The 143533-nt window shown below is 40.9% G+C and overlaps 16 protein-coding genes across 16 annotated transcripts; 15 read left to right on the top strand and 1 right to left on the bottom strand.

Moving 5' to 3' along the window:
* Window positions 1–21203: 21203 nt before the first annotated feature.
* Window positions 21204–21960, top strand: LOC133231483 (keratin-associated protein 4-9-like). The gene has a single exon (XM_061389875.1). The coding sequence runs from the start codon at window positions 21331–21333 to the stop codon at window positions 21958–21960; it is 630 nt and encodes a 209-aa protein (XP_061245859.1). The 5' UTR covers window positions 21204–21330.
* Window positions 21961–29928: 7968 nt separating this feature from the next.
* LOC133231614 (keratin-associated protein 4-9-like) lies at window positions 29929–31054 on the top strand. The gene has a single exon (XM_061389976.1). It carries the CDS (start codon window positions 30017–30019, stop codon window positions 30647–30649), a length of 633 nt encoding a protein of 210 aa, XP_061245960.1. The 5' UTR covers window positions 29929–30016; the 3' UTR covers window positions 30650–31054.
* A 5862-nt stretch (window positions 31055–36916) lies between these two features.
* On the top strand, window positions 36917–37638 carry LOC133232398 (keratin-associated protein 4-8-like). The gene has a single exon (XM_061391756.1). The coding sequence runs from the start codon at window positions 37018–37020 to the stop codon at window positions 37636–37638; it is 621 nt and encodes a 206-aa protein (XP_061247740.1). The 5' UTR covers window positions 36917–37017.
* An 8180-nt stretch (window positions 37639–45818) lies between these two features.
* LOC133232399 (keratin-associated protein 4-9-like) lies at window positions 45819–46886 on the top strand. Its single transcript, XM_061391757.1, has one exon. It carries the CDS (start codon window positions 45819–45821, stop codon window positions 46416–46418), a length of 600 nt encoding a protein of 199 aa, XP_061247741.1. The 3' UTR covers window positions 46419–46886.
* Window positions 46887–59506: 12620 nt separating this feature from the next.
* Window positions 59507–60548, top strand: LOC133231613 (keratin-associated protein 4-7-like). The gene has a single exon (XM_061389975.1). It carries the CDS (start codon window positions 59524–59526, stop codon window positions 60151–60153), a length of 630 nt encoding a protein of 209 aa, XP_061245959.1. The 5' UTR covers window positions 59507–59523; the 3' UTR covers window positions 60154–60548.
* Window positions 60549–65455: 4907 nt separating this feature from the next.
* On the top strand, window positions 65456–66168 carry LOC133231612 (keratin-associated protein 4-7-like). The gene has a single exon (XM_061389974.1). It carries the CDS (start codon window positions 65524–65526, stop codon window positions 66151–66153), a length of 630 nt encoding a protein of 209 aa, XP_061245958.1. The 5' UTR covers window positions 65456–65523; the 3' UTR covers window positions 66154–66168.
* A 4870-nt stretch (window positions 66169–71038) lies between these two features.
* Window positions 71039–71591, top strand: LOC133231611 (keratin-associated protein 4-7-like). The gene has a single exon (XM_061389973.1). The coding sequence runs from the start codon at window positions 71082–71084 to the stop codon at window positions 71589–71591; it is 510 nt and encodes a 169-aa protein (XP_061245957.1). The 5' UTR covers window positions 71039–71081.
* Window positions 71592–77936: 6345 nt separating this feature from the next.
* On the top strand, window positions 77937–78640 carry LOC133231610 (keratin-associated protein 4-7-like). The gene has a single exon (XM_061389972.1). It carries the CDS (start codon window positions 78005–78007, stop codon window positions 78632–78634), a length of 630 nt encoding a protein of 209 aa, XP_061245956.1. The 5' UTR covers window positions 77937–78004; the 3' UTR covers window positions 78635–78640.
* A 4492-nt stretch (window positions 78641–83132) lies between these two features.
* On the top strand, window positions 83133–83962 carry LOC133231609 (keratin-associated protein 4-9-like). Its single transcript, XM_061389971.1, has one exon. The coding sequence runs from the start codon at window positions 83195–83197 to the stop codon at window positions 83792–83794; it is 600 nt and encodes a 199-aa protein (XP_061245955.1). The 5' UTR covers window positions 83133–83194; the 3' UTR covers window positions 83795–83962.
* Window positions 83963–89004: 5042 nt separating this feature from the next.
* Window positions 89005–89759, top strand: LOC133232397 (keratin-associated protein 4-7-like). The gene has a single exon (XM_061391755.1). It carries the CDS (start codon window positions 89107–89109, stop codon window positions 89719–89721), a length of 615 nt encoding a protein of 204 aa, XP_061247739.1. The 5' UTR covers window positions 89005–89106; the 3' UTR covers window positions 89722–89759.
* A 6218-nt stretch (window positions 89760–95977) lies between these two features.
* On the top strand, window positions 95978–96708 carry LOC133232395 (keratin-associated protein 4-7-like). Its single transcript, XM_061391754.1, has one exon. The coding sequence runs from the start codon at window positions 96042–96044 to the stop codon at window positions 96681–96683; it is 642 nt and encodes a 213-aa protein (XP_061247738.1). The 5' UTR covers window positions 95978–96041; the 3' UTR covers window positions 96684–96708.
* A 13162-nt stretch (window positions 96709–109870) lies between these two features.
* On the top strand, window positions 109871–110482 carry LOC133231608 (keratin, high-sulfur matrix protein, IIIA3). The gene has a single exon (XM_061389969.1). It carries the CDS (start codon window positions 109948–109950, stop codon window positions 110344–110346), a length of 399 nt encoding a protein of 132 aa, XP_061245953.1. The 5' UTR covers window positions 109871–109947; the 3' UTR covers window positions 110347–110482.
* A 5227-nt stretch (window positions 110483–115709) lies between these two features.
* On the bottom strand, window positions 115710–116320 carry LOC133232413 (large ribosomal subunit protein uL22-like). Its single transcript, XM_061391773.1, has one exon. The coding sequence runs from the start codon at window positions 116290–116292 to the stop codon at window positions 115738–115740; it is 555 nt and encodes a 184-aa protein (XP_061247757.1). The 5' UTR covers window positions 116293–116320; the 3' UTR covers window positions 115710–115737.
* Window positions 116321–117616: 1296 nt separating this feature from the next.
* On the top strand, window positions 117617–118351 carry LOC133232414 (keratin, high-sulfur matrix protein, IIIA3-like). Its single transcript, XM_061391774.1, has one exon. It carries the CDS (start codon window positions 117689–117691, stop codon window positions 118085–118087), a length of 399 nt encoding a protein of 132 aa, XP_061247758.1. The 5' UTR covers window positions 117617–117688; the 3' UTR covers window positions 118088–118351.
* A 9870-nt stretch (window positions 118352–128221) lies between these two features.
* LOC133231482 (keratin, high-sulfur matrix protein, IIIA3-like) lies at window positions 128222–128692 on the top strand. The gene has a single exon (XM_061389874.1). The coding sequence runs from the start codon at window positions 128294–128296 to the stop codon at window positions 128690–128692; it is 399 nt and encodes a 132-aa protein (XP_061245858.1). The 5' UTR covers window positions 128222–128293.
* Window positions 128693–141718: 13026 nt separating this feature from the next.
* Window positions 141719–142167, top strand: LOC133231481 (keratin, high-sulfur matrix protein, IIIA3-like). The gene has a single exon (XM_061389873.1). The coding sequence runs from the start codon at window positions 141787–141789 to the stop codon at window positions 142165–142167; it is 381 nt and encodes a 126-aa protein (XP_061245857.1). The 5' UTR covers window positions 141719–141786.
* Window positions 142168–143533: the final 1366 nt, after the last annotated feature.

The following is a 143533-nucleotide window of genomic DNA, read 5'->3' as shown; positions in this document are numbered from 1 at the left end:
CTCTTAATTTTCTTCACCTATTTTGCTCTCCCCAAAACTCCTTTCTTTCTGGCAACCACTGGTTTGTTTTCTGTATCTATGAGTCTGTTTCTATTTTGTTACATTTGTTTGTTTTGTTTTTTAGATCCCACATATATGTGAAAACATATAGTATTTGTCTTTCTCTGTCTGGCTTATTTCACTTAGATAATACTCTTCTGTGTCCATTCACGCTATTGCACGTGTAAGATTTCCTCATTTTGTTATAATTGAGTAATATTCCACTTATACATTCTTTATCCATTTACATATCAATGGACACATGAATTATTTCCCATGTTATGACTACTGGAAATAATGCTGCAATGAACACTGACGTGTATATATCTCTTCGAGTTAGTGTTTTCCTTTTCTTGGGGGCAAATACCAGGAGTGGGTTTCCTAAATTGCATGGTAGTCCTATTTTTAATTTTTTGAGGAAACTCCATACTGTTTTCCTTAATGTAAATGTTACCAATTTTCAACGTACCAACAGTGCACAACAGTTACCTTTTTTGTATATCTTTGCCAAGAATTATTATTTTGTGTGTTTTTAATGATAGCCATTCTGACAGGTATCAGGTGATATCTCAATGTGGTTTTGATTGCATTAATGATATTGAACATCTTTTCATGTGCCCACAGACCATATATATATATATGTTATGTGGAAAAATGTATATTTAGGACCTTTGCCTATTCTAAAATTATATTTTCTTGTTCTATTGATATTGAGCTGTATGAGTTCTTTGGCTTCCCTGGTGGTTCAGACAGTAAAGAATCCGTCTGCAATGTGGGAGACCCGGATTTGATACCTGGGTCAGAAAGATCCCTGGAAAAGGGAATGACGACCACTCCAGCCTGGGAAAAACCATGGACAGAGGAGCCTGGTGGGCTACAATCCATGGGGTTGCAAAGAATTGAACACAACTGAGCGACTAACACTTTGACTTTCATTTGTATGAGTTTTTACATAGTTTGCATATTAATCCTTTATTGGCCATATCATTTGCAAATATTTTATTTCATTCACTAGGTTACCTTCTCATTTTGTTAAGGTTTCCTTCACTATACAAAGACTTTTTAATTTTTTTTTGCTTTTGTTTCCCTTGCTTAAAGAGAAAGATCCAAAAAAAAAAAAAAATTGCTAAGACCGAAGTCAAGGAGAATACTGTCTATATTTCTTCTAAGAGTTTTATACTTTCTGGCCTTAAGTTTAAGTCTTTAATCTATTTTGAGTCTATTTTTGTATATGGTGTGAAAAAAAAAATCTAGTTTTATGTTCTTCCTTGTAGCTGTCCAGTTTTCCCATCACCAATTATTTGAGAGACTGTCTCTCCCCACTTTTCCTCACTGTAAATTTTTGCCCCCTTTGTCATAGTTTAATTGACCATATCAGTTCAGTTCAGTTCAGTCTCTCAGTCCTGTCCGACTCTTTGCGACCCCTTGAATTGCAGCACACGAGGCCTCCCTGTCCATCACCAACTCCCGGAGTTCACTCAGACTCATGTTCATCGAGTCGGTGATGCCATCCAGCCATCTCATCCTCTGGCGTCCCTTTCTCCTCCTGCCCCCAATCCCTCCCAGCATCAGAGTCTTTTCCAGTGAGTCAACTCTTCACATGAGGTGGCCAAAGTACTGGAGTTTCAGCTTTAGCATGATTCCTTCCAAAGAACACCTAGGACTTATCTCCTTCAGAATGGACTGGTTGGATCTCCTTGCAGTCCAAGGGACTCTCAAGAGTCTTCTCCAACACCACAGTTCAAAAGCATCAATTCTTCAGCGCTCAGCTTTCTTCATAGTCCAACTCTCATATCCATACATGACCACTGGGAAAACCATAGCCTTGACTAGATGGACCTTTGTTGGCAAAGTAATGTCTCTGCTTTTCAATATGCTATCTAGGTTGGCCATAACTTTCCTTCCAAGGAGTAAGCATCTTTTAATTTCATGACTGCAATTACCATCTGCAGTGATTTTGGAGCCCAAAAAATAAAGTCTGACACTTTCCACTGTTTCCCCATCTATTTCCCATGAAGTGATGGGACCAGATGCCATGCTCTTCATTTTCTGAATGTTAAGCTTTAAGCCAACTTTTTCACTCTCCTCTTTCACTTTCATCAAGAGGTTTTTTAGTTCCTCTTCACTTTCTGCCATAAGGGTGGTGTCATCTGCATATCTGAGGTTATTGATATTTCTCCCGGCAATCTTGATTCCAGCTTGTGCTTCTTCCAGCCCAGCATTTCTCATGATGTACTCTGTATATAAGTTAAATAAGCAGGATGAGAATATACAGCCTTGAAGTACTTTTTCCCATTTGGAACCAGTCTGTTGTTCCATGTTCAGTTCTAACTGTTGCTGACCTGCATATAGGTTTCTCATCTGTATGGATTTATTTGGGGTCTCTCTATTCTGTTCCATTTATTTATGTATCTGTTTTTGTACCAGTATCATACTGATTTGATTACTATAGCTTTGTAGAATAGTTCAAAGTCATGGAGAGTGATAACTCCAACTTTGTTCTTCTTTCTCAAGATTGCTTTGGATATTCAAAGTTTTTTGTGGTCCTAAACAAATTTCAGGATTATATGAGGGGTTATATCCTGATAAACCAATTGTAACTTGAAATATCATAAGTTAAAATGCATTTAATACACTATACCTACTGAATATGATGGGCCGTGGTAAAGAATCTGCTTGCCAATGCAGGAGACACAAGAGATGTGGGTTTCATCCTTGGGTTGGAAAGATCCCCTGGAGTAGGAAGTGACAGTCCACTCCACTTGCTTGGAAAATTCCATGGATAGAGGAGACTGGCAGGCTACAATCCATGGGATCACAAAGAGTCAGACAGAATTGAGCGACTGAGCACACACTCACACTGAATATCATAGCTTACCCTAGACTACTTTAAACATGCTTGGAACACTTACTCTTGCCTACAGTTGGGCAAAATCATTCGACACAAAACCTATTTTTTTATAAAGTGCTGAATATCTCATGCAATTTATTGAATACTGTACTGAAATGCAAAACAGAATGAGTACGGGTACAACATGCATACAGAGTGGGTTGTAAGTGTATTGGTTGTTTACTCTTGTAATTAGGAGCTATGGCCCATTGCTGCTGCCTGGAGTATCATACAGTATATCACTAACCTAAGAAAAGATCAAAATTCAAATTTTAATTCAAATATCATTTCTACTGAAGGAATATCACTTATGCACCATTGTAGAGTCAAAAAATCTTAAGTTGAACCACTGTAAGACAAGGACCATCTGTAGAGCCATCTACTGATATGAAGACTGAGAGAAAAATAAACCTGGAGGAAGAAATGGACCAAGAGTTTTGTTTCAACCATGTCAAATTGGAGATTAATATTATCCACCCAAATGAAGCTATTAACTAGGGAGTCTTCAGCTCAGTGGAAAAGTCAGGGATTGCGTTAAAAATGTGGTGTTCTTGGTGTTCTATGAAGTTGGGTGAAATCGAACAAGGAAGATGTGTAGGCAAACAGAAGATAAATAAAAGAAGCTAAAATCAGAGCCATGGGGGTATCTCACCATTGCAAGTTTAAGACAAGAGAAACTGCAGCAAGGAAGACTTAAAAGGACAGCTTTTAGAATTTTAGTGTGGGATAATGGGGACACAAAATTGTCTTTATAATTTTTTGTGTGTGGGGGGCTAGGACATTGGCTTTTATTTATTTTTTAAATATAAATTTATTTATTTTAATTGGAGGTTAATTACTTTACAATATTGTATTGGTTTTGCCATACATCAACATGAATCCGCCACGGGTGTACACGTGTTCCCCATCCTGAGCCCCTCTCCCTCCTCCCCCCCCCGTACCATCCCTCTGGGTCATCTCAGTGCACCAGCCCCAAGCATCCAGTATCCTGCATCGAACCTGGACTGGCAATTCATTTCATATATGATATTATACATGTTTCAATGCCATTCTCTCAAATCATCCCACCCTTGCCCTCTCCCACAGAGTCCAAAAGACTGTTCTATACATCTGTGTCTCTTTTGCTGTCTCGCATACAGGGTTATCATTACCATCTTTCTAAATTCCATATATATGCTTAATAATGATTGCCAACTCATCCTCCAAAGAGCATCATCAATTTATACTCTCACCTTACATTCTATAAGCCTTCCAGTTTCTATGCTTTGCCACCAGCCCTGGTTATAATCAATCCAAAATAGAAATTGTTTTTTTAAGTTGTATTTCTTAATGACAAGTTAAATAGCTTTTCTTACGTCTATTAGCTACTTGCCTTTATTATCCTGAGGAGGAGCAGAGTGTGCCACCCCAAAATATACCTCTTTGGCATAAATACTATTTTAGGCTGGTTATTCTCAAGAGACAGTATATATGGGAGACACCGAGTAGAATCATCCTTTTGTAAGAGGTATTTACATTTATAATGGTAGTCTACATTTGTAAGGGTGTCTCCCTCTCTATACTAGGAAGAAAAAGGTGATTCTAAATTTCTAGAAACTCTTATTACTGGACAAGGCAAATAACTTAAATCTGCGTAACAACCTTACCACTGCTTACTGTGTTTTTCCTGGTTAACTCCCATAACCAGCCTCTCCTGTCCCAAAATCTTTTGCATTTAGCTAGAGATGATATTTAAGGTGGTGGCCCATTTTGAGGAGCTCCTTAGTTTTCCTGGATATCTCTCATGTACATATAGAGGTATCAGATCAGATCAGATTAGTCGCTCAGTCGTGTCCAACTCTTTGCGACCCCATGAATCACAGCATGCCAGGCCTCCGTGTCCATCGCCAACTCCTGGAGTTCACTCAGACTCATGTCCATCGAGTCAGTGATGCCATCCAGCCATCTCATCCTCTGTCGTCCCCTTCTCCTTCCGCCCCCAATCCCTCCCAGCATCAGAGTCTTTTCCAATGAGTCAACTCTTCGCATGAGGTGGCCAGAGTACTGGAGTTTCAGCTTTAGCATCATTCCTTCCAAAGAAATCCCAGGGCTGATCTCCTTTAGAATGGACTGGTTGGATCTCCTTGCAGTCCAAGGGACTCTCAAGAGTCTTCTCCAACACCACAGTTCAAAAACATAGAGGTATACATGTAATTAAATTTCTGTTTGGTTTTTGCCTATTAATCTATTTTATTACAGGTGAGTCTCAGCCAAGAACCTAGAAAAGTAGGTTCTCTCTAGAAAGATTTCCCTCTCGAACGGCAGAGGGAACATTATTTTTCTTCTTCTGCAATGCTCTCTTGATCTTATTCACAGCATGCTCCATTCTGATAGTTCCACATGTACCTCTGCTTCATTCTTTAAGTTGCCTAGTTGCTGCAGCTCCAGTTCCAAATCTGGCATTTCATTTTGGGTGTTTGAAGCTCTAGCATTGGAATTACCTCTTTAATGAATAGATAGATGCTCCTCCCAGACCATGAGTCAAACTATATGGAGGTGTACTGAGAATCAAGCCTAGTGCTGTGCCTCCTACACTTCTTCCAGTTCATAACAAGCTGGTGGAGCTTTGGTTTCCTGCCTACTAAGCAGTTTAAAGGTATACTTTTTTGTTGAATGCACTCACATGAAATGTATCATTGTGCACTCTTGGGTTTGTGAATTGGCATTACAGGGCAAGAATGAGATTCAAATTATTTATAAACCAGTAGTTCAAAGTCACTAAATAATCAGAATAGACATAAGGCTTAGCTCTAGAAGAGGAGACCTTCTCATATTCTTGACTTTCTTTCTTACTGGATCACAAGGATGCATCATGGCAGGGGCACTCTGGGAGCTCAGGGCATTGTTTATTTACTAATAGAACATCATAGCAGCCAGTACAGCTGAACTGGTGCTACTCTCTGAGCACCATGCTGGCCTGGAACTCCCCTGATACCCAACCCCAGTGGTTCACAGTGGAGATCTCTAAGTAATGTAATGGCATGACATAGCTTTCTTAAAATTTTTTTCTGTTTACAAAAGAAAAACAAGTCATTGAAGAAAAAGTGAAGAAAAAGTATTAAGAAGAAAATTAAGTTTCCATAAGTCTATCAACCAGTGATAATTACTATGCACATTTCTGGTAATGATATCAATGTTTATCTATATATATATATGTTTTTTTTTTTTCACACTTCAGGTTACACTGTATATTCTAATTTGATATTGTTGTTGTTCAGTTCCTCAGCTCAGTTGTGTCTGACTCTTTGTGACTCCATCGACTGAAGCATGCCAGGCTACCTTGTCCTTCACCATTTCCCAGAGTTTGCTCAAACTCATGTCCATTGAGTCGGTGATGCCATCCATCCATCTCATCTTCTGTCTCCCCATTCTCCTCCTGCCTTCAGTCTTTCCCAGTATCAGGATCTTTTCCAGTGAGTCAGCTCTTCACAACAGGTAGCCAAAGTACTGGAGCTTCGGCTTCAGCATCAGTCCTTCCAATGAATACTCACAGTTGGTGTCCTTTAGGATTGACTAGTTTGATCTCCTTGCAGTCCAAGGGACCCCCAAGAGTCATCCCCAGCACCACAGTTCAAAGGCATCAATTCTTTGGTGCTCAGCCTTTTTTACTGTCTAGCTCTTACAGCCATACACGACTACTGGAAAAGCCATAGCTTTGAATATATAATGGCAAAGTAATATCTTTGCTTTTTAATACACTAGGTTTGTTATTGCTTTTCTTCCAAGGAGCAAGCATCTTTTAATTTCATGGCTGCAGTGACCATCTACAGTTATTTTGAAGTGAACTCACTCAGTCATGTCCGACTCTTTGCGACTCTGTGGACTGTAGCCCGCCAGGCTCCTCTGTCCATGGAATTCTCCAGGCAAGAATACTGGAGTGGGTTGCCATTTCCTTCTCCAGGGGATCTTCCCAGCCCAGGGATCAAACCCAGGTCTCCTGCATGGCAGGCAGATGCTTTATCCTCTGAGCCACCAGGGAATGCAGTGATTTTGGAGGCCCCCAAAACAAAGTCTGTCACTGTTTCCATTCTTTTCCCATCTATTTGCCATGAAATGATGGGACTGGATGCCATAATCTTTGTTTTTTGAATGTTGAGTTTTTTTTTTTTTTTGAATGTTGAGTTTTAAGGCAGTTTTTTCACGCTCCTTTTTCACCTTCATCAAGAGGTTCTTTAATTCCTTTTCAATTTCTGCCATAAGTACGGTGTCATCTGCATATCTGAGGTTATTGATATTTCTCCCCACAATCTTGATTTCATCTTGTGCTTCATTCAGCCCAGCATTTCACATGATGTACTCTGCATATAAGTTAAATAAGCATGGTGACAGTGTACAGCCTTGACATACTCCTTTCTCAATTTGGAACCAGTTTCAATTCTATTTTATATATAAATATAATTTTTAAATTAACACAAGCACTGGTTCCCACTCCAGTGGTGATTCCTGAAGGGCTATGTCCCATTGCAGACACATTGTTCTCTTTTTAAGTTTTTTATTAGAGTATAGTTTATTTACAATGTTATGTTAGTTTCAGATGTGCAGCAAAGTGAATCAGTTATACGTATACATATATCCACTCTTTTTAAGATTCTTTTCCCATATATATCATTACAGAATAATGAGCAGAGTTCCCTATGCTATATAGTACAGGGAACTGTACTGTTATTAGCTATCAATTTTACACATAGTAGTGTGCATATGTCAATCCCAATCTCCTAATCTATCCACCCCTATTCCCTGGTGACCCTAAGTTTATTTTCTACATCTGTGACTCTATGTTTTGAAGTAAGTTCATTTGTACTCTTTTTTAAGATTCCGTATATAAGCAATATCATATGATATTTGAATATGTTGTTCTTTAAAAACAAAAAAAAATCTGCCAACATTTTAAGTCTTGGAAATGAGATGAGAACACAATTTGTGTATCCTGGGTTTCTCCTATCTATACACTAACCAATTTTGCTTAGAACTGACCACACTGATAAAAATTTTACCCTAACTTCTCATCTTACCTACAAGTCGCTCAGTCATGTCTGACTCTTTGTAACCCCATGAACTGTAGTTAGCCAGGCTCCTCTGTCCATGGAATTCTCCAGGCAAGAATACTGGAGTGAGTAACCTTTTCCTTCTCCAGGGGATTTTCCCAACCCACCTAGGGATTGAACCCAGTGATCAAACCGAGGTCTCCCGCATTGCAGGTGGGTTCTTTACCATCTGAGCCACCAGGGAAGCTCATCTTAAGATTCCATCTTCTGAGATTTCCTTTTGAACTGAATGTACAACTAAATCTTTTTTTTTTTTCCCCATAAGGAATGCTACAAAAGTTGTGAGCATGTAAGATCCACAGATGTGGAAGGTGACACCTGGACTACTCCATGTCAAAGTTCATACGACAAAGCTTTGTGGAAGGATCTACAGTATCTGTAAACATAGATGATCCCTGCAAGGAAGGAATGACAGGAGATAACTCAGGAGCAAAAAGCAGATAGGTGAGGGCCAGCATATTCAGCTTAGAATGTTTAATCAGTATCTGTAGCAAAGGAAGACAACCAAATATGATGCAGGAAGAGTCACTGAGGTAAATGCTAATCCATCAAAAATAGGAAATTGTTTCCCATCCAGTTTGGAAAATATAATTGCCTGATTTAATAATTCCTCACTTATTAGGATAAACAGTAACAAAAAAAAAGAGCTCCTTCAGCAGAGTATAAAACAGGACCTGGAGCAAGAAGGCATTCAGATTCAAGAAATATACTCTTCTGAAAATTGTCCCAGAACCTCTACCCTCTGACACCATGGTCAACTTTTGTTGGGGTTCCATCTGCTCTGACCAGAGCTGTGGCCAAGGTCTCTGCCAGTAAATCTGCTGACACCCCAGCTGCTGCCAGACCACCTGCTTCACAACCACCTGTTGCCATCCCAGCTGCAGTGTGTCCAGCTGCTGCCGCCTGTCTGCTGCCAGACCACCTGCCGCCCCCGTTGTGGTGTGTCCAGCTGTTGCCACCCAGTCTGCTGCCACCCCACCTGCTGCAGGACCACCTGCTGATGCCCCACCTGCTGCCACCCCAGCTGCTGTATCTCCAGCTGCTGCAGGCCCACATGCTATATCTCTAGCTGCTACCGCCCCAGATGCTGCAAGACCACCTGCTGCTACCTAGTCTACTTTAGGGTTTCTTGCTGCTGAATGCCCTGTCCTGCACCATCAACCAACCTGATCAATAGAGTCCAAGTGTTAGCTGAACCATGAGAGGCCAACTGTCAAACCTCAGTTCTAACAGATTCTTATACTAAATTTGGCCTCCAAATATATTGCCCCCTCTCCATCATGATACTATCTCTACTAAACAAGCACAAAGTACCAATTTTCTCTGAAATCTGTCAACCAATATATTCCAATTATATATTTGTTTCCCACCAAATTTTCTTATATGGAGCTTTTCCCAAATCTTAAAGTTAAATCAATGTTAACTGTCCATGCCAGCAAATAAAGAGAATTGTGTCTCAGTTTTCATTCTTGAATTGTCATCCTTACCTGTCAATCATTCCATGGTTCTTCTCTGCAGAAAGAATAGACTATAGCAGGTGATTTATGGATTTCCACCTCCAGTCCCTCAGCACTCCTTATTCTAATATGGGAAGATGATTGCTTATGGGAAGCACTTGGATCTCTCTGCCTGAGGACTTTCTCTGGATGAAGGAGCAAGATCTGAGAGGGTCAGAGATAGGAAAGTTAAAGTTTCAGAGCAAGTAGTGCTTGATTAGTGGACAGAAGTAGGTGGATAAATGACTTAGCTTCTCTTCCCTTGAATGAGGGTATATCATACTAGTTCCTAGAATTCTTTACTGGGATTGAACCCCAGATACCTTCAGGAGTAATTTGCTCTTTAAAGCTTTCTATATTGGCTTCTGTCCTTTCCCTGAATCACTTTCCAAATTCCCTAAAATGCTTCTTAGGGTCATCTCCCAAATAAATTAGTTGCTCTCAAATTCCTGGCTTTGGATCTACTTCTGAGGGCACCCTATCTAAGACACCAGTGTTCCAAATCTAAGTTTCAGTATACTTCAAAAATTTTAATACCATATGGATGGTTGCTATGTTGTTAGACAACTTTTGAATTTGCTGTCAATTGAACCTCTAAATGGTTTGAACATTTTACTGTTACTTCTAACAACTTTTGCCTGATTATTTTTAGCCTCAGTTCAGTTCAGTTGCTCAGTCGTGTCTGACTCTTTGTGACCCCATGAATCACAGCACACCAGGCCACCCTGTCCATCATCAACTCCCAGAGTTTACCCAAACTCATGTCCATCGAGTCGGTGATGCCATCCAACCATCTCATCCTCTGTCATCCCCTTCTCCTCCTGCCCCCAATCCCTCCCAGCATCAGGGGTTTTTCCAATGAGTCAACTCTTCATATAAGGTGGCCAAAGTATTCTTTAAAATGGGTTTTTCATATCATTATATCTGAGGGATAAAATATACCCACCAAAAGTAACTTGGCTCACCATATTAGTAGCTCCCATTGTAAAGGAGACTGTATTTAAAGGGGTACCAACCATTTGTGGATCACAGCCTTGTTCTGGCAAAGGTGCTAGCATAATTCAAGGAAGCTATGAATCATGCTATGCAGGGCCACCCACAATGGATAGGTCATAGCGGGGAGTTCTGACAAAATATGGTCCACTGGAGGAGGAAATGGCAAACCATTTCAGTATTCTTGCCACAAGAACTCCATGATGTGTATGAAAAGGGAAACAGATATGACACTGGAAGATGAGCCCCTCGTGTCAGATGGTGTATAATAGGCTACTGGGGAAGAATGGAGGGCAATTACTAATAGCTCCAGAAAGAAGGAAGTGGCTGGGCCAAAGTGGAAACAATACTCAGTTGTGGACGTGTCTGGTGGTGAAAGTAAAGTCCGATGCTGTAAAGAACAATATTGCATAGAAACTTGGAATGTTAGGTCCATGAATCAAGTTAGATTGGACTTGATTAAGCAGGAGATGGCAAGAGTGAACATCAACATCAGTGAACTAAAATGGATAGAATTGGACAAACTTACTTGAGATGACCTTTATATCTACTACTGTGGGCAAAGAATCCCTTAGAAGGAATGGGGTAGCCCTCATAGTCACCAAAAGTCTGAAATGCAAAAAACGACAACATGATCTCCATTCATTTCCAAGGCAAACTATTCAATATGACAGTGATCCAAGTCTATGCCCCAACTACTAATGCCAAAGTATCTGAAGGTGGAAAGCTACAAGACCTCCTAGAACTGATACCAAAACAAGGAGTCCTTTTCATCATAGGGTTTTGGAATACAAGGGTAGGAAGACAAGAGATATCTGGAGTAACAGACAAATTTGGCCTTGGAGTACAAAATGAAGCAGGGCAAAGGTTAACAGAGTTTTATCAAGAGCACATACTGGTCATAGCAACCCCCCTCTTCCAATAACACAAGAGAGGATTCTACATATGGACATCACCAGATGATCAATATTGAAATTAGATTGATTACATTCCTTGCAGCCAAAGATGGAGAAGTTCTACACAGTCAGCAAAAACAAGACTTGGGGCTGACTATGACTCAGATCATCAGCTCCTTATTGCAAAATTCAGGCTCAAATTGAAGAAAGTAGGGGAAATTAGGCCATTCAGTTATGACCTAAATCAAATCTGTTATGATTATACAGTGGAGGTGATGAATAGATTCAAGGGGTTAGATCTAATAGAGTGAAGCACTACGGACAGAAGTTTGTAACATTGTATAGGAGGCAGTGACCAAAACCACCCCAAAGAAAAAGAAACGCAACAAGGCAAATTGGTTGTCTGAGAAGGCTTTACAAATAGCTGAGGAAAGAAGAGAAGTGAGAGGCAAGGGAGAAAGGAAAAGATACACCCAACTGAATGCAGAGTTCCAGAGACTAGCAAGGAGAGACAAGAAGATCCTCTTAAGTGAACAATGCAAAGAAATAGGGAAAATAACAGAATGGGAAAAACCAGAGAAATTCAAAGAAACTCAAGAAAGTTGGAGATATTAAGGGAACACTTCATGCAAGGAGGCGCACAATAAAGGACAGAAATTGTAACGACCTAACAGAAGCAGAAGAGATTCAGGAGGAGGTGGCAAGAATACACAGAAAAACTATACAAAAAAAGTCTTAATGATTCAAATAACCATGATGTTGTGATCACTCACCTAGAGCCAGACATACTGGAGTGTGAAGTCAAGTGGGCCTTAGGGAGCATTACTATGAACAAAGCTAGTGGAGGTGATAGAATTCCAGCTGAGCTATTTCGAATCCTAAAAGATGATTCTGTGAAAGTGCTGCACTCAATACGTCAGCAAATTTGGAAAACTCTGCAGTGGCCACAGGACTGGAAAAGTTCAGTTTCCATGGCAACCCCAAATAAGGGTGATGCCAAAGAATGTTCAAACTACTGCTCAAATTCAAGGCTTCAGGAGTATGTGAACCAAGAACTTCCAGATGTACAGGCTGGGTTTCGAAGAGGCAGAGGAACGAGAGACCAAATTGCCAAGATTTGCTGGATCATGGAGGAAGTAAGGGAATACCATAAAAACATCTACTTGTGTTTCATTGACTATGCTAAAGCCCTTGATTGTGTGGATCACAACAAACTGGAAAATTGTTAGAGAAATTGGAATACCTGTCTTCTGAGAAACCTGTATGCCAGTCACAAAGCAACAATTAGAACCAGACATGGAACAAGGGACTGGTTCAAAATTGGGAAAAGAGTAAAACAAGGCTGTATATTGCCATCCTGCTTATTTAACTTCTATTCAAAATACATGATGTGAAATGCCAGGCTGGATGAATCACAAGATAGAATCAAGACTGCCAGAAGAAATATCAACAGATTCAGATGTACAGATGATACCACTCTAATGGCAGAAAGTAAAGAGGAACTAAAGAGCCTCTTGATGAGGGTGAAAGAAGAAAGTGAAAAAGCTGGCTTAAAACTCAACACTCAAAAAACTAAGATCGTGGCATCTGGTCCCATTACTTCATGGCAAATAGAAGGGGAAAAATTGAAAACAGTGACACATTATATTTTCTCGGTCTCTAAAATCACTGCAGACAGTGACTGCAGCCATGAAATTAAAAGACGCTTGCTTCTTGGAAGGAAAGCTATGACAAATCTAGACAGCATATTAAAAAGCAGAGATATCACTTTACCAACAAAGATCTGTATAGTCAAAGCTATGGTTTTTCTAATAGTCAGGTATGGATATGAAATTTGGACCATAAAGAAGACTGAGTGCTGAAGAAATGATGCTTTTGAAACGTGATACTGGAGAAGACTTAAGAGTCCCTTGGACTGCAAAGACATCAAACAAGTCAATCCTAAAGGAAATCAACCCTGAATATTCATTGGCAGGACTGATGCTGAAGCTGATGCTCCAATACTCTGGCCACCTGATGCAAAGAGCTGATTCACTGGAAAAGGCCCTGATGCTGGGAAGGATTGAGGGCAGGAGGAGAAGGGGGTGACAGAGGATGATGGTTAGATAACATCACTGACTCAATGGACTTGAATCTGAGCAAACTCTTGGGGATGGTGAAAGACAATAGAGCCTGGTATGCTACAGTCCATGGTGTCACAAAGAGTCAGACATGACGTAGAGTGACTGAACAACAACAACAATCCCAATTTGTGTATCTTATATTGGGTACGCGAAAAGCAGAGCCTAAAACAGGGATTCTTGCACAACAGATTTATAAGGAAGTACTCTCAGGAGAAATCATTAAGAAACTGATGGGTACATGATAAGGTAGTAGAAAAAGATAAGCCAAAATGATGTTTCATTTGAATGCTATCCTCATCTGACCCCATGGATGAGGCATGTGAATGATCACAAATCTATCCTTCCAGAGGCAAGGTGGTTGGATATCAGTTATCACCAGTTTTGGACTGACTCTGAGGGCAGAAACCTCCAGGTGTGGTGGCTTTTTAAGGCTGAGAACAAATACTTGGAGAACAGTGTGTGAGAACTGTGTGAACCACTAGCAGTCATGTTCATCGCAGCACTGCTTATAATAGCCAGGACATGGAAGCAACCTAGATGTCCATCAGCAGATGAATGGATAAGAAAGCTGTGGTACATATACACAATGGAGTATTACTCAGCAATTAAAAAGAATACATTTGAATCAGTTCTAATAAGGTGGATGAAACTGGAGCCTATTATACAGAGTGAAGTAAGCCAGAAAGAAAAACACCAATATAGTATACTAATGCATATATATGGAATTTAGAAAGATGGTAACAACAACCCTGTATGCAAGACAGCAAAAGAGACACATATGTATAGAACAATCTTTTGGATCCCGTGGGAGAGGGAGAGGGGATGATTTGGAATAATGGCATTAAAACATGTATAATATCTTATAAGAAACAAATCGCCAGTCCAGGTTCGATGCAGGATACAGGATGCTTGGGGCTGGTGCACTGGGATGAACTGGAGGGATGGTATGGGGAGGGAAGTGGGAGGGGGTTCAGGATAGGGAACACGTGTACACCCGTGGCAGAAGCATGTTGATGTATGGCAAAACCAATACAATATTGTAAAATAAAAAAATTAATTAATTAATTAAAAAAAAAACAAAGATCCTGGAGGGAACTTTCTTCTCTTAGAGCTGGGACTTCTAGATGCACAGAGCCCACAGACATGGTGAAGGAGGCATAAATTCCGGACCACATGGATGACTGGGAGTGAAGATGAGTGGGGTGGCCCTCTTCAAACTCTGTGCTGTATTAATGTATTCTAATGGGAGGCCTTGGGTACAGATGATAGGTAAAAATTTTAAGAAGGAGAACACAAATGATGTCTCTCCTCAGTGATGTTTTGATTTTCATTGAAAAAAATTCAATGTGCTATCTGTAGTAATTTCCCATTATGGTTCTTAACCGATGTTCTGTTTTTCATCCAAGTATAGCTTTTGGTTTTGATATTAGAGTCATCAGAAAGAGTAAAAAGAATTATCCATTTTTCCATTTAAAATTGCTCAAAGTTCAATGTTTCAAATTCAGGATCATTTTTCTCTACTATATGTAGGGTACCAATTATTTTTTAATATTTTAGCTGCTTCTCCTTCCAATGTAAAATAGCTTAAGGAGGTGGGTCTCAAACTTGTCTGCACAATAAGATTCCCTGAGAAGCTTTAAAAAATTCTGACACACACCATACACCAGACCAGTTAAATCAGAATTTTTCTGGACAGAAGCCAGGCAGCAATGGTTTTTTAAATCACTCTTCAATTGATTCCATTATGCAGCCTGCTTTGTGAACCACTGGTCTTTGGCTGTGATTCTCTTCACACTTCTTTATAATGATGACATACCCTGCTTTTGCAGCTGTTTCAAAAACAGGTTTCTTGATCTCCCGGAAATATATAGGAAACACTCCCCTAGTAATCAAAAACTCTCTAATGTTTCATTTCCCCCTAACATCTCACATATAACAAATCAAGTGAAAATCTCTGTCCCCCATACACCATGTTACCTGACAATATAATTATTCAAATGTCTCATATACTTTAGTTTTGCAAACACAAGTTTATAAAATAAAAACATAAGAATCAAGTGTTTACTAAGAAAATTTATTGTGATAAAAATATTCCAAGGGACCTCCCTACACCAATAGTGGGAATGTAATTTGGTACAACCACTATGCAGAACAGTATCGAAGTTCCTTTAAAAAGTAAAAATAGAGCTACCATGTGATCCAGCTATTCCACTTCTGGCAATATATCCAGTTCAGTTCAGTTCAGTTCAGTCACTCAGTCGTGTCCGACTCTTTGCAACCCCATGAATCGCAGCACGCCAGTCCTCCCTGTCCATCACCAACTCCTGGAGTTTACCCAGACTCACGTCCATTGAGTCAGTGATGCCATCCAGCCATCTCATCCTCTGTCGTCCCCTTCTCCTCCTGCCCCCAATCCCTCCCAGCATCAGAGTCTTTTCCAATGAGTCAACTCTTTGCATGAGGTGGCCAAAGTACTGGAGTTTCAGCTTTAGCATCATTCCCTCCAAAGAAATCCCAGGGTTGAGCTCCTTCAGAATGGACTGGTTGGATCTCCTTGCAGTCCCTTGGACTCTCAAGAGTCTTCTCCAACACCACAGTTCAAAAGCATCAATTCTTTGGCGCTCAGTCTTCTTCATAGTCCAACTCTCACATCCATACATGACCACAGGAAAAACCATAGCCTTGACTAGACGAACCTTTGTTGGCAAAGTAATGTCTCTGCTTTTGAATATGCTATCTAGAGAAAATCATAATTCAAAAAGATGCATGTGCCCCACTGTTCATTGCAGCACTATTTACAGTAGTCCGTACATGGAAGCAACCTAACTGTCCATTGATGGAAGAATGGATAAAGATAATGTGGCATATAATATTTAATATTATATATATTACCACAAAGAGTCTGTCTGCAATGCAGGAAACACCAGTTTGATTCCTGGGTCAGGAAGAACTCCTGGAGAATGGATAGGCTACCCACTCCAATATTCTGGCCTGGAGAATTTCATGGACTATATAGTCCATGGGTCACGAAGAGTCAGACATGGCTGAGCAACTTTCGCCAAAAGGTATATATAGATATATATAGATACATGTCGGAGAAGGCAATGGCATCCCACTCCAGTACTCTTGCCTGGAAAATCCCATGGACAGAGGAGCCTGGAAGGCTGCAGTCCATGGGGTCGCTGAAGGTCGGACACGACTGAGTGACTTCACTTTCACTTTTCACTTTCATGCACTGGAGAAGGAAATGGCAACCCACTCCAGTGTTCTTGCCTGGAGAATCCCAGGGACGGGGGAGCCTGGTGGGCTGCCGTCTATGGGGTCACACAGAGTCGGACACGACTGAAGCGACTTAGCAGCAGCATAGATACATGTATGTGTATGTATATATATATACACACACACACATATATATGGATATAGATAATGGAATATTACTTAGCCACATAAAAGAATACCATAATGCCATTTGCATTGACATGGGTGGACCTGGAGATTGTCAACTGAGTGAAGTAAATCAGAGGAAGGCAAATATCACATGAAATTGCTTTTATGTGGAATCTGGGGGGAAAAGGTACAAATGAGCCTGTTTACAAAACAGAAATAGAGTCACAGATGTAGGAAGCAAACTTATGGTTACCAAGGGGGAAGTGGGGAAGGATAAATTGAGAAATTGGGATTGACATACACACACTGTATTGACCTAGCCTGTTGCTCAGTCATGTCTGACTTTTTGGAACCCCATGAACTGTAGCCCGCCAGGCTCCTCTGTCCATGGGGATTCTCCAGGTTATAATACTGGAGTGGGTTGCCATGCCCTCCTTCAGGGGATCTTCCCAACCCAGGGATCGAACCTAGGTCTCCCACTTGACAGGCAGATTCTTTGCCATCTGAACCACCAGGGAAACCCAAGAATACTGGCTTCCCCTATCACTTCTCTGAGGGAAATTCCTGACTCATGAATTGAACTGGGATCTCCTGCATTTCAGGCAGATTCTTTACCAGCTGAGCTACCAGGGAAGCCCATACACACACTACTACATATAAAATAGATAACTAATAAGACCCTATTGTATAGCACAGAGAACTGTACTCAGTACTCTATAATGACATACATGGGAACAGAATCTAAAAAAAGAGTGGGTATGAGTATGGATAACTGATTCACTTTATTGTACAGCAGAAACTAAAACAACATTGTAAATCAACTATGCTCCAATAAAAGTTAATGAAAAAACATGGCAAGGTATTTCAGTTCAGTTCAGTCATTCAGTTGTGTCTGACTCTTTGTAACCCCATGAACTCACCAGGCTTCCCTGTCCATCACCAACTCCCAGAGCTTGCCCAAATTCATGTACATCGAGTCAGTGATGCCATCCAACCATCTCATCCTCTGTCGTCTCCTTCTCCGCCTGCCTTCAATCTTGCCTAGCATCAGGGTCTTTTCCAATGAGTCAGTTCTTCACATCTGGCCACAAGGTGGCCAAATTATTGGAGTTTCAACTTCAGCATCAGTCCTTCCAATGAATATTCAGGACTGATTTCCTTTAGGATGGACCGGTTTGATTTCCTTGCAGTCCAAGTTACTCTCAAGAGTCTTCTCCAACACCACAGTTCAAAGTCATCAATTCTCCCATGCTCAGCTTTCTTTATAGTCCAACTCTCTCATCCATACATGACTACTGGAAAAACCATAGCTTTGATTAGACAGACCTTTGTTGGCAAAGTAATGTCTCTTTAGTGACAAACAAGGTCAAACAACCAACAGGGAGGGTCAAACAACCAACAGGGAGGGAACACAGTCCTACAGATCAGACAAACAGATTAAATTTTTAATGAGCATGGCCCTGTCCACCAGAGGGATAAGACCTGGCTCTACCCACCACCATCCTCTCTTGCACAAGCCTCTTAGACAGCCTCATCCACCAAAGGGCAGACAGCAGAAACAAAAGCTACAACCCTGCAGCCTGCATAATGAAAACCATAGTCACAGAAAGTTAGACAAAATGAAATGGCAGAGGATTATGTCCCAGATGAAGTAACAAGATAAAACCCCAGAAAAACAACTAAGTGAAGTGGAGACAGGCAATCTTCCTGAAAAGAATTCAGGATTATAATAGTGAAGATTATCCAGAATATCAGAAAAAGAATGGAGGCAAAAATTGAGAAAATGAAAGAAATGTTTAATAAGATCTAGTACTCTTGCTTGGAAAATCCCATGGGCAGAGGAGCCTGGTAGGCTGCAGTCCATGGGGTCTCAAAGCGCCGGACATGACTGAATGACTTCACTTTCACTTTTCACTTTCATGCATTGGAGAAGGAAATGGCAACACACTCCAGCGTTCTTGCCTGGAGAATCCCAGGGACGGAGGAGCCTGGTGGGCTGCCATCTATGGGGTCACACAGAGTCAGACATGACTGAAGCGACTTAGCAGCAGCAGCAGAAGAACTAAAGGACAAACAAACAGAGATGAGCAATATAACAACAAATGAAAAATCAATAGCAGAATAACAGAGGCAGAAGAATGGATAAGTGACCTGAAAGACAGAATGGTATAAATCACTGCCACAGAACAGAATGAAGACAGTTAAGAATGTCATCAGAAGATGACCAACTTGTCTGTGTTTGTCTGAGACTTTCCTGGTTTAAGCATTGTAAGTCCTAAGGCTTGGAAGCCCCTAAGCCCTGGGCAAATAGGAACGATTGGTCATCCCGCCATGAAATTAACTGGTAATAGCTAAAATGCAACATTGGTACTTCATCAGTACAGCTCTTAATGCATCAATGTTAACAATTCTCACAGATTATATGCCAAGCTAAAGATGCTAGACAGAAAAGAGACTACAGTATATATCTTTTGCTTGAGTTTCTAGATCAAAACTAATCTGTGGTGAAAAATATTAAAAACAATGATTGTCTCTATAGATGTGGGAAGTTTAATGAAGTGACTTGTGGGAACTTTCTGATGTAATAGAAATGTGCTCTATCTTGGTAGGTGTGGAGGTTACATGGATGTATCCATTTATCAAAACTCATCAAATAACACGTTAAGATTTGTGCATTTTGATGTTTTACCTAAAATGTAATAAATTGTAAAATAAAGTTAAAAATATTGACTAGATATATGTATTCATGAATAAACTTCTGTCATTACCAAACTGTCATGTTGGCTAATTTGCCTTCAGCACAATTTTTTTAGTTAAATTACACTACTATGAACTCCTTTGTTGTTGCTTTACTACACTAAATTATTACAATTGTGTGTGTGTGTGTGTGTGTGTGTGTGTGTATGGTCTTCCAAGTAAACCATAAATTTCCTGGGAGGTGATTCTGAAGTACATTTGCAACATCATTACATTTGTAATGTCATTACATTTGTAATAACGACGGGCAACATGTGTCTCTTAGATAATCCACTCAACAAGTCTGCTTGGTACATAAGGCAGGAACTTGATATAGGCAATTCCTCAAAGCTTAAATGAACAGAACACATCAGTAGATCCCAGAGTGTGATCCTTGAATCCCACATCAAAATCATCTGGGTGGCTGTTGGAAATGCAGAACCTCAAATTTAACCCTGCAATTAGAAATTCTGGGAGTAGTCTCATGCATACTTAATCACTCAGTCATGTCCTACCCTTTGCAACTCCATGGACTGTAGCCTGCCAGGCTCCTCTATCCATCAGGATTCCTCAGGCAAAAATACTGGAATGGGTTGCCATACCCTTCTCCAAGGGATCTTCCCAACCCAGGGATTGAATCCAGGTCTCCCACATTGCAGGAGGATTTTTTTTTTTTTTTTAACCATCTGAGCCACCAAGGAAGCCCTGGTAGTCTCAACCATCTTTAATAAGATATCCAGAGGATTCCAATTCATTCTCAAGTTGGGCTATCACCAATGGAGGATATGTAGAAATAAAGTTGAATTTACTAAAGTTTACTCACATTTCAAATTTATACAAAAAAACTTATTCTATAGATTTCCCAGCTTTGGAAGTAAGTTCTGAAGACAGCCACACTCTGATTAGTCAACATTTTTTTTTTTTTTGCTCCACTGAAGAAATATTCTTAATTAGGAGTGAGGTAAAAAATAAAAATGAGGCTATGTCTTACAGAATCTAAGAGACAAGCTGGAGAGATATGACACAAACATTTAAGATAGCAAAGTAACCACTTAATCAACAATGTGACCTAGTAGTAGCAGGAACCATAAATTATCTGCCAGGGTTTTAGAATATCAAACATGATCCAAAGTTTGAAACATCCAAGGAAATCCATTCCAGTGGCGTAGAGGTCATCAGTGTCATACACATAGAACTGTCCTGTCATCACTGCTCAAAAATGACCCACAGAACAGGGCCTTTTTCTCATGTCCCATGCAAGGTGCCATGCTGTGCAGATGGGATTTCTGCATTGGTCATGGGAAGAAATATACAACAAGAAATATGATTTCCCAAATCCCATCCTGGTGAAAACATAGGAGGGGAGAGGAGAGAAGAAATGTAATTCCAGATGCCAAATATCACATGATAGCCCTCTGTGGAGGACAATGACACGAGTGTGGGCTAGAAGATGCCAGTGGGTGTGAATCAGAGGAAAAGCAGATTGGATAGAATTTATTGTATCTAGAAAAGAAATTTTGTTTCGAGTAAGATTAAGTCATGAAATAGACAGCCATAATTGTAAATTCTGATAATTACTTAAATGTATGTAAACAAAAAAAAAAAAAAAAAGGAAAACATTTTGACAATTAACTGGAGTAATTCACTCTCCTGGAAACCCATCTAGAATCTCCACCCTCTGACACCATGGTCAGCTCCTGCTGTGGCTCCGTCTGCTCTGACCAGAGCTGTGGCCGAAGTCTCTGCCAGGAGACCTGCTGCCCGCCCAGCTGCTGCCAGACCATCTGCTGCAGGACCACCTGCTACCGTCCCAGCTGCACTGTGTCCAGCTGCTGCCGCCCTGTCTGCTGCCAGACAAACTGCCGCCTCAGCTGTGGTGTGTCCAGCTGCTGCAGGCCCCAGTGCTGCCAGCCTGTGTGCTGCCAGCCCACCTGCCCTCGCCCCACCTGCTGCATCTCTAGCTGCTGCCGCCCCTCCTGCTGTGGGTCCAGCTGTGGGTCCAGCTGCTGCAGGCCTACCTGCTGCATCTCCAGCTGCTGCAGGCCCCGGTGCTGCCAGTCTGTGTGCTGCCAGCCCACCTGCTCCCGCATCTCCAGCTGCTGCCGCCCCTCTTGCTGTGGCTCCAGCTGCTGCCTGCGCCCAGTGTGTGGCCAGGTCTCCTGCCACACCACTTGCTATCGCCCCACCTGTGTCATCTCCACCTGCCCCCGCCCCGTGTGCTGTGCTTCTTCCTGTTGCCGAATCTCTGCCCATGATTTTTGTCATACGAAGTATGTCCTCAGAAATCATATAAAATGTGTTGGAGCCAGCCAGTAACTGGGGAATGGGCACAGTGGCCAACTCCTTCTGATTTGGCCTTCAGAGTTGGTGTTCAGTTGTAGGAAGTGACAGATGAAAACATATTTGTCATATGATTTTAACTCAGGCTCAAATACATCTATTCTTAGACCAGTAATGTCTTCATCTGAAGTATACAGATTGTGATGATCTCATATGACATTGTTTTTATATGTTCTTAATAAACACCCATTTCCCTAATACTGAAATCTCTTGATTTGATAAAGATAAAACGTGTGTGTGCATGTGTGTATGTGTACATATCTTTCTCACTTTACATTAAGGATCATCTTGCTTCAAATGAAGGAGAGTATGTTCAGGAACAGTTACTTACATTAGGAGTCCTCCTCAACCTACCTCAAGTCCTTTTTTCTCCCTCTTCTTTCCTTTCCTTTCTTCCTTTCCTCCCTCTGTCCTTTGCTCCTTCCTTCCTTCTTTCTCTCCTGTCTTCCTCTCGAAACACAAGACTTTTTCAGAATACTAAGTATACCTTCTAAATCCAGATTTCTGGAAATTAATAAAGATCATGGCAATTTTTCCATAAAAATTCAAAACTTTCTAGTAAATAGATGCTCAAAACTTAAGTACTTCCAGACTAAAACCCCTTCATAATTTTAGTTTCTCATACTTCTGAGATTTCTCCACCTTCTTGTTGGTTTTATTCTTCCATTTTAGGCTTCATCACCTTCCTTGGTCTTACTTAAGAGAGCATGGGCCCTTAAGACTGCATGAGTCTTTGAGACTTAACTTTCTCACCACCAAAACTCAAGTAAACACGATCCTTCTTAGCTGTGAAAATGTGTCAGAATATATGCAATAGTACTATTTCTACACAACTCTAAGAGTCTATAAGTTTTGTTTCATAATCAGGAGTATATTAAAAACATTTTAAACTCAAAATTTGTTTATATTATCTGTGCTATATTTCTAAATAGTGAACATAACAAAGAGTTTATTATTAGTTCTAGAAAACATTTAGATGTTAACAGACAAAATGGATAGAAGCTGACAGACATCATGTGGGTTTCACCCCAGTGTAGACTGGGAGCTATGTTCTTAGTTTACCATAGAAATGTCTTATACACATTTTCAGATTCACCTTTTTCAACTTACACTGAAATGTTTTGCAGACAGCCCTCTCATTTCATACACTGCTGCTGCTTTAGTCGTGTCCGACTCCGTGTGTCCCCATAGACGGCAGCCCACCAGGTTCCCCCGTCCCTGGGATTCTCCAGGCAAGAACACTGGAGTGAGTTGCCATTTACTTCTCCAATGCATGAAAGTGAAAAGTGAAAGTGAAGTTGCTCAGTCGTGTCCGACTCTAGTGACCCCATGGTCTGCAGCCTACCAGGCTCCTCCGTCCATGGGATTTTCTAGGCAAAAGTACTGGAGTGGGGTGCCGTTGCCTTCTCTGCATTTCATACGCTAGAACTGACAAATGTTTTATCATCCTATGTGTTTTTCTTTGATAACTGCTAATTAAAGGATGTAGACTATAGCTTTAACATTATGCTTTATTAGTTAGTGCTAAATCAAAGAATGGAGGTGTACACTGTCTTTTTCAGTATTAAAATATCTAAGGCTTATAATTTCCTGTTTTTACAACAAGAACTGGGTCACAATGGGAATGAGATGGCCCCTGTATCTGGATAATAAAAGGACTATTTAAAAAGGCACAGATAGAGTTTAGGGAAAGCAGCACAGAATAGCTCAGCACCCAGGACTCATAATAGCAAGGAACAGCTACCCCTCATCCTATGCAATGACTTGGATGAAGTAGCCCAAGAGTGTGAGACTTCTTAGGGTTGCTCTATACAGGCACTTAATGTACAACAATTGCCACCAGGGAGAGTTATAGTGTTTTAAAAGATCCAAAAGTGACACAGAAGATATTGTAAAAGTAAAAACCATGAGATAAAATTATGAATCAGAAAGTGTGGCTGGAGTGATTATTCTGTGGTCCAGTCAACTTTATCTTAGGATGGATTTCAAGTGAATGGAGCATCCACTAAATGTACCCTTCACTCAGTCTCATTTGGCCATGCTAATCCTCTGTTTGGCACTGTTCAAGCCCTTCTAGATGGAAAATAGTAAGCAATAAATCATTTCAGGAAAGTAACACAACTCCTGCAACAAGCTCTGCTTCAGGAATAGCTAAAGCAAAATCATAATTCCCACAAGCTCCTTTAATAGTCCTGTCTGGTTAGTATGTGGGAAGACAGTTCTCAGAAATTAACAGTAGACTTTCAAGGATAAAACAAGATGGTTCCTCTGAACTGTTCAGATGTAATTTATATACAAGAATTTACAGGAAGCACAAGTCTAACAAGACTAATATGTCATCACAGTCTTGGATAGTGTCTTCTTTAAAATGCCAGCCTGAGAGTCCACTCAGGTTCAATTTATTTTCTCATGGCAGGGAACCCAGTGTACATTTACTGTTTTGCCACATACAGATATTTGAGTTAACTAGCATATTACCCAGAGAAGGCAATGGCACCCCACTCCAGTACTCTTGCCTGGAAAATCCCATGGACGGAGGAGCCTGGTGGGCTGCAGTCCATGGGGTCCCTAAGAGTCGGACACGACTGAGCAACTTCACTTTCACTTTTCACTTTCATGCATTGGAGAAGGAAATGGCAACCCACTCCAGTGTTCTTGCCTGGAGAATCCCAGGGACAGAGGGGCCTGGTGGGCTGCCGTCTATGGGGTCGCAGAGTCGGACACAACTGAAGCAACTTAGCAGCAGCAGCAGCAGCATATTACCACAATTTTAGACTTGAACTTGTAGCCATTAAGACCAAATTAATATTATATATATTTATATTCTAGTGCATGAAAAATCATTAATGAATTTTTAAAAACAAGTCTAAAACTAGACACAAATACACAAGAGAATTTAATATATAAAACCAATACAATATTGTAAAGTAATTAACCTCCAATTAAAATAAATAAATTTATATTAAAAAAAATCATTACCAACCCCCCCCCCAAAAATGATATTAATATTTTCAATACATGGGGGAAAATATATTACTTAATGGTGTTGGGCAGTGTTCATATCAGATTCAAAAATGCTTAAACTGCATATTCTATATCTGTATAAATACCTAATAGACCAGTTGAGGTATTTCAAATTCTAAAAGATGATGCTGTGAAAGTACTATACTCAATATGTCAGCAAATTTGGAAAACTCAGCAGTGGCCACAGGACTGGAAAAGGTCAGTTTTCATTCCAATCCCAAAGAAAGGCAATGCCAAAGAATGCTCAAACTACCGCACAATTGCACTCATCTCACACGCTAGTAAAGTAATGCTCAAAATTCTCCAAGCCAGACTTCAACAGAACGTGAATCTTAAGCAATCTTAAGCATCATAAAAGCACAAGCTAGAATCAAGATTTCTCGGAGAAATATCAATAACCTCAGATATGCAGATGAAACCATCCTTATGGCAGAAAGCAAAGAGGAACTAAACAGCCTCTTGATGAAAGTGAAAGAGGAGAGTGTAAAAGCTGGTTTAAGATTCAACATTCAAAGAACAAATATCATGGAATCTGGTCCCATCACTTCATGACAAATAGACTGGGAAACAATGGAAACCATGAAAGACTTCATTTTCTTGGGCTCCAAAATTACTGCAGATGGTGATTGCAGCCATGAAATTAAAAGACACTTGCTCCTTGGATGAAAAGCTATGACCAACTCAGATAGCATATTAAAAAGCAGAGACATTACTTTGCCAACAAAGGTCCATATAGTTAAAGCTATGGTTTTTCCAGTAGTCATGTATGGATGTGAGAATTGGAGATGTATGGCAAAACCAATACAATATTGTAAAGTAAAAAAAAAAAGTAAATAAAAGAAAAGAAAGCTGAGCACCGAAGAATTGATGTTTTTTGAATTGTGGTGCTGGATAAGACTCTTGAGAGTACCTTGGACTGCAAGGAGATCAAATCAGTCAATCCTAAAGGAAATCAGTCCTGAATATTCATTGGAAAGACTGATGCTGAAGCTGAAACTCCAATAATTTGGCCACCTGATGTGAAGAAGACCCTGATGCTGGGAAAGATTGAAGGCAAGGGGAAAAGGGGACGACAGAGGATTAGATGGTTGGATGGCATCACTGACTCAATGAACATAAGTTTGGGTAAACTCCGGGAGTTGGTGATGGACAGGGAGGCCTGGCGTGCTGCAGTCCATGGTGTCACAAAGATTCGGACATGACTGAGCAACTGAACTGAATTGAGAACAATATTTGAAAATATAAAACATGAAACTTTGAACTTCACAGAAGAAACTATGGGACAGTGTTTATGCAAATTTACAACTGGATAGATTTTTCAAAGTGTGACGCTTGCCCCAGGAGCCATAAAAGAAAAGATGAATAAATTGAGTATAAATTCAATGCATGAAGCAGGGCACCCAGAGCTGGTGCTCTGGGACAACCCAGAGGGATAGAGTTGGGAGGGAGGTGGAAGGCGGTTTCAGGATGGCGAGACATATGTACACCCATGGGTGATTCACATCGATGTATGGCAAAAACCAACACAATATTGTAAAGTAATTAGCCTCCAATTAAAATAAATAAATTAATTTAAAATGTAAACATCTATGTGGTAAAAACACAGAAGCAAAGTTAAAGAAGAAAGACAAACTAGGAAAAATGTTTGAAATTCACATTATATAAAAAGGCTAATTTTGATAATATACAAAGAGCTCCTGCAAAAATCACTGTATGAAGGCTAAACACAGTGAAAAAACAAAAGCATAATTATAGATATTATGGAATTTTTTCCTACAATTTTCCTTGTAGAAAAGGAAAAATACAAATAGCTCTTTAACATATGAAGAATTGTCTAATCTCCTTTACTATACGGTAGGCTGCTGTCTATGGGGTCGCACAGAGTCAGACACAACTGACGTGATTTAGCAGCAGCAGCAGCCTTTACTATAAGAGAAATGCACATTAAAATCGCACGGAGGAAGCTTTTCACCTACCATCATGTTGACCAAAATACGTACATAAATAGATGCCTATATATAGAAATATATGTCTATATGTGTATCTATAGATCTGCCTGCATGCCAGAGACCTGGGTTTGATTCCTGGCCCAGTGAGATCCCCTGGAGAAGGAAATGGGAACCCACTCCAGTGTTCTTGCCTGGAGAATCCTTATGGACAGAGGAGCCTGGCAGCCTACAGTCCATGAGGTCACAAGGAGTGGACATAACTGAAGTAACTTCGCATGCAGCATGTAGGCATATTAAGTGCATAACTTTGCTAAATATTCCATTTTAATTTTTTTTTCTAATTTTATTTTATTTTTAAACTTTACATAATTTGGCAAAACCATTTTAATTTTTTGATGCATACATCTTTTCCATATCTCCAAGTGATTTCAGTTCCTCTTCTTCTTTGTTTTTTAACATAACTTACCATTTCTGTTAGTCTATCCTTTAAATGTTTAGACTAATATCCCCTAGGAGGTAGGATGGAGAAGGAAATGGCAACCCACTCCAGTATTCTTGCCTGGAGGATCCCGTGGACAGGGGAGCCTGGTGGGCTGCCGTCTATGGGGTCGCAAAGAGTTGGGCACGACTGAATCGACTTAGAAGCAGCAGCAGCAGGAGGTAGGAAGCTTACATATACACTACTGCTAAGTCACTTCAGTCATGTCCGACTCTGTGCGACCCCATAGATGGCAGCCCACCAGGCTCCCCCGTCCCTGGGATTCTCCAGGCAAGAACACTGGAGTGGGTTGCCATTTCCTTCTCCAACGCGTGAAAGTGAAAGTGAAGTCGTTCAGTCGTGTCCGACCCTTAGCAACACCATGGACTGCAGCCTACCAGGTTCCTCCGTCCGTGGGATTCTCCAGGCAAGAGTACTGGAGTGGGGTGCCATTGCCTTCTCCAACATATACACATACACACATATATATATACACACACATGTGTGTGAGTGTGTGTGTGTGTTCAGTGTCTGACTCTTTGCATCCCCATGGACTGTAGCCCACCAGGTTCCTCTGTCCATGGAATTTCCCAGGCAAGAATACTGGAGTGGGTTGCCATTTCCTCCTCTAGGAGATCTTCCCAACCCAGGGATCGAACCCACATCTCTTATGTCTGCTGCACTGGCAGGTAAATTCTTTACTGCTAGTGCCATCTGGGACATTTATGTGAATGTATATACATATAAAGTGTATAAATGGCTAAACTGAGGTATCTTTTATAACTCTTATGAAGATCCCTCCTTATAGTTCTATTTTCAGTTTGGTCAAAGTATCTGCTGATACTTTCTTTGCAATAACTCTATGATGTTTATTGCCATCACCTGATTCTGAGAGCTCACCTCTCACCCTGACCCAGTTCAACCTTTTAAGCAATGTCTCCCTCATTTTAGCATTTCTAAACGCAGATCAAAAATTAAAATAGTTCATATATAGTGTATATATTTTATTACCTCCCCACCTAAAGACTTAATAGATCTACTCCTTTTTTTTTTCTAGAATTCAAGGCTACACAAGACCTCTCCCACATTCTAGGAACCTCAACTTCTTTCTCATTACTTCTTAAAATAGACTTTCCAGACATACCCCTTTCAGCATCACAAACCAGGGTTATGCCCAATCTCAAATATAGCTCCTTCTTTTAAATCCCCCTTCTGTCCATCTATATGAATAACACATGTTTTCAAGGTCAGTGTGTCTTCTTTGATGGTCTAGACAAAATCTTCACTCATTGCACAGACATCTCCTTTATCAAAAACTCATCTCATTTCAGTCCCTGAAGATATGAAGATGAGTAAATCGGAGTCTTTGTACAAATGGAGTTTATATTCTAGAGTGAGCCAGATACATAAGTGCATCTCTGGTAGAGAATTATATGATAGAGCCCATGAATACACAAAGCACAGCAGAAGTGCATCAGAGGAAGGACTTGACTTTTCATGGCATCAAGGAAGATTTTGGAGGAAGATGGCAGTTGAACTCACTGGTAAAAATCACTAGGAGAATGCTGAACTCACAGGATTTTGCAGGAAGAGGGAATATCAAGAAGATTACCTTCTCTTTCCTAGAATGTTGTTTTTCTCTAAATGCCTGTGGCACTAAAGAGACCTCTAATTTAGCAGCCTAATTATATCTGGTTTTGGTTATAAAGCTTTTTATGGATGCAATTTCTATATAAGTACAGGTAAGATAATGAATGTTATTTATATTCCTCTTAATGCATCTAAGAATATCTTAAGCATAAGTAATACTACAAAAACTGCTAGGCATTTTAGCTCAGAATATTTGAAAAAGATTTTAATAAAATGTCCACAAAGCGTAACTATGACATATTTTGATTCAAAACTATTGTGTCAATTACTGTACCCTAGCCTAGAAGACACATCTGAAGATCAAAGACATTTCTGATTAATCTCAGATGACTGTTTGCTACTTAAAAACACTGAGTCACAGCTAACTGTTTCAAAGTCCATCAGGGTGATGAGAAATAACACAGTTTGGAATGTCATTAGTTCAGTGACCACCCAGTATACACACAATGAATCATAAGTTTTCTCACACTCAAAAAGTAGAGCTTACTTCCATTTTCTCGACAAACACGCCATCTGATTGAAACATGAAATTTCCACTAGAGATCCTAATCTCATCAGAAACTCTCCAAAAATCATATCAAGGTGAGAAATAAACAAGGAACAGAGGCCCACCGATGTCACATGATACCCAGGGACTGAAGTCTTGTAAGCTTACAAACTAAAGAAACAGAAGAGGTGATTCATGTGAGAACACTGGGGAACTTGAGAAAAGGGAAATGATTATTTTCTATATATTAACAGATTTTTCTAGAAAAACACATATGACTTACTAATTGCATTTTAGTCATATAAACCAAAAGAAGGAACTAGTCTCTTCATAATCACAGAAGTCCCTCAGCTGGGTATAAAAGAGGACACGGGAAGAGAAACTTCCAAATTTGAGAAACTCACTCTCCTAGAAACTCACCCAGAACCTTCACCCTCTGACACCATGGTCAGCTCCTGTTGTGGCTCCATCTGCTCTGACCAGAGCTGTGGCCGAAGTCTCTGCCAGGGGACCTGCTGCCGGCCCAGCTGCTGCCAGACCACCTGCTGCAGGACCACCTGCTGCCGCCCCAGCTGTGGTGTGTCCAGCTGCTGCCGCCCGGTCTGCTGCCAGCCCACCTGCCCTCGCCCCACCTGCTGCATCTCTAGCTGCTACCGCCCCTCCTGCTCTGGTTCCAGCTGTGGTTCCAGCTGCTGCTGCAGGCCTACCTGCTGCATCTCCAGCTGCTGCAGGCCCCAGTGCTGCCAGCCTGTGTGCTGCCAGCCCACCTGCTCTCGCCCCGCCTGCTGCATCTCTAGCTGCTACTGCCCCTCCTGCTGTGGGTCCAGCTATGGTTCCAGCTGCTGCAGGCCTACCTGCTGCATCTCCAGCTGCTGCAGGCCCCGGTGCTGCCAGTCTGTGTGCTGCCAGCCCACCTGCTCCCGCATCTCCAGCTGCTGCCGCCCCTCTTGCTGTGGTTCAAGCTGCTGCCTGCGCCCAGTGTGTGGCCGGGTCTCCTGCCACACCACTTGTTATCGCCCCACCTGTGTCATCTCCACCTGCCCCCGCCCCGTGTGCTGTCCCTCCTCTTGCTGCTGAGCCACCTCTCTGAACCCACCTTCTCCTCTTTATCCATCTTATCACAGAAGCAGACTCCATGCATCACACAGACACCAGAGGAGAGGCCATTCCCATAGTCTGTGTGTCCACATCCTGACCTCAGGCCAGACTCTCTCCTTTGTTGGCCTTTTCCTTACTAGCAAATGAAACTAGGTGGTATTTATAGAAAGAAATTAGCAGAGTTGCCCCAGTTCTATACTTGACCTTTTGATTTGGGGCTACTGGGTCTTCCAGTCCAAACATGAAAATTCCTACAGGGCCTATAGGGGCCCTGGTGTCACAGCCTCAGATTTGAAAGTCTGGGGGCTACATCCTATAATGCTTTTACAGTGATATTTTTGTATTTTGTTTCTGCTTCTGAATAAAGCTCCACTTTCCTGGCCCATACAATGTTCTTGTGTTTGCTGCTTTATAATGATTGTCCTCGTTTCCTGGGAAATGGTATTCAACATATTAATACAACTCTATCAGGCTTACCAATTTCTGCTTTCACCTTTAGGACAAACCCAATATGCAGTGATATAGAAGAAAACAAACAAACCCAGAAATAACACAATATGTAACGCAATGTCTCCAAGAGAATTGAAAAATAATAATTTCCTTAAAAAATTTAAGGTTATGGAGGAGAAGGATTATACCCCACAGCAAACCTTTCTTAAATATTTTTAAAGCATGTGCTGTATGCTCAGTCATGTCCGACTCTTTTCAACCCCGTGGATTGTAGCCCACCAGGCTACTTTGTCCATGGGATTCTCCAGGCAAGAATACTGGAGTGGGTTTCCATTTCCTTCTCCATTATAAAGCATATATTTCCCTAAAATCCCCCTCCTCTCTTAGTTGCCTCATCCCTCCATTTTCCTTGCTTCCTTCCTTCTTTTTCCTTCCCTCTCTCCAAATACACTGCTCTGCCCTTGCTCTTCTCCTTGGAAAACCAGAGTCCTCCCTTGGGTTTATCTATCCCACATGTGGCCCAATTTATTACACTCTTAGACCTCTTATTTCCTCTCCATCCACTGACAACAAATTAATTGTTTTGGGAAAATCAACCTTCCTGAGAAGTTGGGGGCTAACAGAATACTGAAAATATTCAAATTTTAGTATTTTCTTATCTTAACGACTTTTCTAGGATGTGTATTTGACAGATGGGTCTGAGGTATCTTGTCAACATATCCTATAAGAAATACGAAACTAGTAGGGAACCCAATTAAAGGACCAAATTTGATCTTAGGTTAACTCAGAGCCCTCCCAAATTCCTATGAAGTCTATCCTAGGAAAAAAGGATAAAAACAAATTCCTGATGAATTTGTGCTAAAAAGTAGGAGAAACATATAGAAAGCTTTGTATATGCATATTCTAAGAGTTATAGGGTAAATAAGTAATTCAATGGTAATGAATCATGAATGTGTTTGACTTCCATAAATTCTACACATAAATAATAATGAGATAATAATTTAAGTTGTATGGGGCATTATTGCTCACTCTTACTCAAAGCACAGAATTCTGAATGGATCTGAGATGGTAGATGAGAATTGGTTACACTTTCTCTTGGTCTCAGCATAAGAAAATTTTTTTGTTTTATTTTTCTCTGGAGTGAGGGGCTCTTTCAGTACTTTTATTTACAATAAAGAAAGATTTACTTATTTAATTATTTCTGTTAATTTATTTTTTTTTTTTTTACTCTTCCAATTTTATTTTATTTTTAAACTTTACATAATTGTATTAGTTTTGCCAAATATCAAAATGAATCCGCCACAGGTATACATGTGTTCCCCATCCCGAACCCTCCTCCCTCCTCCCTCCCCATACCATCCCTCTGGGCCGTCCCAGTGGACCAGCCCCAAGCATCCAGCATCATGCATCGAACCTGGACTGGCAACTCGTTTCCTACATGATATTTTACATGTTTCATTGCCATTCTCCCACATCTTCCCACCCTCTCCCTCTCCCACAGAGTCCATAACACTGTTCTATACATCAGTGTCTCTTTTGCTGTCTCGTACACCGGGTTATTGTTACCATCTTTCTAAATTCCATATATATGCGTTAGTATACTGTATTTATGTTTTTCCTTCTGGCTTACTTCACTCTGTATAATAGGCTCCAGTTTCATCCACCTCATTAGAACTGATTCAAATGTATTCTTTTTAATGGCAGAGTAATACTCCATTGTGTATATGTACCACAGCTTTCTTATCCATTCATCTGCTGATGGACATCTAGGTTGCTTCCACGTCTTGGCTATTATAAACAGTGCTGCGATGAACATTGGGGTACACGTGTCTCTTTCCCTTCTGGTTTCCTCAGTGTGTATGCCCAGCAGTGGGGTTGCTGGATCATAAGGCAGTTCTATTTCCAGTTTTTTAAGGAATCTCCACACTGTTCTCCATAGTGGCTGTACTAGTTTGCATTCCCACCAACAGTGTAAGAGGGTTCCCTTTTCTCCACACCCTCTCCAGCATTTATTATTTGTAGACTTTTGGATCGCAGCCATTCTGACTGGTGTGAAATGGTACCTCATAGTGGTTTTGATTTGCATTTCTCTGATAATGAGTGATGTTAATTTATTTTTAATTAGAGGATAATTGCTTTATAATATTGTGTTGGTTTCTGCCATACATCAACATGAATCAGCCATAGGTATACATATGTCTCATCCCTCTTGAATTTTCCCCCCAGAAACAGAATATGTGAAGAATTGGAAAGGAAATAAACCAATATATCTATCATTATTTGAAAATAATATGATTATCTTCATGGAAAATGCAGTAGACTTTCACAGACCAGGAGTTGGTATGTGTATTAGTTACCTAATGTTGGTTAACAAGTTGTCCCCCCCCAAAACATTTATTATCTCATTAACTTTCTGAGGGTTAGAAATCTGGAAGTGGCATGTCAGGATCTCTCATGAGGTTGCAGGCAAGTGGTTGGCCAGGACTGCACTCTTATGAAGACAGGAAAATCCACTTCCAAGCTCACTCACATGGCTGTTGGCAGGAGGACTCAGTTCTTCACCACATGGACTGATCACTCAAGGTAGCTGGCTTCCTTCAGAATGAGCAACCTGAGAAGGACCAAGAAACAGAAAGAAAACCCAAATCTTACAATAACCTAGTCTGGAAAGCCCTATGTCCTCATTACTGCTGTATTCCATTCATTTGAAGTGAATGGAATGTCCAGCTTACACTTAATGGGAAGGCATTTCAAAGGACATGAGTCAGAGGAGGTGGGATCCTTGAGAGTCATCTTAGTGTCCTCCTACCACAGTCTGCAAGTGAGGCACTTACAAATCGAAAATGATTTCTAATGCCATGGGCCAGTAGGTATTTTCTTGGGTTATAGGAAGTTAGATGTCTAAAGAGAGGATACATATGGCCTAAGCTAATGGAAAACTCCAACATTTGTAAGTTGAAAGAGGAGCAACAGCAACCACAAGAGAATGGAAAGGGATAAACAGAGAGGTAAAAAGACAGCTAGTAGACTGCAGGGTCCAAAAGAGAGGCTTCTTGAAAAATTAAAGGACAGAATGTAACTTCCAGCCATGACAAAGCAGATATAAGACCAAACCTCTTGATAAGAATGGCTGTGAGAAACAGATAAAGTTAAGAAAATAGTCATGTACAGTTGTGAGAGCTGGATCATAAAGAAGGCTGAGGGCTGAAGAATTGATACTTTTGAATTGTGGTGCTGGAGAAGACTCTTGAAAGTCCCTTGGGCTGCAAGGAGATCAAACCAGTCAATCCTAAAGGAAATCAGTCCTGAATATTCATTGGAAGGACTGGCCACCTGAAGCAAAGGGCTGGTTCACTGGAAGAGAGCCTGGTGTTGGGAAAGATTGAAGGCAAAAGGAGAAGGGGACTTAGATAGCATCACCGAGTCAATGGACATGAATTTGAGCAAGTTCCAGGCGATGGTGGGGAATAGAGGAGCCTGGCATGCTGAAGTCCATGGGGTCACAAAGAGAAGGGTGGGGCATGATTTAGTGACTGAACAACAGTCTTTGGGAGTTGACTTATGCAGGTAGTATTGAGAACCCACAGTCCAAGAAGAAAATTAAATCTGTTCCAGGTAGAAGATAAAAAATCACCTCAAGCCTCTACAGTTTTTTACATATGTTTGGCATTCAATAAAAATAATTACCAGGTATATAAGAATCAAAGGACCATATTATTAAAAACAAGGAAAAGTCAACAGAAATAGACTCGAGGATTTTTTGTGGGGAATATTTTGTAACATTTTCCCTTTTGGGTAACTCATGAAGTCTATGTGTAGTCTTAGAAGCTTATTTCTCTTCACAATTAACGTTATTTGTTTTTTAAGGGATTATTTCTCTGTGCTATAATTTCTGCTTTTGTCTCTGATGTTTCCAAGGATATTCACTGTTTTGTTAGTTTCTCAACTTGAGATTCCTCCCCTATTCATTTAGTGTGAATTGGAAAGCTTAGTGATACTGCTGTGGTTTAGATGTCCACAGGCACTTTGATCACCACTTACAATTCCTAGTGGGGAGATAAGGTTTTCTTGTCCCCATCTTACTAGGTTCCACTTCAAGAATGCAGACTATGGATAGAACACTCCCTTCCTAGACCTTGTCTTGTGAAAGGTTTAAAGTCATTTCTTGCACCTACCTGGGTTTCAACTACCAGCCTCCCATTTTGAAAGCTTATAACTAGATACCAAACCTTCACAATCTTGGATATCAGCTATCATATGCAGTTGGCATTCTCTTTTTCTTTCTGGAAAATGAGAATTTTTCTTTCCCTTTAAGTTTGGCTATGTAATGGAAATATTTTAAAAATATTTCTCAAGCATTTCTATTTGCTTGATCTAGAAGGTGGGTCTGTTAGCATCAACTTCATCTGCCATGTTGTTAAAAGTTCTATATTTTGAGGGACCCAAGAAGATGAAAAAGGTTATGGCATTAGTTAGAAACACAAGAAAGGCTTCTTATAGTAAAAGCTCCTATTAAGATTTATCATATACTTTAATATTTCCCCCCAAAGACACAAACTGCTTCCTCTTAATATACTAACACTGCAGGAAAAGATTTTTAATCTTAATTCGTTTAAATATTTTTTTACTTTTTATTTTTTTTCACATACCTCTATTTATTTGTTATCATTTAAATAGGCACTTGCTTATTTACTAGGGATGCTGGATTATTTTGTGGTATTTTCTTTTTCTTTTAATTAATTAATTTATTTTAGTTGGAGGCTAATTACTTTACAATATTGTGGTGATTTTTGCCATACATTGACATGAATCAGCCATGTGTGTATATGTGTCCCCCATCCCAAACCCCTTAACACCTCCCTCCCCAAAATACAAATTGACACCACAATGAGGTACCATTTCATGCCAGCTGGAATGGCTGCTATCAAAAAATCTACTTTTTATTTTAAAAAATATTTCAAATTTACAGAATAGTTCAAAGAGTAATACGAACTTCTTTATACCATATAGTTTTTACCTATATTCAAAATCATGCCATATTTTTTTTCTCTCATAGATGGATATAGGTAGGTAAATAGATGATAGGTAGAAATAGATAGGTAGATTATGATATGATTTAGATAAAAATAAACTTAGAGTTAGGATTAGGGCTACATGAATCAAATTTTACTATGAGGATGGTAGACAGTGATTTTTAACTCCCTTTTTATTTCTGTATTAATTAGCTGACATTCTACTGTCATGGATAACTTTCTCTTATTTTTTTACACAATGGGCCTCAGTATCAACTCATGGATTTTTATTTAATGGGTTAAAATTCTTTACTGCCATTTATTCATTGTGTTGTTCAAGTTGCTCCTTATTGGGTCAGTGAGAGTCCCTTCAAGGTGGCTCCAAATACTTTTTAATACTTAAAAAAAAAATGAGTCATTGGTAACAGGTTCAAATTGGATATAGGAAGTAGTACCTGACACATCCTTTGAAGCACCAGAGACAGTCCAGTACCTAGTCAGCATTCGTGACTCACGGATTGGATCTGTCTTCCTCATGGCGTACAGATAACTCACAAGGACGACCATTTTTCTCTCTATTTGCCTACAATAATTCTGCTTCTATTTTGACATCAAAAGAGATCTTGGCATCATGACAACAATCCATCCAAACAACATCATGGAGTCATACACAGACCACAGGTAAATTCCAGTGATGGAGTCCATGACAAACAGGAAAAGAGTAAAAGCAATTCTGTAAGAAAGGCTGGACTGGAAAATTTTAACACACTGGGAAAAGGAAATCTTATTTTCCTTCATTTTAAAATAGTTAACCAGAAAAACATGATGATCTAACATAATGACTAATGTTTCTTTAGGTAACTGAACTAGGAAGCAGTCTAGGACATGAACACAGCAGTCTCAGTAGGGTATAAAAGAGGACAAGCAGCAGAGATACTTCAAATCACTAAGTTCACTCTCCTATTAACATCAGAACCTCCACCCTCGGACACCATGGTCAGCTCCTGTTGTGGTTCCGTCTGCTCTGACCAGAGCTGTGGCCGAAGTCTCTGCCAGGAGACCTGCTGCCGGCCCACCTGCTGCAGGACCACCTGCTGCAGGACCACCTGCTGCCGCCCCAGCTGTGGTGTGTCCAGCTGCTGCCGCCCAGTCTGCTGCCAGCCCACCTGCCCTCGCCCCACCTGCTGCATCTCTAGCTGCTACCGCCCCTCCTGCTGTGGGTCCAGCTGTGGTTCCAGCTGCTGCAGGCCTACCTGCTGCATCTCCAGCTGCTGCAGGCCCCAGTGCTGTCAGCCTGTGTGCTGCCAGCCCACCTGCTCCCTCATCTCCAGCTGCTGCCGCCCCTCATGCTGTGGCTCCAGCTCCTGTGGCTCCAGCTGCTGCCGCCCGAGCTGCTGCCTGCGCCCAGTGTGTGGCCGGGTCTCCTGCCACACCACTTGCTATCGCCCCACCTGTGTCATCTCCACCTGCCCCCGCCCTGTGTGCTGTCCCTCTTCTTGCTGCTGAGCCCGCTGCCCTGTGACCACTGTCTCCATTTACCTCTGTCCCCATAGATGCAGACCCTCCTTTGGGGTTGATGCTGCTCAGCTAAACTGGGCTTCATAATTCCCGTGAGGAACCAGACCAAGCTATTGAAGGTGATGGATATGGCATGGAGCACTTCTCCAGTAACAGATTTTCCCCTTTCACCTGAAAATTGGTAAACTCATTCTTCTAACTTTTCCTAAAACTTTTCTGTAACCTGATCTGTTTCTGTACCAAAATAAAGTGATACTTTCCTGTATTAAAAATTCATTGTGGTTTTTTTCTCCTTTAAGATTTTGTCTTTGGTTGCTAGACAAATTACACCTGCAGGACACACAGCAGGGCCTTGCCACTTCTCGGTGACAGTCATTCACCATCTAATTCTTTCCTAGGTGCCTGCTAATTTCATGAGCAAATCAGCTAACACTATAAATCCTAGCCCTAGGAAAAGAACAAAAAAGTGAAAAGTAGTTTGGAGAACTTCTCGTATATAAAAGCAAAAAGAACACAGTATATGGTTCAGGCATCACATCAGCTTTGATAGCTACACAATGTGCTATGTAACACAGTCTGCAAGTTTATATTCAGACTTGCACTCAATGCTATAGGTGTCATCCATGCAGCAAACCAAGTGTGCACTGATTCTCCCCTATTTACAATAGGACCTCAGTGGTGATTCTTTTTTTTTTTTTTTGAAGGAAGTTTCAAATCCACATGCACTCAAAGAACAGATAGGTGACCTAGACAAGTGAAGCAAGTCTTTGATAAGACAACATGTTTGGTGCAAACTGGCAAATTGCAGTCTGCATGACCACATCTGAGAGTAGCATTGAGCTCCTGTCAACTGTTTCTGTCGGAAAATGGGAGCCAATATTTTCACTGAAAAGTTTGTCTGCTTTCAGTGGTTCCTTTCAGATGTCATTCTCTTCTTTCATTCATTCTTGAATATTTATTAAATGTGAGACACTGTTAAAGGCACTGAAGTATCTGGGGAAAACAACAGAGAACAAACTCTCTGCACTAATGGAGTGACATTGAAGTGGACTTTCTCAGCAAAAATCACTGATGTGTTTACTTGTAAATATCTTTTCTATACATTTATCCACTCAAGTTTATGCATAGTTTTTTTTCTCTATGCTTTTACTTATACAAATAAGATGAACTTTTGAGCCATTCTTTAGATGCAGGTATTAGTGCTACAAATGTGGAAAGAGTCCCCTTTTAAAAGATTTTAAAAGTTTTTCTGAAAGTAGAGCATCAGCTGACAGTAGCCTATAAATTGGGCTCATAGAATATTATATAAAGATATTTATATAAAGGCAATTGTCAGTGCAAAATATATACTTTCCTAAATATTAAAAGACATACTAAGAGAGAAAGAAAATAAAGCAAATAATGAAAGATTATATATAAAGGTACAGAGATACATGTATTAATATATACATTAAATATATATATATAATTCACCATACACTACACATCACCATTCATTATATATTTTGTTGTTGTTCAGTTGCTACACTGCATTTGACTCTTTGTGTCCCCATGGACTCAGCACTCCAGGCTCCCCTGTCCTTCACTACCTCCGGGGCTTTGGTCAAATTCATGCCCATTGGCTCAGTGATGTTATCTAAACATCTCATCCTCTGCCACCCTCTTCTCCTTTTCCCTTCAATATTTCCCAGCATCAGATGACTCTTTTCCAATGAGTCATCCCTTCTCAACCAGTGGCCAAAGTATGGGAACTTCAATTTCAGCATAAGTCCTTCCAATGAATGTTCAGGATTGATTATCTTTAGGATTGACTGGTTGAATCTCCTTGCAGTTCAAGGGACTCTCAAGAGTCTTCTCCAGCACCACAATTCAAAAGCATTAATTTTTCGATGCTCAGCCCTCTTTATGGTCCAACTTTCACATATTGGAAAAATCATAGTTTTCACTATGTCAGTTGTCACCTCTGTCAGCAAAGTTATGGCTCTACTATTTATTAATAATACACTCTCTGGGTTTGTCATAATTTTCCTTCCAAGGAGCAAGCGTCTTTTAATTTCATGGCTTTAGTCACCATCCACAGTGATACTGGAGCCCAGGAAAATAAAAGTGTCACTGTTTCACTTTCCCCTCTTCTATTAGACATGAAGTTATGGGACCAAATGCCATGATCTTGGTTTTTATAATGTTGAGTTTTAAGTCAGCTTTTTCACTCTCCTCTTTCACCCTCATCAAGAGGCTATTTAGTTGCTTTCATCTTCTGTCATTAGAGTGGTATCATCTATATATCTGAGGTTGTTGTTATTTCTCCCTGCAATCTTGATTCCAGCCTGTGATTCATCCAGCCCGGCAATTTGCATGATGTACTCTGCATATAAGTTATATAAGCAGAGTGCCAATATACAGCCTTGACATACTCTTTTCCTGATTTTTAACTAGTCTGTTGTCCCATGCCCAGTTCTAATTGTTGCTTCCTGACCCTCATACAGGTTTCTCCAGAGATAGGTAATGTGGTGTTTTTCTCATCTCTTTAAAAATTTTCAACAGTTTATTGTGATCCACACAAAGGCTTTAGTATAGTCAATGTAGCAATAAGTAGATGCGTTTCTCTAATTCCCTTGCTTTTTCTGTGATCCACAAATGTTGGCAATTTGATCTCTGGTTCCTCTGCCTTTTCTAAATCCAGCTTGTACATCTGGAAGTTCTGAGTTCACTAACTGCTGAAGCCTAGCTTGCAGGATTTTGAGCATAATCTTGCTAGCGTGTGAAACGAACGCAACTGTACAGTAGTTGGAACATTCTTTGGCATTGCCTTTCTTTAGGGTTGGAATGAAAATGGAACTTTTCCAGTCCTGAGGTCACTGCTTTTTCCAAATTTGCTGGCATATTAAATGCAGCACTTTAAACAGCATCATCTTTTAGGATTTGAAATAGCTCAGCTGAAATTCCATCACCTCCACTAGTTTTATTCATAGTAAATATGCCTAAGGCCCACTTGACTTCATACTCCAGGAGGTCTGACTCGAAGTGAGTGACCACACCATCATGGTTATCTGTGTCATTAAGACTTTTTACATACAATTCTTCTGTGTTTTCTTGCCACCTCTTACTGAATCTCTTCTGCTTCTATTAGGTCCTTACTGTTTCTGTCTATATCATGTCCACCCTTGCATGAAATGTTTCCTTGATATCTCCAGTTTTCTTGAAGAGATCTCTAGTCTTTCCCCTTCTATTGTTTTTGTGTGTTTTCTGCAATGTTCACTTAAGAAGACCTTCTAATCTCTCCTTGCTATTCTCTGAAACTCTGCACTCAGTTGGGTATATCTTTCCCTCTCTCCCTTGCCTTTCACTTCTCTTCTTTCCTCAGCTATTTGCAAAGCCTCCTCAGACAACCACTTTGCCTTCTTGCATTTCTTTTTCTTTGGGATGGTTTTGGTCATTGCATCCTCTACAATGTTACAAACCTCAGTTCACAGTTCTTCAGGCACTCTGTCTGCTGGATCTAATCTCTTGAATCTATTCATCACCTCCACTGTATAACCATAATGGATTTGATTTAGGTCATTCCTGAATGGCCTAGAGGTTTTCCCTACTTTCTTCCATTTAAGCTTTAATTTTGCAATAAGGAGCTGATGATCTGAGCCACAGTCAGGCTCCAGGTCTTGTTTTTGCTGACTGTATAGAACTTGCTGCAAAGAATATAATCAATCTGATTTTGGAATGGACCATTTGATGACATCCATGTGTAGAGTCATCTCTTGGGTTGTTGGAAAAGGATGTTTGCTGTGACCAGTGTGTTATGTGTTCTCTTGACAAAACTCTGTTAGCCTTTGCCCTTCTTCATTTTGTACTCCAAGGTCAAACTTACTCCAGGTATCTCTTGACTTTCTACTTTTGCATTCCAATCCCCTGCAATGAAAAGGACATCTTTTATTTATTTTTTTTCTTTTTGGTGTCAGTTCTAGAAGGTCTTATAGGTCTTCATAGAAAGAGTCAACTTCAGCTTCTTTGGCATCAGTGGTTGGGGCAAAGCCTTGGATTATTGTTGAATGGTTTGCTTGGAAATGAACCAAGATCACTCTGTCATTTTTGAGATTGCACCCAAGTACTGCATTTCAGACACTTTTGTTGACTATGACGGCTACTCCATTTCTTCAAAGGGATTCTTGCCCACAGGAGTACATATGATGGTCATCTGAATTAAATTCTCCCATTTCCGTCCATTTTATTTCACTCACTGATTCCTAGGATGTGGATGTTCACCCTTGCCATCTGCTTGGTCACATTCAGTTTATCCTGATTCATGGACCTAACATTCCAGGTTCCTATGCAACATTGTTCTTTACAGCATCAGACTTTACTTTCACCACTAGTCACATCCACAACTGAGTGTCATTTCCACTTTGGTCCAGCTGCTTCATCTTTCTGGAGCTATTAGTGATTGCCCTCTGCTCTTCCCCAGTAGCATATTGGATACCTTCCCACCTGGGGTTTTATCTTCCAGTGTCATATCTTTTTGCCTTTTCATACTATTTGTGGGGTTCTTCTCATAACAAGAATGATGGAGTGGTTTGCCATTTCCTCCTCTGGCAGGCCATATTTTGTCAGAACTCTTCACTATGGCCTGTCTATCTTGGGTGGCCCTGCATGACATGGCTCATAGCTTCATTGAGTTATGCAAGCCCCTTCACCATGACAAGGCTGTGACCCATGAAGATATCAGTATATTTTATATATATTTACATTATATGTCACTATATATATTACATATATAGTAAAAACTACTTGATTAAAGCCAACAAATTGATCAATTGATGATACCAATACATGGAACAGGCTAAATAAGCCACATTATGTCCAGAGAATGGGCTACTTTGTGGCTGAGAATGGAATGAAGAATATCTGAACATACTACTATAAAGTAATCTCTGGGATAAATTGTTAAATGAGAAAAAGCAACTTGGAGTCAAGTGTGTATATTATATAACCATTTATCCAAGAAACAAAGGAGCTACAGATATGCAAAAATGTTTTTGAAATAGCAATAAGAAGGAAAACTTTAAATTATAAAAATGACTATCTATGGGGAGCAAGGGAATGCATGGAGGGATTAGGAATAACTTCTTTGGATAAGCCTGGCTTTGTGGAATTTACTTTGGAGCCACACATACTTTGTGTAATTACACAAACAAATTTAGAAAGTGATTCCTAGAAATGCAAAGAAAACACTGGTGATGTGCTCCATTCCATGCATGTTGATGATGATATATGGTCCAAGTGTTCACCTCAGGTATTTACCGTCCAGCTGGAGACAGACATTTAGGTATAGTCCGATGTGCAAAATTCTAGTGTTGCAAATGTAATCAAGTAGAATGGAGGAGCAGATGATTTTTCTTTAAATATGTCAAGGAAAACCATAAGAAGAGACTTCTAAGCTGGAACTCAAATGAAAAATAAAAAAATACTGAGTTGTTATAGGAAAAGGAACATTCTAAGGAGCTATAACAGCATAATCAAAGGTGTGGAATTAGTGTTATTTATACTTCATAGACTGGCTTCCACAGTGGCTCAACAGGTAAAGAAACTGCCTGCCAATGCAGGAGACACAAGAGATGTAGTTCAGTCCCTGATCAGGAAGATCCCCTGGAGAAGGAAATGGCAACCCAGTCCAGTATTCTTGCCTGAAGGATCCCAGGAACACAGGAGCCTGGTGGGCTACAGTCCATGGGGTCACAAAGAGTTGGACAAGACTGAGTGCTCATGCACACATACACATACTTTATAGACTATTTAGATTATAGGCTTTGCAACCTTAATTCATTCTTATGTGGACTCTTAGAGAATAGCAAGTACCTCATGGGGTCTTTGATAAGAAAAACCAAGGTAATAAATACAAAGCATTCAGCAGAATATTGGGCACATGGCAAGCACTTACAAATAGTAGCCATCTATATTATCTCATTTTTTTGGAAAGTATGTAATGCTTGTATTTATTTTTGGCATTATTCTGGCCTTTTAATAGATGATATATTATTGGAAAGAAAGAAATAACAAATATAAAACATATAATTTTAAGGCAAAAATAACATTTTAAGATTTAAGAGTACTCAGAGAACTGTTTAAGCTAAGGCAAAAGATCTATGACTATTGTGAAAAAGAAACATTAGTTCCAATATATTGGCTGGAAGGTTTTCCCAGGATATTTTTTATTATAATATTTTATTGGAGTATGGTTGATTTACGTTATGTTAGTTTCTATTGTACAGCAAAGTAAGCCAGTTACACATACACTTATGAAAGTGAAAGTAAAATTCACTCAGTTGTGTCCAACTCTTTGCAACCCCTTGGACTATACAGTCCATGGAATTCCCCAGGCCAGAATACAGGAGTGGGTAGCCATTCCCTTCACCAGGGGATCTTCCCAACCCAGGGATTGAACCCATGTCTCCTGCATTGCAGGTGGTTTCTTTACCAGCTGAGCCAGTAGGGAAGACCAAGAATACTGGAGTGGGTAGCCTGTCTCTTCTCCAGCGAATCTTCCTGACCCAGGTATCGAACCAGGGTCTCCTGCATTGCAGATGGATTCTTTACCAACTGAGCTATCAGGGAAGCCCACACATACACGCATATCCACTCTTTTTTAGATGCTGTTTCCTTACAGGTACTACAGAGTATTGAGTAAAGTTTCCTGTCCTATTCAGTTCAGTTCAGTTCAGTTCAGGTGCTGAGTCGTGCTCGACTCTTTGCAACCCCATGAATCGCAGCACACCAGGCCTCCCTGTCCATCACCAACTCCCAGAGTTCACTCAGACTCACGTCCATCGAGTCAGTGATGCCATCCAGCCATCTCATCCTCTGTTGTCCCCTTCTCCTCCTGCCCCCAATCCCTCCCAGCATCAGAGTCTTTTCCAAAGAGTCAACTCTTCGAATGAGGTGGCTAAAGTACTGGAGTTTCAGCTTTAGCATCATTCCTTCCATTCAGTAGGTTCTCTTTATGTTAGTTATCTATATACAGTAGTGTATATACAACAATCCCAATTTCCCAATTAATCCTTGTTTTAAACACATAATGCTTGTTTTGGAAACTCATGCTTTGGTGTTTTGAGTACTTGTCAAAATCTTGCCTTTTAACATATTTGACTGTCTGTAGGATAATGACCATGGAGAAGAAAATGGCAACCTACTCCAGTATTCTTTCCTGAAAAATCCTATGGACAGAGGAGCCTGGAGGGCTACAGTCTGAAGGGTCACAAAGAGTTGAACATGACTGAGCGACTAAGCTTGAGCAGGAGGATAAAAAGCAAGGCTTGCCTATTTATAGCCTCTTTAAGCAGAATGACTTGAATTCAAATTTTTGAAAGAGTACAAGAAAAAGATGCTTTAAATGAAACCTTCTATATAATGCAGAATTCATTGCATATGTTAGTTTATGAAGATAGGTCAAACCCACTCATTTTTAGCACACTATAGGGAAAAGTTCTTAGCACTGAAAAGGAAAAATTAAAAGCTAACTCTTGGGGTAGTCATTACAATGAGACTGGAAGTCTTTTGTAACCCCCTGACTCTCTAATCAGCCAGGAAACACATCCTAGTCTTCTCTCCTTGTACAAAAGTGTGTCAGTAAGCCTACCTCCCCACCACAGTCTCCCCACACTGTACACAAAACCCCAACAAGAGTCTTTCCTCTTATTTCCTTATCAGCACTCTGCCTGTCAGTAGCATGCGTTATTTCCACTTTGACATGAAAAGAGACAGGGCCATTCTCAAAGTAGTATCATGGAGTTATACACAAAGAAGGAAAAAGTGACACATAAAATTTCAGTAATAGAATATCACATGATATTTCCAACTTAGAAGACACATTAGAGGAAGAAAAACAAAGTGGTTACACATGGCTTAACAAGATTCAGTGAATCATAACAATAGAAAAAAGGAAATGATGCCTTAGATATTGATGCTTTCACATAATTAACCTCATAAACACAATTATGAACTTAGTAGTAATGTTAATTGATTATCCAGAAGGAAAAATAACAAGGAAAAAGCATTGCTCATGGTAAGACCAGTTAAACTCAGAGTATAAAAAGAGACAGGAGTAAGGAAACAGTCAAAAACAAGAAGCCACCCTCTTGCAAGCCCACTCGTGGAACTCCACTCCTTCCATTGACACCATGGTCAGCTCCTGTTGTGGCTCCGTCTGCTCTGACCAGAGCTGTGGCCGAAGTCCCTGCCTGGAGACCTGCTGCCGGCCCAGCTGCTGCCAGACCACCTGCTGCAGGACCACCTGCTGCCGCCCCAGCTGTGGTGTGTCCAGCTGCTGCCGCCCGGTCTGCTGCCAGCCCACCTGCCCTCGCCCCACCTGCTGCATCTCTAGCTGCTACCGCCCCTCCTGCTGTGTTTCCAGCTGTGGTTCCAGCTGCTGCAGGCCCCAGTGCTGCCAGCCTGTGTGCTGCCAGCCCACCTGCTCTCGCCCCGCCTGCTGCATCTCTAGCTGCTGCCGCCCCTCCTGCTGTGGGTCCAGCTGCGGTTCCAGCTGCTGCAGGCCTACCTGCTGCATCTCCAGCTGCTGCAGGCCCCGGTGCTGCCAGTCTGTGTGCTGCCAGCCCACCTGCTCCCGCATCTCCAGCTGCTGCCGCCCCTCTTGCTGTGGCTCCAGCTGCTGCCTGCGCCCAGTGTGTGGCCGGGTCTCCTGCCACACCACTTGCTATCGCCCCACCTGTGTCATCTCCACCTGTCCCCGCCCCGTGTGCTGTCCTTCTTCTTGCTGCTAAGCCCGCCACCCTGTGACCACTGTCTCTGTTTACCTCTGTCCCCACTAATGCAGACCCTTCTTCTGTGCTGATCATTAGGACAGGGGCTGGGGCTGATGTTGCTGAACTGATTTGGGTCTCATGATTTTAATGAGCCCACCACAGGTCCACTATCTCTGTGAGCACATTCTGGCGTCAGTCCAAATTCTACTTGTTTGGACCTCTCCCCTTCATCCAAGTGTGAATTTGTTTGTATTAGTAACATACCAACTCTTGTGTTGATCAATTCGCTTCAAATTCTCCTTCTTAACTTTTGGCCTTCAAGTCATCAAGCAGCTAAAATTCAATTTCAATATTTCTGCATTATGAATTTTTATAGTTGCTCTCTTAATGGCTCCAGTGAAAATTTTCCTTTATCATTTTTATTCCCCAAATTTTCCTAAGTTGTAACTCTATGCCGAAAATAAACTATCACTTTCCTATATGAAACTTGTAGTGTGATGATACATTTCTTTGAGATTTTTTGTGCATTCTGGACAACTGTATTTTACCTACACTTGTAGAATAGATAACATGGCTTTGTTAATTTCACAATAGAGGTTAAGCTTCCTAGTCACAGCTCAGGTCTCATTGTAAGTCTCCTTAGTTCTTAGACAAAATAGATATTCTCAGGAATTCATGAATAAAAATCAAAGAAATGATACCTTCTGCAAAATCTGGAAATAATTAATGCTCTATGGGACCTCTTTTTCATACTGTCTACCTGTGAAATCAGTTAATAATTGTAAGAATAATGGAACTGAATGTTTGTAGCTGGGAGAAAACACAATGAAAGATTAAAGGTGATATGTTAGAAATTAAAAGAAAGGACAGATGTAAAAGCCAGAAGTTTCAGTAAAGTCGAAGTCAAAGTGTTAGTCGCTAAGCCGTGTCTGTCTCTGTGCAACCCCATGGACTGTAGCCTGCCTGCCTTCTATTAGTCCATGGAATTCTCCAGGCAAGAATACTGGAGTGGGTTGCCATTCCCTTCTCCAGGGGATCTTCTTACCCAGTGACTGAAACCTGGTCTCCCGCTTTGCTGGCAGACTTTTTACCACCTGAGCCACAGTTCAGTTCAGTTCAGTTCAGTCACTCAGTCATGTCCGACTCTTTGCGACCCCGTGAACTGCAGCACGCCAGGCCTCCCTGTCCATCACTAACTCCCGGAGTTCACTCAAACTCATGTCCATCGAGTCGGTGATGCCATCCAGCCATCTCATCCTCTGTCGTCCCCTTCTCCTCCTGCCCCCAATCCCTCCCAGCATCAGGGTCTTTTCCAATGAGTCAGCTCTTCATACTGGAGTTTCAGCTTTAGCATCATTCCTTCCAAAGAAATCCCAGGGCTGATCTACTTCAGAGTGGACTGGTTGGACCTCCTTGCAGTCCAAGGGACTCTCAAGAGTCTTCTCCAACACCACAGTTCAAAAGCATCAATTCTTCGGTGCTCAGCCTTCTTCACAGTCCAACTCTCACATCCATACATGACCACTGGAAAAATCATAGCCTTGACTAGATGGACCTTTGTTGGCAAAGTAATGTCTCTGCTTTTCAATATGCTATCTAGGTTGGTCATAACTTTCCTTCCAAGGAGTAAGCGTCTTTTAATTTCATGGCTGCAATCACCATCTGCAGTGATTTTGGAGCCCCCAAAAATAAAGTCTGACACTGTTTCCACTGTTTCCCCATCTATTTCCCATGAAGCGATGCGACCAGATGCCATGATCTTCGTTTTCTGAATGTTGAGCTTTAAGCCAACTTTTTCACTCTCCACTTTCACTTTCATCAACATGCTTTTTAGTTCCTCTTCACTTTCTGCCATAAGGGTGGTGTCATCTGCATATCTGAGGTTATTGATATTTCTCCCGGCAATCTTGATTCCAGCTTGTGTTTCTTCCAGTCCAGCGTTCCTCATGATGTACTCTGCATATAAGTTAAATAAACAGGGTGACAATATACAGCCTTGATGAACTCCTTTTCCTATTTGGAACCAGTCTGTTGTTCCATGTCCAGTTCTAACTGTTGCTTCCTGACCTGCACACAAATTTCTCAAGAGGCAGATCAGGTGGTCTAGTATTCCCATCTCTTTCAGAATTTTCCACAGCTTATTGTGATCCACACAGTCAAAGGCTTTGGCATAGTCAATAAAGCAGAAATAGATGTTGTTCTGGAACTCTCTTGCTTTTTCCATGATCCAGCGGATGTTGGCAATTTGATCTCTTGTTCCTCTGCGTTTTCTAAAACCAGCTTGAACATCAGGAAGTTCACGGTTCACGTATTGCTGAAGCCTGGCTTGGAGAATTTTGAGCATTACTTTACTAGCGTGTGAGATGAGTGCGGTAGTTTGTGCGGTAGTTTAAGCATTCTTTGGCATTGATTTTCAAGCCCAAAGGAAACTTTCATTGGCAGCATAGAAATCGACTCTCATCTCCTGCAGCTAGAGGGTAGATCAAGCTAAGGATCAAGCCTAGTTCAGTTCAGTTCAGTCTCTCAGGCATGCCCAACTCTTTGCGACCCCATGGACTGCAGCATGCCAGTCTTCCCTTTCCATCACCAACTCCGTAGCTTACTCAAACTCATGTCCATCGAGTTGGTGATGCCATCCAACCATCTCATCCTCTGTCATCCCCTTCTCTCCCCAGCACCAGGGTCTTTTCAGATGAGTCAGTTCTTCACATCAGGTGGCCAAATATAGAAGTTTCAACTTCAGCATCAGTCCTTCCAATGAAAATTCAGGACTGATTTCCTTTAGGATGGACTGGTTGCATCTCCTGTAGTACTGGAAAAACCATAGCCTTGACTAGATGGACTTTAGTTGGCAAAGTAATGTCTCTGCTTTTTAATATGCTGTCTAGTTTGGTCATAACTTTTCTTCCAAGAAGCAAGCGTCATTTAATTTCCTGGCTGCAGTCACCATCTGTAGTGATTTTGGAGCCCCAAAACTAAAGTCTGTCACTGTTTCCATTGTTTCCCTATCTATTTACCATAAAGTGATGGGACTGGATGCCATGATCTTCGTTTTCTGAATGCTGAGCTTTAAGCCAACTTTTTCACTCTCCTCTTTCACTTTCATCAAGAGGCTCTTTAGTTCTTCTTCACTTTCTGCCATAAAGGTGGTGTCATCTGCACATCTGAGGTTATTGATATTTCTCCTGGGGATCTTGATTCCAGCTTGTGCTTCTTCCAGCCCAGCATTTCTCATGATGTACTCTGCATATAAGTTAAATAAGCAGACAGAGGGCAGACAAACTGAAATCACAATTACAGAAAACTGGTGAATCTGACCACATGGACCACAGCCTTGTCTAACTCAATGAAACTAAGCCATGTTGTGTGGGGCCACCCAAGATGGATGGGTCATGGAGGAGAGGTCTGACAGAATGTGGTCCACTGGAGAAGGAAATGGCAAGCCACTTCAGTATTCTTGCCTTGAGAACCCCATGAACAGTATGACTAGAGTTGCTACAACATAATTTGTCCAGAAAATGGCTGAACTTGCTAATGAGAGACTATATTCCCAAAAGATACGCAGGACTCTGACTGCTTCATAGTTAGTGGTGTTCTTTTTCCATCAGGAAGCACATATTGTCTGGTTGTCTTTCTTTTTGTGATATTAGCTGCTGTGGGTGATTATTGCCTAGAACCCCTTCTTCATTAGCCACAACAAAAACATCATTTTGCAGTTCTATTATTCCTCTGCCATGTATTACCTAGAATAATTCCATAAAGAGAAAATTCCCCTCATCAGTGTTTGGTTATCTTGAGGAATAGTATCTGCAGAAAAGGCAAAATAAATGCTTGAGTCTTTCTCTTTATTTAGCAGGGTACCTCCTTCAAAAGAAACCAAAGAGTTTTTTAAAATTCCCACCAATATGGACTTATGGATTTCAATACACTTGACGGTGTATCAATCCATTCCAGCTCACATGGATGTTCAAATAAGCAACTTCCAACTGGCCTTGGGTTTTTGTGAATGAATCTGGTAGTCCTCAAGGACTTCCTTGCTTTTTAATATAACAAGATATTCCAAATTCATTTGTATATTTCTTTCCCTAGACTTTTAATCACTCCTTTCTCCAAGGAGTCCTATTGCTTTCAGAGGGAAACACTGTTTGAGACCATAAATTGAAATATGAGAATGCTCATTACCCCTAAAGCATTTTCTATCAGCCTTTTCAGTGTTTACAACTAGAAGACATAAATATAAAGGCAGATCATGTTATGAGTTTCTACTGAGAACTACGGGGTTTTTACTTAACTTCAGATACCTTTACCTACAAATCTCATTTCTACCAGTGCCCCAAATACCTCAGTGACACCAGTGTAATAACTCACTTTGTTTATTCCTCAATGTTTGCATACCAGTTCAGAATAATATCACCAACATTAAAACCAATGTTTTTAATTGTTACTGAAAATAAACTTAAGATTGCTTTTTAGCCTTTAAAACAATCTTGGAACTGTTCCTGTCCCTGAAGTTATACCTCAATATATAGTTACGTTCCTTTGTTGCTGTTGTTATTTTAACAATTCTGAGAAATTTTTGAAAATTTGTTTTTTATAATTTTGCAAAATATTTGCATAGGTTCAAAGTCAAAGCTACAGAACAGGATGTATTCAATGAGATTTAGCTTTTATCCTTTGTCTTCTCTACCCTATTCCCTCCACCCTTTATGGTCAAGATTTTTTTTTTAACATAAGTATTTTTATTTTTATTTTTTTTTACTTTACAATATTGTATTGGTTTTGCCATACATCAGCATGAATCCGCCATGGGTGTACACATGTTCCCCATCCTGAACCCCCTTCTCACCTCCCTCCCCATACCATCCCTCTGGGTCAAGATTTTTTTAAATTATGAGTAATACTGCCATTACTTTTTTTTCAGCCTTGTTAACATACAATTGACATACAAAACCTACATATACTTAAAATGTACAATTTGCTGTTTTATATGTGCATACTCATGAAATCAACACTACCATCAAGATAAAGCACACCCATACTCTCTTTTGTGGGTGTGCTTCTCTCCCATCGCCTGCACATGGGCAACTGCCATTCTGGTCACTATAAATTTATTTGCATTTTCTGGAATTTCATGTAAATGAAATTCTTCACTCTGTACTCTATCTTGCCTGGCTGTTCACTCAGCCCAATTAGACTGAGATTCATGTGGTTGTCTGTATTACTAGTTCATTTCTTTTTATTGCTGAGAAATGTGGACTTGTAACATTTTTTTATCCACTCACTTGTTGATGGACACTTGGGTTGTTTCTGGATTATTTTTTCTATCACAAATAAAGTCACCATGAATGTTTGTGAACAAGTCTTTGTACAGATCTATACTTTAAATTTCTCTTGGGTAAATACTTTGAAGTGGAAGGGTTAGGTCATATGGTAGGTGTATCTTTAACTCTTTAAGAAAGTGTCAAACTGTTTCACAAAGTGATTGTGCCATTTGATGTCCCTTCGTTGTACAACAGCTTCAATAACTTCACATTAACATCAATGTTTGCTAAGATCAGTCTTGTTAATTTTAACCATTGTAGGTGTGTGTGGGCTTCCCAGATAGCACTAGTGGTGAAGAGCCCACCTGCCAGTGCAGGAGACAGAAAAGAAGAGGGTTCAATGCCTGGGTCGTGAAGATCTCCTGGAGGAGGGCATGGCAACCCACTCCAGTATTCTTGCCCGGAAAATTCCATGGACAGAGAAACCTGGTGGGCTACAGTCCATAGGGTTATAAAGAGTTGAACATGACTGAAGAGACTTTGTATGCAGAGTGTGTATAGTGTTATTGTGATTTTAACTTGTATTTTCCTAATGGTTAATGTTGTTGTACATCTTTTCCTGGGTTTCCTTGCCTTCTGTGTATTTTCATTGGTGAATTTCAAATCTTTTGTTCATTTGGAGGTAGAGGGTTATTCATTTTCTTATTATTGAATGGTAAGAGTTCGAGTTCTTTATATGTTCTATAAACAGATTATTTGTTAGATTATGTTCTGTATTTTCTCCAAGTATTCGGCTTACCCTTTTATTGCCCAAACAGTATCCTTTGAAGAGAAAAAAAAAATTTCATTTTGATGCTGCTGCTGCTGCTAAGTCGCTTCAGTCGTGTCCAACTCTGTGCAACCCCATAGACGGCAGCCCACCAGGCTCCTCTGTCCCTGGGATTCTCCAGGCAAGAACACTGGAGTGGGTTGCCATTTCCTTCTCCACTGCATGAAAGTGAAAGTGAAGTTGCTCAGTCGCGACCAACTCGTAGCAACCCCATGGAATGCAGCCCACCAGGCTCCTCCATCCATGGGATTTTCCAGGCAAGAGTACTGGAGTGGCTTGCCATTGCCTTCTCCGTTCATTTTGATAGAGTCCAATTAATTGATTGTTCTGGGATGAAATTAAGTTACTTAATAGTTTGATCCTCTCAAGACTTACTTGTAAGCTGTGTGAAATAGTACCAGAACAGCTTTACTCCAGAAAAATTTGCCCCACTCTTGAGTCAATACCTTTCAGAGAATTCTAACCCTGATTTATGAGACTCTTCACTCTGAACCATTGGAAACATGGGACTATTTCTGGCCCAGTGTCAGCTCTAAGGATTGCTCCCTCTGCCTTTTACTGGGATGACTAGGGGTGGGGTTCTCTGCCCTTGACTAGTTTCTTCGCATGCATGCACTGATGGGTAATTAGCTCAACACTCTAGGTGGACTTACTGCGGATCTCTGGGGTTCTCTATGCAGCTCTCTCCTCTCTAGTATCCTGCCCTGCAAATTCAAGCTGTCTTTCCTCCTTCATCCCGGCTCCATCTCAAGTCAGCATAATTACCAGGCTCTATCTGATTCTCCCTCTTGGAGCGGCATCCCAGAAACTCTCTTCAAGAGATAAACTGGGGCAGTCCTAGGATCATCTTTGTTGTTTCCCCTCTCTAAGGCACCAGTGTTCTCTCTTGATTGCCAAGCCAATCCCCATCACTCCCTCTTAGCTGGAAGTGTAAGTCCCTCTTTCTTGTTTTCTCTTTCTTTATTCTTCCATTATTTTATAAAATGATGTAAGCAAATATTTTCTATATTTATTTTCTTGCTTTTTAGAGATATTGTAGAACACTACAGATATTTTATCCATTGGCTTGACCATATCTTAGCAATATATCCTTGACATTACTTCATAGTAGCATGAACAGATTCTCATCACTTTTTACCGCTGAATATCAGGTTGGTTCAAAAGTAATTACAGTTTCTGTGAATTTTAAATCATTATAACTACGCTCAAATACATCTTTATCAGGAACCATTACAATCAACTCACTTTTGCTAATGAGAAATGTTTGTTTATTCCCGTAGCATAAAAATCCATGCTTCAGGGTTCATTGAATTCTTGGAAAGCATTTTCTGCCTCCTGAAAGTTGTGGAAGCGTTTTCCCTGCAAAAACTTGTTGAGATGCTTGAAGTGGTAGTTGGTTGGCTAGACGTCAGATGAATATGGCAGATGAGGCAAAACTTCGTAGCCCAATTTGTCCATTTTTCGAGTGTTGGTTGTGTGACTTGCAGTCAATAATTGTCTTGGAGAATTGGGCCCTTTCTGTTAACCAATACCAGCTGCAAGCATTGTAGTTTTCAGTGTATCTTATTGATTTGCTGAGTATACTTCTCAGATGTAATGGTTTTGCCAGGATTTAGAAAAATGTAGTGGATCAGTTGGGCAGCAGACCACCAAACAGTGACCATGACCTTTTTTTGGTTGCAAATTTTGCTTTGGGAAGTGCATTGGAACTTCTCAGTCCAACCGCTGAGCTGGTCATCAGTGGTTGTCATATAAAGTCCGTTTTTCATCACACGTCACAATCTGATTGAAAATGGTTCATTGTTGTTGTATACAGTAAGAGAAGACAAAATGATTTTTTTGATTTTCAGTCAGCTCATGAGGTACCCACTCAAGGAGCTTTTTCATCTTTACAATTTGTTTCAAATGCCAAATGACTGTAGAATGGTTAATGTTGAGTTCTTTGGCAATTTTTTGTGTAGTTGTAAGGGGATCAGCTTCAGTGATTGCTCTCAGTTGGTCGTTGTCAACTTCTGATGGCCGGCAACCATGTTCCTCATCTTCAAGGCTCTCATCTCCTTTGCAGAACTTCTTGAATCACCACTGCACTGTATGTTTGTTAGCAGTTCCTGAGCCAAATGCATTGTTGATGTTGTGAGGTGTCTCTGCTGCTTTACACCCCATTTAAATTCCAATAAAAATATCGCTTAAATTTATTTTTTGTCTAACATCATTTCTATAGTCTAAAATAAATATAAAACAACAGCAAGTAATGTCATTAGCAAAAATCTAAGTGATAAATGTGCATTAAAATGATGCATAACATAACCACATGTATTTAAGAATGTATTCCAATATCAAACAGAAAATTTCAACAATGCAAAACTGCAATTACTTTTGTACCAACCTTAATATTATTCCATAATGGGAACACACTATATGCCGGGAGCCGGCATATTGCATACTGAGTGCATATTGCATATTGAGTGCAGCACTTTCCACAGCATCATCTTTCAGGATCTGGAATAGCTCAACTGGAATTCTATCACTGCCGGGAGCCAGCGTGAGGAGCTCCACCCATGACAAAGGTCATGAGGAAGGAGGCTCGGCATACGCAAAGGCGGGATCGAGCCTCAGGAGTCCCCCTGGAAATTCTCGAGCATTTACACCCAAAACCAGAGTCTGCCTACTTTCTGCTTTGTGCTTTCACCTACACCTCTGACTTAACAGGGGGCTGTCCCCCACTACCTCTCTGAAAAAGAGTTAGCTTACAGCTCCAGTTAATAATTCCTGGGTGTGACAGTGTTTCAACCTACAAACTCCTTTGGAAATCCTCTAGCCTGCCTGAATAGGTTTTTCTGGCCACATGTGATTGCTCAGAGCCTCCCAACTGTGAGAGGCGTGAGATGTTCTAAACTGTCTAAATACAGATTCCTTAGAGCAGTTAAAAGATTGATTAGAAATTGTATTGGTGAAGGATTTTCACTTTTTGGGCCAATGTTTGCTGCTAAGTTTCCATATCCCTTACCTGCTGTGTCCCTGGCAGTGTATTGATTAATATAATTGGTGTAAATAGTAGCTTTAATGTTTGTAACCTGGGACCCTTGAGTTAATTCTTTTTCTTGTTATAGCCCACCACACCTTTGCTCTGTAGGAATGCAACTTTATCTAATGCTTTTGGAGGGTGGCGCTTGACTTATCACCTTTAGAGAAAAATAAGTTTTCTGAAGAAAGGATCTTAAATTGTTAACAGGCCTCCGGGCCAGAAGATGATGCAGATCACCTAAGCTTTTGCGTATGATAAGTTTGCAGGAAGAAAGCCTGGCTTACTGCATGACTCTACCCCTTCCCCCATTATCCTCTATGCATAACTTTAGGTATAAAAACTACTTTGGAAAATAAAGTGCGGGCCTTGTTCACCGAAACTTGGTCTCACCATGTCGTTCTTTCTCTTACCTTCTGGCTGAATTATTCAGCCTCTTTTCTCCACTGAATTTCCTCACTGAGCTATCCTTATTTCAGCCTCTTTTCTCCACTGAATTTCCTCACTGAGCTATCCTTATTTCAGCCTCTTTTCTCCACTGAATTTCCTTACTGAGCTATCCTTATTCCATTACTCTTTATATCCTTAATTAACGTTTAATTAAGCAATTGTTTCCTGATCCTCGCCGACGCCGTCCCGCTTCGAATTCCCTGGATCCACCGGGGCTGGACCCCGGCAACTATAGTTTATTCACCAGTACCACATTGAAGGACATCAGATTTATTGTTGCTTTGTTTTTACAAATAGCACTGTTATGAATAATCTTGCATGTTTTCATATTTTTTCCTGAGTATTTTTTGGATAATTTATAGACTTGGAATAGCTGAATCAAAGAATAATGCTGCTAATTATTATCAAATCATCACAAGAAAATGATAAACAAACTTATTTCCATAGTCCTATGATCAGAGAATGTTGTCAGATCTTGAATTTTTGACAGTCTCAAGGTGAGAAGTGGTATCCTGTATAATTTCATTCCTATTATTATGAGTGAGTTTGGGCATCTTTATATGTTGAAAAAACAGTTGCATTTTATTTTCCATCAGATTTTAGGCCTTTTATCCAACTGAATCTAATTTTATAAGCACTTTATATATTAAAGCCATTAACTCTTTGTCTTTGCCATACATAGCAAGTAATTTTATTTTCAATTCATCAGTTCATTATTCATCTTTTTTTTTTTTACTTTGTTTATGGGGGATTCCTTTGTATTTCTTTTTCATTACAATTAATTGTCTTTTCACTATTAGAACGTAATTGCCAAATGTATGTGTATACAATTGAAAACTATTAAACAGAGTCCTCTTTAATGATGAGATCTTCTAGTGCTTCCATTCTCATCTTGTAAGTGACTAGTTGACTCTCTTAGAAACATCTATTGCATAAATATCTTCCTTACCACACTCATTGTAACCAACCCAGAAAGGCATTCACCTCCCACCCCTAGACTGCAACCACCACCTGTCTTCCCACTTCCTGTCTCTCCACCCACCTCTAGCTAAGTAATATTTACAAAGCTGAGATATTGGTTCACAACTTTCTCCCAACTGTATGATGATATCCACTTTCCTTTGTATAAATTCAAGATTATCTTTAAATTCTCTCACTCTATCAGTGAACATTATTTTTTTTTCTATTCTTCTACACTTACCAGCCAGACAAGTCATTTACTTCATCATAAGTCAACCTACGCCCTCATTCAATAATGTCCCCATTGTCTGCTCTTCTCTTCTCCATCCATCTAGATCATCTGTAGCATGTTAAAGGATAAGTAAATGCCCTGTGTTTTCAATAAATCCCATGGTCATTCAACTAACATTCACTCAGGGCAATTGCTGGGTATCATACCTATAAAACTGAATAAGACAGTGCCTGACCTCATAGGGGCAAACAGAAGGACTGGAAATAGACATACAAACTAGCTACAATCAAGTGTGATACTCTAGATCAGAGGCATATCTTAAAACAAAAGGAGGGAAGGACTCATTTTGAATGTGGTAGAAACCAAGAAAGACATTAGAGATGATTTTGTGTCTTGGCTGGACATTTAAGTACAAGCAAGAGTTTGCTGTGTTGACAAGGGAGAAAGCATATTTACACAAAAGAGACAGAAAGAAAATGACTTAGGAGTATAATATTCTTAACTTCTTTGAATGTTCTATGGGAGAACTACCTTCCCTGCTTACTGTGTGACTTCAATCTATCTGAGCCATATTACTTCATGTCAGAAGAATTAAGAAAATTGTGTTTACCTCACAAAGTCCTTGTGAAGTGTAAACAAGATAACAATTATAGAAGACTCAGAAAATTCCTAACATGTAGTAGGCACTCAAAAATAGTAACTATTAGTGTTATATTTCATAAAAGTATATGAATTTAAATATATAATTGGTATTTTGTTTAGTAATCACACTCTAAATAGCTGCAAACCTCATGTGTGTGTCTTATTTGTCTTATTCGAGTGTATGTGGGAAAGAAATTAAGCCTTAATCCCTTAATCTTTCATTTATATCAAGGAAAAATCTCAAATATATCTTGCTAAGAGACAATACCTCATAGTACAAAAAAATATACTTCAATAATACTCAGTTATACATAGCCCATTGCGTATGTTGACATACTAAAATATAGATTAAAAAAACTTATAATATGTAATCTTTGAGGAACATGTCAATAATAATTTAATAATGTTAAAAAGGACCCATCATGCCAAGGTGTTTTTACTATTTAGAAGTAGTGAATCACTGCACTACAACTCTTTCAAGTTGAATAGATCCAATAAAGAAAACACTTTATAGATAGAACTAATAAAGAAAGTGGCGCCAGTGGTAAAGAACCTGCCTGCCAGTGCAGGAGACGTAAGAGACATGGATTCATTCCTGGACCAGGAAGATCCCCTGTAGGAGGGCAGGGCAACCCACTCCAGTACAACACAATAAAGAAAACAGGCACTTCCTTTGGGATCTTTTAAAAAACTGAGACATTACTTTGCCAACAAAGGTCTGTCTAGTCAAGGCTATGGTTTTTCCAGTAGTCGTATATGGATGTGAGAGTTGGACTATAAAGAAAGCTGAGCGCCGAATTGATGCTTTTGAACTGTGGTGTTGGAGAAGACTCTTGAGAGTCCCTTGAACTGCAAGGAGATCCAACCAGTCCATCCTAAAGGAGATCAGGCCTGGGTGTTCATTGGAAGGACTGATGCTAAAGCTGAAACTCCCATACTTTGGCCACCTCATGTGAAGAGTTGACTCATTGAGAAGAACCCTGATGCTGGGAGGGATTGGGGGCAGGAGAAGGGGATGACAGAGGATGAGATGGTTGCTTGGCATCACCGACTTGATGAACATGAGTTTGGGTAAATTCCGGGAGCTGGTGATGGACAGGGAGGCCTGGCGTGCTGCAATTTGTGTGGTCGCAAAGAGTTGGACTGACTGAGCGACTGAACTGAACTGAACACCTTAATGAACATCCAGTAGTCCAAAGGAATCAGAGTATTCTTCATTGTACATGAGTGGTTCTCTCTCCTAATCTAAGATGGGTCTTTAATCCTATTTTCCCACCAGCATTTCATATGATTGCTCTTAACCTCTTTGACAGCAGAGGAGATTTAGTCCTCACTCTCAGCATATTATCCTGGAGTTAAATACATAAATAAAAACTTGTGAAATCCAGTAAAACAATGTCTTATAATGAGTCTACTTGAAGGACACATCAGACAAGGGAAGAAATATGGGTGCTGATTCACTTGGCTTTAACCAAATTAGATAGCTCAGAATACAAGAGGAAAAGGAAATGTGCCATTTTTAACTGTAGGAATATTTACCAGATAAACACAATTATATAATTTGCTAAAAATGAACTGATTTTCTAGTGAGATAAAAACAACAACAATAATCCTGCACATGCTCAAAGTAGTTCTCAGCAGGGTATAAAAGTGACAGATGGCAAGGAAAGATCAGACTCAAGAACCTCACTCTCCTATTAACAACAGAACCTCCACCCTCTGACACCATGGTCAGCTCCTGTTGTGGCTCCGTCTGCTCTGACCAGAGCTGTGGCCGAAGTCTCTGCCAGGAGACCTGCTGCCAGCCCAGCTGCTGCCAGACCACCTGCTGCAGGACCACCTGCTGCCGCCCCAGCTGTGGTGTGTCCAGCTGCTGCCGCCCGGTCTGCTGCCAGCCCACCTGCCCTCGCCCCACCTGCTGCATCTCTAGCTGCTACCGCCCCTCCTGCTGTGTTTCCAGCTGTGGTTCCAGCTGCTGCAGGCCTACCTGCTGTATCTCCAGCTGCTGCAGGCCCCAGTGCTGCCAGCCTGTGTGCTGCCAGCCCACCTGCCCTCGCCCCACCTGCTGCATCTCTAGCTGCTGCCGCCCCTCCTGCTGTGGGTCCAGCTGTGGTTCCAGCTGCTGCAGGCCTACCTGCTGCATCTCCAGCTGCTGCAGGCCCCGGTGCTGCCAGTCTGTGTGCTGCCAGCCCACCTGCTCCCGCATCTCCAGCTGCTGCCGCCCCTCTTGCTGTGGCTCCAGCTGCTGCCTGCGCCCAGTGTGTGGCCGGGTCTCCTGCCACACCACTTGCTATCGGCCCACCTGTGTCATCTCCACCTGCCCCCGCCCCGTGTGCTGTCCCTCCTCTTGCTGCTGAATCTCTGCTTTGAACATACAGCTTCCTCATTTCCTCCCTCCCCACAGTTGCAGAGCTTCTTTTTAAAATATGGAGGGTTCAAGAGAACTGGTCTCTTGAATTTCATAAGCAAACATCAGGCATACTGAGCCCACGTTCTAACTTCTCTCCAAACTCCCCCACTTCTAAATGTAATCACTCAGAATCTCCCAGGAAATTATATTCTCCAAACACTCCTCCCTTTTTCTTCAGCACATCTATTTTTCATGCTTAAGGAACTTGTCAAATCACTTGTGAGGCCACTGAATTTATCTCTCTGATATGGAAATCCAGTGAAGATTTTTTGGTGATTTTCTTATGTCTTTTTATTTCCATGAACCTAAATAAATGTCCTCCTACTGGCACTGAAAATTGAATCTGATTGTTACTTTCTTTCTTTGTTTTAAGTATTTACATTTTGATCCAAAGTAATTGTATTTTGCCTTCACCTGCCAAAGAGCACAAATTAATCAACCTTCAGTTCAATTCAGTTCAGTTAAGTCTCTCAGTCGTGTCTACATCTTTGTGACACCATGGACTGCAGCACGCCAGGCCTTCCTGTCCATCACCAACTCCCGGAGTTTACCCAAACTCATGTTCATTGAGTCGGTGATGCCATCCAGCCATCTCATCCTCTGTCGTCCCCTTCTCCTCCCACCCTCAGTCTTTCCCAGCATCAGAGTCTTTTCAAATGAGTCAGTCAGTTCTTCGCATCAGATGGCCAAAGGATTGGAGTTTCAACTTCAACATCAGTCCTTCCTATGAATATTCAGGACTGATTTTCTTTAGGATGGACTGCATGGATCTCCTTGCAGTCCAAGGGACTCTTGAGACTCTTCTCCAACACCACAGTTCAAAAGCATCAATTCTTTAGCACTCAGCTTTCTTTATAGTCCAACTCTCACATCCATACATGACTACTGGTAAAACCATAGCTTTGACTAGATGGAACTTTGTTGAGAAAGTAATTTTCTGCTTCTTAATATGCTGTCTAGGTTGGTCATAACTTTCCTTCCAAGGAGTAAGTGTCTTAATTTCATGGCTGCAGTCACCATCTGCAGTGATTTTGGAACCCAAACAAATAAAGTCTGACACTGTTTCCACTGCTTCCCCATCTATTTGCCATGAAGTGATGGGACCAGATGCCATGATCTTAGTTTTCTGAATGTTGAGTTATTGTTTGTTTTAATTTTATTTTATTTTTAAACTTTACATAATTGTATTAGTTTTGCCAAATATCAAAATGAATCCACCACAGGTATACATGTGTTCCCCATGCTGAACCCTCCTCCCTCCTCCCTCCCCATACCATCCCTCTGGGTCGTCCCAGTGGACTAGCCCCAAGCATCCAGTATCGTGCACTGAACCTGGACTGGCATCTGAGTTTTAAGCCAACTTTTTCATTCTCCACTTTCACTTTCATCAAGAGGTTCTTTAGTTCTTTCTTCACTTTCTGATGGTGTCATCTGCATATCTGAGGTTATTGATATTCTCCCGGCAATCTTGATTCCAGCTTGTGCTTCATCCAGCCCAGCGTTTCTCACGATGTACTCTGCACATAAGTTAAATAAGCAAGGTGATGATATACAACCTTGACATACTCCTTTTCCTACTTGGAACCAGTCTGTTGTAATACTGGAGTGGATTGCCATTCCATTCTCCAGGGGGTCTTTCTGCCCCAGGGATCAAACCCAGGTCTTCTGCACTGCGGGCAGATTCTTTATGTTCTGAGCCACCATGGAAGTACCTACATATACAGTGGAGTTCTACTTTATTCAAGGAGCCAGAGTTTCAGTACATTTGGTTTATTATTATTATTCAGAATATTCAGTGTATTCTGCCTTCTAGAGGGGCTACCTTCAGTGCCAGGGAGGTGACATAAATGAATGAAACAGCCTGGTGACAGTTCCTAGGTATTCCTGGAGACTGTGATTTTATGTTCAAGACAAAAAGGGGACCTTTCCAGTGCCACTTCTGCTCACTTCCTGTCCCTTCCCTTCTAGAAGTGCTAATCCCCAAAAAACTTCTAAATAAACATCCTGTTTGCTAATTTTTATCTTTGGGTCTGCTTTTTAGGGAACTCAAACAGTCTCGAAAAGCAATTTGTAACTCACAACAGTTAATCTGAGAACTGGAAAGACTGACTGAAATTTATTTTTCATCTTTAGTGTATAATAAGTAGGAGCTTAAACATAAACATAGAAAACTTATGGAAATGAATATGTAGAGAGAACCGTGAATTTTATCTAAAGTACATTTATTCTTTGCTAAGGATTTTATGTCACTTATACATCAATATCTGCTTTATTTAAAAATTTAAATAACACAAAAGAATGTGTTCAGAAGTGAGTTTCCTATTATTAGTCTTTGCCGATCCCATTGAAAACCTGTTTATACAAAGAGAGATATATTCTTATTGAATACATTTGTATCACATTTATGTCTTTATTCACAAACCCAGCTTTAGCGGCACATTTTTTTGTTCTGATGTTTATTCAAATATTATTTTTTGGCCTTCAGGCAATGTTAATACATCCCTCCAATACCAGGTAAGTATATTATTTGACAGATTTGCTTACATATTTTTTATATTTATTGTTGAGAACTGTAAATACATGCTTCCTATCAGTTTTTATGAAGAAATCTTGCTAAGTGCATAAGAAATCTATCACTTTTCTAGGTCAGCCAACTTCACTGTTAACAATAATATTCAGGTGATTCTTGGGATTTTCTAGACATATCATCATGGCTGAGAATAGTCCCCAGGCTCAGGTATGCCCCAGATTCATTCCCCAGTTACCCAGGTGGTAACCCCATTATTAAGTCAGACTTATGGGTTTTCTTTCGTTCCTGCCTTGCTCTCCCACTTCCTCATGTGTACTTCCCAGAATTCCCCCCCACCCCCAAGTGAACTACCTGCACTCACATCTTTGTCTCAGTATCTGCTTTGGGTGCAATTCAAACAACAACAATAGATGTTCAGCTAATATTTTTAGCTGATTGGTATTAAACCAGTGATGGTAGTTACTTCTCACAAAAGAGGGCTAAATTGGGATGTCTGGAAGAGAAGAGAAACAGTGTCAACATATGTGCTCACCTCCTTTCTATCGTATCTGTTTCTGTGTTAATACAGCATATGTATTCGTGGTGTCCTATAGGTAAGTTCCTCTCAAAGGATCAAATTTGAACTTCCACAAATGTGTTTTATCAGGTGACACGTTGCTTGCCACTTAAACAAATGTGGTTTTCCTCAAGTGTAACCATGATCCCTTTGTTTGGAATGTTTCTCCCACTTTTCTCAACCAGGCAAGCAGACATATTTTTAAAGGACCATTACATACCCATAAGTCATCCAAGAGCCTTCATTCACTCGACAAACATTTGTCACTACTGTGCTCTGTCTCAGTAACAAAATTAAATTTTATTAGTTCATGCCTTCAGGGTGTCTGCATCACAGAAGTGAAATGACAGAAAGTAACTGTAGTACAGCAGAGAGTGCAAAATTCAGAGCACAATGCAGGGACAAATTGTATTTGAACAGGGTAGTTAATCATTGAGAGGAAGCATTCAGGGGAAACCTGGGGTATTGATAGAGGAATAGTAGTTTGCAAAGATAATGACAAAAATGAAACATTCCAGGAAGATGAAACAGCTTCAGCAAAGGCATGCGAGCTTTATTTCCACCTCTTCCTCAGCTGTCCTAAAACAGCTTAACTTCTGTTTAATCTTATATAAGTTTTCTTTTTTTTTTTCCCTCAACAGTTCTATGCTTCTTTGGCTTATTGCTTAAAGAAGTATTAAGAATATGCACTGTGTTATATGCTGTATTAAGATTCAAAACAAATATAAGATATTCAGCACAATGCTTAGTGAACTCAGCATAATGCCTAGTGAATTTAGCATAATGCATAGTAAATACAAATGATAAATATCATTATTCCTCAGATTTTATTGAAGATGTATGGAACATATCCCATACTACATATGCTGATTTTAGTTCTTTAGTCAAAATAACACAGGAAGCTCAGTCTGGTGCTCTATGACAACCTAATAGACATCATTCTATTGGTGGGATGTGATTGGGGTGGAGGGCAGATCAGAGGGAGGGGACATATATATACTTATGGCTGAATCATATTGTTGTACTGCAGAAAGCTACACAACCTTGTAAGAGAATTATCCTCCAATTTAAAAAAGAGACTTAAAATAATAACTGTCATTCTTTTGAAAATGAAAGTCGCTCAGTCGTGTCCAGCTCTTTGTAACCCCATTGACAATACAGTCCATGGAATTCTCTACATCACAATACTGCAATGGGTAGCTGTTCCCTTCTTCAGGGGATCTTCCCAAGCCAGGGATCGAACCCAGGTCTCTGACATTGTAGGCAGATTCTTTCCCAGCTGAGCTATCGGGGAAGCCCTTCTTTTAGCAATTGCCAAACTGTTTCTTATGCATGTGACTCATTCAAGTATCTATAGGAAAAAGATGAGGCGTTACCTGTCAAGTTCTCTTACTACCCAATAGAATGTCCTGGATCCATATTTTTGAAGACTTAATAATTCCAAGCATGTTTATATATAATGAATGCTTTTGTAATGAAATATCCTGTGTACAAGTCTAACAAATTAAAGATAAATCAAAACATTCCATTCATGTTGCCTAGCCTGGGAGACACAGTAAAAATGTGTTTCTTCTACTTAAAAGCTGTGACTATAGCTAAGTGCTTCTGACAGTAGAGCCCAAACAGATACAGAATTTGAAACTTCCTTGTGGTCTAGCTATCTTCCTGACCATCAAAATGCCTACAGAGTATCACAATCATCCCTATTATTTGCAGGACAAGTCTCCACAAACATCTTTCTTTCTATTTCCTTTCCAGTGCTTCACCTTATCAGCACATTTCCCCCTCACCCTTGACAATAAAATATACATGAGCCATATAAGAAACTTTTTCTCTCTGATGTTCAGACAGCAGTGATATGAGAAAATATCACACTCAAAGACAATTTCAGAGCCACATGACTAATGCTTTGTTAAGACATTGAATACACCAGGAGCACAACTGACACCCACTAAGGAAGTATTGGGATAGATCTTTAAATCGGACACACAAGAACATATCAGAAAAAGGAAAACTGTTATTTTCTCCAAATTGGAATACTGCAGGATAAACACAAATTATGTAATCAAATGATCAATTTTCCTAAGAGGGTAAACAATAACCAGGAAATAATGATGTCATGATAGCAGCTCTTCAGCAGGATATAAAGGGGGCTGTGGGCCAAGGCGACTCTCAGACTCAAGAAGCTCACTTTCCTGGAAACTCACCCAGAACTTCCACCCTCTGACACCATGGTCAGCTCCTGTTGTGGCTCCGTCTGCTCTGACCAGAGCTGTGGCCGAAGTCTCTGCCAGGAGACCTGCTGCCAGCCCAGCTGCTGCCAGATCACCTGCTGCAGGACCACCTGCTGCCGCCCCAGCTGTGGTGTGTCCAGCTGCTGCCGCCCGGTCTGCTGCCAGCCCACCTGCCCTCGCCCCACCTGCTGCATTTCTAGCTGCTGCCGCCCCTCCTGCTGTGTTTCCAGCTGTGGTTCCAGCTCCTGCAGGCCTACCTGCTGCATCTCCAGCTGCTGCAGGCCCCGGTGCTGCCAGCCTGTGTGCTGCCAGCCCACCTGCTCTCGCCCCGCCTGCTGCATCTCTAGCTGCTGCCGCCCCTCCTGCTGTGTTTCCAGCTGTGGGTCCAGCTGCTGCAGGCCTACCTGCTGCATCTCCAGCTGCTGCAGGCCCCGGTGCTGCCAGTCTGTGTGCTGCCAGCCCACCTGCTCCCGCATCTCCAGCTGCTGCCGCCCCTCTTGCTGTGGCTCCAGCTGCTGCCTGCGCCCAGTGTGTGGCCGGGTCTCCTGCCACACCACTTGCTATCGCCCCACCTGTGTCATCTCCACCTGCCCCCGCCCCGTCTGCTGTCCCTCCTCTTGCTGCTGAATCTCTGCTTTGAACATACTGCTTCCTCATTTCCTCCCTCCCCACAGTTGCAGAGCTTCTTTTTAAAATTGGAGGGTTCAAGAGAACTGGTCCCTTGAATTTCATTGGCAAACACCAGACATACCAAGCCCACGTTCTAACTTCTGTCCAAACTCCCTTCCTTTCTAAATTAGATCACTCGGAATCTCGTAGGAAATTACAATCTCCCAACACTCCTCCCTTTTTCTTCAGCACATCTATTTTTCATACTTAAGGAATTTGTCTCCATCACTTTTGGGGCCACTGATTTTTATTTAACATGGAATTCCAATAAAGATTTCTTTGAGTACTCTTTGTTAAAGACTTTCTTATGTCTTCTTATTTCCATGAACCAAAATAAACCTCCTCCTACCAGTACTGAGAATTGAATCTGATTGTTACTCTCTTTCTTTTTTGTAAGGATTCATATTTTGATCCAAATAATTGTATTTTGCCTGCACCTTCCAAACAACACACATTAATCGACCTTCAAGAGAGGTCAAAAGACACTGATCACTTCTTAGTTATGTCTACAAAGTAGATAAATTAATCATTTTCTAGTCTTCATGGGGGAAAGGGGTGAAATTGAAGTGATAGGGCATCTATGAACATAATTACAGGAGAAAAGATTTGGAGATTGAACACAATTCATGATTTTTAACAACACCACCTTTCAGGGTTTTTTCACCTATAAAAGCATCACATAGATAGTTTAGTAAAAGTCTATGCATTTTCTTCTTAGGGTCGCATGCAATGAGTCCTTCATCCACTCACACAGTGAAAATGTTAGTCACTCAGCTGTGTCCAACTCTATGCGACCGCAAAGATTGTAGCCCACCAGCTTGCTCTGTCCACGGAATTCTGCAGGCAAGAATACTGGAGTGGGTTGCCATTCCATTCTCCGTGGATATTTCTGCCCCAAGGACCAAACCCCAGTCTCCTGCATTGCGGGCAGATTCTTTATCTTCTGAGTCCCCATGGAAGCCCCTGCATATTCACTAGAGTTCTGTTTTATTTTTGTAGCCAGAGCTTCAGTAGATTTGTTTTATTATAATTATTCAGAATATTCAGTTTATTCTGCCTTATAGGGGGGCTACCTTCAGTGCCAGGCAGGTGGTATAAAGCCACGAAACAGACGTGATGACAGTTCCTCGGTATTGCTGGTGACTGTGAGTTTAGGTCCAAGACGAAGAAGGGACCCTTCCAGTGCCATGCTTAGATGTCCACTGAAACTCTATCCCAGCTTGATTTCTCCAACTGTCCACTTCTGCTCATTTCCCTTCCCTTTCCTTCTAGAAGTGCTAATCCAAGAACACTTCTCAATAAACATCCTGTTTGCTATTTTTCATCTCTGGGTCTGCTTCCTAGGGAACTCATACAGTTCCCAAAAGCAATTTGTAATTCACAACAGTTAATTTGAGAGCTGGATAGACTGACTGAAATGTAGTTTTCATTTTTTAGTGTATAATAAGTTGGAGCTTAAACATAAACTTGGAAAACTTATGGAACTGAATCTGTAGAAAGAATTGTGAATTTTATCTAAAGTACACATATTCTTTTCTAAGGATTTTATGTCACTTATACACCAATATCAGCTTTAGTTAAAAAAATTTAAATAACATAAAAGAATGTGTTCAAAAGTGAGTTTCCTGTTGTTGGTCTTTGCCAATCCCATTCAAAGCCTATTTTCACAAACATACATTCTTATTGGATGCATTTGTATGACATTTATGTCTTTACTCATTAACCCAGCTTTAGCTGTACATTTTTTTGTTCTGATGTTTGTTCAATATTATTTTTTGGCCTTCAGGAAATGTGAACACATTCCTCCAATACGAGATAAGTATATTATTTCACAGATTTCTCTACATATTTTTTATATTTATTGCACAGATCTGTGAATTCATTTTTCCCACTACATGTTATGAAGAAATCTTGCTAAATGCATGGGAAATCCATAAGTTTTCTATATCAGCCAAATTCACTGTTAACAATAATATTCAGTTGATTCTGTGGGATTTTCTGATGTACAATCACGGCAACTAAGAGCCCCAGCCTCAGGATGTCCCCAGATTCATTCCCCAGTTACCCACAGTGGTAACCGCATTATTAACTCAGACGTTTAGGTTTTTCTTTCTTTCCTGCCTTCGTTTCCACTTCCTCATCTGTACTTCCCAGAATCGCTCCGCAAAGTGAACTACCTGCACTCACATCTTTGCCTCAATATCAACTTTGGGTGAGATTCAAATAAAAACAATAGATGTTCAGCAAATATTTTTAGCTGATTGATATTAAATCAGTGATGGTGGTTAATTCTCACAAAAGAGATCTAAATTGTGATATCTGGAAGTGCAGAGAAGTGTCAACACTTGTGTTCACCTTCTTTCTATCATATCTGTTTCTGTGTTACTATACCACATGTATCCATGGTGTCCTATAAGTAAGTTCCATTCTATGCATCAAGTTTGAACTTCCATAAATGTGTTTTATCAAGTGACATGTTGCTTTTCACATAAACAAAGGTGGTTTTCCTCAAGTGTAACCATGATCCCTTTGTTTGGAATGTTTCTCCCACTTTTCTCAACCAGGCAAACAGACATATTTTTTAAAGGAACATGACATACCCTTAAGTCACCCCAAAGCCTTCATTCACTCGACACACATTTGTCACTAATGTGCTCGTCTCAGTAACAAAATTAAATTTTATAGTTCATGCCTTCAGGGTGTCTGCATCGCAATAGTGGAATGACAGAAAGTAACTGTGGGACAGCAGAGAGTGCAAAATTCAGAGCACAGTGCAGGGACAAATTATATTTAAACAGGGTAGTTAATCATTGGGAGGAAGCATTCAGGGGAAACCCGGGGTTTTGAGAGAGGAATAGTAGTTTGCAAAGATAACCACAAATATAAAACATTCCAAGAAGATGAAATGGCTTCAGCAAAGGCTTGCAAGCTTTATTTTCCACCTCTTCCTCAGCTGTCTTAAAACAGCTTAACTTCTGTTTAATCTTACAGAATATTTTTTTCCTCTTAATGTTTCTATGCTTCTTTGGCCTATTGCTTAAAGAAGTAGTAAGAGTACATACTACATTATAGCTGCATTAAAGATTCAATACAAATAAAAGATATTCACCACAATGCTCAGTGAACTCAGCACAATGCCTGGTAAATTTAGCATGCTGCTGCTGCTGCTGCTGCTAAGTCACTTCAGTCTTGTCCGACTCTGTGCGACCCCATAGACGGCAGCCCACCAGGCTCCCCTGTCCCTGGGATTCTCCAGGCAAGAACACTGGAGTGGGTTGCCATTTCCTTCTTCAATGTATGAAAGTGAAAAGTGAAAGGGAAGTTGCTCAGTTGTGTCCGACTCTTCGCTACCCCATGGACTGCAGCCTACCAGGCTCCTCCATCCATGGGATCTTTCCAGGCAAGAGTACTGGAGTGGGGTGCCATTGCCTCCTCTGAAATTTAGCATAATGCACAGTAAATACTCTGCAAATGATAAATATCATTATTCCTCACCTTTTATTGAAGATGTATGAAACTTATCCACATACTATATATGTTGATTTTAGTTTTTCATTTAAAAATAGCATAGGAAGCTCAGTCTGGTGCTCTAAGACAACCTAGAGGGGTGAAACGGGATTGGGGTGGGAGGGCAGATCAGAGGGAAAGGATTATATACAGTTAAGGCTGAATCACATTGTTGTACTGCAGAAAGCTACACAACCTTGTAAAGGAATTATCCTCCATCTAAAAAATAAGACTTAAAAAATAACTGCCATTATTTTGAAAATGAAACTTTCACATTTGTGTCTAGCTTGTTGCGACCCAATGGACTATACAGTCCATGGAATTCTCCAGGTCAAAATACTGGAATGGGTGGCCATTCCCTTCTCCCAGGGATCTTCCCAACCTAGGGATCAAACCCAGATCTCCCACATTGCAGGTGGATTCTTTCCCAGCTGAGCTATCAGGGAAGCCCTTCTTTTACCTATTTCCAAACTGTTTCTTAGGCATGTGTCTCATTCAAGCATCTACAGGAGGAAGATGAGGAGTTACATGTCAAGTTCTCTTACTACCCAACAGAATGTCTTCGCTCAGTTGAAGCCTTATTAATTCCAAACATTTTTATATATAACGAATGCTTTTGTAATGAAATCTCCTGTGTACATGACTGACAACTAAAAGATAAACCAAAATATCCCATTCTGGTTACCTAACTTGGGAGGCATAGAGCAAAAATGTGTTTCTTCTATTTAAAAGCTGTGAGTACTGCTAAGTGCTTGAGACCCTGGAGTGAAATCAGAGGCAGAATTCGTTAACTTCCTCATGGTCTATCTTCCTGACCATCCAAGAGGCCCACAGAGGATCACATTCATCCATATTATTTGTGGGACATCCTCCCTCCAAACAGCTTGTTTTCTAATTCGTTTCCAGTGTTTAACCTCACCAGCACTTGTTCCCCTCACCTTTGAGAAAAAAATATACATGAGCCGTATAAGAAACTTTTTCTCTCTGAAGTTCAGAGAGCAGTGATAGGAGAGAAGATCACACTCAAAAAATAAGTGTTGGAGTCATATGACTAATGCTTTGTAAGCGTTGAACCCACCAGGAGTAAAGATGACACCCACGACGGAAGAACTAGGACAGGGCTTTCAATTGGACACACAGGCGCTTACCAGGAAAAGGAAAGGTATTATTTTCTCCATTTTTGAATACTGAATAAGAAACACATAATTATGTAATTAAATGATCAATTTTCCTAAGAGGGTAAACAATAAAAAGGAAATAATGATATAATGATAGCAGCTCTTCTGCAGCATATAAAGGGGGCTGTGGGCTGAGAAGACTCTCAGACTCAAGAAGCTCACTTTCCTGGAAACTCACCCAGACTTCCACCCTCTGACACCATGGTCAGCTCCTGTTGTGGCTCCGTCTGCTCTGACCAGAGCTGTGGCCAAAGTCTCTGCCAGGAGACCTGTTGCCGCCCCATCTGCTGCCAGACCACCTGCTGCAGGACCACCTGCTGCCGCCCCAGCTGTGGTGTGTCCAGCTGCTGCCACCCGGTCTGCTGCCAGCCCACCTGCCCTCGCCCCACCTGCTGCATCTCTAGCTGCTACCGCCCCTCCTGCTGTGTTTCCAGCTGTGGTTCCAGCTGCTGCAGGCCTACCTGCTGCATCTCCAGCTGCAGGCCCCAGTGCTGCCAGCCTGTGTGCTGCCAGCCCACCTGCTCCCACATCTCCAGCTGCTGCTGCCCCTCATGCTGTGGCTCCAGCTCCTGTGGCTCCAGCTGCTGCCGCCCGAGCTGCTGCCTGCGCCCAGTGTGTGGCCGGGTCTCCTGCCACACCACTTGCTATCGCCCCACCTGTGTCATCTCCACCTGCCCCCACCCCGTGTGCTGTCCCTCCTCTTGCTGCTGAATCTGCTTTGAACATACTGCTTCCTCATTTCCTCCCTCCCCACAGTTGCAGAGCTTCTTTTTAAAATGTGGAGGGTTCAAGAGAATCGGTCCATTGAATTTCATAAGCAAACACCAGACAGACTGAGCCCTCGATCTAACTTCTCTCCAAACTCCCCCACTTCTAAATGAAATCACTCAGGATCTACCCAAAAATTACAATCTCCCAACACTCTTCCCTATTTCTTCAGGACATCTGTTCTTTCATGCTTAGGGAATTTGTCTCCATCACTAGTGAGGCCACTTGATTTTTATCTCTCTGATATGAAATCCAATGAAGATTTTTTTGCTGTACTCTTTGGCAAAGATTTTCTAGTGTCTTATTTCCATGAACCTAAATAAACGTCTTCCTACTGGCACTGAAAATTGAATCTGATTGTTGCGCTGTTTCGTTTTTTAAAGCATTTACATATTGATCCAAAGTAATTGAATTTTGCTTGCACCTGCCAAACAGCATAAATAATCAACCTTCAAGAGAGGTCAAATGACATTGACCGCTGCCTAGTCATGTCAAGGAAGTAGGTATATCAGTCATTTTCTAGTCCTTATGGGGGAAAGGGGTGAAACTGAAGTGATAGAGCATCTATGAATATAATAACAGGAGGAAAGATTTGGAAAGATTGAACACAATTCATGATTTTTAACAACACTAGCTTTCAGGGGTTTTTCACCTATAAAAGCATAGCATAGATAGTTTAGTTAAGTCTATGCATTTTCTACTTCGGGTCACATGCAATGAGTCCTTCCTCCACATACACAGTGAAAATGTTAGACACTCAGCCGTCTCCAACTCTATGTGACTCTGTGGATTGTAGCCCACCAGGCTCCTCTGTCCACGGAATTCTGCAGGCAAGAATACTGGAGTGGGTTGCCATTCCGTTCTCCAGGGGATCTTTCTGCCCCAGGAATTGAACCCAGGTCTCCTGCACTGTGGGCAGATTCTTAATCTTCTGAGCCACCATGGAAGCCCCTACATGTATACAGTGGAGTTCCTTTATTCTGGTAGCCAGAGCTTCAGTAGATTTGTTTTATTATTATTATTATTATTCAGAATATTCAGATAATTCTGCCTTATGGTGGGGCTACCTTCAGTGCCAGGCAGGTGATATAAATGAGTGAAACAGACCTGGTGACAGTTCCTAGGTGACTGTGAGTTTATGTCGAACAGTAAAAAGGACCTTTCCAGTGCCATGCTTAGATGTCCACTGAAACTCTATCCCAGCTTGATTTCTCCAACTGTCCACTTTTGCTCACTTCCCTTCCCTTTCCTCCTAGAAGTACTAATCCCAAATATACTTCTCGATAAATATCTTGTTTGCTAATTTTCATATCTGCGTCTGCTTCCTAGGAAACTCAAACAGTCCCCAAAAGCAATTTGTAATTCACAGTAGTTAATTTAAGACTTGGAAAGACTGACTGAAATGTAGTTTTCATCTTTAGGTTTACAGTAAGTAGAAGCTTAATCACAATCTGAGAAACCTTATGGAAATGAATCTGTAGAAAGGACTGTGAATTCTATCTAAAGTACATTTATTCTTTTCTAAGGATTTTATGTCACTTATACACAAACACATGCTTCTAAAAAAAACTGAATAACACAAAAGAATGTGATCAAAATGAGTTGCTCATCATTTAGTCTTTGCCAATCCCATTCAAAACCAATTTTTACAAATGGAGATACATTCTTATTGAACGCATTTGTATAACATCTATGTCTTTATTCACAAAGCCAGCTTTAGTTGTACATTTTTTTTCTGATGTTTATTCAAATATTATTGTTTTGCCTTCAGGAAATGTTAATACATTCCTCCAATACCTGGTCCTATATTATTAAATTATATTATTTTACAGACTTGTTAACATATATTTTATATTTATTGTTGAGAACTGTGAATACATGTTTCCCATTAGATTTTATGAAGAAATATTCCTAAGTGCATATGAAATCTATCAGTGTTTTAAGCCAGTCAACTTCACTGTTAACAATAATATTCAGGTGCTTCTTTGGGATTTTCTAGACATATAGTCATGGCAGTGAATAGCCCCAGCCTCAGGTATGTCCCTGGATTCATTCCTCAGTTACCCACAGTGGTAACCGCATTATTCACCCAGACTTATGGGTTTCTCTTTCATTCCCGCCTTGCTTTCTCATTTCCTCATGTGTATGTCCCAGAATCCCCAACCCCACCCCCCGAGTGAACTACTTGCACTCACATTTATGTTTCAATATCTATTTTGGGTGCAATTGAAACAGAGACAATGGATGTTCAGCAAATTTTTTTGTTGATTGATATTAAACCAGTGGTGGTGGTGACTTCTCAAAAAAGAGAGCTAAACTGGGCTGTCTGGAAGTGAAGAGAACTAGTTTCAGCATTTGTGTTCACCTCCTTTCTATCATATCTGTTTCTGTGTTAATACAGTGTATGTATCCATGGTATCCTACAAGTAAGTTCCATTTTATGGATCAAAGTTGAACTTCCACAAATGTGTTTTATCAGGTGACTCGCTGTTTGCCACATAAACAAATGTGGTTTTCCTCAAGTGTAACCATGATCCCTTTGTTTGGAATGTTTCTCCCACTTTTCACTACCAGGCAAATGAGTAATAATTTTTAAAGTTCCATTATCTACCCGTAAGTCATCCAAAAGCCTTCATTTACTTGACAAACATTTGTCGCTAACATGCTCTATCCCAGTAACCAAATTAAATTTTATAGTTCATGCCTTCAGGGTGTCTGCATAGCAGTAGTGGAATGACAGAAAGTAACTGTGGGACAGCAGAGAGTGCAAAATTCGGAGCAAAATGCAGAGACAAATTGTATTTGAACAGGGTAGTTAATCATTGGGAGGAAGCATTCAGGGAAACCTGGGGTATGGACAGAGAAATAGTAGTTTGCAAAGATAACCACAATTATAAAACATTCCAAGAAGATGAAACGGCTTAGCAAAGGCTTTCAAGCTTTATTTTCCACCTCTTCCTCAGCTGTCCTAAAACAGCTTAACTTCTGTTTAATCTTACAGATTTTTTTTTTTTTTTTGGTCCTCTTAATGTTTCTATGCTTCTTTGGACTATTGCTTAAAGAAGGAGTAAGAATATACACTATATTATATGCTGTAGTAAAGATTCAAAACAAATATAAGATATTCAGCACAATGCTCAGTGAGCTCAGCACAATGCCTGGTAAATTTAGCATCAGTTCAGTTCAGTTCAGTCGCTCAGTCGTGTCCGACTCTGCGACCCCATGAATCGCAGCACGCCAGGCCTCCCTGTCCATCACCAACTCCCGGAGTTCATTCAAACTCACGTCCATCGAGTCGGTAATGCCATCCAGCCATCTCATCCTCTGTCGTCCCCTTTTCCTCCTGCCCCCAATCCCTCCCAGTATCAGAGTCTTTTCCAATGACTCAACTCTTCGCACGAGGTGGCCAAAGTACTGGAGTTTCAGCTTCAGCATCAGTCCCTCCAAAGAACACCCAGGGCTGATCTGCTTCAGAATGGACTGGTTGGGTCTCCTTGCAGTCCAAGGGACTCTCAAGAGTCTTCTCCAACACCACAGTTCAAAAGCATCAATTCTTTGGTGCTCAGCTTTCTTCACAGTCCAACTCTCACATCCATACATGACCACTGGAAAAACCATAGCCTTGACTAGACCGACCTTTGTTGGCAAAGTAATGTCTCTGCTTTTCAATATGCTATCTAGGTTGGTCTTAACTTTCCTTCCAAGGAGTAAGTGTCTTTTAATTTCATGGCTGCAATCACCATCTGCAGTGATTTTGGAGCCCCCCAAAATAAAGTCTGACACTGTTTCCACTGTTTCCCCATCTATTTCCCATGAAGTGATGGGACCAGATGCCATGATTTTCATTTTCTGAATGTCGAGCTTTAAGCCAACTTTTTCACTTTCCACTTTCACTTTCATCAAGAGGCTTTTTAGTTCCTCTTCACTTTCTGCCATAAGAGTGGTGTCATCTGCATATCTGAGGTTATTGATATTTCTCCTGGCAATCTTGATTCCAGCTTGTGCTTCTTCCAGCCCAGCGTTTCTCATGATGTACTCTGCATAGAAGTTAAATAAACAGGGTGACAATATACAGCCTTGACATACTCCTTTTCCTATCTGGAACCAGTCTGTTGTTCTATGTCCAGTTCTAACTGTTGTTGTCCAGTTCTAACCTGCATATAGGTTTCTCAAGGGGCAGGTCAGGTGGTCTAGTATTCCCATCTCTTTCAGAATTTTCCAGTTTTTTGTGATCCACACAGTCAAAGGCTTTGGCATAGTCAATAAAGCAGAAATAGACGTTTTTCTGGAACTCTCTTGCTTTTTCAATGATCCAGTGGATGTTGGCAATTTGATCTCTGGTTCCTCTGCCTTTTCTAAAACCAGCTTGAACATCTGAAGTTCACGGTTCACGTATTGTTGAAGCCTGGCTTGGAGAATTCTGAGCATTACTTTACTAGCATGTGAGATGAGTGCAATTGTGCAGTAGTTTGAGCATTCTTTGGCATTGCCCTTCTTTGGGATTGGAATGAACACTGACCTTTTCCAGTCCTGTGGCAACTGCTGAGTTTTCCAAATTTGCTGGCATATTGAGTGCAGCACTTTCACAGCATCATCTTTCAGGATTTGAAATAGCTCAACTGGAATTCCATCACCTGCACTAGCTTTGTTCGTAGTGATGCTGTCTAAGGCCCACTTGACTTCACATTCCAGGTTGTCTGGCTCTAGGTTAGTGATCATACCATCGTGATTATCTTGGTGGTAAAGATCTTTTCTGTACAGTTCTTCTGTGTATTCTTGCCACCTCTTCTTAATATCTTCTGCTTCTGTTAGGTCCATACCATTTCTGTCCTATATCGAGCCCATCTTTGCATGAAATGTTCCATTGGTATCTCTAATTTTCTTGAAGAAAAAAAATTTCTCTTCAAGAAATTTAGCATAATGCACAGTAAATACTCTACAAATGATAGATATCATTATTCCTCACCTTACTGAAGATATATGAAACTTATCCACTTACTATATATGTTGATTTTAGTTCTTCATTTAAAAATAACATAGGAAGCTCAGTCCAGTGCTCTATGACAACCTAGCGGGTGGGATGGGATTGCGGTTTGAGGGCGGCTCAGATGGAGGGGACATATATATATACTTATGGCTGAATCACATTGTTGTACTGCAGAAACCTACTCAATATTATAAAGGAATTATCCTCCATTTAAAAAATAAAGACTTAAAAAAATAACTGTCATTCTTTTGAAAATGAAAGTCACTCACTCGAGTCCAGGTCTTTGCAACCCAATGGACTACCCAGTCCATGGAATTCTCCAGGTCAGAATACTGGAATGGGGGGCCTTTCCCTTCTCCAGGGGATCTTCCCAACCCAGGGTTGAACCCAGATCTCCCACATTGCAGGTGGATTCTTTTCCAGCTGAGCTACCAGGGAAGCCCTTCATTTAACTATTGCCAAATTGTTCTTATGGATGTGTCTCATACAAGCATCAACAGGAAAAAGATGAGGAGTTATCTGTCAAGTTCTCTTACTACCCAACAGAATTCTTGGATCCATAGTTTTGAAGGCTTAATAATGCCAAACTTCTTTGTAATTAATGAATGCTTTTATAATGAAATATCTGTGTACATGTCTGACAACTAAAAGATAAATCAAAACAGCCCATTCTAGTTGCTTAGCCTGGGAGGCATACAGCAAAAATGTGTTTCTTCTATTTAAAAGCTGTGAGTACTGCTAAGTGCTTGAGATGGTGTGAAATCAGACACAGAATTTGAAAATTCCTTGTAGTCTACCTATCTTCCTGACCATCCAAGATGCACACTTAAGATCACATTCATCCATATTATTTCTGGGACATCCTCCCCCAAACATCTTTCTTTCTAATTCCTTTCCAGTGTTTCACCTGACCAGCACTTGTTCCCCTCACTCTTGACAACAAAATATACATGAGCCATATAAGAAATTTTTCTCTCTGAAGTTCAGAGAGCAGTGATAGGAGGGAATATCACATTCCAAAAAAAAGATACTAGAGTCAGATGATAAAAGCTGTATAGGACAATGAACCAACCAGTAGAAAGGTGACACCCAAAAGGAAGAACTGGGACAGGGCTTTCAATTGGACACACAGGCGCTTACCAGGAAAAGGAAAGGTATTATTTTCTCCATTTTGGACTACTGCATGAGAAACACACAATTATGTAATTAAATGATCAATTTTCCTAGGGGGTTAAACAATAACAAGGAAATGATGTAATGGTAGCAGCTCTTCAGCAGGATATAAACGGGGCTGGGGACCAAGAAGACTCTCAGACTCAAGAAACTCACTTTCCTGGAAACTCACCCAGATCCTCCACCCTCTGACACCATGGTCAGCTCCTGTTGTGGCTCCGTCTGCTCTGACCAGAGCTGTGGCCGAAGTCTCTGCCAGGAGACCTGCTGCCAGCCCAGCTGCTGCCAGACCACCTGCTGCAGGACCACCTGCTGCCGCCCCAGCTGTGGTGTGTCCAGCTGCTGCCGCCCGGTCTGCTGCCAGCCCACCTGCCCTCGCCCCACCTGCTGCATCTCTAGCTGCTACCGCCCCTCCTGCTGTGTTTCCAGCTGTGGTTCCAGCTGCTGCAGGCCTACCTGCTGCATCTCCAGCTGCTGCAGGCCCCAGTGCTGCCAGCCTGTGTGCTGCCAGCCCACCTGCTCTCGCCCCACCTGCTGCATCTCTAGCTGCTGCCGCCCCTCCTGCTGTGTTTCCAGCTGTGGGTCCAGCTGCTGCAGGCCTACCTGCTGCATCTCCAGCTGCTGCAGGCCCCGGTGCTGCCAGTCTGTGTGCTGCCAGCCCACCTGCTCCCGCATCTCCAGCTGCTGCCGCCCCTCTTGTTGTGGCTCCAGCTGCTGCCTGCGCCCAGTGTGTGGCCGGGTCTCCTGCCACACCACTTGCTATCGCCCCACCTGTGTCATCTCCACCTGCCCCCGCCCCGTCTGCTGTCCCTCCTCTTGCTGCTGAATCTCTGCTTTGAGCATACTGCTTCCTCATTTCCTCCCTCCCCACAAGTGCAGAGCTTCTTTTTAAAATGTGGAGGAGTCAAGAGAACTGGTCCCTTGAATTTCATAAACAAACACCAGACATACTGAGCCCACATTCTAACTTCTGTCCAAACTCCCTCCCTTCTAAGTAAGAACACTCAGAATGTTCAAGGAAATTACATTCTCCCAACACTCTTCCCTATTTTTTTAGGACATATGTTTTTCATGCCTTAGGAATTGTCTCCATCACTTGTGGGGCCACTGATTTTTATCTCTCTGACAGGGAAATCCAATGAAGGTTTTTTGGTGTACTCTCTGTTAAAGATTTTCTTATGTCTTGTTATTTCCATGAACTTAAATAAACGTCCTCCTAGTGACACTGAAAATTGAATTTGATTGTTACTCTCTTTCTTTTTTTAAAGTATTTACATTTCATTCCAAAGTAATTGTATTTGCCTGCACTGCCAAACAGCACAAATTAATCAACCTTCAAGAGAGGTCAAATAACACTGGTCACTATTAGTTATGTTCAGAAAATAGATAAATAATCACTTTCTAGTCTTTATGGGGCAAAAGGGTGAAACTGTAGTGATAAAGCATCTATGAATATAATAACAGGAGGAAAGTTTTGGAAAGATTGAACACAATTCATGAGTTTTAACACCACCACCTTTCAGGGTTTTTTGCACTTATTAAAGCAACGGATAGATGTATTTTCTGCTTTGGGTCACATGCCACGAGTCCTTCGTCCACATACACAGTGAAAATGCTAGTCACTCAGCCGGGTCCAGCTCTATGTGACCCCGTGGATTGTAGCCCAGCAGGTCTTCTGTCCATGAAATTCTGCAGGCAAGAATACTGGAGTAGATTGCCATTCTGTTCTCCAGGGGATCTTCCTGCCCGAGGGGTCGAACCCAGGTCTCCTGCATTGCCAACAGATTCTTTATCTTCTGAGCCACAGTGGAAGCCCCTACATATACAGTGGAGTTCTGCTTTATTTTTGTAGCCAGAGCTTCAATAGATTTGATTTATTATTATTATTCAGACTATTCCGTTTATTCTGCTTTATAGAGGGGCTACTTTCAGTGCCCGGAAGGTAATATAAATGATTGAAACAGACTTTATGACAGTTCCTAGGTATTGCTGGAATGTGTGATTTTATGTTCAAGAGAAAAAAGGGAACTTTCTAGTGCCATGCTTAGATGTCCACTGAAACTTTTTCTTAGACTGATTTCTCCAACTGTCCACTTCTGCTCACTTCCCTTCTCTTTCCTTCTACAACTGCTAATCTCACAAACACTTCTCAATAAATATCCTGTTTGCATATTTCAATCTCTGGGTCTGCTTCCTAGGGAACTCAAACAGTCCCCCAAAGCAATTGGTAATTCATAATAATTAATCTGAGAGCTGGAAAGACTGCCTGAAATGTAGTTTTCATCTTTTAGTATATAATATGTACGAGCTTAAACATAAATATAGAAAGCTTATGAAACTGAATCTGTAGAGAGAACTGTGAATTTTATCTAAATTACATATATTCTTTTCTAAAGGTCTTATGTCACTTATACATAAACACATGGCTTTTTAAAAAATTTAAATAGCACAGAAGAATGTGATCAAAATTTAGTTTCCTATCATTAGGCTTTGGCAATCCCATTCAAAACCTAGTTTTACAAATGGAGATACATTCTTATTGAATGCATGTGTATGACATTTATGTCTTTATTCACTAACCCAGCTTTAGCTGTACATTTTTTTGTTCTGATGTTTACTCAAATATTTTTTGGCCTTCAGGAAATGTTAATACATTCCTCCAATACCAGGTAAGTATATTATTTTACAGATTTGTTTACATATTTTTATATTTTAGCACAGATCTGTGAATTCATTTTCCCATTATATTTTATGAAGAAATCGTGCTAAATGCATAGGAAATCCATCAGTTTTCTATATCAGCCAACTTCACTGCTGACAATAATATTCAGTTGATTCTGTGGGATTTTCTAGACACACAGTCATGGCGGCTAATAGCCCCCAGCCTCAGGTAGGTCGCCAGATTCATTCCACAGTTACCCACAGTGTAACCGCATTATTATAGACGTATGGGCTTTCCTTTCATTCCTGTCTTGCTTTCCCACTTCCTCAGGTGTACTTCCCAGAATCGCCCCCCCAAAGTAAACTACTTGCACTCACATCTTTGTCTCAATATATACTTTTAAACCAGGGATGGTCGCTAATTCTCACAAAAGAGAGCTAAATTGGAATGTCCAGAAGTGAAGAGAACCAGTGTCAACATATGTATTCACCTCCTTTCTATCATATCTGCTTCTGTGTTAATACAGTATATGTATGTATGGTGTCCTATAAGTAAGTTCAATTCTGTGCATCAAATTTGAACTTCCACAAATGTGTTTTATCAGATGACACGTTGCTTGCCACTTAAACAAATGTGGTTTTCCTCAAGTATAACCATGATCCCTTTGTTTGGACTGTTTCTCCCACTTTTCTCAACCAGGCAAAACAGACATATTTTTTAAAGGACCATTACATACCCTTAATTTATCCAAAAGCCTTCATTCACTCGACAAACATTTGTCACTAATATGCTCTGTCCCAGAAACAAAATTAAATTTTATAGTTCATGCCCTCAGGGTGTCTGCATTGCAGAGAGTGCTAAATTCAGAGCACAATGCAGTGACAAATTATATTTGAACAGGGTAGGTAATCATTTGGAGGAAGCATACAGGGGAAACCTGGGTTTTGAGAGAGGAATAGGAGTTTGCAGAGATAATGACAAAGATGAAACATGGAATGAAGCAGCTTCAGCAAAGGGTTGAAAGCTTTATTTTTCACCCCTTCTTCAGCTGTCCTAAAACAGCTTAACTTCTGTTTAATCTTACAGAAGTTTTTTTTTTTTTCTTTTCCTTTTAACGTTTCTATGCTTCTTTGGCCTGTTGTTTAAAGAAGTAGTAAGAAAACACATTATATTATATGCAGCATTACAGATTCAAAACAAATATAAGGTATTCACCACAATGCTCAGTGAACTCAGCACAGAGTCTAGTGAGTTTAGCATAATGAATAGTAAATATTCTACAGATGATAAATATTATTATTCTTCACCTTTTATTGAAGATGTGTGGAACTTTTCCACGTACTATATATGTCAATTTTAGTTCTTCAGTTAAAAATAACATAGGAAGCTCAGTCCTATGCTCTATCACAACCTAGAGGGGTGGGATGTGATTGGAGTGGGAGGGCAGATCAGAGGGAGGGGATATATATATATATATATATACACTTATGGCTGAATCACATTGTTGTACTGCAGAAAGCTACAAAACCTTGTAAAGGAATTATCCTCCAATTAAAAAAATAAAGACTTAAAAAAATAACTGTCATTCTTTTGAAAATGAAAGTCACTCAGTCATGTCCAGCTCTTTGTAACCCCATGGACTATACAGTGCATGGAATTATCCTGGCCAGAATACAGGAATGGGTAGTTGTTCGCTTCTCCAGGGGATCTTCCCAACCCAGGGATCGAACCCAGGTCTCCCACATTGCAGGCGGATTTTTTCCCAGCTGAGCTATTAGAAAGCCCTTCTTTTAACTATTGCCAAACTCTTTCTTATGCGTATGTCTCATTCAAGCATATACAGGAAAAAGATGAGGAGTTATCTGTCAAGTTCTCTTACTACCCAACATAATGTCTTGGATCCGTATTATTGAAGACTTAATAATTCCAAACATGTTTATATATAATGAATGCTTTTGTAATGAAATATCCTGTGTACAAGTCTGACAACTAAAAGATAAACCAAAATATCCCCTTCTGGTTGCCTAGCCTGAGAGACATACAGCAAAAATGTGTTTCTTCTATTTAAAAGCTGTGAGTACTGCTAGCAGTGCTTGAGACAGTGGAATGAAATCAGACACAGAATTTGAAACTTCCTTGTAGTGTAACTATCTTCCTCACCATCCAGGATGCCCACATAGGATCACATTCATTCATATAATATGTGGAACACCCTCCCCCCAAACATCTTTCTTTCTAATTCCTTTTCATGTTTAACCTCACCAGCACTTATTCCCCATACCCTTGACAACAAAATATGCATGAGTCATATAAGAAATTTTTTCTCTCTGAAGTTCAGAGAGCAGTGATAGGAGAGAAGATCACATTTAAAAAAAGAGTGTTAGAGAGTCATACGACTAATGCTTTCTAAGCATTGAACCAACCAGGAATAAAGGTGACACCCACTAGGGAAGGCTAGGACAGGGCTTTCAATTGGATACACAGGCGCTTACCAGGAAAAGGAATGGTATTATTTTTTCCATTTTCAAATACTGAATAAGAAACACACAATTATGTAATTAAATGATCAATTTTCCTAAGAGGGTAAACAATAACAAGGAAATAATGATGTCATGAGAGCAGCTCTTCAGCAGGATATAAAGGGGGCTGGGGACCGAGAAGACTCTCAGACTCAAGAAAATCACTTTCCTGGAAACTCACCCAGAACTTCCACCCTCTAACACCATGGTCAGCTCCTGTTGTGGCTCCGTCTGCTCTGACCAGAGCTGTGGCCGAAGTCTCTGCCAGGAGACCTGCTGCCGGCCCAGCTGCTGCCAGACCACCTGCTGCAGGACCACCTGCTGCCGCCCCAGCTGTGGTGTGTCCAGCTGCTGCCGCCCGGTCTGCTGCCAGCCCACCTGCCCTCGCCCCACCTGCTGCATCTCTAGCTGCTACCGCCCCTCCTGCTGTGTTTCCAGCTGTGGTTCCAGCTGCTGCAGGCCCCAGTGCTGCCAGCCTGTGTGCTGCCAGCCCACCTGCTCTCGCCCCACCTGCTGCATCTCTAGCTGCTACCGCCCCTCCTGCTGTGGGTCCAGCTGCAGTTCCAGCTGCTGCAGGCCTACCTGCTGCATCTCCAGCTGCTGCAGGCCCCGGTGCTGCCAGTCTGTGTGCTGCCAGCCCACCTGCTCCCACATCTCCAGCTGCTGCCGCCCCTCTTGCTGTGGCTCCAGCTGCTGCCTGCGCCCAGTGTGTGGCCGGGTCTCCTGCCACACCACTTGCTATCGGCCCACCTGTGTCATCTCCACCTGCCCCCGCCCCGTGTGCTGTCCCTCCTCTTGCTGCTGAATCTCTGCTTTGAACATACTGCTTCCTCATTTCCTCCCTCCCCACAGTTGCAGAGCTTCTTTTTAAAATGTGGAGGATTCAAGAGAACTGGTCCCTTGAATTGATAAGCAAACACCAGACATAATGAGCCCATGTTCTATCTTCTCTCCACAGTCCCTCCCATACAAATGAGATCACTCAGAATCTCCCAGGAAATTACAATTTCTAAACACTCCTCCCTTTTTCTTCAGGATATCTCTTAATCATGCTTAAGGAATTTGTCTCCATCACTTGTGGGTCCACTGATTTTTACCTCTGATATGGAAATACAATGAAGATTTTTTGGTGTACTCTTTGGTAAAGATTTTCTTATGTCTTGTTATTTCCATGAACCTAAATAAATGTCCCCCTATTGGCACTGAAATTTGAATCTGATTGTTAGTCTCTTTCTTTTTTAAAAAGGATTTACATTTCAACCCAAAGTAATTGGATTTTGCCTGCACCTGCCAAACAGCACAAATTAATCAGCCTTCAAGAGAGGTCAAATGATACTGATCACTACTAGTTACATCTAGAAAATAAATCATTTTCTAGTCTTTATGGGGAAAGGAGGTGAAACTGAAGTGATAGAGCATCTATGAAGATAATAACATGAGAAAAGATTTGGAAAGATTGAACACAATTCATGATTTTTAACAAAATCAGCTTTCAAGGTTTTTTCACCTATAAAAGCAGTGGATAGATAGTTTAGTAAAGTCTATGTATTTTCTACTTTGAGTCACATACAGTGAGACCTTCGTCCACATATACAGTGAAAATGTTAGTCACTCAGCTGGGTCCAACTCTATGCGACCCCATGGATTGTAGCTCAGCAGGCTCCTCTGTCCATGAAATTCTGCAGGCAAGAATACTGTAGTGGGTTGCCATTCCATTCCTCTGGGGATCTTTCTGCCCCAGGGATCAAACCCATGTCTCCTGCGTTGCGGGCAGATTCTTTATCTTATGAGCCAACATGGAAGCCCCTACAGGTATACAGTGGAATTCTGCTTTATTCTGGTAGCCAGAGCTTCAGTAGATTTGGTTTATTATTATTATTACTATTCAGAATATTCAGTTTATTCTGACTTATAGTAGGGCTACCTTCAGTGCCAGGCAGGTGATATAAATGAATGAAACAGACCTGGTGACAGTTCCTTGGTATTGTTGGTGACTGTGATTTTATGTCCAAGACAAAAAAAGGGACCTTTCCAGTACTATGCTTAGATGTCCACTGAAACTCTATCCCAGCTTGATTTCTCCAACTGTCCACTTCTGCTCACTTCCCATCTCTTTCCTCCTAGAACTACTAGTCCCAAGAGCACTTCTCGATAAATACTCTGTTTGCTAATTTTCACCTCTGTGTCTGCTTCCTAGGGAACTCAAACAGTCCCGAAAAGCAATTTGTAATTCACAACAGTTAATCTGAGAGCTGGAAAGACTGCCTGAAATGTAGTTTTCATCTTTTAGTGTATAGTAAGTAGAAGCTTAATCATAATCCAAGAAAACTTATGGAAATGAATCTGTAGAGAGAACTGTGAATTTTATTTAAAGTAATTTTATTTTTTTCTAAGGATTTTATGTCACCTATACACACACATGCTTTTTTTAAAATTTTGAATAACACAAAAGAATGATCAAAATAGTTGCCCATCATTTGTCTTTGCCAATCCCATTCAAAACCAATTTTTACAAATGGAGATACATTCTTATTGAATCTTTTTGTATGACATTTGAGACAGTAAGGAGAGGGAGAGGGCGGGATGATTTGGGAGAATGGCATTGAAACATGTATAATATCATATAAGAAATGAATCGCCAGTCCAGGTTCAATGCAGGATACAGGATGCTTGGGGCTGGTGCACTGGGATGACCCAGAGTGATGGTATGGGGAGGGAGGTGGGAGGGGGGGTTCAGGATGGGGAACATGTGTACACTCATGGCAGATTCATGTTGATGTATGGCAAAACCAATACAATATTGTAATTAGTCTCCAATTAAAATAAATAAATTTAAATTAAAAAAAATAATAAAATAAAAATTTTGAATAACACAAAAGAGTGATCAAAATAGTTACCCATCATTTGTCTTTGCCAATACCACTCAAAACCAATTTTTACAAATGGAGATACATTCTTATTGAACGCTTTTGTATGACATTTATGTCTTTATTCAGAAACCCAGCTTTACTTGTACATGTTTTTTTTGTTCTGATATTTATTCAAATATTACTTTTTAGCCTTCAGGCAATGTTAATACATTCCTCCAATACCTGGTAAGTATATTATTTGACAGATTTGTTTGCATATTTTTTATATTTATTGTTGAGAACTGTGAATACATGTTTCCCGTTAGATTTTATGAAGAAATATTGCTAAGTGCATAAGAAATCTATCAGTGTTCTAAGCCAGTCAACTTCACTGTTAACAATAATATTCAGGTGATTCTTTGGGATTTTCTGGACGTATAATCATGGTGGTGAATAGCCCCCAGCCTCAGGTATGTCCCCGGATACATTCCTCAGTTACCCACAGTGGCAACCTCATTATTAACCCAGACTTACGGGTTTTTCTTTCGTTCCTGCCTTGCTTTCTCATTTCCTCATGTGTACATCCCAGAATCCACCTCTTCCCCCCGCCTCCGCCAAGTGAACTACTTGCACTCACATTTATGTTTCAATATCTATTTTGGGTGCAATTGAAACAAAGACAATAGACGTTCAGCAAATATTTTTTGTTGATTGATACTAAACCAGTGGTGGTGGTTAGTTCTCCCATAAGAGAGCTAAATTGGGATGTCTGCAAGTGAAGAGAACCAGTGTCAACACTTGTGTTCTCCTCCTTTCTATCATATCTGTTTCTTTGTTAATGCAGTATATGTATCCATGGTGTCCTATAAGTATGTACGATTCTATGAATCAAAGTTGAACTTCCACAAGTGTGTTTTATCAGGTGACATGTTGCTTGCCACATAAACAAATGTGGTTTTCCTCAGGTGTAACCATGACCCCATTGATGGAATGTTTCTCCCACTTTTCTCTACCAGGAAAAAAGACGTATTTTTTAAAGGACCATTATATACCTGTAAGTCATCCAAAAGCCTTCATTCACTCGACAAACATTTGTCACTCATGTGCTCTGTCCCAGAAACAAAAATAAAATTTATAGTTCATGCCTTCAGGGTGTCTGCATAACAATAGTGGAATGACAGAAAGTAACTGTGGTGCATCAGAGTGCAAAAAACAGAGCACAATGCAGAGACAAATTGCATTTAAACAGGGTAGTTAATCATTGGGAGGAAGCAAGTAGTGTAAACCTGGGGTTTTGAGAGAGGAATAGGAGTTTGCAAAGGTAATGACAAAGATGAAACATTCCAGGAAGATGACATGGCTTCAGAAAAGGTTTGCAAGCTTTATTTTTTACCTCTTCCTCAGCTGTCCTAAACAGCTTACTGCTACTGCTAAGTCACTTCAGTCGTGTCCGATTCTGTGTGACCCCATAGACGGCAGCCCACCAGGCTCCCCCGTCCCTGGAATTCTCCAAGCAAGAACACTGGAGTGGGTTGCCATTTCCTTCTCCAATGCATGAAAGTGAAAAGTGAAAAGTGAAGTCGTGTCCGACTCTTAGTGACCCCATGGACTGTAGCCCACCAGGCTCTTCCATCCATGGGATTTTCCAGGCAAGAGTACAGGAGTTCTGTTTAATCTTACACAAATTTTTTTTTGCTCTTAACGTTTCTATGCTTCTTCGGACTATTGCTTAAAGAAGTAGTAATAATACACACTGTACTATATTTTGCTTTAAAGATTCAAAACAAATATAAGATATTCAGCACAATGCTCAGTGAACTCAGCACAATGCCTGGTAAATTTAGCATAATGCATAGTAAATACAAATGATAAATATCATTATTCCTCACCTTTTATTGAAGAGGTATGGATATATGTTGATTTTAGTTCTTCATTTAAAAATAATATAGGAAGCTCAGTCTGGTGTTCTCTGACAACCTAGAGGGGTGGGATGGGATTGGGGTGGAGGGCAGATCAGAGGGAGGGGACATATATATACTTATGCCTGAATCACATTGTTGTACTGCAGAAAGCTACACAACCTTGTAAAGGAATTATCCTCCAATTAAAAAATAAAGACTTAAAAAAATAACTGTCATTCTTTTGAAAATGAAAGTTGCTCAGTCATGTCCAGCTCTTTGTGACCCCATAGACTATATAGTCCATGGAATTCTCCAGGTCAGAATACTGGAATTGGTAGCCATTCCCTTCTCCAGGGGATCTTACCAACCCAGAGATCGAACCAAGGTCTCCCACATTGAAGGCAAATCCTTTACCAGCTGACTTATCAGGGAAGCCCTTTTTTAAACTATTGTCATGCTGTTTCTTATGCATGTGTCTCATTCAAGTATCTACAGGAAAAGGATGAGGAGTTATCTGTCAAGTTCTCTTACTACACAACAGAATTCTTGGATCCATAGTTTTGAACGTTTAATTATTCCAAACATGTTTATATACAGTGAATGCTTTTAAAATGAAATATCCTGTGTACAAGTTTGACAACTTAAAGATAAATCAAAACATCCCATTCTGGTTGCCTAGCCTGGGAGACATACAGCAAAAATGTGTTTCTTCTATTTAAAACCTGTGAGTACTGCTAAGGGCTTGAGACAGTGGAGTGAAATCAGACACAGAATGTGAAACTTTCTTGTGGTCTACCTATCTTCCTGACCATCCAAGATGCACACTTAGGATCACATTCATCCATATTATTTCTGGGACATCCTCCCCCAAACATCTTTCTTTCTAATTCCTTTCCAGTGTTTCACCTGACCAGCACTTGTTCCCCTCACCCTTGACAACAAAATATACATGAGCCATATAAGAAATTTTTCTCTCTGAAGTTCAGAGAGCAGTGATAGGAGGGAATATCACATTCCAAAAAAAGATGCTAGAGTCAGATGATAAAAGCTGTATAGGACAATGAACCAACCAGTAGAAAAGGTGACACCCAAAAGGAAGAACTGGGACAGGGCTTTCAATTGGACACACAGGCACTTACCAGGAAAAGGAAAGGTATTATTTTCTCCATTTTGGACTACTGCATGAGACACACACAATTATGTAATTAAATGATCAATTTTCCTAGGGGGTTAACAATAACAAGGAAATGATGTAATGGTAGCAGCTCTTCAGCAGGATATAAAGGGGGCTGGGGACCAAGAAGACTCTCAGACTCAAGAAACTCACTTTCCTGGAAACTCACCCAGATCCTCCACCCTCTGACACCATGGTCAGCTCCTGTTGTGGCTCCGTCTGCTCTGACCAGAGCTGTGGCCGAAGTCTCTGCCTGGAGACCTGCTGCCGCCCCACCTGCTGCAGGACCACCTGCTGCCACCCCAGCTGTGGTGTGTCCAGCTGCTGCCGCCCGGTCTGCTGCCAGCCCACCTGCCCTCGCCCCACCTGCTGCATCTCTAGCTGCTACCGCCCCTCCTGCTGTATTTCCAGCTGTGGTTCCAGCTGCTGCAGGCCTACCTGCTGCATCTCCAGCTGCTGCAGGCCCCAGTGCTGCCAGCCTGTGTGCTGCCAGCCCACCTGCTCTCGCCCCGCCTGCTGCATCTCTAGCTGCTGCCGCCCCTCCTGCTGTGGGTCCAGCTGCGGTTCTAGCTGCTGCAGGCCTACCTGCTGCATCTCCAGCTGCTGCAGGCCCCGGTGCTGCCAGTCTGTGTGCTGCCAGCCCACCTGCTCCCGCATCTCCAGCTGCTGCCGCCCCTCTTGCTGTGGCTCCAGCTGCTGCCTGCGCCCAGTGTGTGGCCGGGTCTCCTGCCACACCACTTGCTATCGCCCCACCTGTGTCATCTCCACCTGCCCCCGCCCCGTGTGCTGTCCCTCCTCTTGCTGCTGAATCTCTGCTTTGAACATACTGCTTCCTCATTTCCTCCCTCCCCACAGTTGCAGAGCTTCTTTTTAAAATGTGGAGGATTCAAGAAAACTGGTCCCTTGAATTGATAAGCAAACTCCAGACATAATGAGCCCACGTTCTATCTTCTCTCCACAGTCCCTCCCATACAAATGAGATCACTCAGAATCTCCCAGGAAATTACAATTTCTAAACACTCCTCCCTTTTTCTTCAGGATATCTCTTAATCATGCTTAAGGAATTTGTCTCCATCACTTGTGGGTCCACTGATTTTTACCTCTGATATGGAAATACAATGAAGATTTTTTGGTGTACTCTTTGGTAAAGATTTTCTTATGTCTTGTTATTTCCATGAACCTAAATAAATGTCCCCCTATTGGCACTGAAATTTGAATCTGATTGTTAGTCTCTTTCTTTTTTAAAAAGGATTTACATTTCAACCCAAAGTAATTGAATTTTGCCTGCATCTGCCAAACAGCACAAATTAATCAACCTTCAAGAGAGGTCAAATGATACTGATCACTACTAGTTACGTCTAGAAAATAAATTAATCATTTTCTAGTCTTTTTGGGGAAAGGAGGTGAAACTGAAGTGATAGAGCATCTATGAAGATAATAACATGAGAAAAGATTTGGAAAGATTGAACACAATTCATGATTTTTAACAACACCAGGGTTTTTTCACCTACAAAAGCAGCAGATAGATAGGTTAGTAAAGTCTATCTAATTTCTGTTTCGGGTCACATACAATGAGTCTTTCGTCCACGTACACAGTTGAAATGTTAGTCACTCAGCCGTGTCCAACTCTATGCGACCCTGTGGATTGTATCCCACGAGGCTCCTCTGTCCATGGATTCTGCAGGTAAGAATACTGTAGTGGGTTGCCATTCCATTCTCCAGGGGATCTTTCTGCCCCAGGGATCAAACCCAGGTCTCCTGCATTGTGGGCAGATTCTTTATCTTCTAAGCCACCATAGAAGCCCCTGTACATACAGTGGAGTTCTTCTTTATTCTGGTAGCCAGAGCTTCAGTAGATTTGGTTGATTATTATTATTACTATTCAGAATATTCAATTGATTCTGTCTTATAGTGGGGCTACCTTCAGTGTCAGGCAGGTGATATAAAGCAATGAAAGAGACCTAGTGACAGTTTCTTGGTATTGCTGCTGACTCTGATTTTATGTCCAAGGGTAAAAAGGGACCTTTCCAGTGCCATGCTTAGACGTCCACTGAAACTCTATCTTAGCTTGATTTCTCCAACTGTCTACTTCTGCTCACTTCCTTCCCCTTTCCGCCTAGCAGGACTAATCCCAAAATCACTTCTCAATAAACACCCTGTTTGCTAATTTTCATCTCTGGGTCTTCTTCCTAGGGAACTCAAACAGTCCCGAAAAGCAATTTGTAATTCACAACAGTTAATTTGAGAGCTGGAAAGACTGACTGCAACGTAGTCATCATCTTTTAGTATATAATAAGACTTCCCTGGTGGCTCAGATGGTAAATCATCTGTCTACAATGTGGGAGACCCAGGTTCAATCCCTGGTTTGGGAAGATCTCCTGGAGAAGTAAATGGCAACCCACTCCAATATTCTTGCCTGGAAAATCCCATGGACAGAGGAGCTTGGTAGGCTACAGTCCATGGGGTCACAAAGAGTCAGACAAGACTGAGCGATAATATATAAGTACAAACTTAAACATAAACATATAAAACTTATGGAACTGAATTTGTAGAGAGAACTGTGAATTTTATCTGAAGTACTTTAATTCTTTTCTAAGGATTTTATGTCACTTATACACAAACACATGCTTTAAAAAAAAAATTGAATAACACAAAAGAATGTGATCATAAGTGAGTTGCCCATCATTTGTCTTTGCCAATCCCATTCAAAACCAATTTTACAAATTGATATACATTCTTACTGAATCCTTTTGTGGGACATTTATGTCTTTATTCACAAACTCACCTTTTTTGTACTTTTTAAAATGATGTTTATTCAAATATTATTTTTTGGCCTTCAGGCAATGTTAATACATTCCTCCAATACCAGATAAGTGTACTATTTGACAGATTTGTTTACATATCTTTTTATATTTATTGCTCAGATCTGTGAATTCATTTTGCCATTACATCTTATGAAGAAATATAAAAGTGCATAAGAAATCTATCAATTTTCTAAGATAGCCAGCGTCACTGTTAACAATAATATTCAGTTGATTCTGTGGGATTTTCTAGGCATATAACGGTGGCAGCTAATATTTCCCAGCCTCAGGTAGGCCCCAGAGTCATTCCTCAGTTACCCACCATGGCAACTGCATTATTGACCCAGACTTTTGGCTTTTTCTTTCTTTCCTGTCTTCCTTTCCCACTTCTTCACGTGTACTTCCGAGAATTGCTGCCCCAGGTAAACTACTTGCACTCACATCTTTGTTTCAGTATCTACTTTGGCTGCAATTCAAACAAAGACAGTAGATGTTCAGCAAATATTTTTAGCTGATTGACATTAAACCAGTGATGGTGGTTATTTCTCAGAAAAGAGAGCTAAACTGGGATGTCTGGAAGTGAAGAGAACCAGTATCAACATTTGTACTCACCTCCTTTCTATTATATCTGTTTCTGTGTTAATACAGTATCTTTATCCATGATTACCTGTAAATAAGTTTCATTCTATAGATCAAATTTGAACTTCCTCAAATGTGTTTCATCAGGTTACATGTTGCTTGCCACTTAAACAAATGTGGTTTTCCTCAAGTATAACTATGATCCCTTTGTTTGGAATGTTTCTCCCACTTTTCTCAACCAGGCAAAACAGACATATTTTTTAAAGGACCATTACATACCCTTAATTTATCCAAAAACCTTCATTCACTCGACAAACATTTGTCACTAATGTGCTCTGTCCCAGTAACGAAATTAAATTTTATAGTTCATGCCCTCAGGGTGTCTGCATCACAGAGAGTGCAAAATTCGGAGCACAAGGCAGGGACAAATTGTATTTGAACAGGGTAGTTAATCATTTGTAGGAAGCATTCAGGGGAAAGCTAGGGTTTTGACAGAGGAATAGTAGTTTGCAAAGATAATGACAAAGATGAAACATTCCAGGAAGATGAAGCAGCTTCAGCAAAGGCTTGCAAGCTTTATTTTTCACCCCTTCTCAGTTGTCCTAATACAGCTTAACATCTGTTTAATCTTACACACAAGCTTTCTTTTTTTCCTCTTAACATTTCTATGCTTCTTTGGCCTATTGCTTAAAGAAGTAGTAAGAATACACTCTATATTATATGCTGCATTACAGATTCAAAACAAATATAAGATATTCAGCACAATGCTTAGTGAATACAGCACAATGCCTAGTGAATTTAGCATAATGAATAGTGAGTACTGCACAAATGATAAATGTCATCATTCCTCACCTTTTATTGAAAATGTATGGAACTTATCCACATACTATATATGTTGATCTCAGTTCTTCATTTAAAATAACATAGGAAGCTCAGTTCAGTGCTCTATGACAACCTAGAGGGGTGGGATGGGATTGGGGTGGGAGGGCAGCTCAAAGGGAGGGGACATATATATAATTATGAGTCAATCACATTGTTGTACTGCAGAAACCTACACAACCTGGTAAAGGAATTATCTTCCAATTAAAAAATAAAGACTTAAATAACTGTCATTCTTTTGAAAATGAAAGTCATTCAGTCGTGTCCAGCTCTTTGCGACCCCATGGACTATACAGTCCATGGAATTCTCCAGGTCAGAATACTGGAATAGGTAGCCATTCCCTTCTCCAGGGGAACTTCCCAACCCAGGGATTGAACCCAGGTCTCCCACATTGCAGGCAGATTCTTTTCCAGCTGAGCTATCAGGGAAGCCCTTCTTTTAACTATTGCCAAACTGTTTGTTTTCATACCGTTCATGGGGTTCTCAAGGTAAGAATACTGAAGTAGTTCGCCATTCACTTATCCAGTGGACCATGCTTTGTCAGAACTCTCTACTGTTACCCGTCTGTCTTGGGTGGCCCTACACAGCATGGCTCATAGTTTCATTGAGTTAGACAAGGCTGTGGTCCATGTGATGAGATTGGTTAGTTTTCTGTGTTTGGTTTTCAGTCTGTCTGCCCTCTGATGGAGAAAGATAAGAGGCTTATGGAAGCTTCCTGATGGGAGAGACTGACTGAGGGGAAAACTGGTCTTGTTCTGATGGGTGGAGCCATACAATTTTCTGTTGATTGGCAAGGCTATGTTCCCTCTGTGCTATTTACCTGGGGCCAAACTATGATGGAGGTAATGAAGATAATGGCTTCCTCCTTCAAAAGGTCCCATGCACACACTGTTACACTCAATGCCCCCAACTCTGCAGCAGGCCACCGCCAACCCACACCTCTGCCAGAGACTCCTGGACACTCACAGGCAAGTCTGGGTCAGTCTCTTGTAGTGTCACTGCTTGTTTCTTCTGGGTCCTGGTGCACACAAGGTTTTGTTTGTGCCCTCCAAGAGTCTGTTTCCCCAGTCTTGTGTAAGTTCTGGTGGCTCTGTGGTGGGGTTAATGGTGACTTCCTCCAAGGAGACTATGCCATACTTCCTCCAAGGGGGCTATGCCAGGTCTTCTGTACCCAGAGCTCCTGCCCCTTCAGCAGTCCACTGCTGAACTGTAACTCCTCAGGAGACACTCAAACACAGTTCTGTCTCAGTCTCTGTGGGGTCTTTAGGTCCTGGTGTGAACAAGGTATGTTTGAGCCTTCTAAGCATCTCTAGCATGTATGGACAGTGATTCTAAATGCAATTTTGCCCCTTCTACCATCTTTCTGGGACTTTTCCTTTGCCCTTGGACTTGAGGTATCTCCTTAAAGTCGTTCCAGTGCCACACAGCCACCACTACAGCATCAGCTACCATCTTGCAGGTGCTTCTCTGTCCTTGGATATGGGGTATCTCCTCACAGTCACCCCAGCACCACATAGCCAATGCTCCAGGGCCTACGGACTTGCTGGAGCTGCTGCGTGCCAAAGAATTGATGCTTTTGAACTCTGGTGTTGCAGAAGACTCTTGAGAGTCCCTTGGACAGCAAAGAGATCCAACCAGTCCATCCTAAAGGAAATCAGTCCTAAATATTCATTGGAAGCACTGATGCTGAAGCTGAAACTCCAATACTTTGGCCACCTGATGCGAAGAACTGACTCATTTGAAAAGACCCTGATGCTGGGAAAGATTGAAGTTGGGAGAAGAAGGGGATGACAGAGGATGAGATGGTTGGATGGCATCACCGACTCAATGGGCATGAGTCTGAGTAAGCTCCAGGAGTTGGTGATGGACAGGGAGGCCTGGCATGCTGCAGTCCATGGGGTTGCAAAGTGTCAGACATGACTGAGTGACTGAACTGAACTGACTGAATCTGTTTCTTATGCATGTGTCTTAGTCAAGTATCTACAGGAAACAGATGAGGAGTTATCTGTCAGGTTCTCTTACTACCCAAAAGAATATCTTGGATACATATTTTTGAAGGCTTAATCATTCCAAACATGTTTATATACAATGAATGCTTTTACAATAAAATATCCTGTATACAAGCTTGACAACTAAAAGATAAATCACAACATCTCATTCTGATTGCCTAGCCTGGGAGACATACAGCAAAAATGTGTTTCTTCTCTTTAAAAGCTATGAGTATTGCTAAGTACTTGAGACAGTGGAGTGAAATCAGACACAGAATTTGAAACTTCCTTGTGGTCTAACTATCTTCCTGCTCATCCAAGATGCCCACGTAGGATCACATTCATCCATATTATTTGTGGGACATCCTCCCCCCAAATATCTTTCTGTCTAATTCCTTTTCAATGTTTCATCTGACAAGCCATGTTCCCCTCACCTTTGACAACAAAATACACATGAGCCTTATAAGAAACATTTCCTCTCTGAAGTTCAAAGAGCAGTGATAGGAGAGAATATCACATTCCAAAAAAAAAAAATGTTAGTGTCATATGACTAATGTTTCATAAGACATTGGACCCACCAGGAGCAAAGGTGACACCCACTAAGGAAGAACTGGGACTGGGCTTTCAATTGGACACACAGGAGCATACTAGGAAAAGGAATAGTGTTATTTTCTCCATTTTGGAATACTAACTGAGAAACACACAATTATGTAATTAAATGATCAAGTTTCCTAGGAGGGTAAACAATAACCAGGAAATAATGATGTCATGATAGCAGCTCTTCAGCAGGATATAAAGGGGGCTGTGGACCAAGGCAACTCTCATACTCAAGAAACTCACTTTCCTGGAAACTCACCTAGAACCTCCACCCTCTGACACCATGGTCAGCTCCTGTTGTGGCTCCGTCTGCTCTGACCAGAGCTGTGGCCGAAGTCTCTGCCTGGAGACCTGCTGCCGCCCTAGCTGCTGCCAGACCACCTGCTGCAGGACCACCTGCTGCCGCCCCAGCTGTGGTGTGTCCAGCTGCTGCCGCCCAGTCTGCTGCCAGCCCACCTGCCCTCGCCCCACCTGCTGCATCTCTAGCTGCTACCGCCCCTCCTGCTGTGTTTCCAGCTGTGGTTCCAGCTGCTGCAGGCCTACCTGCTGCATCTCCAGCTGCTGCAGGCCCCAGTGCTGCCAGCCTGTGTGCTGCCAGCCCACCTGCCCTCGCCCCACCTGCTGCATCTCTAGCTGCTGCCGCCCCTCCTGCTGTGGGTCCAGCTGTGGGTCCAGCTGTGGGTCCAACTGCTGCAGGCCTACCTGCTGCATCTCCAGCTGCTGCAGGCCCCGGTGCTGCCAGTCTGTGTGCTGCCAGCCCACCTGCTCCCGCATCTCCAGCTGCTGCCGCCCCTCTTGCTGTGGCTCCAGCTGCTGCCTGCGCCCAGTGTGTGGCCGGGTCTCCTGCCACACCACTTGCTATCGCCCCACCTGTGTCATCTCCACCTGCCCCCGCCCCGTGTGCTGTCCATCCTCTTGCTGCTGAACCCGCTGTCTTGTGACCACTCTCTCCACTTACCTCTGTCCCACATATGTAGATCCTTTTTTGTGCTGACCCATAGGACTCATGGAGTCTAGCTGACATCACTCAGTTAGTTGAATCTCATGATTACAGTGGGTCCACCACTGTTCTTCTGACTCTGTGAACATATTCTGGCTCATTTATAATTCTTCCTTGTCATATTTTCCTTTCTATATCAGCACCAAGTAAGAATTAATTTGCAATCCATCAGATAAGAAATTATCTCAGTCCTCTCAATGTTTCATTCTTCCTGATATTTTGGTCATGATCTGCAGGTGGTCCACCAGGTGGCTATTATCTGCAGCCGCTGAGTGGCACTGACTTGACACCCTGAGATCAGGGGTGGGGGGGTCCAATTTACCCTTTATTTTCTCCTCAAGTGAATTTCTTTTGTTTTGTCACATCTCTGCTTTCTAATAAACTTCTCTGCACATAAAAATTCACTGGTATTTTTTCCTATTATTTTCATGATCATTTTACTTACTAACTAGACAATTTATATTGTATATGAAGATACAGGAAGAATAACCCATGTTGAAATCACTTTGACAGTAGATGCTACATCAGATATAGATGATTTAAGATTTTAGAGCAAAACTGGCATGTATGTATATGTGCATGTGCATGTGCATGTGGCTTAATATACTAAATTAGGGCAGAGTTAATCAAAACACATTATACCCTTTAATAGCACTAGCTCCCTTTTGGAAAAAAAGGATAAAATTTCTGAGTGTGGAATACATGTCAAAGAAATTTTTAAAAATTGCCTGTAAAGAATTTAATGTATTCAATTCCTTTCACTTAATAAACAACATTTCCAAGTTATAATCATAGATGGGTTATATGTTCCATTGAGTTCAGTTGAGGAGATACCATGTTTCATTGTATTTAAAAAAAAAAAAACATTTTATTAAGGTCTGATTGCTGTATTAAAAAGTTATATATGTTTAATGAATACAACTCAATGAGTTATATATTACTGTATATTTTTCAGCTTTTATTTTATTTTTTAAAATTTAAATTTATTTATTTTAATTGGAGGCTAATTACCTTATAATCTTGTATTGGTTTTGCCATACATCAACATGAATCCACCACGGGTGTACACGTATTCCCCATCCTGAACTCCCCTCCCACCTCCCTCCCCGTACCATCCCTCTGGGTCACCCCAGTGCACCAGCATCCTGTATCTTGCATCAAACCTGGACTGGTGATTTGTTTCTTATATGATATTATACATGTTTCAATGCCATTCTCCCAAATCATCCCACCCTCTTCCTCTCCCAGAGTCCAAAAGACTGTTCTATACATCTATGTCTCTTTTGCTTTCTCTCCTACAGGGTTATCGTTACCATCTTTCTTTTTTATTTATTTTTTTATTTTTAAACTTTACAATATTGTATTGGTTTTGTGTTACCATCTTTCTAAATTCCATAATATGCGTTAGTATACTGTATTGGTGTTTTTCTTTCTGGCTTACTTCACTCTGTATAATAGGCTCCAGTTTCACCCACCTCATTAGAACTGATTCAAATGTATTCTTTTTAACGGCTAATACTCCATTGTGTATATGTACCACAGCTTTCTTATCCATTCATCTGCTGATGGACATCTAGGTTGCTTCCATGTCTTGGCTATTATAAACAGCACTTCGATGAACATTGGGGTACATGTGTCTTTTTCAATTCTGGTTTCCTTGGTGTGTATGCCCAGCAGTGGGATTGCTGGGTCATAAGGCAGTTCTATTTCCAGTTTTTTAAGGAATCTCCACACTGTTCTCCATAGTGGCTGTACTAGTTTGCATTCCCACCAACAGTGTGAGAGGGTTCCCTTTTCTCAACACCCTCTCCAGCATTTATTGCTTGTAGACTTATGGATCACAGCCATTCTGACTGGCGTGAAATGGTACCTCATTGTGGTTTTGATTTGCATTTCTCTGATAATGAGTGATGTTGAGCATCTTTTCATGTGTTTGTTAGCCATCTGTATGTCTTCTTTGGAGAAATGTCTATTTAGTTCTTTGGCCCATTTTTTGATTGGGTCATTTATTTTCCTGTAATTGAGCTGCAGGAGTTGCTTGTATATTGTTGAGATTAGTTGTTTGTCATTTGCTTCATTTGCTATTATTTTCTCCCATTCTGAAGGCTGTCTTTTCACCTTGTGTATAGTTTCCTTTGTTGTGCAGAAGCTTTTAAGTTTAATTAGGTCCCATTTGTTTATTTTTGCTTTTATTTCCAATATTCTGGGAGGTGGGTCATAGAGGATCCTGCTGTGATGTATGTCGGAGAGTGTTTTGCCTATGTTCTCCTCTACGAGTTTTACAGTTTCTGGTCTTACGTTGAGATCTTTAATCCATTTTGAGTTTATTTTTGTGTATGGTGTTAGAAAGTGTTCTAGTTTCATTCTTTTACAAGTGGTTGACCAGATTTCCCAGCACCACTTATTAAAGAGATTGTCTTTTCTCCATTGTATATTCTTACCTCTTTTGTCAAAGATAAGGTGTCCATAGGTGCATGGATTTATCTCTGGGCTTTCTATTTTGTTCCATTGATCAATATTTCTGTCTTTGTGCCAGTACCATACTGTCTTGATGACTGTGGTTTTGTAGTAGAGCCTGAAGTCAGGCAGGTTGATTCCTCCAGTTCCATTCTTCTTTCTCAAGATTGCTTTGGCTATTCAAAGTTTTTTATATTTCCATACAAATTGTGAAATTATTTGTTCTAGCTCTGTGAAAAATACCATTGGTAGTTTGATATTTTTTAGAAAATATGCCAGATCTGGATGGTGTGCTGTGTTTCTGAGTATATCTCAGTTTTCCTCGTAATTCAAATGTCTCCTCACTTAACAAATGTCTCCTCACTTAACAATTCAAATGTCTCCTCCTCCTCACTCACTTAACATAACTTAAATACCTCCTCCTAGGAGGTTGGAATTTCACAGTTCACTTTTTAACGATTCTTTTAATTGATGCTAATTTGTAGTTTTGAGTAGTTCTCAGTTGGGGTACACACTGACTCGGGGTGGGGGGCACGTTGGTACTGAATTCTACAAAGAAGATTGAAACCTGCCCAATGAGTAAGTAATGGCAAGATTTCCTAACCCTTGATTTAGAATTTGAAATAGCAACACCTTTGGATAATGTCCACTCTAGTATTTTTGGGTTTCCTTGTGGCTCAGCTGGTGAAGAACCTGCCTGCAATGTGGGAGACCTGGGTTTGATCCCTGGGTTGGGAAGATCCCCCAGAGAAGGGAACAGCCCCCAACTCTAGTATGCTGGTCTGGAGAATTCCATGGACTATAGAGTCCATGGGGTCGCAAAGAGTGGGACATGACTAAGTGACTTTCACTTTCACATTTGGATAGTGTCATAAATTACTTTCCAAAATAATGTTCTATGACTTGTCGATAAAAATATTTAAAAATTGAACTAAAAGTTAAAGCATCATTATAGCATCAAACATTCTCAACTACTAAAACACTTTCTATGCTGGCTACTTCCAGGATGAGGAAAGTAAGGGGAGCTCATCTGAAGGAAACACACAGACCACCTTCTTCACAAGGGTAATTATCACTAGAAATAAACTGAATATATATCATCTCAGTTGCCAACTGCTATATTACAATCCATGCCAAAGTTTAATAGCCAAACACAGCAACAATTTTTTATTTCTCACAATTCTGTGCATTGACTGGGCATTCTGATGATCTTTCCTGTTCTTACTCATACCACTGTGCTGATCTCAAAATTTAACTGGGATTCAAAGTTCCAAGATTTACATGTCTGGTAGTTGACTCTTCCAGGAAGGAAAGGAAAATGCTTGAAGACTTCTTAAGGCTTAGATTCCAGAACTCATATAACACTATTTCCACTGTATGCTATTGGTCAAAGCAAGTCCTAAGGCCAAACTAGACACAAAGAGTAAGGAAACAAAATCTACCTCTTGATGGGAAGAATTGCAAGACATGCTGGCCAGTTCAGGGCTGAGGCAGAATGCGGAAGCTCTACTAAGTCAATGTCAGTCCTGAGGATCCCTTCCTTCCTGTCTTCCACTTATTTGAATATAAATAAGAACATTGATTCATGTAGGTGATATGGATTCCCACCTCTATGAATTACAATGAGAAAATTTTGGCTGCAATTATTGGCAGAGATGGGGCTCCATGTAATGACAGCTCTTCATATTTAAGAGAAGAGAAATAAGGAAAATGAGAACTTCCAGACTGCAGAAGGGTCCCAAGTGTGCACCTGACATTAGTTGCTCACGGGTTGTGAAAATTTGTCACCTTCCTAGTAACAAAATCACTGCAGATGGTGACTGCAGCCATGAAATTAAAAGACGCTTACTCCTTGGAAGAAAAGTTATGACCAACCTAGATAGCATATTCAAAGCAGGGACATTACTTTGCCAACAAAGGTCCGTCTAGTCAAGGCTATGGTTTTTCCTGTGGTCATGTATGGATGTTAGAGTTGGACTGTGAAGAAGGCTGAGCACCGAAGAATTGATGCTTTTGAACTGTGGTGTTGGAGAAGACTCTTGAGAGTCCCTTGGACTGCAAGGAGATCCAACCAGTCCATTCTGAAGGAGATCAGCCCTGGGATTTCTTTGGAAGGAATGATGCTAAAGCTGAAACTCCAGTACTTTGGACACCTGATGCGAAGAGTTGACTCATTGGAAAAGACTCTGATGCTGGGAGGGATTGGGGGCAGGAGGAGAAGGGGACGACAGAGGATGAGATGGCTGGATGGCATCACTGACTCGATGGATGTCAGTCTGGGTGAACTCCGGGAGTTGGTGATGGACAGGGAGGCCTAGCGTGCTGCGATTCATTGGGTCACAAAGAGTCGGACACGACTGAGCGACTGAACTGACTGACTGAGTAACAAAAGAGACTGTATGACCCCTATACACTTGAGATTTGATATGATGGAAAAAGCCAAAAGAGATTTTTTACTTAAAAAAGCAAAAGTGAAAATGTCAAGAGGGAATGCTGCTCTCGCAATCTGTCCCACCTTCTCCTTCTCCCACTGTGCCCGCAAGTCCATTCTCTATGTCTGCATCTCTATTCCTTCCCTGCAAAGAGACAATAGCATTGACATATATACACTACCATGTATAAAATAGGTAGTTAGTGGGAAGCTGCTGTATAGCACAGGGAGCTCAGCTCCGTGTTCTGTGAGGACCTAGAGGGCTGAGATGGTGGGGAGGGAGATTCAGGAGGGAGAGGATATATGTGTACATAGAGCTGACTCACTTTGTTGTACAGCAGAAATGGACACAACACTGTAAAGCAATTATAGTCCAATAAAAATAATAATAACTAACAAAACTACAAACTACCAGCCAAAAAAATAAATGTCAAGTGGCAGAGAGTGCCATCTCTCTCACTTCTTCTATCAAGAGACTAAGACTATTGAAGCTTTGCAGAAGACATGGAAAGAGACTCTGACGCAAAAGAGTTCATTGTTATTGGCTTGATCTCAAAAGACATAGAACCCAGAACATCTTCTTGATTTAGGAGGAGGTATGGCAGTTGGACAAATTCTCCAGTCATCTCCTGCTAAAGCTAATATTTACTATGGATTAATGGAATATTTACTCTCCAGTGCCCTCCATCCCCCCTCCCCTACCCCAGCTGAAAAAGCAATTTCACCGAATGAAAGTCCCTAAAAGACTTTGGAAGCCACCATTTTCACCATTATACAGATGAACTGTGTGGTTTCTGGTGTTAGGTAACCACATGGTTGAAGGAGTGGAGGAAAGTATTATTTGTCATCATAACATCAAACTGACAAGAGTAGAACCCCCAGTATTCAGGGGCAACCAAGACCAATAGTTGGTTAGTAAATAAAAAATACAGTCATAGAGTGCTTCCACACCCAAGGAACACGAAAGTTCTAAGGCAAAAACAATTCCTGAAGAACATTAACTCATGATAAATAATGACACATCACAAGAGGAAATGGATCTCCACTGGTTCACCCTCATAATGGTTTAGACCTTGCTGTTGCTGGGAGTCCCAGGGATTTCTCTAGCCCAAGACAGATGATTTTCTCAGCCTGGTATTCCTACACCATAGCAAAGAGTAAAATTGGATTTTAAACTCATTTATATTGCAAACAGTTCTACATATAGATTTTGTTTTCCTTCTATCAACATTCACATAGAATAAGATTCACTGGGCTTCTCTTGCTAAGAATTTACAGTTCTGGCTATCTCAGATGAGAGATCCTTCCAGACTCTTTTGTAATCTTTTGGGCCCAGTAAGGGAGTTAAAACCCTAGCCCAGAGTCATTGGTTCATATCCTGAAGAAGTTTCAGCATCAGTTCACAAATTGAAAAATTTGGTCTGAAGTTCCAGCTTCATTTTGGAATCTGGAAATTTTTGTTTTCTTTCTTTTTTAATTTTTATTAATTTCTATATTTTTAATTGGAGGATAATTTCCTTGCCACAAAAAGTTGGACACGACTGAACAACTAACATTTTCAAAATTTCTTTACAATATTGTGTTGGTTTCTGCCATATATCAGCATAAGTCAGCCATAGGCATACAAATGTCCCCTCCCTCTTGAAACTCCCTGTCACTTCCCACCCCATCCCACTCCTCTAGGTTGTCACAGAGCACTGGGTTTGAGCTCCCTGCATCATACAGCAAATTTTCATCAACTATCTGTATTACATATGGCAGTGTATATGTTTCAGTGCTGTTCTCTCTATTCATCCCACCTTTTCCTCCCCCAACTGTGTCCACAAGTCTGTTATCTATGTCTGCATTTCCACTGCTACCCTGCAAATAGGTTCATGAGTACCATCTTTCTAGGTTCCATATATATGTGTTAATATATGATATTTGTTTTTCTCTTTGACTCACTTCACTCTGTATGATAAGCTGTAGGTTCATCCACCTCATTAAAACTGACTCAAATGTGTTCTTTTTATGGCTGAGTAATATTCCACTGTTGGAGAAGGAAACGGCAACCCACTCCAGTGTTCTTGCCTGGAGAATCCCAGGGACGGGGAGCCTGGTGGGCTGCCGTCTATGGCGTCGCACAGAGTCGGATATGACTGAAGCGACTTAGCAGCAGCAGCAGCAGTATTCCATTGTATATATGTACCACAATTCCTTATCCATTCTTCTGTCGATGGGTATCTAGGTTGATTCCATGTCCTAGCTTTTGTAAGTAGTGCTGCAATGAACATTGGAGTACATGCGTCTTTTTGAATTATAATTTCCTCAGAGTATATGCCTAGTGGTGGGATTGTTGGGTCATATGGTAGTTTTATTTCTAGTTTTTTAAGGAATAGCCATACTGTTCTCCATAGTGGCTGTATCAGTTTACATCCCCAAAACAATACAAGAAATTTATTATTTAAAAAATTATATCCAGGGACTTCCTTGGTGGTTCAGTTTAAGACTGCGCTTCCACTGCAGGGGACACAGTTTAATATATGAAATGAATCGCCAGTCCAAGTTTGATGCATGATACTGGATGCTTGGGGCTGGTGCACTGAGACGACCCAGAGGGATGGTATGGGGAGGGAGGAGGGAAGAGGGTTCAGGATGGGGAACACATGTATACCTGTGGTGGATTCATGTTGATGTATGGCAAAACCAATACAATATTGTAAAGTAATTAACCTCCAACTAAAATAAATAAATTTATATTTAAAAAAAAAAAAAGAAAAAAAATCCCTGGTTGGGAAACTAAGATCCTGCATGCCATGGCACAGCCAAAAAATGAAAGTGATGTGGAGAATGGGAATTCTTTTGCAGTCCAGTGATTAGGACTCAGTGCTTTCACTGCCAGGGACTTAGGTTAGATCCTGCAAGTCACTCAGTATGGTCAACAAATAAATAAATAAAACAAAAAATTATGTCCAGAATCCATATATATGCATATATATAGTCAGGGGGGAGATTTCATATCAATTTGGTATCCGTGCTGCTGAAGTCCTTCAATTAACTTTCCCAAGAGAAAATTTTGTCTGCTAGTCATTGAAATAATTGGTACACAATGAAATAGGATTTCTAATGAAATATTTGATTAAATCAATAGCTGCTTTCGTAAAATCAGTGCCATTCCCATACTTTTGCCTGTTGAATACCTAATCAAAGACAAACTATTAGGAGACAGATAACATGAATTTCTTATGGAGAAACCAAGCAGCCCCTGTTTAATCAATGACATTTCTTGGTTGATCAGGATGAAAAGAGTAAGTAAAATGAAAGTTACCCACATGAACGGAGATCCAGAGGATGAAATCCAGTTGGACTTTCTAAAAGTCTTTATTCAAGCTTCATAACAAAGGTTATAAAGTAACTAATTTGCACTCTGGCATATTAGATCACTCTTCACTAATATTTACTGTCTGCCTCTCCTGCGTCTTTGGGAGACGTGTCCTCTCCCCATTTCCTAGCCATGATTTGGACTTCACCATGTGACTTGCTTTGGCCAATGGGATACTAGAAGACACAACCCTAGCCAAGATTTGGAATGTGTTTGCATGATGGGAATTCCTCCCTTGTGCTGTCAGAAATAGGGTTACTAGGTAAAATGCAGGATGCCTCATTAAACTGGAATTTCAGATAAACAACAAATAATTTTTATGTAAGGATGCCCTATGCATACTTACATATACTTACACTAAAATATTATATACTTACAGTAAAATATTATTTGTTGCTTATTTGAAATTCAAATTTAACTGAGGGATGTGTATTTTTATTTGCTGAATCTGGAAACATGAATTCAGAAGGAAGTCCAAAACTAATCCATGGCCAGAAACCAAGACCAGCCTTAAAAATCAGCCAAACTCAACTGAACTGCGGACAAGTGGCCAAGAAACAAATACTTGCTGTTGTATGTTATAAGAGTTTGTGGTTATTTGTTATGCAGCAAGAGTTGACTAATTCAACTGTGGTGGCAATGAGAAACTAGTAAATATATCAATTGGTATGAAAAGATTAACCAGATAGTTTTCCATAAATGAAATAACAATAGGGGAATGCCCAAGTGTTTTGCTGGACTTGATTTTATCTCAACTTTCTGGAAGACTAGATTAATAATAATCTCCAGGTTTATAGATAAAATTAAGTTCTTATGATTTGTCGCTGATGGCCCAGGCAGGATGTCTGCCTCTGTGAGTTCCTGTGGCTGAACACTGTTTGAGAGCCCCACTACTGGTGTCCCCATAACCAGGGAGAGCCACAGGCACACCCTACCTCCCCAGGAGACACTCCAGGACCAGCAGTGCTCCACGGCCCAGAAGAGAAGAGCTGGGAAGCAGGCTTTGGGGGACCCGGTCAACAAGAGAAAGTTCCTGCCCACAAAACTCCAGCACAACAGCCCCAACGTGGACTGCAAGGAAAGGCTGCTGACCAGACAGAGGGGGAGAGTCAGGATAACCCCCTGGAGACCAACCATCACCCCAGCACATGGAGCAAAGAAGAGGGGCCCCAACTTTGCTTCATCTTTGCCACCACAGACCCAGTCTTACTTTATGGAGAACATGCAGTTTGTGTAGTGGGAAAAGCACACGCTAATGTATAAGCAGAGCCAGATACTCATTTCCCTCATCATGCACTAGTGAGGACAGGTTTTCTTTCCATAGCTGTGGAGACTCCAAACACAATCCACAGGGCATCTTCAACCCCAAGCCAATTGCAGGAGCACAGGTTTGGACTGTCCCTCTTTCTGAAGAACATGAAAGGTATCAAGCCTCACAGTTGAAGAGTATCTTGACTACTTAATGGACTGGGTGTATAATGCCTGGAAAAAAAAGAAAAACCCTGCAAAATAAGCTTTAAGACATTTATGATATGCCATATGAGATGCAGTCTCTATTTTGAAATTTTGTTTTATTTTTTATTGAAGTTTAGTTGACTTGCAATATTATATTGGATCAGCATGGTGATTCAATATTTTTATAGATTATACTCCATTACAGGTTATTGGTTATGGTCCCCTGTGTTGTATGATATATCCTTGTTGCTTATCTATTTTATACAAAACAGTTCGTATCTCTTAATCCCCTGAAAGGGAAAGTGTTAGTAGCTCAGTCATGTCTGACTCTTTGTGACTCTATGGACTGTAAGCCTGCCAGGCTCCTCCATCCATGGGATTTCCTAGGCAAGAATACTGGGAGTGAGTTGCCATTTCCTTCTCCAGGGGATCTTCCTGACCCAGGAATCGAACCTAGGTCTCCTTTATTGTAGGCAGATTCTTTATTGCCTAAGCTACCAGGGAAGCCCCTTGATCCCTACCCCTAATTTTATTTTGAAATGCTAGGATGTGCTTCTCCCCAGTTCATGGTAACCCCACTAGTCCCTGATAGACATAGCGCTTTCAGGAACAGGACCATCACAGACCACTTTGTGCATGAGGCTGAAATCGAAGGACATGCAAGATATCTCAATAGTTTATTTAAAAATAAATGCAAATATTTTTAACAGCACTTAAGAATAGTAAAAAGTGAAATTATTCATCTTAAAGTGAAGAAAAATCCCATTGGATTTTGTAAGCATGTTTGTTAAAACGTAAGTTTAAGGGTCAGACATACTTGGGATGAACCCAGACTCTTGAGAGGTGTGTTATTCCAATTCTTTAAGAACTGTATAACCTTGGGCAAACTACTTAAACTCGCTGAGGTTCAATTCTTTATCTACAGAAGTAATAATATGTAACTCATTTGATTGCTATGATGACTAATAAGATAGGTAAAGATACCTATTATAGTCCTTGGAATGTACATGTGTGTGCGTGTGTGTGCACGCACATGCTCACTTGCGTCTGACTCTTTGAAAACCCACAGACTTAGTCCACCAGCCTCTGCTGTCCATGGAATTTTCCACGTAAGAATACTGGAGTGGGTTGCCATTTCCTACTCCAGGGGATTTTCCTGAACCAGGGATCAAACACACCTCTTCTGTGTCTCCTAGTACTCGATACATATAGTAACTTAAAGCTCTTACATACTGAGAAGAAAAACCAGTGCTCACAGCATCAGCAAACAAAACGATACATCCAGAGGGAACTATTATAAACTGTTCTTAGGGGAAAATGCGTATAAGCTTCCAGTAAGGGCCTAGTTAAGAAATTCCTTGTAAAACTGTGATACATTAATTCGAAGGACTGTTGAGGCCAAAAATTTCCACAGAATGTAAGTCATAAATAAAAATGTTATTTGTAAGCAAATCAGAATATATTACCCTTATATCAAATTAAAATGTGACTTTGCCCACAATATTTTATGTAATTCTAGCCACATTATGTCAGAGAACATTTAGTCTGTACAGTAAAAATCAACTAATATTATAAAAGGAGCCAAGAGAATATCTTGGCATGAGGAATATAGAGAATGAACTTGATATAATTCACATTCGTGATATCTTTCATGATATCATTGAAGGAAAAATAAAACTGATACCCTTATGACAACAACAAAAAGCCTCCTCCTTGTAGCTCAAGGGGGTAATTTTAGGACAAATGACATTTTAAAAGCATTTGATTAGTGATTTGCAAGCTCTTGGCCCTTTTTTTTCCATTTAGCACATGGCTGACAGGACAGGATTCTTTTTTTTTTTTTTAATTCAAAGATAAAGTGTAAATGTACTTCATACATAAAATTCAAATTTATAGAACTCATCATAAAGGGTAAAGTATAGGGTGAAGGTACAATTAAAAAACAATAAGAGGAATTAGACAAGTGCATATCTACAGAGCCACAATGTGCTACCAAGGGAAGCCAGACTATACTTTGCTGCTGCTGCTGCTGCTGCTAGGTCGCTTCAGTCGTGTCCGACTCTGTGCAACGCCATAGACGGCAGCCCGCCAGGCTCCCCCGTCCCTGGGATTCTCCAGGCAAGACTATACTTTAAGACCTGGGAAAAAGCGGTTCCCCCACCCCATCCCAGCTCTAATAAGTCAACCTCTATTGATTCTCTGTGCTGATGCACAGATCTGGCCTAGCTTGCAAGCCCTGAGGCCCTTTTGGATTATCTGTCATTGGGGTAAATTGTTTCCTAATTCATTTTTAGTTGGGGACTTCCCCGGTGGTTCAGGGGTAAAGAATCTGGGTCGAGAAGATGCCCTGGGGAAGGAAATGGCAATCCACTCCAGAATCCCATAGACAGAGGAGCCTGGCGAGGACTCCAGTCCATGAGGTCACAACTTAGCGACTAAACAACGGCAACAATCACTCTAAGTGATCCCTACTTGAGATTGTCATTATATTCCAGTAAAACTGGGGAAGGAAAAAATACTTAAGATATTCTCTCTCCTGTCTGACAACTATATCATCTGCAAAGGCTGATAAACAGAAAAGTCACAGTAGACGTTGTTTACTGAGGAATGAGGAGACTGGGACCCCATGAGGTGACCATGGTGAAACCACATGACCCTTTTCATAAAATGAGGAGATATATGTATAAGTTCTCTGCCATCTCTTCGCAGAATCTACACATGCAATGACAACCCCAAGAAATTACACAGATAAAAATTGCAATGGATGCTTGATGAGGGTTTTATCATTAAGGTAGAGGTTGAGTTTGGTTTGGAAGGTGAGGAGGGTACAGAATCCACCAGGACCACCCAGGCCCTCCTGGGGAGGAGTGATTAAACCATGTGGCAGCCATCCTGGGTGCCATGTAGCCCTCCTCATATGGAGAACCACAAACCTGCCTTTCAGTGAGTCATGGAGGAGACACCCGGGAAACAGGTGACACTGGGCTGGCTGGAGTGCTACTGTGAGCCTGTTAGCTTCATGTGCATGGTTGCAAATACCAGGTCATTGTTTGGGTGGCAATTATGGGAGTCTTTGAAGTCCAGAAATAAAATGCTAACTACAGGGCCAAAGGATAAAGTAATTAGATACTAGCATAACTTGGAAAACACATTCTTTTTTATATGGATTGCATATTTCAAAGGAAATTTCACTAGCTTCAAATCATGTGGCTAGATTTGGTGACTATAAACAAAACAAGAAAACAGAAAATATCTGTGGGGTGTGTGCGTGGGTACAGGGGTAGAGGGTTACCAAAACTGGTATTAGTCAATGCTAAATCCTCACTTAATTGGCCAGAATATTAACAAGGAATGGCATGAGTCTCTGGGGATCATCAGCTCCTGGCCAGGGTATATAAAGGGCCCTGAGCACGGGGAAGACACTCACACCTGAGAACACTCAACTCCTCTCACCACTTCAACCCCACTCAGCCCCACACACCACCATGACCGTCTCCTGCTGCGGCCCCACCTTCTCCTCCTCCAGCTGTGGCGGAGGCTGCCTCCAGCCCTGCTGCTACCGCGACCCCTGCTGCTGCCGCCCAGTGTCCTGCCAGACCACCGTGAGCCGCCCCGTGACCTGCGTGCCCCGCTGCACGCGCCCCATCTGCGAGCCCTGCCGCCGCCCGGTCTGCTGCGACCCCTGCAGCCTGCAGGAGGGCTGCTGCCGCCCCATCACCTGCTGCCCCACGTCCTGCCAGGCCGTGGTCTGCCGCCCCTGCTGCTGGGCCACCACGTGCTGCCAGCCCATCTCTGTGCAGTCCCCGTGCTGCCGCCCCACCTGCTGCCGGCCCGCCCCCTGCCGCACCACCTGCCGCACCTTCAGGACCTCCCCCTGCTGCTGAGACCCCACTTTCTTATAAAGCAACATCCTGGAGCCTAAGCATCCACTCTGCATTTTAATTACGCTGAAAGAAAAATAGACATTTTTTCATAAGGTGACAATAGTCATTTTTATATTTTACCATTTGGATATATAAGCAGATGTCCAGTCAAACGTGCAGGTGTCTCCATCAGCAGAAGTCACAATGGATGCTAAATCCATCTTTAAAAGTCCCCAGAATGGGTGTTGCAAAGCCATTCTGAATTCCAGAGGCTGCTTAAACTCTCCCCTCCATCTTTTGAATGTATTGCCTGCTTATTTTTCAATAAACTAATTTTTTCCTGTAACACCCCCGCTTCCTGATTCATTCATTAGTGCATGTTTATGAGTGTACACAGATGAGCAAACAATGAAAAGGAAGACAGATGGAGAGGATGAAGGAGACAGGAGAGGTAAAGAAGAGGTACAGGGATCCAGGTATGAGTCTTAGCAAGTGGTACAGGACTGTGAGACAGTCCTCAGACTGCCCACGTGCGTAGGAAGTCTGAGCACACTAGGTCCTCCGTGGCTTGTCCTTTGCCCACATCTCCAGGTTCATGTCTCAACACTCCCCAACTGTATTTCACTCTAAACAACTCTGAACTTCTCACAGTAACTGGCACAAGTCATGAAGTTCCATGTCTTTGCTTTTGTCATGTTCTTCATTTAATCTGGAATATTTTTTCATCTACCCCTTCCCTCCACCCTCTCCATCTACCTAACCCTGAGTCATTTCCAAGATTCAGCTCAGTCCTCTCCAATTGTTCTGTCCTAAGCCCTCCATCATGTATGGATGTGAGAGTTGGACTGTGAAGAAAGCTGAGTGCCGGAGAATTGATGCTTTTGAACTGTGGTGTTGGAGAAGACTCTTGAGAGTCCCATGGACTGCAAGGAGATCCAACCAGTCCATTCTAAAGGAGATCAGTCCTGGGTGTTTTTTGGAAGGAATGATGCTAAAGTGCTGAAACTCCAGTACTTTGGCCATCTCATGTGAAGAGTTGACTCATTGGAAAAGACTCTGATGCTGGGAGGGATTGGGGGCAGGAGAAAAAGGGGACGACAGAGGATGAGATGGCTGGATGGCATCATGGACTTGATGGACGTGAGTTTGAGTGAACTCCAGGAGTTGGTGATGGACAGGAAGGCCTGGCGTGCTGCAATTCATGGGGTTGCAAAGAGTTGGACACGACTGAGCAACTGAACTGAACTGAACTGAACTGAAGCCCTCCATCACACAAACACACATGCATAACATGCACGAACACACATGCACACACCCACAAGCTAGGTTAGGTGCCCCTAAGTTGTGCCAATAACATCCTATACTTCCTTCCCTCTTCACAAGGCATAGTATTGAGATTATCTACTTCTCTACCTCAAATGAAGGGGCCACAATTTGCCTGGTTCCCATTACTGAGGTTGATGTTTAGAATATAGCTGGTAGTCAATTTCTATTTATTGAATCAAAATACATTAGAAGGGAATTGTCTTTATGAAAAGAATTCTAAAAGCTATATATTTACTTAAAGCAAAAAATTCATCAGTTTAACTTAAATTTTCTGACCTCCAGTTTTCCCTGTCTACAAAATGAGAAAATTAATATTTATAAATGTAGATTTCTGGATAAGTTAAGCAACTTAATGTTTATAAAGTGCCTGGCACATAGGAAGCACCCCTACTGTTACCAAACCAATTTTGATCTGCTCACTCATGCACAGTAAAACAAATCTTTTGACACTGCATTGTGGTGAAGAAAAGTGCAGAGTTGATTGCAAGGCAACCAACATGGAACCAAGCAAGGAGAATGGGCAGCTTGGGCTCAAAAGACTTGAACTCCCCAGTGGCTCTTAGGGAAGTGTTTTTAAAGGCAAGGTGAAGAGGAGGGTCTTGGGTCCAGGATCAGCTCATACTCAGTTTTCTGATTGGTTGATAGTGAGGTTAACAGGGTGATATTTCAGGAATCTGCCTTCAACCTTCTGATTCTAATTGGTCTGGGGTCTCTGTGTGTGTGATCAGCATGCAATTAATTTCTTCTACCTGATGCGGGGTTTAGTGTCTGCAAAACAACTGAAGGGTATGGCTCAGAATAGTATCCTTGACAAGGAACTGAAAGTCCTTGACTTTGTTTTATGGCTGAACTATCATGATTTTGTCTTGCTTGACTGTCTTTCTTTGTTTCTGTATTTCTCATTTCTTCTATTAAATCTGCTCTTTGGAACTTGGGGGAGGCTTAGGAAGCTAAAGCTTTTCTGCAAACAAAAAGCAGACGGGGACAAGGAGGAATTTGTTCCTGGGAAGGCCCCACAGCATCCTGGCCTGTTTCAATACCATTCATATTTGTTGAACATTTGATCATCGCTATAACAAACAGGCTCAAAAGATGTGCTACTTATTACACATCATGTTATTTTAAGTTGGAAGGCATTCAGGGGAAGACTTTTTTCAGGATAATCCATAACCACTGCCAGAGACTAATTTCCTAATAAATACAATAAAGACGGCACAAAAAAATTCATGATTAGGTCCAGGCTATTTCAGGATGAAAGGGCTCTTTAAAGGCTGATTTACAGTATGCAGGAAAGAGTCCTTGATGGCAGGATTTATGAATATGAATAGGGGTTTATCATCAGGGGTAATAAGAACTGGGGATATATATGCATTTGATAGTTACACTTTCCCTTTCACCCTAACCCAAAGGAATTAAACACAAAGCTGTAGGAGACTCCAAAAGATTACTTGTTTAGTCTTCCTTAGATTTAAGGAGATAAATACTTAAACCACTTAGAAGAGATATTTATTTTTTTTAATTCGAGAAATAAATCCCAGTAGTTCCCTGATCACACAGGCCTTTTGTCTTTTCCAACTAAAATATTTTCTCTTTTCAACTAACAATACCCGTATCTTCTGTCGTCTACATTTTTGTGGATTTTATAATAAATTTGGATTATGAAGAACATCAGAGACTGTTATTACAGATGAGGAAACTGGGGCTGCTAGTGTTAAAGTATTTGCTCTAAATTACAAAATTGACAGGTGGTGGAGAAAGAATTTATTTTTTAACTTTTCATTTTATATTGGAGTATAGGCAATTAATAATGTGGCGATAGCTTCAGGTGGATGGCTAAGGGACTCAGCCATACATATATACGTATCCTTTCTCTCCCAAACTCCCCTCCCATCCAGACTGCCACATAACACTGAGCAGAGTGCCCTTTGGTATACAGTAGGTCCTCGTTGGTTATCCCTTTTAAATAAAGCAGTGTGTACATTTTGATCCCATTCTCCCTATCTCTCCCTGCGCTCCTTCCCTTCTGGTATCCATGAGTATTCCATTCTCTAAGTCTGTGAGTCTGTTTCAGTTTTGTAAATAAGTTTACTTGTATTATTTCTTTTTAGGTTCTGATATCTCTCTTTCTCTGTCTGACTTATTTCTCTGTCTTCCCCATCCTCCTCCTGCCCTTTTTCCTTCAATCTTCCCCACTCCCATCTCTGACACTTATGAGTGGAGGCTATTTTAAGGATCATTTTGGAGAACACAGAATGCATTTTCTATTTTCAGAACTTGCAAAATGTCCTACCATCCAGGGCGCCCAAACTAGTTTCTAAAAAAACATAACTCATGACACTCATAACAAAACACAACTCATGAAACTATTGAGGTAAGGGCATGGCTTTTTCTGGCCATCAGAAAGAGTCATCATCACTACATGCTTCTTCAATCCAACTAAAAAATCCCATAATTTATCACCACCTTAGATAATGTTTACTTTCTTCTACTCTAACAATTATGCTCGTGCAGAACATCTGGAATTTGCACAATGTAACTAAAAACACATGTATACCTGTGGCGGATTCATTTTGATATTTGGCAAAACTAATACAATTATGTAAAGTTTAAAAATAAAATAAAATTAGAAAAAAAAAGAAAAAAAAAAAAGCCCATGAGATAAAGGCCAGGGACACATCCCTTTTCTAACAAACTTAGGTCCATTAGTGTGCTATAGCAAGGGAGACCACACAGCATTAGAAACACAGGACATCCCACCAAGTGAAGGTAAAGGTTTTTATAGGATTTTGAGGAATGGGAAAATTCAGGTAAAATTACATGAAATGGTAGGTTCAAAGAGAAATGTGGCTTTGTGTAAAAGAATTAACAGCAGCGCTGGGCAGTGAAATGGACTTAATGTCTCCTTTCTCTGGAAACCATATAGTTAAGATAACTGCGGAATGTGGTATCTGAAAATCTCGTATCTGATTCTCTGCCCCCTGGATTGGGTATTGAGACTGCTTTTGTGTTAAGGTAATTACGGTCCTATCCAAGCAATAGTGGGATGTTCCCTTATTACTTGGGATTCCCAGGTGGCTCAGTGGTAAACAATTCGCCTGCCAATGCAGAAGATGCAAGAGACACAGGTTCCAGCCGTGAGTCAGGAAGATCTCCTGGAGTAGGGAATGGCAACCCACTTCAGTATTCTTGCCTGTAAAACTCCACGGACAGAGGAGCCTGACAGACTACAGTCCATGGGGCCACAAAGAGTCAGACACGACTAAGCATAGCACAGCCCTTATTACTATTGTTACTTCAAATAGCAAAGTTTCTGACCATGATCACAGAACACAAGATTTCTTAGGACTATGTCCGTTTGTCAGTTAAAATAAGCAATGAGTTTACAGATGTATTCCTATTCCTAATGTTTGAATCTCTGTATATATTCTAAGGGATTCCCTGGAATCCCTTAGGTAAAGAATCTGCCTGCCAATGCAGTAGGTGCGGGAGACTCAGGTTTGATTCTTGGGTGGGGAAGATTCTCCGGAGGAGGAAATAGCAACCCATTCTACTAGTCTTCCCTGGGAAATCCCATGGACAGAAGAGCCTGTTGGGCTACAGTTCATAGCATCACAAAAGAGTTGAACACAATTTAGTGACTAAACAAACAACAATATATTCTAAGCTGAATAACAATATGCTAAAATAAACCATAAATTAAGCGAGTTCTTATTTTATTTTCCTATATGAGACAGAATTTTTGATTACTACTACTATCTGTTCACTCTTTTAAAGTGACTCAGAGTTGGAAAAAGACCAGGAGTTATGCATCAGTGTTTGTACTCAAAAGATGGTGTGCAGTATTGCTGAAGCTTTGCCACTCTTTTACCTGTACATCTCTGGAGAAATCACTTCACCAATTTGGCCTTCCACAAATTGGGATAGACTATCATGGATCAGAAACTCAAAGGCCTTTAAGGACCAGAATTATGGTGGACAGAAGTGTGTCAACTACCTCAGCAACCTTTGTTCAATGTTATCTTTTTTTGGCATTTATTTATTTATTTTTATTTTTTTACTTTTATTTGCATTTATTTTTTGCGGCATTTATTCCCGGGCCATAAGTTTTTGTTTCTTCAGTTTCTTCTGGGATATCTTTTTCTTCTGTGCAACCTCCTCTTCTGGTTTAGGAACAATCTGTTCTTTTTCAGGAAGGATCATCTCAATGTGGCATGGAGAGCTCATGTAGGGGTTGATCCGACCGTGAGCTCTGTAAGTCCTGCGCCGCATCTTGGGGGCTTTGTTCACCTGGATGTGCTCAATGACCAGAGAATCTACATCTAAGCCCTTAAGTTCAGCATTACTCTCTGCATTTCTGCGCATGTGCAGTAAAAATTCAGCACTCTTTTTTGGCCACCGACCCTGCGTCCAGCCCCACTGTTTGGCCTGTGCACACCTACCAACTCCACCATTGTAACGACGGAATGGCACACATTGCTTCTTTAAAGTGACATCCTTCAGATACTTGGTGGCTTTTCGGATATGCATACCCTTTATGGCCTGGGCAGTTTCACGAGTGTTCTTAAAGTGAACACGAAGATTTGAACCTCTTGATTTGCATGATATTGTGGGGTTTTCTGGGTCAAGTGAATAGCGCACCATTTTTAGGGGTCACCTCAGGCCGCTTACCTAGCATTTATTTATTTAATGTCACATTTTTTGAAGTATAGTTGGTTTACAATGTTATGCCAATAGAAAAGAGTACACTGTTATTTTTAACCTTTTTTCCAATTTACATTTATTTTCTGTACCCCCATTTTTCTTAGCTGAGACTGAAAAAGAAAATAATCTTATCAATTACCAGTTCACTTACTTCCCTTTGTCATTCTTAAAATTTTTATTATTTTTTTTGGCTGTACCATGTGTCATCTGGGCTTTTCTTTCACCAACCAGGGATGGAACCCATGCCCCCTGCAGTGGAAGCACAGAGTCTTAACCACTGGACCACCAGGGAAGTCCCTCCCTTGTCTTTCTTAGAAGCCTACCTTCACACTTGATACGTAAGCAAGCAAAATCCTCAGCCAACAAACCAAAGCATCTACAACAGCAAGATAATTAGTCCCTTTATAAATATTTTAATGTGTGTAGAAGAACTCAGTACAAGTGCTTGTGTCACACCTAGGAAGCAAGAAATATTCCAATTTCGGTGTTATTCCTAAGACTCAAGAAGGAATACTCAGAAAGGCATAATACGAATAAAATCTTTACTTCGTTTGGCCTTACTGTTGCATGAAAAGTTTGTCTCCTTTAACTGGCTTCCCTGCCTTTGTCTTACCTTTCTAAAAATTGTAGTTACTCTGTGATAAGAAACTACAGTATAGCACTATTTACTTAGTAAGGGTCCCATATGTTGCTATGAAGTGATAGGCCAGTTCAGGCCACTAAACAGCATTACTTGAGTGACTTAGGTGGTTATTTCCTGATAAACAAGGTGAAATAACACATTATTTTACAGAAGCACTGGGCCATTTGTTCCATTGCAGAAGCAGTACACATCACCTTTTACAAGCCATTTTGGTTTTCCAGAAACTCATCCTTCATTTCAGCGTCAATCAGAAACCAGGCTTACAACTCATGAACCTTATAGTCCCACGCTTAGTCATGGATGATGAACAGAGGAAAGTGTGATGGTGGCAACACTGGATTCCTCAAACTTTCAACTCGTCTGTCACATGACATGGTCTGGAAGGATTAGCTATTCAGTGAGTAATTTTTCAGATGATGTAAATCATTAAGTATTCATTTCAAGGGGGAAAGCAGACAGGAAAAAACAAAAGCACCTATCAGCAATGCTGGTATTGCTGCCTCAGCAGTTGAATCCACCAATCTAGGGTTCTCATTTCAATGGGCAACCACAACTCCAGGAAACAGCTTGTCATGGGGATCATCAGCTCCTGGCCAGGGTATATAAAGGGCCCAGAGCAGGGAGAAGACACTCACACCTGAGAACACTCAACTCCTCTCACCACCTCAACCCCACTCGGCCCCACACACCACCATGACCGTCTCCTGCTGCGGCCCCACCTTCTCCTCCTTCAGCTGTGGCAGAGGCTGCCTCCAGCCCTGCTGCTACCGCGACCCCTGCTGCTGCCGCCCAGTGTCCTGCCAGACCACCGTGAGCCGCCCCGTGACCTGCGTGCCCCGCTGCACGCGCCCCATCTGCGAGCCCTGCCGCCGCCCAGTCTGCTGCGACCCCTGCAGCCTGCAGGAGGGCTGCTGCCGCCCCATCACCTGCTGCCCCACGTCCTGCCAGGCCGTGGTCTGCCGCCCCTGCTGCTGGGCCACCACGTGCTGCCAGCCCATCTCTGTGCAGTCCCCGTGCTGCCGGCCCACCTGCTGCCGGCCCGCCCCCTGCCGCACCACCTGCCGCACCTTCAGGACCTCCCCCTGCTGCTGAGTAGCCCTGCAGGAAATCACCCCAGGTATTCAGAAACATGTGCCAGCCCTTCCGACCCTGATGGATCAGATGAGAGATACTACTTTTGAAACCTATCTGCCTGCAACAATTAACTGAGCAGTAACTCTTGATCCCTTTTCCCCCACAAATATGTACCTAAATCTGGCCTTCTTTGACGGTCTTTAGAAAAATTCCAGCTTTCAGGATTTGAAGTCTTGGCTTTAAAAAATGAATAAACAAAGATTAAAATTGCTCTTGAATAGAGCCTTAGTCCACTGACTCATCATCACTTCTCTACTATTTCAAGATGAGATATTTTTCTAGGATAATATTACATTTATCCGGGGGCTGTGCATGGTAAAATAATAAATTTTTGTTTCTCAGATGCAAATGTGTTTCTTTATTGTTTATTAATCTTCAAAAGTTCATTTTTTTAGCTTACGTTCTAATACAGGGGGTCAGAAGAAACAAGTGAAGAAAGATTTTCCAAGGGCCATTATTTTTTAATTTTAGGAACAATTCGTGCACAAGGTCTCTAGTTTTAATAGCAATCCAGATAATTCAGAACCTCTTACATGAACCACCTTCATATTTCAAGTTAAAGTTTTCATTCATGCTGAGGAAGTGGAGAGTTGATAGGAAGTCTCTCTGATCCCAAACTTGACTAATGAATCATTCTCACATCTGTGATAAGGGGGAGGAAACCTAAGTTCTAAATATTCATTGGAAGGACTGATGCTGAAACTGAAGCTCCAGTGTTTTGACCACCTGATGCAAAGAGCCAATTCATTGGAAAAGATCCTGATGCTAAAAGAGAGACTGAAGGCAAAAGGAGAAAAAGGCAGCAGAAGATGAGCAGTTAGGTAGCATCACCGACTCAATGGACATGAATTTGAGCAAACTCTAAGAAATAGTAAAGGACAGAGTAGCCTGGCGTGCTGCAGTCCATGGGTTCACAAAGAGTGAGACACAACTTGGCAACTGAACAACAACAGCCTAAGTCAGAATCCCATTTGTTCCCTGACCTAGAAAACTGTGCAGTGATTAATATCAATTGGTACCTGGAATTCCTAACCACTGAAATGCCTGTCCTAGAAGAACCAGTATGCCATATTTTCCAGAATCCCTCCAGCCAAGGAAGGAGAAATGTAGCTTGGCTAGAACCATTTCTAATTTAGAACTCTAAACAACTTTACTATCCAAACCATGCCAATGTATTTGAAATAATAACATTAATCCACAGTAGATCTGTTTTTGTGGCTTTTAAATACTTGTAAGCTGGTCAGGAAACTAGCCACTGTTGTTATCCTGAGAAATAATGTATTGACTTCCTGACATCTGATCTTAAAGAGTTTTTGGAATATGCTGTTTATACACCTGGTCTCATCTACCTGCCCAGCTACAGGAATCAGGCAAGGAAATCTTTGTGAAGACCCAGATCTTGACTGACTTTGTTCACTGCTGGATTCCCATTGATCAGCACAATACTTGACACATAGTATATCATCAGAAATTAGTTACTACATAATTGAATGAATAAATTATAAGGGTTGGAAGACAGAAAGATTTCATTACACCCCAGTTCTCTTCTCAGGCTGGACATGTGCATTCTTACAGTAAAACAAGAAGCCACAGCTTGAAGAGAAGTAGTTTTCTTGGAATAAAGTTTTCTCAACAAGTAGCTCATTATTTTTAAAACCTTTACATTGTCAGTGTGTACAATGGAATTTCCTCTTAATTAAGTTTGACGCTTTTGTTGTTCAGTCGCTAAGTCATGTCCGACTCTTTATGACCCCATGGATTACAGCACACTAGACTTCCCTGTCCTTGCTCAAATGCATGTCCATTGAGTCAGTGATGCTACTTAACTGTCTCGTCCTCTGCCTCCCTCTTCTCCCTCTTCTTTTGCTTCCAATCTTTCCCTAGCATCAGGGTCTTTTCTAATGAGTCAGCTGTTCGTATCAGGTGGTCAAAGTATCTGACAATTTACTGGTTGACAGTTCAAAACTCCAGTTTCTATCTATATATTCTTGATCGTTGTTTTTTATTAATAATTTTAAAAATTAATAAACTCTCTCACTACACTTTGTTTTCCTTTTTTCAGAATTTTCCTCCTTAACCTTCTAGAGACTTGCTCATCTTGTAGTGTTTTCTCAGATGTAGAATGTCCTGTTTGATCCCAAGCTCATCATTATTATTGGATCATGTTTGTTGCACTGTAACACCACACCCTGGCCAGCCACAGTGGCTGGTGCAGGTCTGGATAAGCCTGCAAGGGATTCTGTGGGCAGAATGCTTGAAAAGAAGGCTTAAATTGCAGCCTTCAGTCACAGATCTAGAACAGACTTGATTGTAAAGCACGGGTCAGAACCAAGCAAATCCAGAGGCAGAGGGGAAAAAAAAAAAAAAACTGCTGAGTGACATGATTTTCCTGCAGACCCTGACAATTTGAAATAATTGAACATCACAAGGGGTCTGTAAGCAGAAGGAAGCCTGGTACATGAGGGGACACTGAAGCAAGAGACAGCGGGGTAAAGGCAAGGCAGGCTTGAGACCACCTAGGGCTGTGGGACCTATACCTGGGGGGTTCATCATGCTGGCAGGCTGCTACCTTCATCTAGATGGTGGTTCTGTTGATAGTGCCTCAAGATCACTCAACTATGTCCAACTTTAATACTTTTTCCTTAAAGTGTGTTTTGGAATTCTGAGAAGGCTCTGTGGGAGATAATTCATCACATTCCTGAGGATACTAATTAAGACATAGAGTTCTTCCAGATAACTCTCAAAATTAGCCATTTCACACACAACAATTTTAAAAATAATTTGTCATTAAAATTCCTAAATAAAGCAGAAATTCCTTATTGACAGGAAATGAGGTTTCCACAATTTCATTCTTCAACTCCTCAGGCTTACAATGTTGCCATAGATTGGAATAACTAATAACTGCTGGAATAACTACTGGCTCCAACACTAGCAGATGGCTTTAGGCAAGTCACTTATCTGGCTTTATGCATGAAATAAGAGATATAACAATAACTGCCTCATAGGATTTCTTTTTTTTTGAAGTATTAATTTACAATGTTCTATCATTTTCAAGAGTACAGCAAAGCAGTCCAATTACACACACACACACACACACACACACACATATATATATATATATTCTTTTTCAGATTACTTTCCTTTATAAGTTATTATAAGATATTAAGCAGGGGGAGGAGCTAAGATGGCGGAGGAGTAGGATGGGGAGAACACTTTCTCCCCCACAAATTCATCAAAAGAACATTTAAACGCCAAGTAAATTCCACAAAACAACTTCTGAATGCCGGCAGAGGACATCAGGCACCCAGAAAAGCAACCCAAGTCTTCGAAAGGAGAGAGAAGAAATACAGCTTCACCCACCACAACACCGACACAAGCTTCCCTAACCAAGAAACCTTGACAAGCCACCTGTACAAACCCACACAGAGCGAGGAAACGCCACAATAAAGAGAACTCCACAAACTGCCAGAATACAGAAAGGACACCCCAAACTCAGCAATCTAAACAAGATGAAGAGACAGAGGAATACCCAGCAGATAAAGGAACAGGATAAATGCCCACCAAACCAAACAAAAGAGGAAGAGATAGGGAATCTACCTGATAAAGAATTCCAAATAATGATAGTGAAGTTGATCCAAAATCTTGAAATCAAAATGGAATCACAGATAAATAGCTTGGAGACAAAGATTGAGAAGATGCAAGAAAGGTTCAACAAGGACCTAGAAGAAATAAAAGAGAGTCAATATATAATGAATAATGCAATAAATGAAATTAAAAACATTCTGGAGGCAACAAATAGTAGAACAACAGAGGCAGAAGATAGGATTAGTGAATTAGAAGATAGAATGGTAGAAATAAATGAATCAGAGAGGACAAAAGAAAAACGAATTAAAAGAAATGAGGACAATCTCAGAGACCTCCAGGACAATATTAAACACTACAACATTCGAATCATAGGGGTTCCAGAAGAAGAAGACAAAAAGAAAGACCATGAGAAAATACTTGAAGAGATAATAGTTGAAAACTTCCCTAAAATGGGGAAGGAAATAATCACCCAAGTCCAAGAAACCCAGAGAGTCCCAAACAGGATAAACCCAAGGCAAAACACCCCAAGACACATATTAATCAAATTAACAAAGACCAAACACAAAGAATAAATATTAAAAGCAGCAAGGGAAAAACAACAAATAACACACAAGGGAATTCCCATTAGGATAACACCTGATCTTTCAATAGAAACTCTTCAAGCCAGGAGGGAATGGCAAGACATACTTAAAGTGATGAAAGAAAATAACCTACAGCCCAGATTATTGTACCCAGCAAGGATCTCATTCAAATATGAAGGAGAAATCAAAAGCTTCTCAGACAAGCAAAAGCTGAGAGAATTCAGCACCACCAAACCAGCTCTCCAACAAATACTAAAGGATATTCTCTAGACAGGAAACACAAAAATGGTGTATAAATTCGAACCCAAAACAATAAAGTAAATGGCAACGGGATCATACTTATCAGTAATTACCTTAAACGTAAATGGGTTGAATGCCCCAACCAAAAGACAAAGACTGGCCGAATGGATACAAAAACAAGACCCCTACATATGTTGTCTATAAGAGACCCACCTCAAAACAGGGGACACATACAGACTGAAAGTGAAGGGCTGGAAAAAGATTTTCCATGCAAATAGGGACCAAAAGAAAGCAGGAGTAGCGATACTCATATCAGATAAAATAGACTTTAAAACAAAGGCTGTGAAAAGAGACAAAGAAGGTCACTACATAATGATCAAAGGATCAATCCAAGAAGAAGATATAACAATTATAAATATATATGCACCCAACACGGGAGCACCGCAGTATGTAAGACAAATGCTAACAAGTATGAAAGCAGAAATTAACAATAACACAATAATAGTGGGAGACTTTAATACCCCACTCACACCTATGGATAGATCGACTAAACAGAAAATTAACAAGGAAACACAAACGTTAAACGATACAATAGACCAGTTAGACCTAATTGATATCTATAGGACATTTCATCCCAAAACAATGAATTTCACCTTTTTCTCAAGCGTACATGGAACCCTCTCCAGGATAGATCACATCCTGGGCCATAAAGCTAGCCTTGGTAAATTCAAAAAAATAGAAATCATTCCAAGCATCTTTTCTGACCACAATGCAGTAAGATTAGATCTCAATTACAGGAGAAAAACTATAAAAAATTCCAACATATGGAGGCTGAACAACACGCTGCTGAATAACCAACAAATCACAGAAGAAACCAAAAAAGAAATCAAAATTTGCATAGAAACTAATGAAAATGAAAACACAACAACTCAAAACCTGTGGGACACTTTAAAAGCAGTCCTAAGGGGAAAGTTCATAGCAATACAGGCATACCTCAAGAAACAAGAAAAAAGTCAAATAAATAACCTAACCCTACACCTAAAGCAACTAGAAAAGGAAGAAATGAAGAACCCCAGGATTAGTAGAAGGAAAGAAATCTTAAAAATTAGGGCAGAAATAAATGAAAAAGAAACAAAAGAGACCATAGCAAAAATCAACAAAGCCAAAAGCTGGTTCTTTGAAAGGATAAATAAAATTGACAAACCATTAGCCAGACTCATCAAGAAACAAAGGGAGAAAAATCAAATCAGTAAAATTAGAAATGAAAATGGAGAGATCACAACAGACAACACAGAAATACAAAGGATCATAAGAGACTACTATCAACAATTATATGCCAATAAAATGGACAATGTGGAAGAAATGGACAAATTCTTAGAAAAGTACAACTTTCCAAAACTGGACCAGGAAGAAATAGAAAATCTTAACAGACCCATCACAAGCACGGAAATTGAAACTGTAATCAAAAATCTTCCAGCAAACAAAAGCCCAGGTCCAGATGGCTTCACAGCTGAATTCTACCAAAAATTTAGAGAAGAGCTAACACCTATCCTGCTCAAACTCTTCCAGAAAATTGCAGAGGAAGGTAAACTTCCAAACTCATTCTATGAGGCCACCATCATCCTAATACCAAAACCTGACAAAGATCCCACAAAAAAAGAAAACTACAGGCCAATATCACTGATGAACATAGATGCAAAAATCCTTAACAAAATTCTAACAATCAGAATCCAACAACACATTAAAAAGATCATACACCATGACCAAGTGGGCTTTATCCCAGGGATGCAAGGATTCTTCAGTATCCGCAAATCAATCAAAGTTATACACCACATTAACAAATTGAAAAATAAAAACCATATGATTATCTCAATAGATGCAGAGAAAGCCTTTGACAAAATTCAACATCCATTTATGATAAAAAAAAAAAACTCTCCAGAAAGCAGGAATAGAAGGAACATACCTCAACATAATAAAAGCTATATATGACAAACCCACAGCAAACATTATCCTCAATGGTGAAAAATTGAAAGCATTTCCTCTAAAGTCAGGAACAAGACAAGGGTGCCCACTTTCACCATTACTATTCAACATAGTTTTGGAAGTTTTGGCCACAGCAATCAGAGCAGAAAAAGAAATAAAAGGAATCCAAATTGGAAAAGAAGTAAAACTCTATTTGCAGATGACATGATCCTCTACATAGAAAACCCTAAAGACTCCACCAGAAAATTACTAGAACTAATCAATGATTATAGTAAAGTTGCAGGATATAAAATCAACACACAGAAATCCCTTGCATTCCTATACACTAATAATGAGAAAACTGAAAGAAATTAAGGAAACAATTCCATTCACCATTGCAACGGAAAGAATAAAATACTTAGGAATATATCTACCTAAAGAAACTAAAGACCTATATATAGAAAACTATAAAACACTGGTGAAAGAAATCAAAGAAGACACTAATAGATGGAGAAATATACCATGTTCATGGATTGGAAGAATCAATATAGTGAAAATGAGTATACTACTCAAAGCAATTTATAGATTCAATGCAATCCCTATCAAGCTACCAACGGTATTCTTCACAGAGATAGAACAAATAATTTCACAATTTGTATGGAAATACAAAAAACCTCGAATAGCCAAAGCTATCTTGAGAAAGAAGAATGGAACTGGAGGAATCAACCTACCTGACTTCAGACTCTATTACAAAGCCACAATTATCAAGACTGTATGGTACTGGCACAAAGACAGAAATATAGATCAATGGAACAAAATAGAAAGCCCAGAGATAAATCCACGCACATATGGACACCTTATCTTTGACAAAGGAGGCAAGACTATACAATGGATTAAAGACAATCTCTTTAACAAGTGGTGCTGGGAATACTGGTCAACCACTTGTAAAAGAATGAAACTAGAACACTTTCTAACACCATACACAAAAATAAACTCAAAATGGATTAAAGATCTAAACGTAAGACCAGAAACTATAAAACTCCTAGAGGAGAACATAGGCAAAACACTCTCTGACATACATCACAGCAGGATCCTCTATGACCCACCTCCCAGAATATTGGAAATAAAAGCAAAAATAAACAAATGGGACCTAATTAAACTTAAAAGCATCTGCACATCAAAGGAAACAATTAGCAAGGTGAAAAGGCAGCCTTCAGAATGGGAGAAAATAATAGCAAATGAAGCAACTGACAAACAACTAATCTCAAAAATATACAAGCGACTCCTATAGCTCAACTCCAGAAAAATAAATGACCCAATCAAAAAATGGGCCAAAGAACTAAATAGACATTTCTCCAAAGAAGACATACAGATGGCTAACAAACACATGAAAAGATGCTCAACATCACTCATTATCAGAGAAATGCAAATCAAAACCACTATGAGGTACCATTTCACGCCAGTCAGAATGGCTGCGATCCATAAGTCTACAAGCAATAAATGTTGGAGAGGGTGTGGAGAAAAGGGAACTCTCTTACACTGTTGGTGGGAATGCAAACTAGTACAGCCACTATGGAGAACAGTGTGGAGATTCCTTAAAAAACTGGAAATAGAACTGCCTTATGATCCAGCAATCCCACTGCTGGGCATACACACTGAGGAAACCAGAAGGGAAAGAGACACATGTACCCCAATGTTCATTGCAGCACTGTTTATAACAGCCAGGACATGGAAGCAACCTAGATGCCCATCAGCAGATGAATGGATAAGAAAGCTGTGGTACATATACACAATGGAGTATTACTCAGCCATTAAAAAGAATACATTTGAATCAGTTCTAATGAGATGGATGAAACTGGAACCTATTATACAGAGTGAAGTAAGCCAGAAAGAAAATACCAATACAGTATACTAACGCACATATATGGAATTTAGAAAGATGGTAACAATAACCCTGTGTACGAGACAGCAAAAGAGACACTGATGTATAGATCAGTCTTATGGACTCTGTGGGAGAGGGAGAGGGTGGGGAGATTTGGGAGAATGGCATTGAAACATGTATAATATCATGTATGAAACTAGTCACCAGTCCGGGTTCGATGCACGATACTGGATGCTTGGGGCTGGTGCACTGGGACGACCCAGAGGGAGGGTATGGGGAGGGAGGAGGGAGGAGGGTTCAGGATGGGGAACACAGGTATACCTGTGGAGGATTCATTTCGATATTTGGCAAAACTAATACAATTATTGTAAAGTTTAAAAATAAAATAAAATTTAAAAAAAAGATATTAAGCATAGTTCCCTGTGCTATACAGTAGGTCCTTGCTGTTTACATATTTTACATAGAGTATTGTGTATATGTCAATCCCAAACTCCTAATTTGTCCTCCTCTGCCTGCTAGCCAGGCTTCCCCAGATGGCGCTAGTGGTAAAGAACCCACCTGCCAATGCAGGGGACATAAGATAGGCAGGTTCAATCCCTGGATCGGGGAAGATCCCCAAGGAGGGCCTGGTAACCTACTCCAGTATTCTTGCCTGGGAAATCCCATGGTCCATAGGGTCACAAAAAGTCAGACACGACTGAAGCAACTTAGCACAGTACAACACAAGACCCGCTATCCCCTTTTGTAACCATAAGTTTGTTCTCTAGTATCATAAGATTTTTTTGAAGAATAAATTAATCCATTTATTTCTTTTAGTATAATGCTTAGAATGTGGTTAGAACGCAATGATTCTGGCTATCATGAAAATTACATAAAATTTACCATGATTTGGAAAGATACAACTAATGGAAATTAATAAGCATGTACCTAAGACCAAAAAAAAGCTAAACACATAGTAACAGTAGAATGGTGCTTTCCAGAAGCTGGGTTTATATTCCACATTTTACACGTAAGATACCAGATAATTGACTTGACTATGGTCCTTTAGCTAGGACCAATATTTGTGTTGGAAACAATATTTATGGGATGTCAGGGGGGAAAGGGGAGATTTTTTTAAAGTTACACTGAAGATGTCCAGGGGCTGGGGAGAGAGGGTCACGGGGAGCCATTGTTTAATGGGTACAGGATTTCAGTTTTGCAAGATGAAAGAGTTCTGGTGATGAAGAGTGCTGATGGTGGCACAGCGATGTGGGTGTACTTAATGCCACTGAACTGTACACACAAAAAATGATTACAACAGTAAATTTTATGTTATGTGTATTTTAGCACTAAAAATCTTGGGGGAAAAGCTACTGATGATAGTTTACCTAAGATGCATTCCTGTAGCTCCAAAAAGTAGACAGAAAACTTCTTCTTTTGCTGACAAACGAAATATCTCTATAGTATTTTTCTGAACTTGCTTTGCCCATGAAGCTTAACAGTGTTAAAGGATACTCATAAGTTGGGGAATTCACTTCCACTATTAGTAAGAACATGACAACCAGTCTCATGTTATCAAAACATCAATTGGCAAAAGCATCACTGAATTATGAAGATAATTGGACACTTTGAAGTCAGGGTCATTAAATTCATATTTGAACCATAAATAGAAAAATATAATGAGTCTTCATTAAATAAGGAAAACAGTCTTTTATGAGTACTTGAGCATCTGGAAAAAATGTCTAGGGAACTTACTAACCTTGCCAAGGCTATTTCAGAAGGAATAAACAAATACAAGGAAATGATTATGTGTCGTGGGGGCCATCATCTCCTGGCCAGGGTATATAAAGGGCCCCGAGCAGGAGGAAGACACTCACACCTGAGAACACTCAACTCCTCTCACCACCTCAACCCCACTCGGCCCCACACACCACCATGACCGTCTCCTGCTGCGGCCCCACCTTCTCCTCCTTCAGCTGTGGCAGAGGCTGCCTCCAGCCCTGCTGCTACCGCGACCCCTGCTGCTGCCGCCCAGTGTCCTGCCAGACCACCGTGAGCCGCCCCGTGACCTGCGTGCCCCGCTGCACGCGCCCCATCTGCGAGCCCTGCCGCCGCCCAGTCTGCTGCGACCCCTGCAGCCTGCAGGAGGGCTGCTGCCGCCCCATCACCTGCTGCCCCACGTCCTGCCAGGCCGTGGTCTGCCGCCCCTGCTGCTGGGCCACCACGTGCTGCCAGCCCATCTCTGTGCAGTCCCCGTGCTGCCGGCCCACCTGCTGCCGGCCCGCCCCCTGCCGCACCACCTGCCGCACCTTCAGGACCTCCCCCTGCTGCTGAGCAGAGCTTCCTAGGCGCGCATCATCTTTAGGTAGATGGCGGGGTCTATCCTGCTGTCCCACAGCTTCACAGCAGAACCACCTCATTTCTTGAGAAGCCCATTCCTCCTCTCTTCAAACTAGGCGGCACCCTTTTCAAATGATGAAAAATATCCTGTCCTCCCACGACCCCTGCTCACTCCTATATTGTGTTGTTGGTTCTCTAATAAACTTAACACTTTCGGCATAGAAATCATGGTGTCTGTGATATTTCCTTTCATTAGATTCTGTCTCTATTTTCCAGAGATATCCAAAGTAAGATAGGAAATAATCCTCTTGTTCTTCTCTAAAATAACCAAAATCTGGGTAGTTTCCTCATTATCATTGTAAATGGCATTTATAAGACACAGTAGCTGATTACGAAGATAGGAACAGCTACGTCTCCAAGTCACCAATGCCTACAGTTCAGACAGGTAGGTACCAAACACCTGAGAAATGGTCTTCAGTAGTGACCAGTAAGGAGTCTACATCGGGTTACCACTTATATTCCCAGTCTGAGTATTCATTCACGGAAATGACACCTGTTAGCACAGCATAGGGAGAAGGCAATGGCACCCCACTCCAGTACTCTTGCCTGGAAAATCCCATGGACGGAGGAGCCTGGTAGCCTGCAGTTCATGGGGTCACTACGAGTTGGACACGGCTGAATGACTTCACTTTCACTTTTCACTTTCATACATTTGGAGAAGGAAATGGCAACCCACTCCAGTGTTCTTGCCTGGAGAATCCCAGGGATGAAGGAGGCTGGTCGGCTGCCGTCTATGGGGTCGCACAGAGTCAGACACGACTGAAGCAACTTAGCAGCAGCAGTAGCAGCACATCATAGAAAGAGGCAGAAGAAACTTTGAGCAGCATCTGGCCAATTGTCTATTTTTGAAGTTAAAGAGCTATATGGCAAACCAATACAATGTTGTAAAGTTAAAAATAAAAAATAAAAAAAAGAATTTCCTGAAGTTAAAGAGCAATGAGTAATGAAAGATCAAATAAGTTTCTTTCTCTTTTTAATATTTATTTATGTATTTGGCTGCATGGGTCTTAGTTGCCGCATGCAGGATCTTTCTTTGTGGACCACAGACTCTCTAGCTGTAGCCTGTGGGCTCAGTAGTTGGGGCACACAGGCTTAGATGCTCCGCTGTACATCGATCTTAGTTCCCTGCCCAGAGATTGAACCCATGTTTCCTGCATTGCAAGGCAGATTCTTAACTGCTGGACCACCAGGGAAGCTCCCTATGTTTCTTAATGTAATCATAACCACTGATGTTCAGAAAAGACCCAAGAGAATGCAAGGTCCCTGATATTAAGCCTTTAGGCCAAACATTTCACCTTAGTATGATCAGAGACACGTTCCTCTGCCCAAGGGAACTGTTTTGTATTTTGTGACCAAGTATGACTGCTTCTTCATGTAATACACTCCCTTCTATATATTACAGATCTTATTATTATTTAGACTATTATTCATAATGTCAACTAGTGTGGATATTAAATCCACACTGGCTTTTGAGAGTTGCTTATCTTGATGCTCAGGAATTGGCCATTTATGGCATCTTCCAGGCAAATAAATCACTGCCTATCTACAGGTATTTATTGAATATCTACTATGAATAGGGCACTGAGTTGACTTGCCCTGAAGGAAGATAAAGGAATAAAACAGAGTTCCTGCTTCAAAGAGGTTATAATCTACTTAGGGAGATGAGATATAAATAAGAAAAAAGTCAAATAATACATAATATCAGCATTACCAAAAATAGTTGAAGACTGTAAACCTATTAGGAAACTGCATACAATTGTCCTGTCACTTTTAAGTAAAAAATAAGTAAGCTGTAAAATATTAAACTATCTTATGAAGAAAAAGTGTGTTCTGTATGTCTGTGTCTGTGTGTTTTTATACCTAAAAATATACCTGGAACATTATGCACAAAAATCTAACAGTCACTGGGAATTAATATTTTCTTCTTCATATGTTTCTTAGTTATTTTTAAAAATGAACACACATTTTACTTTTAATGAAATGGACTATTAAAACATATCTATTCTGGGGGAAATTATTTAAAACTTTCTTATGATTATGTTAGGCTTTTTAAAAACATATTTATCAAAGTCTAAATGAATTGAAAGCAGATAAGTTAGAGAGCATCTGTTTGTACTCCTAAAGAAGTCTTTTATTATATATAGAAGAGTATGCCATTATGTTGTAAATAGTGGACTTCTCTGAGGTCTTTAAAATGTGATCAAATTATTAAACAATGAAATCATATTTTAACTTTTTAGGATCATCCCAATGGCATAAAGTAAGGTCCACTTTCAATATGTATCAATAAAAATTGTTAAAAATTGCTGGCTGTTTTTGATTACATGTGCAATTGCTTTTCTCCTTTTGTATAGCAACTGAGAATTGATAACACAAGATGGTATTTTTCATGTTAAAATTTGCTCATAATGTGTTTGTTGAATGATACTGTTAAATAAAGCCCTAGCATTCATTATGCAAAATATGTTGTCCATCATCACTAAGAACCTGTCTAAATTTTAAGCCTTTTCTTTTATGGTTGTTTTTTAAGACCTCCCTCTGTTGCATGGGCTGTGGGACTCTCAATAGGGTTAGTGTCACTATCCACAATTCTGACACATGTTCTTCTCGTCTGTTCTACAGTAGCCTGACTCCCCTTTACATAGGGTTGGTGCTCAAATAGAGGGAATTCTAATATCTTCCTTCAAGATATTTTTATTTTACATGATTGATGAAATCCCCCACTGAATAATCCTATTTAATATGTATTTTTTGGTGATGGAGCAGAGAACTGGCTACTTACCATATCAAACACCATTCATCTTTGTTCTAAATTCAAAATTTAGAGCTTATAAAGCACCACTGAAACAATACCTATTAAAATATATTTACTAACTCAACAAATATAAGACACTAAGTGCCAGGCACTGTTCTTAGTGCTTGACAAAATTATTAGCTCATTTAACCTTCACAACAACCTTGATTACACATCTATTATTATCCCATATGGCCCAAAGACACATAGTCGGTAAGTTGCAAAGTTTTCGATGAGTGTTGTCTGGTTTTAGAATAAGTGGCATCAGAAAATAGCACATGACTTGCCACCAGTGTCAAATCACAGAGCTCAGTGGTATGAATTATTCACACATGACCCATTTTTTCTCTGCCAGGAAATGAAACTTGGGTGTGGGGTAGGATGAGTATCCTCGGCTGAAAACACTGGAATTATTTACTGAAGGGCTCATGGCCTCTCATTCTTTGTATATCTTTATAAAAGAAAGAAAAAAGTCATCTTAGAACAGTTTTGGATCAGAAGTGTTTAGAGTAGAGAAATGAGTCTTCTTACCTGAGATTATCCTCTGAAGAAGTTCTCCTTGCCCAAAATGTGATGATTATGAAGACACCTCACCCCCAGCAACAGGAAAATTTGATTATTAGACAATGTGCCTTGAGAAGAATAAAGCACAAGCAATAAAAGCAAAAATTAGCAGATGGGACTACATCAAACTAAAAAGTTTCTATGGAGCAGAAGAAACCATCTACAAATGAAAAGGCAACCACCAAATGGGAGGAACTATTTGCAAACTGTGTATCTGATAAGCAGCTGGTATCCACAGAACACAAGGAACTCCTACAAGTAAATAGCAACAGACCAAAACAAAAGACAGAAGAAAACCAATTCACTTAAAAAATAAGCAGAGGATTTGTAAACATTTTTTCAAAGAAGGCATATAGATGGTCAACAAGTACATGTTGAAAAGATGTTCAACATTGCTAATCACCAGGGCAATGCCAATCAAAACCACAGTGTGATATCACCTCACACCTGTTAGAATGGATATTCTCAAAAAGACAAGAGATAACAAATGCTAGTGTGATGATGTGGAGAAAAGGGAACCCTGGTACCCTGTTATTTGGGAAGGGGGGTGTAAATTGCTACAGCTACTATGGAAAACAGTTTGGAAGTTCTTCAAAAAACTGAAAATAGAACTACTCTATGATCCAGCAATTCCACTTCTTGGTATACATCCAAAGAAGATGAAATCACTATCTCAAAGAGATTTCCACATTCTCATGTTCACAACAGTAATTTACAATAGCTAAGACACTGAGACAACCTAAATGTCCAACAGATGAATGACTAAATAAAATTAGTTGTTAATTAGGCTAAATTATAGATATATATATATACACATACACACACACACGTATATATATAAAATAGTCACAAAAAGAAGGAAATCTTGCCTTTTGTGATAACAGGGGTGAAACTTGAAGGCATAATGCTGAATGAAATAAGTTGGACATGAGAAAAGCATATATTGCAATGATTTCACTTATACATGGAATTAAAACCATCAGACTCAAAGAAACATAGAGTAGAAAAGTAGTTACCAAGGGCTGAGGGGTAGAAGAAATGAGATTTGGGTCCAAAGGCACAAACTTTCAGTTATGAGATGAATAATTCCAAGGATCTAATGTACAGCATGGTGACTATAGTTAACAACACTATGACTGACCCTTGAACTACTCTGGGGTTAGGGGCACTGACACTCTGCACAGTCAAAATCCAAGTACAATTTATATTCTGCCCTCCATATCCAAGACTTCATATCTATGGTTCCTCTGTACTTTCAGTTCCTCCATATCCATGATGAAACCAACCACAGGTCATGTGTCACTATAGCATTTATGACTGAAAATGATTTCCATATAAGTAGACCCATGCAGTCTAAACCTGTGTTGTTCAAGAGTCAACTGTATACTGTATACTTGAAAGGTACTCTGAGAGTACAGCTTTAATATCCTCATCATAACAATAATGAAATGACAATTAGGTAAGGGAAAGAATGTGTTAACTAGCCTTACTGTGGTAAACATTTTGCAATATAGACATATATCAAATCATCACAACATGCACCTTAAAATTACACAGCTATATGTCAGTTAAGTTCTGTCGCTCAGTCATGTCTGACTCTTTGTGACCCCATGGACTGCAACACACCAGGCTTCCCTGTCCATCACCAACTCCCAGAGCTTACTCAAACTCATGTCCATCCAGTTGGTGATTCCATCCAACCATCTCACCCTCTGTTGTCCCCATCTCTTCCTGCCTTCAATCTTTCCCAGCATCAGGGTCTTTTCCAGTGAGCTGGTTCTTTGCATCAGGTAGCCAAAGTATTGGAGCTTCAGCTTCATCAACAGTCCTTCCAATGAATATTCAGGACTGATTTCCTTTAGGATTGAGTGGTTTGATCTCCCTGCAGTCCAAGGGACTCTCAAGAGTCTTCTCCAACACCACAGTCCAAAACCATCGATTCTTCAGCATTCAGCTTTCTTTATGGTCCAAATCCCACATCCATACATGACTACTGGAAAAACCATGGCTTTGACTAGATGGACCTTTATTGGCAAAGTAATGTCTCTGCTGTCTAGGTGGACCATGGCTTTTCTTCCAAGGAGCAAGTGTCTTTTAATTTCATGACTGTAATCACCATCTGCAGTGATTTTGGAGCCCAAGAAAATGAAGTTTCTCACTATTTCCATTGTGTCCCCATCTATATGCCATGAATTGATGGGACCAGATGCCGTGATCTTTGTTTATTGAATGTTGAGTTTTAAACCAGGTTTTTCACTCTTCTCTTTTACTTTCATCAAGAGGTTCTTTAATTCCTCTTCACTTTCTGCCATAAGGGTGGCATCATCTGTTATTGATATTTCTCCTGGCAATCTTGATTCCAGCTTATACTTCATCCACTCCAACATTTCACATGATGTACTCTGCATATAAGTTAAATAGGCAGGGTGACAATATATTGTGTTGATGTATTTCTTTTCCAATTTTGAACCAGTCCATTGTCTCATGCCTGGTTCTGTTTCTTTTTTTCTTTTTTCTTTTTTTTTTTTTTTTGATGGATAATTGCTTTACAGAATTTTGCTCTTTTCTGTCAAACCTCAACAAGAATCAGCCATAGGGATACACATATTCCCTCCCTTTTGAAACTCCTTCCCATCTCCCTACCCATCCCACCCCTCTAGGTTTTTGACCTGCATAAAGATTTCTCAGGAGTCAGGTAGGTGGTCTGGTATTCCCATCTCTTTAATATTTTCCCACAGTCTGTTGTGATCCACACAGTCAAAATCAAACCTAGACAGTCAATGAAACAGAAGTAGATGTTTTTCTGGAATTCTCTTGTTTTTTCTATGATCCAATGGATGTCGGCAATTTGATCTCTGGTTCCTAAGCCTTTTCTAAAACCAGCTTGAACATCTGGAAGTTCTCAGTTCATCTACTACTGAAGCATAGCTTGGAGGATTTTCAGCATTACTTTGCTAGCGTGTGAGATGAGTGCAATTCTGCTGTAATTTGAACATTCTTTGGCATTGCCCTTCTTTGGGATTGGAATGCAAACTGACCTTTTCCAATCCTGTGACCACTGCTGAGTTTTCCAAATTTGCTGACATATTGAGTGCAGCACTTTGGGGACTTGAAATAGCTCAGCTGAAATTCCATCACCCTCACTTAGCTTTGTTTGTAGTGATGCTTCCTAAGGCCCACTTGACTTCACATTCCAGGATGTCTGGCTCTAGGTGAGTGTTTGCACCAACATGGTTATCTGGGTCATTAAGATCTTTTTTGTATAGTCTTTCTGTGTATTCTTATCACCTCTTCTTAATATCTTCTGCTTCTGTTTCTGTCCATTATTGTGTCCATCTTTGCATGAAATGAAAGCGCAGGCGGCTGCGACCACACACAAGCGCGGCCGAGAGGAGCTACCCTACGTCCGAGGTCAGAGGCAGAAGCCGGGAGGACCCCATGCCCGAGGGGTGGTGGCCAAGAGGAGGTACCCATGTCCGAGGTCAGGGGCAGCGGCCGAGAGTGCCAGGCTGCGATGGTGCAGGAACGGCCGAGAGGAGCTATCCCCCGTCCGAGGTCAGGGGTGGCGTCTGGAAGGAGATACACGACCCCCCCAACCCCGGCCCAAGGCCAGGGGCGGTGACTGGGAGGAGCTACCCCACGTCCAAGGAGCAGTGGCTGCGCAGGTGCAGGAGGGCCTAGAGGAGCTATTCCATGTTCAAGGTCAGGAGGGGCAGTGGTAAGGAGATACCCCTCATCCAAGGTAAGAGAAACCCAAGTAAGACGGTAGGTGTTGCAAGAGGGCATCAGAGGGCAGATGTACTGAAACCATACTCACAGAAAACTAGTCAATCTAATCACACTAGGACCACAGCCTTGTCTAACTCAATGAAACTAAGCCATGCCGTGTGGGGCCACCCAAGACAGATGGGTCATGGTGGAGAGGTCTGACAGAATGTGGTCCACTGGAGAAGAGAATGGCAAACCACTTCAGTATTCTTGCCTTGAGAAACCCATTAACAGTATGAAAAGGCAAAATGATAGGATACTGAAAGAGGAACTCCCCAGGTCAGTAGGTACCCAATATGCTACTGGAGATCAGTGGAGAAATAACTCCAGAAAGAATGAAGGGATGGAGCCAAAGCAAAGACAATACCCAGTTGGGGATGTGACTGGTGATAGAAGCAAGGTCTGATGCTGTAAAGAGCAATATTGCATAGGAACCTGGAATGTTAGGTCCATGAATCAAGGCAAATTGGAAGTGGTCAAACAAGGTAAATTGGAAGTGGTAAATTGGAGATGGCAAGAGTGAACATCGACATTCTAGGAATCACCGAACTGAAATGGACTGGAATGGGTGAGTTTAACTCAGATAACCATTATATCTACTACTGTGGGCAGGAATCCCTTAGAAGAAATGGAGTAGCCATCATGGTCAATAAGAGTTGACTACGAAATGCAGTACTTGGATGCAATCTCAAAAATGACAGAATGATCTCTGTTCATTTCCAAGGCAAACCATTCAGTATCACAGTAATCCAAGTCTATACCCCAACCAGTAACGCTGAAGAAGCTGAAGTTGAATGGTTCTATGAAGACTTACAAGACCTTTTAGAACTAACACCCAAAAAAGATGTCCTTTTCATTATAGGGGACTGGAATGCAAAAGTAGGAGGTCAAGAAACACCTGGAGTAACAGGCAAATTTGGCCTTGGAATACGGAATGAAGTGGGGCAAAGACTAATAGTTTTGCCAAGAGAATGTACTGGTCATAGCAAATACCCTCTTCCAACAACACAAGAGAAGACTCTACACATGCACATCACCAGATGGTCAACACCGAAATCAGATTGATTATATTCTTTGCAGCCAAAGATGGAGAAGCTCTATACAGTCAACAAAAACAAGACCAGGAGCTGACTGTGGCTCAGACCATGAACTCCTTATTGCCAAATTCAGACGTAAATTTGAAGAAAGTAGGCAAAACCACTAGATCATTCAGGTATGACCTAAATCAAATCCCTTATGATTATACAGTGGAAGTGAGAAATAGATTTAAGGGACTAGATCTGATAGAGTGCTTGATGAACTATGGATGGAGGTTCGTGACATTGTACAGGAGACAGGGATCAAGACCATCTCCATGGAAAAGAAATGCAAAAAAGCAAAATGGCTGTCTGGGGAGGCCTTACAAATAGCTGTGAAAAGAAGAGAAGTGAAAAGCAAAGGAGAAAAGGAAAGATATAAGCATCTGAATGTAGAGTTCCAAAGAATAGCAAAGAGAGATAAGAAAGCCTTCCTCAGCGATCAATGCAAAGAAATAGAGGAAAACAACAGAATGGGAAAGACTAGAGATCTCTTCAAGAAAATTAGAGATACCAAGGGAACATTTCATGCAAAGATGGGCTCGATAAAGAACAGAAATGGTATGGACCTAACAGAAGCAGAAAATATTAAGAACAGGTGGCAAGAATATACAGAAGAACTGTACAAAAAATATCTTCATGACCAAGATAATCACAATGGTATGATCACTCACCTAGAGCCAGACATCCTGGAATGCGAAGTCAAGTGGACCTTAGAAAGCATCACTATGAACAAAGCTAGTGGAGGTGATGGAATTTCAGTTGAGCTCTTTCAAATCCTGAAAGATGATGCTGTGAAAGTGCTGCACTCAATATGCCAGCAAATTTGGAAAACTCAGTAGTGGCCACAGGACTGGAAAAAGTCAGTTTTCATTCCAATCCCAAAGAAAGGCAATGCCAAAGAATGCTCAAACTACAGCACAATTGCACTCATCTCACACACTAGTAAAGTAATGCTCAAAATTCTCCAAGCCAGGCTTCAGCAGTAGGTGAAACATGAACTTCCTGATGTTCAAGCTGGTTTTAGAAAAGGCAGAAGAACCAGAGATCAAATTGCCAACATCCACTGGATCATGGAAAAAGCAAGAGAGTTCCAGAAAAACATCTATTTCTGCTTTATTGACTATGCCAAAGCCTTTGACTGTGTGGATCACAATAAACTGTGGAAAATTCTTCAAGAGATGGGAATACCAGACCACCTGCCCTGCCTCTTGAGAAACCTATATGCAGGTCAGGAAGCAACAGTTAGAACTGGACATGGAACAACAGACCGGTTCCAAATAGGAAAAGGAGTTCGTCAAGGCTATATATTGTCACCCTGCTTATTTAACTTATATGCAGAGTACATCATGAGAAATGCTGGACTGGAAGAAGCACAAGCTGGAATCAAGATTGCAGGGAGAAATATCAATAACCTCAGATATGCAGATGACACCACCCTTATGGCAGAAAGTGAAGAGGAACTCAAAAGCCTCTTGATGAAAGTGAAAGTGGAGATTGAAAAAGTTGGCTTAAAGCTCAACATTCAGAAAACGAAGATCATGGCATCTGGTCCCATCACTTCATGGGAAATAGGTGGGAAACAGTGGAAACAGTGTCAGACTTTATTTTGGGGGGCTCCAAAATCACTGCAGATGGTGATTTCAGCCATAAAATTAAAAGATGCTTACTCCTTGGAAGAAAAGTTATGACCAACCTAGATAGCATATTCAAAAGCAGAGACATTACTTTGCCAACAAAGGTTCGTCTAGTCAAGGCTATGGTTTTTCCAGTGGTCATGTATGGATGTGAGAGTTGGACTGTGAAGAAAGCTGAGCCCCGAAGACTTGATGCTTTTGAACTGTGGTGTTGGAGAAGACTCTTGAGAGTCCCTTGGACTGCAAGGAGATCCAACCAGTCCATTCTGAAGGAGATTGGCCCTGGGACCAATGGGACCAGTCTCTTTGGAGGGACTGATGCTGAAGCTGAAACTCCAGTACTTTGGCCACCTCATGCGAAGAGTTGACTCATTGGAAAAGACTCTGATGCTGGGAGGGATTGAGGGCAGGAGGAGAAGGGGATACCAGAGGATGAGATGGCTGGATGGCATCACTGACTTGATGGATGTGAGTCTGAGTGAACTCCAGGAGTTGGTGATGGACAGGGAGGCCTGGCATGCTGCAATTCATGGGGTTGCAAAGAGTCGGACACGACTGAGCGACTGAACTGAACTGAACTGAATTCTGTGAAAAATGCCCTTGGTAATTTGATGGAGATTGTACTGAATTTGTAGGTTGCTTTGGGCAGTACAGTCATTTTCACAATGACTTCTTCCAAGCCAAGAATATGGTGTGTCTCTCCCTCTGTGTCATCTTCATTTTCATTCATCAGTCTTATTGTTTTCTGTGTACAGGACTTTTGCCTCCTGGGGTAGGTTAATTCCTAGGATTTTATTCTTTTAGCTACAATGGTAAATGAAATTGTTTCCTTAATTTCTCTTTTGATCTTTCATTGTTAGTGTATGGGAGTGGAAGAGATTTCTGTGTTTTAATTTTGTATCATGCAACTTTACCAAGCTGCTTGATTAGCTCTAGTAGTTTTCTGGCGGTATCTTAAGGATTTTTTATGGATAGTATCATGTCTCAACAGTGACAGTTTTACTTCTTTTCCAGTTTGAATTTCTCTTATTTCTTTTTCTTCTCTGTTTGCCATGGCTAGGACTTCTAAAACTATGTTGAATGAAAGTGGTGAGAGTGCATACCAGTCAGAATGGCCATTATCAAAAAATCTACAAACATAAATGCTGAAAAGGGTTTGAAGAAAAGGGAACCCTCTCACGCTGTTGGTGGGAATGTAAATTGATACAGCCATTACAGAAGACAGTATGAAGATTCCTTTAAAAAGTAGGAATAAAATTACCATGTGGCCCAACAATCTCACTACTGGGCAAATACCCTGAGGAAACCATAGCTGAGGAAAAAGACACATGTACCACAGTGTTCACTGAGGCACTGTTTACAATAGCTAGGACATGGAAGCAACCTAGATGTCCATTGACAGATGAACGGATAAAGAAGCTGTAGTACATATATACAATGGAATACTGTTGTTCAGTCACCAAGTCATGTCTGATTCTTAGTGACCCCATGGACTGTAGCAAGCCAGGCTTTCCTATCCCTCACCATCTCCCAGAGTTTGCCGAGGTTCATGTCCATAGAATCGGGGATGCCATCCAACTATCTCATCTTCTGTCACCCTCTCTCCTTCTGTCTTCAATAATTCCCAGTATCAGGGTCTTTTCCAATGAGTCAGGTGTTCACATTGGGTAGCTAAAATATTGAAGCTTCAGCTTCAGCATCAGTCCTTCCAAAGAGTATTCAGGGTTGATATCCTTTAAGACTCACTGGTTTGATCTCTTTGCTTTCCAAGGGACTCTCAAGAGTCTTCTCCAGCACCAAAGTTTGAAAGCATCAATTCTTTGGAGCTCTGCCTTCTTTATTGTCCAGCTCTCGTATTTGTACATGACTACTGGAAAGATCATTGCTTTGACTATATGGACCTTGGTCGACAAAGTGAAGTCTTTGCTTTTTAGAATATGTACTGCCAAAGCGAGCACTATCCATTCTTTTTTAGATTCTTTTTTCATATAGGTCATTACAGAGTATTGAGAAGAGTTCCCTGTGCTATACAGTAGGTCCTTATTAGTTATCTATTTTATATATCAGATCAGATCAGATCATAGTGGTATGTTTATGTCAATCCCAATCTTCTAATTTATTCCTCCTCCACTCCCCCCTGGCAAACAAGTTTGTTTTCTACATCTATTATATAGGGAAAAAACCTCTGCCTTATTACTCCATAGTTGTAGCAACCATGTCAAAGTATAGTAAGAAAAAATTTATTACACAATTCCATATCACATACACAAGAAAGACAAGTATAAAAAATATATCTCAGGGAAAACCAGTATTAAGAAAAACCAGAAAAATCAGAGTTGCCACAACGTGAGCTGGAAAAAAGGGGAAAAAAATAGATGTCAGTCTTGGGTATTTTATTCTAATACTCAGTGTATGAAAGTCAACTTTAACCTTTTCAATACAAATATATGAGCTGCAGTACTATTCAAGGCATGTACATTTCACTATGCTGTTCAGTCGCTCAGTTGTGTCCAATTCTTTATGATCCCATGGACTGCAACATGCCAGGTTTCTCTGTCCTTCACCATCTCCCAGAGCTTGCTCAAACTAATGTCTATTGACTCGGCAATGCCATCCAACACCACAGTTCAAAAGCATCAGTTCTTCTGTGCTCAGCAGTCCAACTCTATATCAAGCGAAACACAAACGTTTTCCCAAGGAATCCACACCAAAGACCATGTCTAACACCTGTCTGATTCACATGCAGGCTTTTCTGGGAATCTCTTGGGGGTCAAGGGTAGGATCTAGTCAGTGGTCTAGAAACTCTTATGCCTTTAATGTCTTTAAAAATTGTAGCCCCTTCAGCACCATTTTGCCCAGGTTTTGTCAGATGCCATCTACTCAAAATAAGCATCAAGAGCTGCTTCACCTCCAACGTTCCAGAGTATTTAGATTTTGATGATGAACAGCATGAATACATCCATATTTAGGGACGCAACAGATGTTCTTTAATGAGATTATGAGTATGTCACCAACAATGCAACCATTAGTCAAAACAAATTTCTATTTAATTGAGCAAACAATAAACAAGAGGCGTCATCATCTCCTGGCCAGAGTATATAAAGGGCCCAGAGCAGGAGGAAGACACTCACACCTGAGAACACTCAACTCCTCTCACCACCTCAACCCCACTCGGCCCCACACACCACCATGACCGTCTCCTGCTGCGGCCCCACCTTCTCCTCCTTCAGCTGTGGCAGAGGCTGCCTCCAGCCCTGCTGCTACCGCGACCCCTGCTGCTGCCGCCCAGTGTCCTGCCAGACCACCGTGAGCCGCCCCGTGACCTGCGTGCCCCGCTGCACGCGCCCCATCTGCGAGCCCTGCCGCCGCCCAGTCTGCTGCGACCCCTGCAGCCTGCAGGAGGGCTGCTGCCGCCCCATCACCTGCTGCCCCACGTCCTGCCAGGCCGTGGTCTGCCGCCCCTGCTGCTGGGCCACCACGTGCTGCCAGCCCATCTCTGTGCAGTCCCCGTGCTGCCGGCCCACCTGCTGCCGGCCCGCCCCCTGCCGCACCACCTGCCGCACCTGCTGAGCAGTGCACTGCCTGCGCAGAGCAAGCAACCAGCCGTCTGAAAAAGTTCTGCCCCATTTCTCTACCTAACAAACATCTTGCCCTGAGCCCTTAAGACCTCACATCAACTAGGAACTGGAGATGCAGGCTCATCTATTAAGGCTTGGGCTGTTCTCAAGTAATAGTAACAACTTCCTTCTCCCCTTCTTAGATCTTAAGTCTTGCAGCATGTTTGTTTTCTAATAAACTTCTCTTTTTTGGCCCAGCAAACTCAACTTTGGTTTTACTTATTCATTCTATTTTTTGCATTAAATGTAAGCATAACAAAAATAGACTGATTGCCTACTGTCTGCAAACCATAGACTGTATTAAAGTTGGGTTAATGTCCCCCTATTCAAGGAATTTCCAGGAGATGAAACAAACTCACAGTAATTAACCAATGATTAGAATATGAAAATGTACAACACACTGTCAACAGAGAAGTTGCTATCGATTGGGGAGGACAAGAAAGATTGAAAAAGAAGCTAATATTTCATATGAGTTAAGATTTAGGTGTCCAGATCTCAGGGAAGACGGCATTTTCAATAATGCAAACAGTATTGACAAAGGTATAGAGAAGTTGTTCAGAGATGATTAGAGTGGGATATAGGTAAAGTAATAATGGAAGCTCATTTTAGAAAGTTGGTGTGCTTTTAGAACTAGCCAAAGGAATATGCCATTTATTCAACAAACACAAAGAACTGTTGAAAGTCTTAGGGCAGGAGAATGGCATGGCAGGAGTTGGGCATAAGGATGATTTCTGTGGTAGATGTTTATAAAAACAAAGGGCCAAAGGCTAGACATAATAATGACTATACAGAAGCAATCAAGAGACCACTGCCATGGTCTAAGTGATACACAGTAAGAGTTAACTGAGATATTACCATGGAATAAAAAAGACACAAAGAATATGGCAGACATAGAAACCCAGGTGGAGAATTAACCAATCTGAATTTAGGAAACAAGAAACAACTAGGAATAAAATACTTAGAAATTGCAGATCTATGGGAAACTCTTCTGGTCAGAAGATGCTTAAAACAATTTTTAAATATTTATACTTACTTGCTGTGTGTTTAAAACCACACAGAAATGTTAGAAGAAAACAGAGAAGACAGTGAGTTTTACTAACTTTAATTGATCCTGGAAAACAACACAGTTTAAAATAAAATGAACTGATCTAGGAATGAGGAATAGAAGTTTTATACCCATCTCTTCTGGCTGTGTACTGGCTGTGTGAATGGAGCAAGCTCTCAGCCTCTCCAAAGTGCAGTCAATCCTAAACTCCATAGCATTCTAATATCAACTGATGCTGAGAGGAAATTAGAAACAGTTCACACCACAACATTAA

The sequence above is a fragment of the Bos javanicus genome, chromosome 19, assembly GCF_032452875.1.
Source record: "Bos javanicus breed banteng chromosome 19, ARS-OSU_banteng_1.0, whole genome shotgun sequence".
In the NCBI taxonomy this organism is placed as follows: Eukaryota; Metazoa; Chordata; class Mammalia; order Artiodactyla; family Bovidae; genus Bos; species Bos javanicus.
The sequence above is the reverse complement of the archived record's forward strand: the minus strand, read 5'-3'. Positions and strand labels throughout refer to the sequence as shown.

What these genes read in the sequence shown, in the direction of transcription:
- LOC133231482 (XM_061389874.1), top strand. Translation starts at nt 128,294, where the DNA reads ATGACCGTCTCCTGCTGCGGCCCCACCTTCTCCTCCTTCAGCTGTGGC.
- LOC133232399 (XM_061391757.1), top strand. Translation starts at nt 45,819, where the DNA reads ATGGTCAGCTCCTGTTGTGGCTCCGTCTGCTCTGACCAGAGCTGTGGC.
- LOC133231612 (XM_061389974.1), top strand. Translation starts at nt 65,524, where the DNA reads ATGGTCAGCTCCTGTTGTGGCTCCGTCTGCTCTGACCAGAGCTGTGGC.
- LOC133231610 (XM_061389972.1), top strand. Translation starts at nt 78,005, where the DNA reads ATGGTCAGCTCCTGTTGTGGCTCCGTCTGCTCTGACCAGAGCTGTGGC.
- LOC133231483 (XM_061389875.1), top strand. Translation starts at nt 21,331, where the DNA reads ATGGTCAGCTCCTGCTGTGGCTCCGTCTGCTCTGACCAGAGCTGTGGC.
- LOC133232395 (XM_061391754.1), top strand. Translation starts at nt 96,042, where the DNA reads ATGGTCAGCTCCTGTTGTGGCTCCGTCTGCTCTGACCAGAGCTGTGGC.
- LOC133231613 (XM_061389975.1), top strand. Translation starts at nt 59,524, where the DNA reads ATGGTCAGCTCCTGTTGTGGCTCCGTCTGCTCTGACCAGAGCTGTGGC.
- LOC133231609 (XM_061389971.1), top strand. Translation starts at nt 83,195, where the DNA reads ATGGTCAGCTCCTGTTGTGGCTCCGTCTGCTCTGACCAGAGCTGTGGC.
- LOC133232398 (XM_061391756.1), top strand. Translation starts at nt 37,018, where the DNA reads ATGAACACAGCAGTCTCAGTAGGGTATAAAAGAGGACAAGCAGCAGAG.
- LOC133232413 (XM_061391773.1), bottom strand. Translation starts at nt 116,292, where the DNA reads ATGGTGCGCTATTCACTTGACCCAGAAAACCCCACAATATCATGCAAA.
- LOC133232414 (XM_061391774.1), top strand. Translation starts at nt 117,689, where the DNA reads ATGACCGTCTCCTGCTGCGGCCCCACCTTCTCCTCCTTCAGCTGTGGC.
- LOC133232397 (XM_061391755.1), top strand. Translation starts at nt 89,107, where the DNA reads ATGGTCAGCTCCTGTTGTGGCTCCGTCTGCTCTGACCAGAGCTGTGGC.
- LOC133231608 (XM_061389969.1), top strand. Translation starts at nt 109,948, where the DNA reads ATGACCGTCTCCTGCTGCGGCCCCACCTTCTCCTCCTCCAGCTGTGGC.
- LOC133231611 (XM_061389973.1), top strand. Translation starts at nt 71,082, where the DNA reads ATGGTCAGCTCCTGTTGTGGCTCCGTCTGCTCTGACCAGAGCTGTGGC.
- LOC133231614 (XM_061389976.1), top strand. Translation starts at nt 30,017, where the DNA reads ATGGTCAGCTCCTGTTGTGGCTCCATCTGCTCTGACCAGAGCTGTGGC.
- LOC133231481 (XM_061389873.1), top strand. Translation starts at nt 141,787, where the DNA reads ATGACCGTCTCCTGCTGCGGCCCCACCTTCTCCTCCTTCAGCTGTGGC.